The sequence below is a fragment of the Micropterus salmoides genome, unplaced genomic scaffold (genome assembly GCF_014851395.1).
Source record: "Micropterus salmoides isolate LMB-PRFRI ecotype aquatic unplaced genomic scaffold, ASM1485139v1 Ms_hic_scaffold_12, whole genome shotgun sequence".
In the NCBI taxonomy this organism is placed as follows: Eukaryota; Metazoa; Chordata; class Actinopteri; order Centrarchiformes; family Centrarchidae; genus Micropterus; species Micropterus salmoides.
The window spans coordinates 31982010-32126188 of NW_024040263.1; the positions used below are offsets into that span (position 1 = coordinate 31982010).

Consider the following 144179-nt stretch of genomic DNA (forward strand, 5'->3'; position numbering starts at 1 on the left):
AGAGTTTTAACCAGTTGTATCCCATCGACTTGTCTGAGCTTTTAAAAACAGTATCACGAATGAAAGTGTCCTCCAGCCCACTTGATGTAATACCTATAAAACTTTTACTGAAAGTAATAGATTCTGTTGGGCCCCATTTGATCTCTGTTTTCAACAGCTCCCTATCTACTGGTTGTGTCCCTGATTATTTTAAAACGGCTTGCGTGAACCCACTTTTAAAGAAACCTGGTTTAGATCCCTCCCTCTCACATAATTTTAGACCAATTTCAAAACTGCCTTTTATTGCAAAGATTCTAGAAAGAATTGTGTCCAAACAGCTGCTCACTGTACTGGAAAATAACAAAATATTTGAAAAGTTTCAATCTGGTTTTAGGAAGTACCACAGCACTGAGACTGCCCTGCTTAAAGTCACCAATGACCTTTTAATGTCTGCTGATGAAGGTATGTGCTCAGTCCTGGTACTCCTGGACCTTAGCGCTGCTTTTGACACCATTGATCACAACATCATGTTAGACAGACTGAGGCACTGGGTGGGGATCTCTGGTACTGCCCTAGAATGGTTTTCATCCTACCTGTCAAATAGGAAGTTTTGCGTGTCAGTAAACAACTATGTCTCTTCGTTCTGTCCAGTTAAATATGGTGTGCCTCAGGGGTCGGTCTTAGGACCCATTTTGTTTTCCTTGTATCTGCTTCCCTTTGGACATATTATCCATAAACATGGCATTTCTTTTCATATTTATGCTGATGACACACAAATATACTTGCCCGTCAGATCCACAGACCCTGGAATGCTGAGTTCACTTAACAACTGCCTTTGTGAAGTTAAAAAATGGATGTCAAATAATTTCCTCCAACTGAACTCAGACAAAACAGAAATCCTGGTCATCGGGTCCCAGCAGATGGCAAATCAAATACTGCCATCAGCTGGTTCCCTAGTAAATCACATTAAGCCTGTGCAAAGAACCTTGGTGTTTGGTTTGATAGTAATTTAAATTTCGAGCAGCACACCACAAAGCTTGTTCAATCATGTTTTTATCAACTTAGAAATATAGCAAAAATTCGATCTATGTTAACTTTTAAGGACACCGAGACCATTTTACACGCCTTCATCTCATCACGCCTGGATTATTGCAACAGCCTTTTCACCTGTTTAACCCAAAAATCTATTGATTGACTCCAGACTGTCCAGAACTCAGCTGCCAGGCTTTTAACCAGAACAAAGAAATATGACCACATTAGTCCTATTTTAGCTTCATTACACTGGCTCCCAGTATGTTTTAGAATTGACTTTAAAATTCTATTGATCGCTTTTAAAGCTCTTCATGGCCTCTCGCCTTGTAATATTTCTGACCTTTTAGTCCCATACGCACCAGCACGTACCTTGAGATCCTCGGGCAGAGGTCTGTTGTCTGTTCCAGAGTCTCGACTGAAAACTAAAGGGGACAGAGCGTTTGCTGTCAGGGCCCCGAGGCTCTGGAACAGTCTGCACGAGGAAATCAGGTCGGCTGAGTCAGTGAACTCTTTTAAGTTCCTTCTTAAAACATACTTTTATAGGAGAGCCTTTCCCGATCTTATTTGACTTTATTTTATCCCTTTTATTTTATTCTATTTTACTAATTTTATATTTATCTTAAACGTGTATTTTAGTCTTTTCAATGTTTTCATGCTTTTATCTTGTATTGTTTTTGTATTATTGTCTCTTGGGTATTATGGTCTTTACACTTGTTAAAGCACTTTGTAACTTGCTTTTGAAAAGTGCTCTACAAATAAAAATTATTATTATTATTATTATTATTATTAACGTATTTCTCTCGGTCAAGGTTTATTTATGTATTTATTTATTTTCATCTAACGTCACCTTGGTATAACTTTAGTGCTGCATAATGTTACAGATCTGACCGTCCTACAAGCTTGGCTTTTATTTTAAAATCTTTACTCTTACTTCCGGGTCACCCGACCCACCTGTCTTTCTTTTCTTGATGTCCATCTTATAACAGAGAAATTCAAATAGGAATTTCAAAAGACAAACGTTTTTTTTGTGGTTCAAATGAAAAAAAAACAAACCATCAGAACGTACACCCCTCACATTTTTGTAAATATTTTATTATATTTCATGTGACAACACTAAAGAAATGACACTTTGCTACAGTGTAAAGTAATAGTGTATAGCTTGTATAACAGTGTAAATTTGCTGTCCCCTCAAAATAACACATCACACAACCATTAATGTTTAAACCGCTGGGGGAAAAGTGAGTACAACCCTAAGTGATGGATGGAATTGGAATTTTCAATTGACCACCAACTCGGAACGCTTTCCCACATGTTCCACAAGAATACGACTTCTCACATGTTTTTTTAAAAGCTTAAGTGTCACTGAATCTTGTCCTGTAGGTCTCACATAGCTACGGCTTCTCACCTGTGTGGATTCTCATGTGTAGTTTTAAGTAACTCCTCCAGCTAAAAGAATTCTTACATATTTCACAAGAATACGGCTTCTCACCTGTGTGGATTCTCATGTGTAGTTTTAAGTAACTCCTCTGGATAAAAGAATTCCCACATATTTCACAAGAATACGGCTTCTCCCCTGTGTGGATTCTCGTATGTTGTTTAAATGCTGCATTTTCTCTGAATCTTTTCCCGCAGGTCTTGCAAAGGTACGGCTTCTCACCTGTGTGGGTTCTCATGTGTGGTTTTAAGTAACACCTCTGGCTAAAAGATTTCCCACATATTTCACAAGAATACGGCTTCTCACCTGTGTGGATTCTTGTATGGATTTGCAATTGATTGCTGGTTATAAAGTCTTTCCCACATGTTTTGCAAGAATACGGCTTCTCACCTGTGTGGATTCTCATGTGGAATTTCAAGCCTTCGTTCCGACTAAAAGATTTCCCACATGTGTTGCAAGAATACGGTGTCTCACCTGTGTGGGTTCTCGTGTGCACTTTTAAGTGAACCCTCTGGCTAAATGATTTCCCACATGTTTCACAAGAAAATGGCTTCTCACCTGTGTGGGTTCTCAAATGTGTTTTAAATGCTGAAGTTTCATGGAATCTTTTCCCACACGTATTGCAAAGGTACGGCTTCTCACCTGTGTGGGTTCTCAGGTGTTTCTGTAATTCTGACTTGTACTGGAAACCTTTTCCACATGTGTCACATGTGAAAGACTTTTTACCTGTGTGAGGATCATGGTGAATCTCTGACATGGTAGACTTGTGTACATTGTTTCTGGGGCTTCTCCTGTTGTGATCTTGATTCTTTTGTTTTGGATCTGCATCTCTAGTTGATCCTGAGTCTTCATGCTCGCCTCCTTTCTGATCTTGGCTCTCAGCTACATGACAGTTGTGAGAGAGGAGCTGGTGGTCACTTTCCTCATGAGTAGGACTCAACATAAAGGTGTCAGTCTCCTGCTTCACTACAAGCTGCTCTCCCTCCTGACTGGTCCAGAGTTCCTCCTGTTCCTCTTTAACCTGTGGAGGCTGTGGGTCCTCCTGGTCCAGACCAGCCAGAACCTCCTCCTCCTTACAGACATGTTGCTGTGGGAGCTCTGGAGGGACAGAGAACAAAAAAGAACAGGCTAACGTTACTACTGTGATGGCAAAGATCACGATAAAACGTTTCATAGCCTTTGATATCGTTAATTATGACATTAAGAACCAAATCGTTATTTCTTTTGAGTTGATTTTTGCACCTGAGTGAAAGTTGAAGAAACCTGATGGTTAGTTGTGGTTTAAACTCATCTTTATGGTCAACACTTGATGCCAAACAGTGAATCACTTCACAAATCAAAACAACATTCAGAACATTCAAAACAATTATGATAAATTCTTTGTCAACAAATATGCATGTGTAAATTAAGAAAAGCTATTTTGTGTATAGATTCAAGTGAATAACACCAAACATTAATTGAACATTTGTTACGTCATGATTATGATGGGGCTGTTTTCAAAGTGGAGGAAGAGTCAGAAAATGGTGAGGGACAAAGAAGAAATTGTCCAAAGCATGGAATTATTTCAAGCTAAAAGAAAACAACAACTCTAATATTACACCGTAAAATGAAACTTATGTCACCTACCGCAACAGCACGACAGCATCTGACCAGTAAGCACACGGGGCGCCGCCACCAAGCAAAATTAATAATAATAATAATCCTTATTTGTAGAGCACTTTTCAAAAACAAGTTACAAAGTGCTTTAACACGTGTAAAGAATAATACAAAAAAACAAGTTAAGAGCATGAAAAATTAATATAAAATTAGTAAAATACAATAAAATGAAAGGGATAAAATAAAGTCAAATAAGATCGGGAAAGGCTCTCCTATAAAAGTATGTTTTAAGAAGGGACTTAAAAGTGTTCACTGACTCAGCCGACCTGATTTCCTCGGGCAGGCTGTTCCAGAGCCTCGGGGCCCTGACAGCAAACGCTCTGTCCCCTTTAGTTTTCAGTCGAGACTCTGGAACAGACAACAGACCTCTGCCCGAGGATCTCAAGGTACGTGCTGGTGCGTATGGGACTAAAAGGTCAGAAATATAACAAGGCGAGAGGCCATGAAGAGCTTTAAAAGTGATCAATAGAATTTTAAAGTCAATTCTAAAACATACTGGGAGCCAGTGTAATGAAGCTAAAACAGGGGTAATGTGGTCATATTTCTTTGTTCTGGTTAGAAGCCTGGCAGCTGAGTTCTGGACAGTCTGGAGTCGATCAATAGATTTTTGGGTTAAACAGGTGAAAAGGCTGTTGCAATAATCCAGGCGTGATGAGATGAAGGCGTGTAAAATGGTCTCGGTGTCCTTAAAAGTTAACATAGATCGAATTTTTGCTATATTTCTAAGTTGATAAAAACATGATTGAACAAGCTTTGTGGTGTGCTGCTCGAAATTTAAATTACTATCAAACCAAACACCAAGGGTCTTTGCCACAGGCTTAATGTGATTTACTAGGGAACCAGCAGATGGCAGTATTTGATTTGCCATCTGCTGAGACCCGATGACCAGGATTTCTGTTTTGTCTGAGTTCAGCTGGAGGAAATTATTTGACATCCATTTTTTAACTTCACAAAGGCAGTTGTTAAGTGAACTCAGCATTCCAGGGTCTGTGGATCTGACGGGCAAGTATATTTGTGTGTCATCAGCATAAATATGAAAAGAAATGCCATGTTTATGGATAATATGTCCAAGGGGAAGCAGATACAAGGAAAACAAAATGGGTCCTAAGACCGACCCCTGAGGCACACCATATTTAACTGGACAGAATGAGGAGACATAGTTGTTTACAGACACACAAAACTTCCTATTTGACAGGTAGGATGAAAACCATTCTAGGGCAGTACCAGAGATCCCCACCCAGTGCCTCAGTCTGTCTAACATGATGTTGTGATCAATGGTGTCAAAAGCAGCACTAAGGTCCAGGAGTACCAGGACTGAGCACATACCTTCATCAGCAGACATTAAAAGGTCATTGGTGACTTTAAGCAGGGCAGTCTCAGTGCTGTGGTACTTCCTAAAACCAGACTGAAACTTTTCAAATAATTTGTTATTTTCCAGTACAGTGAGCAGCTGTTTGGACACAATTCTTTCTAAAATCTTTGCAATAAAAGGCAGTTTTGAAATTGGTCTAAAATTATGTGGGAGGGAGGGATCTAAACCAGGTTTCTTTAAAAGTGGGTTCACGCAAGCAGTTTTAAAATAATCAGGGACACAACCAGTAGATAGGGAGCTGTTGAAAACAGAGATCAAATGGGGCCCAACAGAATCCATTACTTTCAGTAAAAATTTTGTAGGTATTACATCAAGTGGGCTGGAGGACACTCTCATTCGTGATACTGTTTTTAAAAGCTCAGACAAGTCGATGGGATAAAACTGGTTAATACTCTCTTGTTGCTGGTGAGGAACCCCTGAGTAAGAGGCCGCGGGGGTAATAGAGACTCTGATTGACACCACCTTATTGGTAAAATAAGATAAAAACAATTCACAGTCATCATTACTTCCAGCTGAGGCACAAGGAGGGGTTGGGTTTACCAGCTGATCCACAGTCTTAAACAGAAACCTGGGATTGTGTTTATGTGTAGTAATGAGTTCAGAAAAATAGTGTGTTCTCGCAACCTTAACCATGTTATTGTAGTTAATTAATAAATCCTTCAGACTGAGGTAATGGACTTGGAGACTGGATTTTTTCCATCTGCGCTCTGCTTTCCTGCATTCCCTTTTTAGGCTGCGAATGCTGTCATTTATCCAGGGTTGCTTACTAGCTTTAGACGTAGGCCTAACCTTTAGAGGAGCAGTAATATTTAATGACGACAAGCAGATATGATTGAAGTGATCAACCAGATTGTTGGTGTTGGAATCAGACAGAATTGGCTTTGGCTCTGAAAGAATGCGCAAAACTTTGAAACACTTTGTTCATTAAAGATGCGAGAACACACGGAGCTTGGTGAGGCGGCATGAGTAACAGGCGAATCGCAGCTAAAAACAATACATCTGTGGTCAGATATGGTCATGTCCACTAATTCCACAGAGGAAGTCCAGTGTATGACCACGGTTATGTGTTTGACCTTTGACATGTTGTTTGAAGTTAAAAGAAGTGGCCATATTTAAAAAGTTAGTTGCATTAACATTGTTGGGGTCATCAACATGAATATTAAAATCGCCACAAAGAACAATTCTGTCATAATTTAAAACCAGAGTAGATAAAAATTCAGGAAGTTCAGAAAAAAATCCTGCAGGCGGTTTTGGGGGGCGATAAATTATAACAAATATGATAGGTTGCCGCACTCCAACTTGAGTGAGAACTTCAAAGGAGTTAAATTCATCACAGCGTACTTGATGACATTTAAAATTTTTCCTATACACGCTCACTAGCCCACCACCACGACCACTGACCCTAAAAGTCTTACTTGAAAGTGATCTCAAATTGAACAGAGCCATTTTAAATGAGTTTGTTCTGGGTGCTGGAGTTGGTGCAGTTGTCCTAATCCTTAAGAGATTACTATTATTTCTGTGTGGGATGTGCACATTTCTGTTTACTGGTCTATGAAAAATTACTTCTTAAACGACGCATTGATGAAAAAATCTATACAAGCTTTGAGTTCTGAAATAATCGTTAGCTGCAGCCCTATGTCTTACTGTCTCAAGATAATTATTTGGACATCCTAAGATATTTTTTTAAAGTTTCTCATTATTTTGAGGTCATTCTTTTCTGATATGGACGTGATGAATTTAGCGCGAGGATACACATGTGACAACGTCCGGTTTTCAAAATAAGGTGCCTAGACAGGATGGAAATAAGATTAATTGGATTATATTCACAGAAAGTATAAAACATATTACATGGGGCCATTAAAAGTAAAAAAAACAGTAAAATGTTAGGGATATTATTCAATTTGATATTCTTTGATTGAGGGTTTCTGGAAAAACATTAAATAGGCTACATTTGTTGACTTTTGTTACTGCTTCATCACCATCTATACAACGGGTTTATGATCAAATAGTTTACTAGAGCACAACATTATTTACAATACTGCAAAGTTATTCAAAGACCTCTTAAAATCCTGTTGGAAACACTGATAATAATAATAAACTTTTACTCTACTTTATATTTATGTTCTCTATACTGGAGCCTGTGTTGGATTTTATTATTAGCAGCAGTGTTGGGCAGTACCGTCACTACAAGTAGCGCAGTTACTAGTTTGACTACATTTCTCAGTAGCTTGGTGGTAGTGTTGTTGTTTTCTGAATCAAATAGCTTTTCGGTAGCGAACCGAGTAGCGCGGTAGCGTCCACACACGCTACATGTTCCCAAGCATTTCTGAAGGATCAGTAAGTGACGCCACCGCCACACACGGACCTGTATGTGCAGCAGACAGAAGCACTTCCGCTTGGTTAAATATAATCTTGGCCTATACTCTGTGTGTGTGTAATTATATATCAGGTAGAGATAATACGCATAATACAGTTGTTGTAGCTTAGCTTGCTACATTTCCCTGAGGTTAGCTTCAGTGTAGTGAAGCTTCATTTAATGTAGAGTAGCTAGTAGCTTAGCTCGCTACATTTTCCAAGTAGGTTGCCCAACACCGGTAAGCACATCATGACCGATGTACAATCCTGACTCAGATTCCTCGTAATGTGTCCACATACCTGGCAAATAAAGCTGCTCTCCCTCCTGACTGGTCCAGAGTTCCTCCTGTTCCTCTTTAACCTGTGGAGGCTGTGGGTCCTCCTGGTCCAGACCAGCCAGAACCTCCTCCTCCTTACAGACATGTTGCTGTGGGAGCTCTGGAGGCACAGAGAACAAAAGGAACAGGCTCACGTTACTACTGTGATGGCAAAGAAAGAAAATGCAGACACGAAAGCAGTATATATTTAAATACACAAAATCCATACTGGTATTCACATAAACCTCTGTTTTGTGTAACTAATATAATGAATGTTTCCTCACCTATCCTGTGTAACTTTATTTCGGGTTTCCAAACGATATCCAGCAGTCTGCGCTGACGATCGATCTCTTTCTCGTACTCGACGATAGTGTTTTTAAAAACTCTGAATATTTCTTCAGCAGCAGCAGTTAGTCGCTCGTTGACAAACTCTCTCAAACTCTCAACTGAACTCATTGTTGCTGAACTACAAATTAAATAATTAGCGGCGCTACAGCTACAGTAACTTATACCGACTTTAAAAGATCCGCTAACGCCGGCGCTTGTATTGTTTACTTCCGCCGGATATCACACTGTTGAAGTTCCGACAGCGCGAGTGCGGGAGCTTTTCGTTCCGCTTTTAACTTCTTTTATTGAAGATAAACAGGTACGTTCCAACCAGCCATCTTATCATATTTTATATTTTTATTTTTATATTGTAGTATTTGAAAGAACATTGGAGTAGAAAGTTTGTACAAAACTCCTCATGCTGTAACAAATTTCTACTCTCATCCTTAAAATCAGCAACAGCCCAAATCCCTTTAGATCATTCCTCTGTGTACACAGATTCTCTATTAAGCAATGTGCAACTGTTATTCCACACTGGTGTGTTATGTGCTACAGAATTAAACATTGCAATTGGTCTCAAATTATCTTATGTACTTTTATCTTTGCCAGCTTTAGGAATCAGTGTGATTATACCTTGTTTCATGCTTGACATCAGCTCGTTCCAGGGAATTTGTTGATAGCCATCTTCAAAAATCACTGATAAAAGACATTTTATTCAAAACAGAATTAAAAAATGATGATCAAAATAACAGCAAATTAAATTTCTGTCAATCCAATAATTATTCAGCACCTACTTGTACAAACAGTTGTGTAGTTTAATTTATTACAAAACATATTTTTATAATTCTTCATGTGTTTTGAGTATAAAATTCTTACTTTGTAAAGTAACTAAAGCTGTCAGACAAATGTTGTGAAGTAAAAAGTACAAAATCTCTCTCTGAGATGTAGCAGAGTAGAAGTAGAAAGCGGAGGAAAAAGAAAAGTACAAAAAATTTATTCAAGAACAGTATTTGAGTAAATGTACCTACTGACCACCACTGATTATCAGCAGCAAGGATGTACATCTACATCCACCTCGCTTCATTACATGAGGAAATTAGTCTTTCCTGAACTACTGCCTTTAACTCCCTGACATTACTTAGCCAATGGAAATTTTGCACAAAAACAAATAAGCAGTTGTGGAAGAAGTTATTCAGGGTGCATTAAAAAAAAGGATGAAAGCACTAATAGCAAAAAATATTCAAAGTAAGAAACACTACATTAAGCATGCAGAATTGGCGGTCCAGGGGCCTTTCTCATTTCCCAAATTTCAGCCTCTTCGACTCCTCGCGGCATCTTAGTCCCTCCCACCTGAGATGCAAGCTTGAGGAGTCGAGGAGGAGATGCGAGTAGAGAGGAGTCCAGGAAAAACAGGCATTTAAAGAAATGAGATGTCCTTTCCTCTGAGCCGTCATTTTAAAGCAACGTAATTAAATCTGACCTGTTGCACAGCTGCATCATCTGCCCACTGTTAGAGCTGTGATCTCTGTCACAGCAGCAGAGCAGCTTTTGGCACTAAAGGCTACAGATCATTTCTTCACAATACAGGAACATGTCTGTTAACATTATAACACGTAGAAACATCTGGAGGTTCTAATAAACATTATAGCATCTGTTGAAAAACAGTCACAGATCACAGCAGCCTGATCATTCACCAGGCCACACAGTACTACTTTTATTTTGCGGTGCGCCTTTTGTCTGTAAACAGGAGATGATTTCAGCCCTCAGCCTGATGATGTGAGCGTTTCATCTTCGGTCCCTTTACAAAGTGACACAGTATAATAAAACATAATAACATGTGCAGATGGGCACTGTTATTAAAACATGAAACACAGCAGATCAGTGCTGAATGCTTAAATTTTTACAATCCTGGTGCCCCTCCACACATCACATTCAACAATAACATCAGAAATATCAAAGTGAACTGACATTAAGGGGAGATCGCGCATTTGATTATTTTTAATAGGCTTAACTGATATAACTTATGAATACAACATAAACACTTCAGAGTCCTGCTCTGGCTGTGGGTTGGTCCAGCTGCATGTCACGTCTCTTTTAAATGTCACAGCGACTGAAAAGACTTCTGCAAAGGATACACTGATGTATCCTCGCTTATAGCTCCTCCAGCAAGCCTCCTCGAGCCTCGATGTGCATTTTAGGAATTGAGATGTCCTTCAAGATGGCATACTGAGATTGATTCTGGGTCACAGGCTCGAGGATTGATGATCAAGGTTGCAGAAATTTGGGAAATGAGAAAGGCCTCAGGAGTCAGAGACATGTTTCCCCAGCTTCACGTGCTGCTTCCTGTCAGACAGGAAGTCTGTGATCTAGGCCTACCATGCAGGTGGAGTCAGGCACACTCACCTGGTAGACCTTGTCCTGCAGCAGAGCCGGGATGATGGTGTTGAAAGCAGAGCTGAAATCCACAACCAGGATCCTGGCAGAGGTTCATGAAGGGTCCAGCTGTAGTGAGGGGCCATGTTTATTGCATCATCCACTAGGAGTGAGTCTGTAGTGGAATTGAAGTGGCTCAACACATGGAGCTCAAAAGACTTTATTACCACGGTGGCATTTTGATCCTCAGGTTTTCACATACTGTTTTCAAGAATGTAATTTGAGTAAAACTTTTACCAAGTTTAAGTAAACTTGTAGGGCTGGACCCAAATATTTGATCGCTGGGTATACATTCAATTTTCTATTCTGCGTGCATCTCTTCCACTCTGCCTCCCTCTTGCCCGGCTTAATATCCGATCCCTTTAATCCTGCAATAAATATTCTCCTCTTATCTAACTCCAGTTTCCTCTCTCTCTTAGTCCTGCACTTGGGTCTGCTAGCCTAGCTGTAACAATGTTAAAAATAAAGTTTTGGTAATAACTTGCTGTTTAAGTTAAAACACCATTAGAATAAAGAAAAGGAGCACACTCTCTCTTTTTCTATAGCTCTTTCTCTAACACCAACACACTCGCTGTTATCTCATGATGAGGTTTTTCCTTCTCTCATGTCATTTCCAGAACTTTTTGGGCATTCATCCTTGTGCTCTTCTGCTTCTATCTGTGAGATACACAGCTCTAGCTCGTGAAATGACAGCTTGCTTATCAACAGATGTTTAAACAATCAACGTAATGCTTTGATTATTCGCTGGTAAATGACATTGTGGCCAGCCCTACAATTATGCAGCTCTTCTCTTCTGTGAGTCCTTGCATGTTTGGACCACAAACATGAAAAACTGAATCATCGGACACAAGATTACTTGTCTGTATGCTGTCTTCTGTGCCCTGTCAAATCAGACGCATCAACACATCTTTTTGTCTAAAGCTACAGCTTCTCACCTGTGTCTCTAGTGAGAGTAACAAAGTTAGTTGTAGTAGTTGTAAAAGTTTTACTCAAATCACATACTTGAAAACACCTGAAGATTAATATACCTCTGTGGTAATGAAGTCTTTTGATTGTGACACCTCAAATCCACTACAGACCCACTTCTGGACCCGCTGCAGTCCGCCTACAGAACCAACAGGTCTGTAGACGATGCAGTAAATATGACGTCAGCATCTTGTTTGTGAATTTCAGCTCTGTGTTAAACACATAGACAGTATATTACTGGACTGGAGAGCAGTGAAGCCAGATTTGGACGAATAAAATACTACTACAGGGCTACTTCCTGTTGGCACCAGCGTCTACTGCGCATGATCGCGCAGCACAACCGTGGTTTAATGACGTAGAACAACATGGATCCCTCCATGCAGGCTTTGGTCGGCTTCACTGTCCGATCCCTGGCTTACCCCCTTGGTTAAACATCATCATCCAGGCTCTGCTGCAGGACAAGCTCTCCCAGCTGAGTGTGTCTGACTCCACCTGCAGGGGGTTCACAAACTTCCTGTCTGATGGGAAGCAGCCTGTGAAGCTGGGAAAACATGTCTCTGACTCCAGGACTAACAGCACCGATTCATCTCAAGGCTGCGTTCTTTCCCCTCTGCTCTCCCTGTGCAAACAGCTGCACTTCCAGTCACCAGTCCGTCAAGCTCCTGAAGTTTGCGGATGACACCACCCTCATGAGACTCATCAAGGTTGTGATCTATAAAAACCAAACCTGACTGGAGAATGTGCGGCCCTTCATACAAATCTGAACCATGCGTACGCACATAAACTGGGGAAATGAGCAACGGCGAGTCACATGGCAGAAGGATGAAACTGAAATTAATTCTATTGTGTAAAACAAATTGAAATATTACCTCTGAATATTATAGGCCAATAAAAGTTAATATAGTTTAATAACATAAGTTCATTTGTAAAACAGATGAAAACCGTTCTGAATAAATAAACACCCGTTTGATTGATCTTCCTTGAAGTGCACAATAAAAAACAATATTTAAGATCATTTGCAGCGCATACAAAAAGGAACATGAATCAGGATAATACACACAAACGGAGATGTCTGTTTGAATGAAGAATGCAGGTCAATTTATTTTCATAAATAAGTTGAACAAGAGGACAAATTACATTTAAATTGATGCAGTTTTTGTTGCCTCAGTCCAGCAAACATGAGTGCAGTTTCCTATATTGCTGTCAGATGTTCGTTGCCTTTGTGTATTTTAGCCAAACGCTGTGCCCCAGAATGTGGATGTGATGCGCTGCTTGAAAACAAAATAACACTTTTCATTAAGTAAATCTTTCAGTGTACTTCCTATGTCACATAAAACAAGTCATATTTCTTTTAACTCATCAACTGCAGCGATTTTACAATTTTAAAAACTAAAATGGAGACTAAATGGTGATATATGCAGAGAGGATATTATTAAAAACTAGTGACGCTCTGTTCTGCAAATTTTTAACGGTATTAGATGTTATCTTGGATATTTACAATGATCATTCCATCAGTTAGCCGAGTTTAAGTTTGAAAAGGACTCTATATTTACGTGTAATATATCTCGCCTGCATCCTTCCACCTGACATTATTCTAGCCTTATGCTTGCAGTTCAACAGCTGCGGTGCTCCACAGCTGACCATGAGTGTCCATTGCATACAGTCCGGGCTCTCCTCTGCCCTCTGGGGCGGCTGATGACTTGATTACATGATAACGTGATACGAAGTGAAATTAAATTTGTGAGAGGCGTCAGTATACCTATTCATCTCGCATTTAATTTGATTTTGGTTTTAAACATTAGACCTATCCACAAACGCGATCAAACGTTTGTTATATCAACGACCTTAGTTTACTAACAGAGCCAGACAAAAGTTTACAGCACGGCCCACCTATTTATACATCAGACGTGTGCGTGAAAACCAGCGTACGTAAGCTTTTTGTGCGTGGGAAGACAGTGGAGATGGTTTTGGATTATTAGGAAGAGCACAGCGCCACCCATCATCCCAAGTTCAGCCTGCCAAAGTCAGTAATGGTGCACTTCTACACCACCATCATTGAGCCCATCCTCACTTCCTTCATTTACCATCATTTGCTCTGCTGAGAAGGTGATTTGGTGACTTAATCCTGTGCAGGTTCCATCTACAGATCTCATGCCAGGTGACATTCTGCTCCACAGCCTGTTCCCACTTCAGCCAGGCGCCCTGATTTCGCATTGCTACTGCTCTGGTTGCTCACTCTTCCTCCACTGAAGCATCCACCTCTTTTTGCACCAACTTCTGCCCCACTTGCTGTGTCATACTGGGAGGATGCCATGCTCCCAAGTCCAGCCCTGCCATGTTCCACATTTCCCAGAAGAACCTTGTCCTTCAGCCGAGCTTCTGCCTGCATGACTGCATCGGCTGCCCTCCACTTCCTCCCTGTCCTCACCACGATCCCTGCACCACCCTTGATCTGCACGTGTCTCCATGAATTCCTTTCTGACTGAGCTGAATGGAAGCCAGAGCTTGTTGCTATTCCCATACAGCCCAATAGTGCTTAGGGTGCGTTGAAAGCCCAGCCATCTGCGAAAATAGCTGCTCACCTTTTGCTCAAAGCCCTTTCCTGCCGCTGAGGGAACTTCATAGGTAAGCAGAGGCCAGAGGGTTCTTGGCAGGATTTCATGCTGGTAGACCCAGGCCATGAATTTCCCGGGGAGCCCAGATCTGTCCAGAGCTCTCAGCCAGCCCTCCAAGTCAGCGCCAGTAGCCTTGATGGAGTCCGTGTCCTTCAGGCTCAAGTTGAAGACCTTCCCGAGGCTCTTCACAGGTTTCTCTGTGATGGACGGGATCTGGTCCTTTTCGAACTTGAAGCGGAACTTGTCAGTGACAATGCACAATAAGGAGTTCACGAGAAAGAGACAACAAGATATTTTAACACTGTGGAAGAAATATCCAGTGATAAATTACAGGAGTGGGGGGTCCTCCCCCAGAAAGGTTTGAGCATTCATTTTACTGCATTCTCGTCAAATTTTCTGCACAAATTTATAAAATGTTCAAAATCGAACAAAACACTTTTGTTTTTTCCTGTGATCACTAACAGATTTTGACAGATTTGTGAACAATATTCGAGAGAAACAGGCCTTTTGTGTAGATAGAGAGTCTTAGATCTTTGAGTTCAGCTCATGATGAAAGAGGGCAAAAACAAAAGTGTTTATAATTTTGTTCAGTGTATTTAAAAATATAATGGAAGATAATGCAGTAATAATATTTTTTGGACAATGCACTTTGTTTCTTCTATATTTACATCGCATTGCATGTTTTGTATTGTGCAAATAAATCTTTCTCAAATCATTTTAATTTGTTCTTTAACATTTTTTGTTGCTGTTTTGCATAATATTTTTTGGACAATGCTTTCAAAAAGTGATCCCAGCGTAAATTAAATGACGATTGTACTTTCATACTTTTGAATGGACCATAAATTACACTGTGGTATTTCTACTTAAACAATGTGAATACTTCTTCCACCACTGCTTACTTGTTATCTGTGCAAAATTATTATCTGCAAAGTAACAAAACAAAAGTGAGTGCAGTAGTTCAGAAAAGAGGAATGTCCTTGTAGAAAAAAGCGAGGTGGATGTAGGCCTATGTCCTTGCTATTGATAATTACTGATAAGTACATTTACTCAAGCACTGTACGTGTAGGCTATTTGTACTTTACGTTAGTATTTTCTTATATGCCACTTTGTACTTCTACTCCTCCACATCTCAGAAAGAAATATTTTACATTTTACTCCACTACATTTATCTGACAGCTTCAGTTACTTGCTACTTTACTAATTAAGTTTTTTACACACAAACATGTGAAGAGTAAAAAAAAAAAAAAAAGATGTTTTGTTATAAATTAAACTACCCATTACAAGTAGGAGCTGAATAATTATGTGAATAACAGAACTTTAATTTACTTTTTTGACGATTGTTTTTAAATTTTGTTTGTCATGTCAGAAACCACTGAAAAGAATAAATATAACGCTTTTTACTTTTGATACTTACATGGCCTTTTTTTTTTTTTTTTTAAAGCAGGTACTTTTTGTACTTTCACTCAAAAGAAATTAAAATTGAAGCTAGAAGAAGCTTCTATTTTTAGTGGGGTAGTATTTAGCAAGCTTAAGGGTATCTGTACTTTTACTCTAGTGCGGGATTTGTGTACTTCGTCCATCACTGCTGATAATAAACACAAGTTTTTAATAAATTGTCATCAGTTGAAAGCGGAACGAAAAGCTCCCGCACTTCTCTGCTGTCGGAACTTAATAGTGTGACATCCGCCGGAAGTGAACAAAACAATCGCAAGCGTTAGCAGCATGGACTGAGTTCACTGGAAGTTACTGTAGCGCCGCTAATTATTTGATTTGTAGTTCAGCAACAATGTGTTCAGTTGAGAGTTTGAGAGAGTTTTTCAGCGAGCGACTAACTGCTGCTGCTGAAGAAATATTCAGAGTTTTTAAAAACACTATCGTCGAGTACGAGAAAGAGATCGATCGTCAGCGCAGACTGCTGGATATCGTTTGGAAACCCGAAATAAAGTTACACAGGATAGGTGAGGAAACATTCATTATATACGGGTGCTGGTCATATAATTAGAATATCATCAAAAAGTTGATTTATTTCATTCAAAAAGTGAAACTTGTATAATTTATACATTCATTCCACACAGACTGATATATTTCAAGTGTTCATTCCTTTTAATTTTGATGATTATAACTGACAACTAATGAAAATCCCAAAAATTAGACTATTGTGAAAAGGTTCAATATTGAAGACACCTGGTGCCACACTCTAATCAGCTAATTAACTCAAAACACCTGCAAAGGCCTTTAAATGGTCTCTCAGTCTAGTTCTGTAGGCTACACAATCATGGGGAAGACTGCCGACTTGACAGCTGTCCAAAAGACGACCATTGACACCTTGCACAAGGAGGGCAAGACACAAAAGGTCATTGCTAAAAGAGGCTGGCTGTTCACAGAGCTCTGTGTCCAAGCACATTAATAGAGAGGCGAAGGGAAGGAAAAGATGTGGTAGAAAAACGTGTACAAGCAATAGGGATAACCGCACCCTGGAGAGGATTGTGAAACAAAAGCCATTCAAAAATGTGGGGGAGATTCACAAAGAGTGGACTGCAGCTGGAGTCAGTGCTTCAAGAACCACCACGCACAGACGTATGCAAGACATGGGTTTCAGCGGTCGCATTCCTTGTGTCAAGCCACTCTTGAACAAGACACAGCGTCAGAAGCGTTTCGCCTGGGCTAAAGACAAAAAGGACTGGACTGCTGCTGAGTGGTCCAAAGTTATGTTCTCTGATGAAAGTAAATTTTGCATTTCCTTTGGAAATCAAGGTCCCAGAGTCTGGAGGAAGAGAGGAGAGGCACAGAATCCACGTTGCTTGAAGTCCAGTGTGAAGTTTCCACAGTCAGTGATGGTTTGGGGTGCCATGTCATCTGCTGGTGTTGGTCCACTGTGTTTTCTGAGGTCCAAGGTCAACGCAGCCGTCTACCAGGAAGTTTTAGAGCACTTCATGCTTCCTGCTGCTGACCAACTTTATGGAGATGCAGATTTCATTTTCCAACAGCACTTGGCACCTGCACACAGTGCCAAAGATACCAGTACCTGGTTTAAGGACCATGGTATCCCTGTTCTTAAGTGGCCAGCAAACTCGCCTGACCTTAACCCTGTAGAAAATCTGTGGGCTATTGTGAAGAGGAAGATGCGATACGCCAGACCCAACAATGCAGAAGAGCTGAAGGCCACTATCAGAGCAACCTGGGCTCTCATAACACCTGAGCAGTGCCACAGACTGATGGACTCCATGCCACGCCGCATTGCTGCAGTAATTCAGGCAAAAGGAGCCCCAACTAAGTATTGAGTGCTGTACATGCTCACACTTTTCATGTTCATACTTTTCATGTTCATACTTTTCATGCTCATACTTTTCATGCTCATACTTTTCATGCTCATACTTTTCAGTTGGCCAACATTTCTAAAAATCCTTTTTTTGTATTGGTCTTAAGTAATATTCAAATTTTCGGAGATACTGAATTTGGGATTTTCATTAGTTGTCAGTTTTAATCATCACAATTAAATGAAATAAACATTTGAAATATATCAGTCTGTGTGGAATGAATGAATGAATGAATATAATATCCAAGTTTCACTTTTTTGAATGGAATTACTGAAATAAATCAACTTTTGGATGATATTCTAATTACATGACCAGCACCTGTAAGTTATACAAAACAGAGGAAATCGATATGAAATCCAAAGTGTTTAAAAATATACTAGTACTCATTTCCTCGTGTCTCTGCATTTTTTCCCTTTACCATCACTGTTGGGCTGGGCAATAAAACTAATGATAATTATAGTAATATAATTTTCCTCAATAACAATATAATTCATGTTCAATATATCATCAAATATTTGGTTTAATTTCAATCACAAATGAATTATCAGTTCATTTTTCTACTAAATTTATTTTGTTGAGGAAAAAGGACTGGGGGGGGGGGGGATATAGTAATCAAATTTGTTAAAGATTTTGTCCCAATAGTTTTGAATGTTCTACCTCAGATTTTTTATGTGTTCCACTGTTTGGCATCAAGTGTCACATTCTGAGCGTAAAGAAACGTTTAACCACATAATTATCTGGTTTCTTAAATTTTCACTCAGGGGCAAATTATTTGACATATCCTGAAAATTATCGATATGATATGAAATGTTTTTATCGTGATAACATTTTTGGTCATATCGCCCAGCCCTACATCAGAGTAGTAACGTGAGCCTGTTCCTTTTGTTCTCTGTCCCTCCAGAGCTCCCACAGCAACATGTCTGTAAGGAGGAGGAGGTTCTGGCTGGTCTGGACCAGGAGGACCCACAGCCTCCACAGGTTAAAGAGGAACAGGAGGAACTCTGGACCAGTCAGGAGGGAGAGCAGCTTGTAGTGAAGCAGGAGACTGACACCTTTATGTTGAGTCCTACTCATGAGGAAAGTGACCACAGTGAAGCAGAACTGAAAAGTGACCACCAGCTCCTCTCTCACAGCTGTCCTGTAGCTGAGAGCCAAGATCAGAAAGGAGGCGAGCATGAAGACTTTTTTAGAGAGTTTGTCAGCGAGCGACTAACTGCTGCTGCTGAAGAAATATTCAGTGTTTTTAAAAACACTATCGTCGAGTACGAGGAAGAGATCGATCGTCAGCGCAGACTGCTGGATATCATTTGGAAACCTGAAATAAAGTTACACAGGATAGGTGAGGAAAGATTCATTATATACAGTAAGTTACAAAAAGCAGAGGAAATCAATATGAAATACATATATACAATATACTGGTACTCATTTCCTCGTGTCGCTGCATTTTTTTTTTCTTTACCATCACTGTGGGCTGGGCAATAAAACTAATGATAATTATAGCAATATAATTTTCCTCAATAACAATATAATTAATGTTCAATATATCATCAAATATTTGAGGTTTAATTAATTTCAATCACAAATGAATTGGCACTTAATTTTTCTATTTAAATATTTATTTTGTTGAGGAAAAGGACTGAAAAAAATAAAGTAATCATATTTGTTAAAAAAGATTTTGTCCCAATAGTTTTGAATGTTCTACCTAAGATTTTTTATGTGTTCCACTGTTTGGCATCAAGTGTCACATTCTGAGCGTAAAGAAACGTTTAACCACATAATTAACTTTCTTTAACTATCTTTCTGAAATTTTCACTCAGGGGCAAATTATTTGACATATCCTGAAAATTATCGATATGATATGAAATGTTTTTATCGTGATAACATTTTTGGTCATATCGCCCAGCCCTACATCAGAGTAGTAACGTGAGCCTGTTCCTTTTGTTCTCTGTCCCTCCAGAGCTCCCACAGCAACATGTCTGTAAGGAGGAGGAGGTTCTGGCTGGTCTGGACCAGGAGGACCCACAGCCTCCACAGGTTAAAGAGGAACAGGAGGAACTCTGGACCAGTCAGGAGGGAGAGCAGCTTGTAGTGAAGCAGGAGACTGACACCTTTATGTTGAGTCCTACTCATGAGGAAAGTGACCACAGTGAAGCAGAACTGAAAAGTGACCACCAGCTCCTCTCTCACAGCTGTCCTGTAGCTGAGAGCCAAGATCAGAAAGGAGGCGAGCATGAAGACTCAGGATCAACTAGAGATCCAGAGCCAAAACAAAAGAATCAAGATCACAACAGCAGAAGCCCCAGAAACAATGTACACAAGTCTACCATGTCAGAGGTTCACCATGATCCTCACACAGGTAAAAACTCTTTCACATGTGACACATGTGGAAAAGGTTTCCAGTACAAGTCACTATTTCAGAGACACCTGAGAATTCACACAGGTGAGAAGCCGTATTCCTGTGACATATGCGGGAAAGACTTCAGAACCAATGGTAACTTGAGAATCCACATGAGTACCCACACAAGTGAGAAGCCGTATCCTTGTGTAACATGTGAGAAAGTTTTCAGATCCAGAAATCACTTGGAACTCCACATGAGAACGCACACAGGCGAGAAGCCGTTTTCTTGTGAAACGTGTAGGAAAGACTTCAGAACCAGCAGTCACTTGAAACTCCATATAAGAACCCACACAGGTGAGAAGCCGTACCTCTGCAAGATCTGTGGGAGAAGATTCAGTGCCCCTTTTCAATTCAGAAGACATGTGACAATTCACACTGGAGAGAAGCCGTATTCTTGTGAAATATGTGGGAAAGCTTTAAGAGATAGTGGTCAATTGAAAAACCACATAAGAAGACAACACACGGGTGAGAAGGACAAAGATGTGTTGATGAGTCTGATTTGAGACGGTACAGAAGGCAGCATGCAGACAAGTAATCTTGTGTGTGTCACGCCGATTGTTTAAAGGTCTGTTGTTAAGAAAGCTGTCATTTCACAAGCTGTGTATTTCACAAATAGAAGCAGAACAGCTGAAGGATAAATACCCAAAATTTCTGGAAAAAAGACGAGCGAAGGAGAAACCTGATTATGGAGAGATAACGGCGAGTGCGTAAGTCACTGTCTGCTGTGTGTGTGTGAGAGAGTAGCATAGGCTAAAACTAAACTAAAAGAGCAAGTTATTATTACCAAGACTTTGTTTTTACCTTTGTTACCGCTAGGCTAGCAGATGCAAGTGCAGGACTAAGAGACGGAGGAGACTGGAGTTGGATAAAAGAGGAGTATTTATTGCAGGATTAAAGGGATCGGATATTGAACCGGGCAGAGCAGGTGGAGTGTGAGAGGCTGAGCAAGCAGAATATATATAATATATATATAGGCTGTATATAATAAACCAGATCAGAACACAGAAATATTTTGGCGCCATTTCCACGAGCGGAACTAAAACAACACTTTATTATACAAAATTAGCTTGTAACGTTTTTATTTTAGCGACTAAATGTTCTTCCACAACAGGCCCAATAGAATTATTTTAACATGTTCATCATGTTGTTGTTTGTAGGCTATTTAACTGTTTTGATCTGTAATGAAATCCAGCAAAAGTTAAATTAATAAACCCCATAACTGCCACACTGCTGTTGTCATCACTCAGTTTAAAGTGCTCCCACACAACAGAGGGCTTCGTTTTGTTTTCCCTCTGGTGTGAACCGAGGGCTCTTTCACAAAAGCAGAATTTAGAAATCCAGGATAACAGAAAAGGCTAGGTTTGACCCTGTGTGATGAGTGCATCCTGGCTTTATCAGTTTTACAAAGGCCAAACCAGGCTTAGCGGGAGCAGTTATGTCGAGCCAGGTGTAAGTAATTCAGATTTTTCACGACGCCACACGGTCGATCACGGATTGATTGATGCTGAAATGGAAGAGACGTGTGCAGCGTGCTTTGAAAACTGTGAATAATGGCAAATAAAGAAGGTTCAAGATGAAAAATGCACATAATATTTACAAAAAAGAAACACGGCCGCAGTATTAAAACGACAAGAAAAAGCTTTTCCTTACAACATGAGAAACATTCTCCATCAATTTATGGAGGAAATATTTTTATTTATACAAAAGGAAAAACAACTCAGCGTGCAGGTGACAACACAAATATACAAATATAATCAGTAGCTTGTTCTTTTAGCTTATGTTACTTTTTTTGGACATGGCACGTTTGCATGTTTTTGAATTGTGCAAACAAACCTTTATTAAAGCATTTTCAGTTATTTAACATTTCAAGCAACTTTTTTAACCTGTAGTCCTACAGTCTGACAGCCAGTCTGGCAACGTAGTGAGTATTACCTGAAGGACAACCACAGGTGCACAGTTCCTGCTGTGCTAATTGATGTTTTACAAACTGTCAGAAGTACGAACTGCACGCACTTGAAAAAATTAACAAAATAAAATATCACCGAAAAGCCCAACATAATTGCAGCAATTGTGATAAAAGATACTTGAAAACACTGAGGATCAATATACCTCTGTGGTAATGAAGTGTTTTGAGCAATAGATGTTGAGCCACCTCAAGTCCACTACAGACCCACTCCCGGACCCCTGGCAGGAACCAGCACATGAAGCTGGGTGAACCCGTCTCTGACACCCGGACCATCAGCATCGCTTCACCTCAAGGCTGCGTTCTTTCTCTTCTGCTCTTCTCCCTGTACACAAACAACTGCACTGCCAGTGACCAGACCGCCAAGCTCCTGATGTTTGTGGATAACATGACCCTCAGGTTTAAGTTTGGTTGGTGCAACCAACGTGGAGTCAATTCTAAATGTCAATGTCAATTTTATTGCTATAGCACATTTAAAAACAACAGTTGACCAAAGTGCTGAACAGGGTCAATGTTAAATACATAAATAAGTATAAAAATGACTACAACCAAAGTGAAACAAAACAAAAACACTTTAAAACATCAGAAAAAACAGGTTAACGAAGGTTAAGCGCTACTGCAAATAGGTGCGTCTTAAGCAGCGATTTAAATGTTTGTAGGGTCTGTGCAGCTTTAATATGCATGGGGAGGTTGTTCCATAGGATGGGGGCGCCCTTATTTTTAAGATTTGATTTTGGGACATCCAGGAGTGTACAATTCTAAAGACTGGTCTTAACAAAGACCTACTTAGCAGTTAGGACCAGGCTTAGTTAAGACCTGTTGGTGCAATCGGCTCCAGGACTTCAAGTGGGAGCTGAACGTTGACTTATATAACACCATCTGTCACGTATGTTCTGCATAGAATGCATATAGAGGAAACACTGGGATTAATCCGCTGATTCAATTGAAAATATTAAGAAATGTTTTCACAGTTGCTCAGAGCCCAAACTAACACCTTCACCTACCTATCTTTATCAGTCTTAACCTCACAATGATTAGAAATACATTGAAATAATCTAAAGGAAAAGCAGCAAATCTTCACATTTGTGAAGCTGGAACTGTGAGATGTGAAGAAAAATTAATTTAAGACCTGCTAGGAGGGCATTGCAATAGTCGAGGCGAAAGATAACCATGGCCTGTACCAGAAGCTGGGTGGCGTACTGAGTGAGGTAGGGCCTGATTTTCCTTATGTTGTATAGAGCAAAGCAGCATGACCGAGAGACAGCAGCAACGTGGTCTGAAAAGGACAGCTGGTCATCAAATATGACACCCAAGTTTCTCACCACCCTGGCTGGAGTGATGGTTGAGGAGTCAGTTTGTATTGTGATGTTATGGTGGATAGATTGCTTGGCTGGACTGACCAAGAGTATCTTTAATTTGTACTTAAATACAGTATTTGATACTTTCCAACAACCTGAGTGTGTTCACTGAGTTAAGCATGTAAGTGGGGAGTGGAAATAGGCATCATCTATTGAGCCCCAGCACTATGATTCACCAGGGCAAATAAAGAGCAAAGCCTCCATTTTAATCTAGTGGCCCTAGAAATACGAATGCACGCCACCACGGACCATTACATTTATCTTTAAAAACTGTAGTGGAGGAAGGATCAGTAATTTAACACTATTACATTTGATTCAGCGTAGCCAAAGCCCTTACAGGCAAGTTCTGAGTCGCGAAGCATCAAATGGAAACAGGTAGGTTTATTATTACTGATGATTACTGGATTAATGTAATTCATCGGGAATCCCAGGTCTTGTTGGGTTTGGCGTTGTTTTGTGAAATATTATTTCTATCTTATACTGCAGCACTTTTGCATGCATTGGAAATTATTATAATGGACACGTTCAAACATTTCAAATGTAAATAGTGTATCAGCTTATACTGTAAGTACTGTATGTGACCAATAGGTGGCAGCACACTCCCGTTTAATTAATCTAGGCTAAAATATCAAGGAATCTGGGTCAATGTGGAGGGAGAAAGGTTTGAATCTTTTCATAAAATATTGTGATATTTGTAATGACATTAACAATTTTGGTGTTTGGTAATTCTGTGATAAAATGATTGCATTTTAGTGATTACATTTTACATCATTTTCCCAGGACGCATGATTAGTCTTCCTCAGTCATCACACATTGCCAATAGTGATACCCTTTTCCATACAAACTGTAAAAATCATAAATCATTCTACAAGTCAGGGGTGATCTGTTGAAGAACTGAAGGCAGGAGTGGAGGGGAAACCAACACTGTACAGGGATTTGGGGATTGGAGTGTGCATGTGTGTTTATGTGTGATTGAGTTTTTTGCCTTTTGTTTTTGTATGGTTTTTACTTTAGAACAGCCAAGGTGTGGTTGACTGCTGTTAGAATATCCTTTCATAAGCTTTCTTTGGCTGAATGTTTGTACAAGAATCTGTTGTAAAGTCAGAAAGGGAATTTATTTCTAATTACACAATATTCTGTAACAGCTTATTTTATGTCATTGATGTCTAGTGTCAAAAATGCACTGTGCAAGTGAGTTTCCTAATTACTGACAATCTTTTGGAACACCCTGCTGCAGGTTAAAAAGTGGAAAACCTCACTTTTTAACCTGCAGCAGGGTCAAATAAACACTACATAAAATCAGCTGATGCTGGCTTCTGAATGGCCATATTGTGTTAATCACCAGCTCATTGCCACTGTTTTTATTTAAAGCCAGTTCACACATCAAACCACACTTCTCAAGCGCCTCAAAGAAGCGCTGCTTTGTGCCAATTAGTGTTGCTTTTGAAGACAAAATGACATACGTCAGCACTAAGAATAACTGAACGGGAACCCCAGTAGGATTCATATTTGAATGCACCAAAGGAGCTGAGAAATGTGCTATTGTTGTTGGTGTGTATGACTCACCTCACCAGAATGCTTTACTAGAATTATACTGGTGAGTGCATTCAAGTGGATGGGAAGTGAAACACCAATACGTCTCATTGAGATACTGCCTCTGTGTCCTATGATATTTCCTGTGATAACATTGTATGAGCCACTGATTCCCATTGTTTCAATAAAATAGAGAGCTGACATAATAACTGAGAAATTCCTAATGTGCACACACGTGAAAACCTTGAAAACCTTTGTTTTGCTGCTTAGAAAACAATTTAGCTCACCTATCCTGGTGACTCAAGAGGCTAAAGAACATATTCCACATTTTAACTAGTCGTGTTTTTGTGTTTATAACATTGTTGTGTCACTGATGCACACTGTTACATTTTAAGGAGAAAAGCAGGTCACCTCCAAGTTTGAGGCCATGGTATCTGCCAATAAATGGCTGGGAGTGAGTTTTTGTCCCAAGTGAAGGAGAATCTTTCTTCTTATCTTTGTATAAAAATATACGGGATATTTGGGAAACAGTGTTCCATCCACTCTGACTGCGTTTGAGCACCAGGCATCACTGATGTAAACACAGAGTCCGCCTTTTCTCATCTTGCGTTCTGTTGGCTCAGAACATGGTCTTCCAGGTGAATGATTGATCCAGGATGCTGGTGAAGCAAGACTCTGTAAAGACGGATTTCATGTCATGTGTTTCAGCAGTAAAGCCGGTCAGGAAAACATAAAGTTTGAAGGAGCTACCAGCCACAGCATCTGCATGTGCAGCAGTTGCCATAGTCAACATCTCCTGTGCATTCAACATGACCCTATTTGAGACAGTACACAGGGAATTGAAATTGCGTCTCTGAGGGGCCACAGGATGTGTTTGCTGGTCATAAAGGCAGCAGGTGTTTTTCAGGCATTGTCTCTCTTTCTCTCTGTCTCACACACAGAGGCAAGTGTTGTTTGTCTCTTCTTTTTATCAGTCCCAATGTCACTCATTGTGTCACACATGACAAACACTATCAACCGCATTCCATACATGTACAAACACACACTCACACTCACACACAGAATAACTTTACTGCATCTCCACTGTGACGCCTCCATATGTCACAGACAATTCCTCAAATTCCTGGATTTTTTCCCCCTTAGTTGTTGGTGTGTCACATCCACATTTCCTCCTGCGGTTGACAAGTTTCAGCTGTTTACGAGCTTTAAAGGAAAAAGACATCCATAAAAGGACAGTTCACTTTCTGCCTCTCTGAGATCTGTTTTAGATTTTATCATTTGCACATTAAAACTATAAGCTTATAAAAGCTAGCATTCGATTCATTTACACAAGAACACATGCCTGAATAACACACATACTCAGTGTGTGTGTGTGCGTGCGTATGTCATGTATGTATATTCATTGCTTATCATATGTTGATATATTGATTTCTTTTTGTGTCTGTATTGGTCTTGCTGCATTTGACATTATTGACCGTCATACAATAATACAGAGACTGGAACATTTAATTGGTATTAAAGGAACCGCTCTAAGCTGGTTTAAGTCTATTTATCAGATCGATCTCTGTTTGTACATGTTAAAGAGATGCTCATCTTCAGGTTCAAAATCCTATTTAGGGGTTGTACCAGAACAGGTTTACATGATTTAATTTTCAAAAAAGACCCTTTTTTTTGTCATACTGCACATTGCTGCAGCTCCTCTATTCACCATGTGTTGAAAGCTTTTTTAAGCTATGGAGTGATACATCTTGTCTCTAAATGATCTTTGTTGGGAGTTGCATGCGCAGTTCCTAGTTAAGTACTACTAGCCAATCAGAAGCAGAGAAGGGCGGGTCAGCGAAAAGCCGGTAAACAGCTTTGATTCAGCTGTAGGCTACATGTTGCCGACCAGCTTAGCAACATAGACTGGAGAAAGAGTTTCAGAGTGGTGAGTTATTAATCTGTAACTAACGTATCTTTTCATCCATAAAGTTTTAAGTGTGACTCTGTCACAATAACAACTTTATGTCCATTTACTGTTGGGAAGGGAAAGGAGAGGTGTGTGCTGCAGCTCAGTGTTTTTCCACCGGTGTTTTTGAGGGTGTGTCGGAGTAGCCACTTATCGAGTGTTATATGAGGCGTATGTGTCGTCACAGGGATGAAAGGGAAGTAGATGGACTACAAACGAGCTGTTTTCAGGCAGTTCAGAGCAGAGTTTTCTGTGGGAGATGGGAACTCCCTTTGGGCTGGACTTACGCTTTTTCACTTTGCAAACCTATTACATGCACAAAAAAGGTATATAACTCAATAAAGGAGAGGGAAAAACCCAAAAAGCATAATACCACCTCTTTAACAATGAATCCTCCATGCACGCCAAAGTCAGTTACAGAGTTCCACAAGGATCCTTTGGGCAATATTATCAGGAAACACTCCATGCATTGTTATGCAGATGATACTCAATTATATCCATCGATCAAGCCAGATGAAACTAATCTGTTAGCATGTTAAACTCAAATAAAACTGATGTTATTGTTCTGGGGCCCAAGCACCTCCAAGACGCATTATTTAAAGATATAGTTACTCTGGATGTCTGGCCTCCAGCACTACCATGAGGAATCTCGGAGTTATCTTTGATCAGAACATGTCCTTTAACTCTCACAATAAACAAACTTCAAGTTCTACGTAATATTGCAAAAGTCAGGAACATCCTGTCTGAAAATGATGCAGAAAAACTAGTTCATGCATTTGTTACTTCTAGGATGGATTACTGCAATTATTTATTATCAGGCAAGTCCATTAAGACTCTTCAGCTGATCCAGAATGCTGCAGCACGTGTTCTGACAGGAACCAGGAAAAGAGATAGCATTTCTCCTGTTTTAGCTTCTTTGCATTTGCTTCCAGTAAAATCCAGAATAGAATTTAAAATCATTCTTCTTACCTACAAAGCTCTTAATGGTCAGGCACCATCTTATCTTAAAGAGCTCATAGTACCTTACTACCCCACCAGAGCACTGCGCTCCCAGAATGCATCGTTACTTGTGGTTCCTAGAGTCTCCAAAAGCAGACTAGGAGCCAGAGCGTTCAGCTATCAAGCTCCTCTCCTGTGGAACCAGGTTCCAGTTTGAGTCAGACACCAGACCTGCTCTATATGAAAAGTGCAATGTGTTGTTGTGAATTGGTGCTATATATATAAAAAAAAATTTAATTGACTTTTGTTATTTTTTTCAGTTTCTTTCCTGTTTCAGTTTGATATTCTCACATTTGATGATGAGATGGCAGATGTCCTAGGGGATCTCCTCCCAGACTTGGATCAGAGCATCCATGAGCACCTAGATAGTCTGTTGTGCTACTTGACGGTGTCGGTGGCACCGATACATAACGTCCCAGAGGTTCTCCGTTGGATTCAGGTCTGGGGAATTTGAAGGCCAGTCAATTGCATCAATGCATTCATCATCCAGGAGCTGCCTACACACTCTGGCCACATGAGGCCGGGCACCAGGAGGAACCCAGGGCCCACTGCACCAGCGTAAGGTCTGAGAATAGCTCTGAGGATTTCATCCCAGTATCTAATAGCAGTCAGGGTACCGTTGGCATCTTCAGATTACACTGGGGACATGTAGGCTACCCACCACTTTTTGGAAGCATTTATTAAAAATGTTCTGAAAATAGCTTGCACCAAGAGATGTTAATTAACAAATAAAAATGCTATGAAAAAGGTTTATTTGCCCAATAAGCCTGCAATGCAATGTAAATATGAAAGAAAACTCTGTGTTGTCCAAAAAAAGTAACTTAAGATAAAAAAAAAACAATAAGCTACTGATTACTGCATTATATTTTATTCTATTTTTATATTCTGAATTGTCACCTTCTACCTGAAGTTTGTACTTCCCTTTATAAAAATAAAGACATTTCCACCATAAATTGGAGCAAAAAATGTCTCCAGAATGCAGGAAATGAAGTGTTTAATGCTCAAAATCTTGTGGGGGAGGACACGCTATTAAAATATATTCTTGTCTTGTTGTCATGGCGCCAATCTTGTGCAATGTTACGTCTCATGGGCTGAGTATTTTGTCACAATCTGAGCCCTGAAAATGGAAGGTGAGGGGTGTCCTGGTCCAAAAATGCCAGGGCTGATTTTTTGTCCCAATCCAGCCCTGTCTGCAGGTACTCATGCTACCAACAGTGACAGGGACACTAGCAACACACAAAACTAAAGAACAATTAATCAGGAAGGATAAGGAAAGAGCAACTGTCTGTGGCCACCACCTGCAAAACCATTCCCCTTTTGGGTGTTGCCTGGCTGTTGTCTCTACAGTGCACCTGTTGTCACTTTCATTTGCACCAAAACAAGTGACATTGATTCACAATTGCTTATGCTTCCTAACTAGACAGATTGAACGCTGAAGTTAAATTGACTTGATGTTATTCTGAGATAATTAAGTGCTACCTTAATTTTGTTGAGCTTTTTTCCGCTTTTGCATAACTAAATTGTCATGGGTACCTGTCTACATGGTGTGTTTAAGAAAACACTCATATTGAGTATCAAGAGAAAAACATTTTTTTTAATAAAGATCTGTAGCTGCAAGAACTATAAATTGAATCTATACATCCAATAAATGTACCCCAAATGTCTGACGACTAAGGGCCTTATTGTTATTGCACAACGACAAGTGAAAAGTGGTAGGTCTTGGTATGACTTTGTGCAGTCTCCAACTGCACCTGATATTTTGGTTCATGTTTGTGCAGCAGCACAAAGTGCAAAAGAGTTGGTTGAAGCTGAATCAAAATCTCAGGGTTTGTTGATGACTAAATACACTCTCACATCAGTGTTTTCAAAGCTCTAACAGCTGAGCCAATCACAGTGGAGCATGACAACAACAAACAAATGGAAAGACGCTTCTTCAGGAAATCCTGTTGTCTGGATGGTGCAGCACCACAAATTGATAGTTACGCCTAGTTCACACTACACGATTTTTTGCCCGATTTGCTGCTCAGTGACTGTCAGGCTGTGATCGGGAGTAAATCAGCGGTCGATCGGCGGTCGCCAGTTGTTATGTGTAAACTACTCAACGACGCATCGGCCGACAAGACATTCACTTCCAGCCAATGAGAGCAGGCAGCTGGCAGAGCAGGCAGCTACTTTTTCACCGCAAAACACTTTTTACTCACATCCAGCTCTCTCTGTAGCTCAGACGATCCCTGCTACCTGCGTGTGCTAATCCATCCTTTATAATTGCTATCTTTAAAATAGCAAACAACAGCTGTTTCGTGTGTAGGTTCGCGTCATTTCCCGCTTTCACATTTCAGGTGTCTTTTCTTGACAAAACGTGGTTTGGAGACCAGAGTCGCTGTCAGCTCGTGTAGTGTGTGACCCCGTGTCACCGATCAGTCAATGTAGTGTGAACGCCACAACGACTTCAAGACTCCCGTCACATGACGGCAAGTTGTGTGGTGTGAACTTGGCCGACGCTGAATGTCGTGTAGTCTGCACAAGGCTTTAGGTATTGTATCACCAGATTCTATGTGTGTAGGTGCAGCCCTCTAAGACTATGGCAAGTGGGTTCTTCCCCTCCAGAGCTTTGTCCACCAGGCGAATGGGCCACAACTACGGTCTCACTCTGTGTACAAGTAGCCGTGAGACTGGACAGTTGGCTCCCAGAAAGCCTTTTCTTCAGCCACTGGGAGAGCCAGTGAGGCTCATAGCTTAGAGGGCTGCGCCTATACTAAAGAATCTGGAGTTATAACACGTAACTATCGTTCTATTTCATATTGACTTCGCCTCTAACCCACTAGGTAGGTAAGTAGGTTTCTTGTCACAATACAAGCAGTTATAGAGTGAAATTGAGTTTTGTAACTCCCTCCGGCTACATAGCAGACAATATACATTAATAAAGAATCAATTATGAAAAATTGTAACAGAAATAAACTATCATCACTGGAGCAGTGCTGAGGATGAATTAGAGTTTAAGAGTCTGATGGCTTGGGGGGAAAAGCTGCTCTGCAGTCTGGTGGTGTGGCAGCAGGAACCTTCTATATCTCTTCCCAGAAAGCAGCAGGGTGAACAGGCTGTGGCTGGATGGGTACTGTCCTTTAGTATTCTTTGAGCTCTGTAGGCACCTCACCTCACCAATATCACTGATGCTCGTTTCCAATCAGGATGCTTTCTATTGCTCCTATATAAAAGCTGACAAGAACTTGACATGGGAATTTGGCCTTCTTAAGCTTCCTCAAGAAATACAGTCGTTTCTGAGCTTTCTTCACCAGCGTGGAGATGTGAGACGACCATGTCAGGTTCTCTGTCATGCTGATTCCCAGGAATCCCACTAGTTGGATAAGTCAACGCCTCACTGGGTTTATCCGGCACAGACACACCTGCCCAGAGCACTAATAAAGCAGTCCCCGCTCGGTATTGTGCAACGTGTAATGGTGCACCACAAATACCCAATGGCACAGCAGAGTAGAATTTCATGTATTCTTCATGCTCTACAAGGCTGGGGACAGAAAGGAGGGCCCTGCTGCTGCTGGAATACGCAGACGAAGGTTATGCATTGTAACAGTTCCCGCTGAAAACAGACAAGGGCAGTTTTGCCGGAGAGAAATTTCAGCTTGACTCGATCCAGTGGCATGAAGGGGGTTTTAGTCAGCTCGCGTAAAACCCACAACGCCACAAGGCGCAACACAGGGGTGCGCACATCTCTCAGGAAACGCTTCACCAGTCTTGACCGTGCTGAAAGCCAAATCCCTGTGTGGGAGAAATGTGTGAAACAGCGGCGATTGACTCGGCTAATACAGTCTTGGGCTGAGGACCATGCTCTTTATTTCAAAATAGATGTTTTGAAAGTCCAACAACACACATTTAACCCCATCACTCTCGTGCTGTGTTGCCATGGGTGCTCCGGCGAGGGGTTCGACCAGGCCTCCAAATTCCCTGGATCTCAATTCAATCAAGCATCTGTGGGACGAACACATGCAACTTAGAGGACTTAATGTATCTCTTGCTAACATCTTGGTGCCAGATACCACAGCACACTGTCTGGTCTAGTGGAGTCCATGCCTCGACAGGTCAGGCTGTTTTGGGAGGAAAGGTGGGACCTATGCATTTTTATGAAGGTGGTCATAATGTTTTGGCTAATCATTGTATACCAGGATGCATTGCTTCTAACGCCCACTCCCATCCAGCAGCATTACACCTCTGTGCAAACTAGATGCTGGGTGCTAATCAAAGTTACACAACTTTGCCAAGCAACTGAATTCCTGCATTTGACCATTTCCTTTTTGCCATAGCTATATCGTTAATGTCAGGGCATGTCTATCAAGTCAATTTACATGCAGCAGGAACGCACTGTCACACAAACGGGCAAAATGGCCTTCAATATAACAACTAATGCTAGCTGAGGTAGCACTGCAGTATAACGTTCCACAAAAAAACCCATAAAAAACCGGCATCCAACCTACCACTCTTTTTAATTACTTCGCTTCAAATGACGCCTAATGTTCACACAGTTTCTCTTGACTTCCCATCAGTATTACAACATTAGTCCAACATTACCCCAGCCTGCTAACCTATAACATTAGCTATTACGCGTCGGACAGGTTCTGGAGGGTTCTTTTATAAAGAACAACAGGTAGATTAACCAGCGTGGAGTCACTTTACATCACTTGTGGGGTCACTTTTATTTGAAGACACAGAAAAAAGCACAATAAAACAACACAAACATTTCCTTCCAATTTAAATATCTTTACACAGTCAGACCCCTCATCTGACCACAGCAAATAAAAAAATACAAACAAATTGGCTATCCAGTTCTTACAAATGCTTTGCAGATATTTCAAACACGTGGTTTAAATCATAATAAGGCTAAAGGTCATCCCTAGAGTGCCATGCAACTAGCATGGCTAAAAATCTGGTCCAAACCCATCTAGTTCTGCTACACCTTTATCTCAAATATACCGTAGGTTTGCTTTAGTTTCCCTATTTCAGGTATGGCATAATAAAACTGAATCAAATACAAACTTCAAAACATGAAAGAGGAAGAAAACAGCCTTTTGTCTAGGAGTCTTGGTACAGTATAAACCTTATAAAACACTCTAAACTAAACTAATGGATGCAGAGGAAATGTCACATTTCAGTTCACAATTCATTTCAAGATCTTTTTCTTGTGCAAGCCTTCCACATTTGCATCAGCGAGTGACATTCACTCACTAATGGTGAAATCCTTGTTGAAACCATAATTTCAGCTGAGCATTGCAAAAGCATTTCAACTTTTCTGTTACATAGTTTAAGTACAGCTTGAGTCCCATACCTTAATGTGGTTTCTAGTTCTAAGCATGTTCCGGGATCACACACACACACACACACACACACACACACACACACATCAAATCCCCTCTCACCACTCTGTCTGGTTTTCCTGTGTGGATCAGTGGATCAGTCAAATGAAGAAGTTTACATTAGAGCTAATCAGGGTCAGGACATTTCTAGATGTTAGCCAAATACACAAGACGCGCACAATTCCACCCAAGACACCCACTCAAACTTTTCACTTAAATATTCAGCCACGATAAAGCATCTGAACGCACTAACTCTCATTAACTGAGAACTTTAGCTGTAAGTTGAAGTGCGCTGAGTCAGAGTAAAGTAGCAGGTTATATAGTGAAGTTTGATTGATAAATATTGGAGCATATTATGTTACATTTCTGACTGAAAACACACAGCTCGTTACAACGCTTGACCAAGCCAAAGTGAAGCAATTATTTTCATATCAGCTCAAATTCCACAGACATCTGTGATTGCACGACCAAAAGCATAGCATTCCAATTAGGGAACACACACAAACACTGACGCACAGCCGACACACACACACATTCAGAGGCAGAGAGAGGCTGGTTCTCAGTGTGTACAACCCTGACTTGCTGTTTGTGGGGGGTCTGTGCTATTAGTCTTTGGATGTACTGTGTGTATGTGTGCGTAATTAATTGCCTAACCAAGAGGTCAACGTTGAGCCAAGGATTTGTTGTTTATGTAACCGAGAGTTGGAGAGAAGCAAGGAAAGAGAAGCTAAACTTCCTAAAGTAACATTTAGGGTAGACTTCATTGAAAAAAAACAGTTGACATTGGGCACAGCAGGAAGTTTGTTAAATATATGTCTTTGGTGGTTAGACCGCATCATGAAGTCATTATTTTAAGGGGGTGGTGATGCCATCATGCGTTTTTGTAAAATCAGACATATCAGAACATATAGACACATATTTCTGCAATCGGGAGGACTTGCACATCCCAGTGATAATGGTGTATCTAATGTTGATCAAGGAAAAATTCCCATAAACTCACTTAGAAATCATATAAATATAGGCACACCTATAAAAATCACAAAAAAAATCACCAGATTTATTCTTTTTCTTCAGTATTAAAGTTAATCCAGGTGACTTGCTGTCACTTCTTATATCCCTGTAACACTGAGTTTAAAGGTTAAATGCAAAACATACTTTATTACAGATTTCAGCATTTTGCTCAACAAGCTGATTGGCAGTAGGAATTATAAATAATAAAGCCAGTCAGGAGAAACGTTTTTTTCCAAACCATGATCACGATACTGATGTGGAATTCAGTGAGATTGTGTTAATAATAGGGGGAATACATTGTAGAGCACTGTAGCACCCAAACACACACGCTCCACCACACACATACACTAGCTGTTAGTTATGGGTCATTGACCAGCTTCCCTTGGTCCAGTCTAATTAATAGTGTCTAAGTGTCAACCAGTTAACAAAGGAAGCTTATCTCTCCACTAACATGCTTTCCCTCCAGCCACTGTGTGTGTGTGTGTGTGTGTGTGTGTGTGTGTGTGTGTGTGTGTGTGTGTGTGCGAGAGAGAGAGAGAGGGAGTACGAGCAGGAGGAAGCAAGGTTGTTTTTTTTTTTTTTTTACAAAGAATAAAAGATTATTTCTTTTTCCTCTTCCCATTTGTGCCAGTGTAAGCAAACAGAGTATAGTAAATTGTTATTACTTTATAAGACAATTATTCCACATACTTTTGTTTGCAATGAGTTGCTCTCATTGTAATCCAACTGAAAATACAATCTCATTCAACGACAATCTCAGAAATGAGCATACAGTTGTCCCCAAAATGACCATTGTAAAATCTCACCTACTGGTATCACCTACTTAACAAGGGATGTTGTATTCATTGCATCGGATTAATAAATAATCAAATTTTTACTGCCTTATTGTCATTGGGCTCTAACCTCACTTAAAAATGAAGCACACACCTGTTTTCTCCGTTGGTTGGAACAGCCACTATTCTGCCTTTAATGTGAAGGCACCGGGTCGGGATGTAGCTCTTTGCGCTCTCCCAAGCGTCTCTCTGACTACAGTGACAACACCGCAGCTAACGACATGAAGTCCACTAAAGCTTGATTTATACCCCTGTGTGAGAGGTAAACTGCTGGTCCGCAGATTGTTCAGTTCTACAGGATATAGTTTGTGTTATAATAGAGTGTAAGGGACCCCGCAATTTATTTTTTTTAAGTTTTCTATTCAATTTCAATGTGTGCTGCAATGTTATTCAACGCTCAACAGCTGTAGGATGTTTGAAATGCGCTGCACAGTTGTCACCACCAGGTAGCGTTGGTGAGTAAGCGTCGATATACAGTAGTAGAAGAAGAGCTATCCTGCTCTGTGTTTTTTGTTACTCCCCGTGTTCACGAAGAGTTACAAGAAGACGCTATTAGCTTTAGGCAGCCGTGAAGTTTACAGGCCGGTAAAGGTTGTTGTACACTGCTAAATCTTGTGGAAGACAGCAATAAAACCCCACTACAAGTTCTCAAGAGCCTGTCTGTGTTTCCTGGCTGCAACACCTGCGTAGGGTCTATGTGCGTAGCTCTGCCGTAGGCTATGCACGTAGCGAGGCATTTATACTTGTGCATCAGTGTGTCCGTCAATCTGTTATTACACCCCCAAACGCCAGTTGGCAGTAGTGCTACATCGTCCACTGTGTTGACTTTAACCGGCCGAGCAGGCTAACTTTTGGTTTAGCCCTCCCGCTAACGTCAATGGGGGTAAAATTGTAAGTGTGCGGCTGGTGTAGCCTTTTCAAATGTTATCGACCGAATGGATCACATCCTGATGGTCATTTTGCTCGGGTTGTGACGGTCAAATATATTGATTCACCGTGTTACAGCCGTCGTTTTGGCTGCTAGTAAAAGTTACTTCAAAGCACGGGCACTTCCTGTTGGCTCGAAGGCATTGCGAGGCTACCCAGCCGACCAATCACAGAGCTTACGGTCCGCGTCGACTCGACGTGTAGTTAAGTTTTTGAGGAGGTGCACGTCAGGTGACGGCGTAGGGTAGGGGGCTACGCAGAGGCTACGCTGTCGATTTGACGCATAAGTATAAAGTGCACTTAACACCACAATACAAACGAACACCCAGCACAACACAGACTCCAACACAAACTCCACGTAAGGATACAAAACATCAGTAAAGTTTTATTTGCTGAAGCCTGTCAGATCAAACGATCAAAATATTCAGATGATGTTGAATGAAAACAATCCACTTCTGAAAGGTTTAGCCTGCAAGAACGGTACAAAGCAAATGTGGAGTGATTTGTTTATACTAGGCTATCCTGATGCAGGCAGGGCAGCCAGCTAACATTACATTAGCTTGGATCTGCTACATAGTAAGTGTGTCTGTGGATCTCACCTCACTGCACAGCGAGCCGCTAACAGCAGATTTATGGTCTGAGCAAGCTAGTTGCTGGGTGCTAGCCTAAATTACACAACCCTGCACGAGGGTTAGGATCAGGTTTTGAAATGACTTCTTACTTAAGTATGCATTTAAGCCAAATTCTAGATTGACATGCACACTTTTTTCTCTGAATAACTTTTTTAAGGAGTAATAAGTAACTAACTTGTTACAATTTCTGAGTAACTTGCCCAACACTGGTTGGCAACATGCTTAGCAATCTAGCTTTTATTTAATTATTTTAAAAGACTACATTATACGTAGCCAACTTGAGTTTGAATCTGACACCTGTATTGTATACAACAGCTTGTTCCTTGTCTCTTCCTGTTTTATTCTTATTCTTATTTATTCTTATTATACAGCCAGTTTCAACTGCCATTCTCAAACAGGGAATGGGGGTGTGGTTAATAGTCGGATGTAATACATTACCATGACAACCAAAAACTGTCCGACTGGAGCGTTCACAACAATATGCTGCGTTAACATCACTACACTGTAAAGTTTAGCATACTTTACTGTCTGGCAGGAGTAGTTATTACTTACCCATGATAGAAACTAATGTGCACGTATCAGCTGTTATCAATCATACAGTCGATGGTCACGCACTGCACACGTAACTCCCACTATGTTTTATGGTGCGCTTACTTTACCGCAGGGGTGGGTATAAGACGGTGGCAGGTGAAAGTGCGGCCTGTCATCTGTCCTCCAACACCGCACGCACAGATGCCATAATGAACATACCTACTGTAAGTTCTAAGTAAATGACATGATAAATTGGTTAGCTAGCTCACAACGATGTTTATCGGTTTGGTGCTCTGCAGGCGTGACAGTTTTTTAACGAGGCATGACAGTGCGCCTGCGCAATCTTGGAGAATGACGTATGACTTACGGAATTATAGTCATACGTCACCACCCCGTTTTAACAACTAAGCAACTTTAGCAACTTTGAGCACAAAATTAAGCTATTTGTCAAAAAATATTTGGCGAACTATGTGGGTAATCAACATTGTAAGGAAATGACTTAAAAACATGAAATTTCATAGAAATGTCAAAATACACTGGAGGGGGGCTTTAATGCCTGCAGTTTGATTGACTATGGTTACTACATTTCAACATAAAGCATAGTTTTCTTGAAAAGATTAAGAAAAATGGGAAGCCATTTTTTCATTCAGACCTTCAAAACACAATATGAATTATAGCAGGCTGAGGCTTTTCCACGTCATACATTTTTCACACAGCTGACACACACACACACACACACACACACACAGACTAACAACACACCCTATAAGCACCCTGCCCATTGTTGTTCAGTTCCTGTAGAATAGAAATTCCCACAGTTGGAATGGGTGGCTGAGAACACACACACACACACACACACACACACACACACACACACACACACACACACAAATATGAGAAATATTAAGTGTTTTCCCCATAACTGTAAAACCTTGGAAGATTATTTTAGAAATGTGGGTTAGAGTTATCGGGAAGCCACATGAAAAGTGAGACTTGAGCACTATTGAAGAGTTCAACACAGACTCCAGAGTCAGTTCAGGGTTAGGGCTGGAAAGAGGGTTGGAAAGACAGAAATGGTCTCTGCTGATGAAAATCATCTGAAGTAAGTGAAAGCTACAGAGCAGCTTCCAAAATGGCATATGAAGTGAGATTGTTTTATCAACTGCTGTCTGGAAGGTCAAGGACAGTTTGAACCTCAGTGCGTCAAAACTGTGAGAATGCACGCGGTCCTGTAGACAGAGGACATTTCTTGGACCGGCATCAGATACAGACCTCTTTTACTTTGCTTTCAGTAATCATTATAAAGAGGGGAAATAATGGAAGCATTGTTGATGTTTCCACTCCTTTTAAACAGGAATAGATTTATGATTTTTCATCTCACTTTTGTGAGATGGTGCTGCACCTGTTGCTTTATGATCGTAATGCAAGACGATAAGTGACAGCTCAGAGTCGTCACTCATGACAAAACTACACTTAAAAACTGCTGCTGAAAAAGTGTTGAACGCTGGATTGTAAATTTCCTGCCACAACAGATCAATAGGCCTGCAGACACTTGACACCATTGCACCCCATGGCCACAGGCATGAATTGATGACTTGAACACAACCTACGTTTTTGCCTGTATTAAGTGGTGATCCCTTATATCAAGGTTCAGTGTTCAAGGTATATTTATTTGTTACAAGCCTTTACAATGAAAGCTGTAGCTCCCTTCACACACACACAAATACTGCCACAGGCTGTGGCTGGGGTGGTACTGTCTTTTAATATCCTTTCATATCACCACACCGCTTTCACTGATGCTCGGATACAGAAGGCCATTATCTGTGCATAATGGAGGGGAGATACAATTTATGGCAGGTTGAATATACAGACTGAAATTATTTGTATCCCTCTATAACTTTTCCATATTCACCCCTGTTATTAGTCCTGATGTGAAGAATACTCAAAATGAAATACTTGATAGTAGGCCATCATCTGTGCATTATGAGGGGGGGATACTTTTGGCAGACTGCATATCCAGCCTGGTAGGCTACTGTTAAAAGTGCTGTTTAAATGCAATGTATTATTAAATTGTTATGATAATAATTTACCCTTTAAGGAGCAATATCCAAAGGTTATCCATGCAATGGAAACATGGATTACAAGGACAAAATACTGTCTACTGAATCGCTGCGTTCAGTTTAATGAACATTTCGTAGATGCAACGTTGAGACGAGCAATGTGTTAAACTGATCACAGTGATGTTGATTTTATAGAATCGATGGCGTACATATTTGTAGGAGCCGCTTACTTGAAAAAGGTGACAGTCTGTCTAGATCTAGCTTCCAAACAGTAAGTGATCAACTCCATGGTCAGTTATAACATCGTCAGACTATCGCGAAATAAATGTTTGCTTTACGAGGGAAACTACATGTGGAGTCCAGGGCTCGACTGGTAATCTGGCATATTTATTTATATAACTGCTTTTAAAAAATGGGACAACGATCGGTCCATAAAGCATGGACAGCGGCCCATTGGGTAATTTTCTATAGCCTACTGACATGCAGCTGGTCCAATCACATCTCATACTGGCCCCCACCCCCTCTGCCCTCTGTTTTTTGCGTTGCGGGCCAAAAAAAAAACATTCTTCAGACAGAGGCCGCCAAATGTGCGAAAATAACCGATATGTTTGCTACCGTGGCTGCAGTAGTTTTAACATCAGCTGCAGTACCCTGTGTAGAGCAGGCACAGGCACTTGAAGGAGTAAAGGCGAGCCGTGGCCCCTGCCAGGCAGAGGAGGAGGCTGTGTTAGCAGAGCAGAGGGACAAAGGGACAGAGCCAAGGGAGAGAGAGCAGGAGGAGAGAGGAGGTGAAGCGGTGAGCATGGAGTAGCTCAACCTGTAGGGAGGGGACAGGGAGGGAGGGTCATTTACACTGGGGACGCTGGGGACATGTAGCCACCACTTTTTGAAAGCATTTGTTAAAAATGTTCTGGAAAATAGCTTGCACCAAGAGATGTTAATTAATTTTTTTTTTTTTTAATTAATAATAATAATGCTATAAGAAAGGTTTATTTGCACAATAAGCCTGCAATGCATTGTAAATATAGAAGAAACCTCTGCACTGTCCAAAAAAAGTAACTTAAACTAAAAAAATAATAAGCTACTGATTACTGCATTCTACAGAGGGTATGTGTTGATGTCACTTCCCCTTCTGGAAAACATCTGTTACCATGGCTGCGTTTAGCAAACTGGGAGTAAAACAAATGATTATTTGCTCGGACTTGACAGTGATCCTAACTGCTTACCAAAGAACCTGTAGTCCATTTAAATGTGTTGTTTGTGTTTTAGCTGATTCAAGCTAACACTGCGGCTTGTCTTTCTGCCACTCTGTGACATCATGCGCACACCCTCTATTATATTTTTATATTCTGAATTGTCACCTGCCACCTGCACCTGGACTTTGTGCTTCCCTTTATAAAAATAAAGACATTTCCTCCATAAATGTCTCCAGGATGCAGGAAATTAAATGTTCAATGCTCAAAATCTTCTGGGGGAGGACCAGCAGACCCCTAAATCAAATATTTCATCAACAAACATTTTTTCTAAATAGTAGACATATTAAACAATATTCTTGTCTTGTAATGGCCACCAATATTGTGCAATTTCACGTCTCAGTGTTTCATCACACCCTTAATCTGACCCCCTAAATGGAAGGATGGTGTATTGGTGAGGGGCGTCCAACCGATTTTGGTGGGCCGCCTGGGCCAATTTTATTTTCCCAGTCCAGCCACAAATGAGCCTCCAAAGCGCTTTGAGTCTGTGGCTGAAGGAGCTCCTGAGCTGTCTCAGCTCAGCATAGAGGATGAGAGGGGTTGTCCATGATGGTTTTCAGCTTCCCTCCCCTCAGTCACTGCCTCCACTCTGTCCAGTTTCATCCCCACCTGCTGGCCTTCCTCACCAGATTGCCCTTGTTGTTGGCACCACTAGTCCCGATGCCCCCTCCCCAGCACGCTACAGTGAAGAAGATCACACTGACCACTACAGAATGGTAGAAGATCCGTAGCAGCCTGGTGCACATACTGAAGGACCTGAGCCTCCTCAGGGAGAACAGCCTGCTCTGTCCTTTCCTGTAGAGGGCCTCGGTGTTGTCTGCCCAGCCCAGTTTATTGTTGAGTTGCACCCCCCTGGAACTTGTAGATGTCCACCATCCCAACTACAACAGGGGCGTGGGGCCTCTTGCTGCGTCCGAAGTCCACCACCAGCTCCTTGGTTTTTCCTGTGTTGAGCTGGAGGTGGTTGCTGTCACACCATCCAATGAGGCTCTCAATCAGATCTGTGGTCTGCAGGTTTGTGAGGAAGTCAAATATTAAGTTGCAGAGTGTGAGTTCTCGAGCCCCAAGTATAAAGTTTGCCAATCAGATTCATGGTGTGTGAAGTGTTGAAGTTTGAGCTAAAATCAACAAACAGCATTCGGATGTAGGTGTTGTTTTTCTCAAGGTGTGGATCTGTTGGTTCTGGAAGCAAATTGGTGAGGGTCCAAGCTGGCTTGGTCTTTTTTGGCTCTTAATAGAGTCCTCTCCTTTCCCTCCATCCTGGATCTCTGGTTGGGGAATGCTTTTATTATCTTAGTGATCACACCATCAACACATTTTCTCACATGATGTCATCGATGCTGTATATTCCTTAAGGCTGATGTGGCGGCCTCTATGAACAAGTGTCAGTCTGTGCACTCAAAAAGGTCTGTAGGTGATATCTGTAGGGCTGCTGTAGCTTCATCTGGACACACTTTAACAGTTTGTTTTTTTGATGGTTTGACCCTTTTCATCAGCTGGGTGTAAGTAGGCAGGAGAAGCAGGGAAATATGTTCTGGTCTGATTGACCAAAATGAGGGCGGGGGAGGGCTTTGTAGCTGCCAGAAATGTTTGTGTAAACCCCTGGTGGGGGTGTGGGCATGCTGGTGAAATGTAAGTTAAACAGTTCTGAGGTCTCTTCTGAGTAAAATATAAAAACACTATCTAACCCTAACCCCTGCTGAACTGAAGTCCAAATCAAATCTCAGGTCTTTGAGTGCAAGATGACCTAAGCGGCATTATTTATTAAATGAAAAGGGGGGTTGTCTGCAAAGTCTTGGCATTTCAGGATGGTTGTCTGCACTCAGTCAGTTTGTTGTAGGAGTCTGAGTTGAAGATTACATTTTAACCCATGAAATGGCGGCATGTTAATCCCTTGCAGATATGTCTATATCTTTGATTCTGGATACCGCTGGCTACACTAGTTGCCATGGTGATAAGTGATCTCAAAACACTGTTGACCTGAGCCTGTCCTGCAATCCTTGGATTGACCCTTGACCTCTGATACACAGGCAAATCAAAACAATGCAAAGCCAAATAGTAATCCTCATTTGGACTAATGAGGAGTGCAGGACACACACACACACACACACACACACACACACACACACACATGCACAGACACACACACGCACACACACACACATGCACAGACATTCTTTTCTGATATTTAGCAGCCACAAGGGACACAAAAACAAAGATATGCATCCAAACATCAGGATCACGTCAGACCATTTCCATATTTATCTCAGTCATAATTTGTTTCTCTGAATGACCCCAACTCACTATTGTTTCTGCTAACTCCCTCAGTTTAATCCAAACCTAATATACCCCAAGGAAAAGGGCCCATTCAGGCTTTTGCTCTTAGTGTGTGTGCATGTGTGTTTGTGTGTGTGTGTGTGTGTCTGCATGTCTTGTAATACTTTGGAATGCCGGCTGCACTGAAGGATTTCATATCGCTTAAATATCTGCAGAGTGGCCCCTCACACACACTCATTCCTCAGTATAACAGAGTCTTGGCTGAACTTGGAGATGGAGAGAGACCCCCTGCATAGTACAACCTTTCCACTTGTGTGTCTGTGTGTGTGTGTGTGTGTCAGTGTTCGGCATACAACCCAAGAGCTGTCCATGCTAAGTTATTTCAGCTGAACCTGCTCACACTGTGGACTGGGTTCACCTCAACACGTCTACCCATCAGGAATATGAAATCTCTTCTGCATTCGTCCACTGCCAGCAAAATGTAATCAGTTGTGGTGAAATTTTGAAATAATAACCCATTTTAAGAGATATGAAATGGGCTCAAAAAAACATTATGAGGTGAACTGAGAACATAATTTCTCCTTATCTACAGTAACCAGGTAGCCAGCTAGCCACTGTGTAGAGCACGTTAACATTCTTGTAATTATAAACGATACAAAGCCTGTTTCTACCCAAATAGCCTTAAATTGATCTATGACTCTTTAAGAATCTAAGTATTTTTGAAGATTATCATATTAAATGCCCTGTGTGGAAGCGTCTGCATTCATTTTATTTGTTTTTGTATGTTTTGTATATAACATCACAATCAGTAACTATATGTCAAAAAGATTTAGTGGTAGGGTGTATCTGATTGCCTAGTGGTTAAGAGAAGTAACATATAACTGCAAGATCCCCGGTTTGATTCCAGCTGGGGATCTTTTTGCATACAGGGGCAAGTGGGTGTGTTTGCAGTGAGAGACCAGGTGTAGGTGTGTGTGTGTCTGAGTGTGGGTAAGCCACCACCCCCAACCGGCAAAAAAAAAGAAAGCTAAATTCAATCAATCAAAATGCCGGCTCAACTTCGTGATGTCTGTCAGCCATTACTGCTGGACAGTGGCATTATCTATCGGCCCAACCCTAACTTGGGTCCTGTTCCTTGGTGCCTTATCCTCCTGGTGCCAAATATGGACTCAGCTGACAGCCATCTGAGTCTAACATTTTCCTGGCACGAGCACACATGAGCTTTCCTGCTTCTCTGCTCTTCATCTCCCAGGCTACCCGCTATTGCTTTCCAGCCTCTGATCCCTGAACCCGTATCGTGTCTGGCGTACCACGTATCGCATATCACATATCGCATCTTGGTGACTTCTGTTCGGACTTTCTACCTACGTCAGTAAGCGTATGCTCCTTCATGTTATCACTAAATAAATCCCCAAACTTTTCCTGTGTGCCTGAATTCCTTGCTGCATTGTTCTCTCCCACTTTACAGTGGGGTGTAATTAACATTGCAGCATACAAGGGCAACCAGTGGGGCTGGCATTTACGCATTAAAATATCAGGTAGATTTTCTATGCCTTAAGACGTCTCATTTTGGCGCATTAACACGCAAATACCTGTCACAGCCAACGGCTTGCTCCATTCTTGTCTAATACGGGTGTTTGAAAAGAAATCTGAGGGACACATTTTTGACCATTGGTGTTCCCTGCTGAATATTTCTTGGAGCACCCAAAACAAAATAATAGGCCAAGCTATGGCTCACCTTGAGTGCCTGTAGTCACCTTTATCAATCTGATGCACTGCATATCTCAAATTCAATATCAATATCCAATCTCTGTCTAATTTTACCGGTCCTACCACTAGGTATCACTATGCACACTCACAGGTTTGTGCCAGCAATGAATAAAGTGTCACCAGCAAGTATGAGCAACTAATGCGGTACTCCTGATCTCTAACATGGACTAGTGGCGCGTTCTATTGAAAAGCCTGTAATAGTTTTGGTATGTACTTAGCAGTGGGCTACATATGCATCGCAGTATTTCTTCAGAGGTATTGCACGAATGGTCTTCCATAATATTTATGTTTGCTTAACAGCGCCTTCTGAGGATCATAACCAGGCTAATATAGCTCACTTTTTTCCCCAGGACGGGAGGTAGGGAAGTCTGACGCTCCTGATTTTACGCATGGATCCATGATGGTAGAGAAATATAGCAATTAATGTTAAAAGGGGAGCTAAGATCCCCCTGGCTCCCCTGGAGTTCACCCTGCCGATTATTAAAACAACTTTTGTGCCAACTATAAATCATGAAAGAACAGTGGAAGGTATGTAAATCGGGTGTCATGTTAATGAGCTAGGTAACAGCAAGCTGGTAATTCTGAGAGGCCAGTGTTTCAATCTCCAGAGAGTCCACAGACCACCAGTGTCAACGCCCTGCAGTGCAAAGACACACAACTGTCCCTGCAGGCTACAACCAGCTTCAGTAGCTGTCTTGTTCAAATATATCACAACATTTCTGTCTCATATTAACCAGTTGCCTCTCGTTCTCTCTCTCTCTCTCGGCTCTGTGAATGCTGGGATGACCGCTGCTCTTTCCTCAATTTAATTCCCCAACTCACAGGTAAAATAGCGGATCATGTAAAGCTGACAACATTTAAAAGGTGCAACGTCCGCCCCGACCTTTCTCAATAAAGCTGCATTAATGTTTCATAAGGACTTCAGCATAAGCAATAGAGTTGCATTAGCCTATATCGGTTGTAAACCCCGGTAAAGTTACTTTTACGATGGATATTCGACAGACACTCCCTCTGTGTCCAGCAGCGTCTTCTTTCTCAGTTTCGGTGTTCGCTCCTAACTGCTGGGGTTTGACCAAGGGACCATCGAATGATACAATATATTTGTGCTTACTTGCCCATGTTAGCGAAACTTACGATTTAAAAATATATAGGCTACTAATTTTGTCCCATGTAGCACACCTACTACTGGGTGGTTAGTTTATTTTACAAAAAGGCAGACTGCATAGAAAATAATGGCATCTGATATGACCCAACGACTCCAAATCAATACCAAACATTATTACTACACTGAATAAACAAAACACACCTCTAATTGTTTGGATTTTGTTTGGATTTTAGTGCTTCTTCTATTTCGATAAATATTTTCAAATCTGTATTGTTTCTATATCATGTGACCCCAGAATGAAAGAGTCACCAGATTGTATTGCTCTGACCACAAGATAATCGCCTGCTGTGATGACTTAATTTGTGGTGTGTAGATAAATGAGTCAAAAAATATAAGGCCACCCAGTTTTCATGCAGGCTACTTCTCCTGTTATGAAAACACGATTCTTCCTTTCCAGCTGCAGAGGTGACTGTAGCCTACTCTGCCACATGGCGCCTTTGATGCTATTCCCATAAAATGTCGATTAGGTAGGCCTATAGCGACCAGTTGGAGGCTTTTATTTTGAAAGACCCGTGGTCCGTTTCCAGATAATTCTGCGCCTCAAAGGTCCGGATTGACTCAGCCTGACCCACCGGATTTATCTCTTTCCATATGACCGGGCTTTCATTAACAGCGGGGTTCATACACATGCGGCAGCCTCTCTGTGGAACAAGTAGCTACTGAACCTTAATAGAGAGACAAAGGAGAGAGAGAGAGAGAGAGAGAGAGAGAGAGAGAGAGGTGCCAAATGAAAGAGTGTAATCAGCAGGACCGGGGAGCGCAGACACAGCGGAGGATCTTTTAATATTCCCATTTTATGGTTCTCGGATCATAAACACTGCGGGACTTTATAAACATGCACCTACTGGGAATATCTCTTTTCCTCGCATATCTTCGCTTCACCAGCCTCACGAGCGACTTCAGCCACAACGACTATTATGATTACTACGAGCAGGAGCAGACTGACGAGCCGGTAAGTTTGAGGGGCAAAAATAAGCAGAACTTGTTTGAAGTGAACCTGGCTGCCTCTGTGTGTGTCTGGATGCACACAGCACCGGCCCACGTGTCACCTGATCCTGTCAGTAAGGGGGTCCTGGGACGACCTGGGGGCCATCCTGGTTTAAGAGTGGGTCGGAACCACATAGTGAAACTTCTTAATTCTTCTATTAAATGGACCACCGTGCGACTCTTGATTGGGATGAATAGGCCCTAATTGTATTTTACATATTATTAATGATATTATCATTTTACCTTTTTATTTTAGAGATTCAAGGAATAGTTTAATATCTCAATAAAAACAAGCACAGGGAGGTGAAGGACAGTGGAGAGTAAAACTACCCACCTGCTGTGGTTGGCATGAATCCGGATGATGTAAATTCATAGTGTACATTATGAGTAACATAAACTCATCTAATTTTGCCTTCTACAACATTCATTTTTACTAAATAATTGGTATAAGCTAAAAAACCTAGGCATAACACACATTAGTTGTGGATAGCTCTACAATTAGGAAATTCAGTGGTACTTTATTAAAGGGGCAGTCCACCCAATTTACACATCCAGTTCAGTTTACTTGTCATGGGAAGTACCACTCAATCTGCCAGGTTTTCAACTAAAAGTGTGCATTATAAATGGAGGCTAAGGGTTTGAGAGTGTTGAAAGAGCTTGACCCATACAAGGGATTTAAAGTGAGGATATATTTGCTGCTTATTTACCCGTGTTTAGCCTGCCTACAACATGTGTGCAAACACCCAGAAATTGCAGACAAATAATCCAAAGTGCCCTGAAAAAGTGGCACATGAACCAAATGCCACTAAACTGTTTAAACAATGCCAGAACCCCCCCCCCCCCACCAAAAAAACCCCCTGGTGCTTGCACTTTATCCCTCTTGCTAAGTTTGATCTCAGTTCACTTTCCAAGTTTTATTCCCCTGGTGTGTGTGTGTGGCTTCGGACGAGCGAAAACAAAAGGCACGTTAGTAACAGTCAGCGCTCAGAAGGAGAAGCCAAAGCCAGGGCTTTCCAAGTGTGTTTTCCTAACTGATCGCAATCATCTGTTGTGGTGCGCAGGATATCATTAAAGGTTTAGCCTGAGCTTTTTCTGCTGAGCCTCTGGATCTGAGAGGTCAAGGACAGAGAGAGAGATACACAAACACTGATTTTGTGTGTCCAATTATAAACTAGCTGTTTATTGTTTTACAGAAGTTGGTTAAATGGTTATTATCTGTCAAGTTAAATATATATAATAATAGTGGGATTGATATAACATCGAAATGCATTTTACTCTAATGTCATGCCAGCATAGCAGATCTGAAGTGAACTGAATTGTTAGAGAAACTGGATGAGAGAGGAAGGGAAACAGAGAGAGAGAGAGAGAGAGAGGGCGGTGAACATGTTCCAGGGGGGAGGATTAAGAATGAGTGTTTTCAAATTAGCCAGTGAAAAGAGCCAATGAAGGCAGGTGTCACAGAGGTCAAGTGTGTGTGTGTGTGTGTGTGTGTGTGTGTGTGTGTGTGTAAGGGGGGATAAGTGCTAAGCAGTAACATGCAGCATTTTGATCACAGCAGACTCCTAATTGGGATGATAAGTTTTTCTCCTGGATCCTGCATTCTACCCCCAAAGCCCTTTCACTTACACTGAAGAATTTAAGATTTTAAAAAACAGATGCATGTTTGAGATAATGCAGTAAGGTAGCAATTAGGTTTTTAAACAACCATTTAATGTGCTTTCCACACTTACAGTTTCTTGCTTCGTGCTTAAAACGAGTGGTTTGGTCCGTTTTTGTTCAGCTTACTGCAGAAAAGATCTTAGTTTCTTAGACAAAGTCATCTCTAGCGCTTTCCTGAGTCTTTTATTAATTAAGCAACTAAAAAAAGAGTGGCAATTTAACAGGTTGAAGGTTTTTATTCTTGGATTGGGTAATGAAACAGACAAAGTTTAAAGGGAAACCACCAAATTTACACATCATTATTTGCTTTCAGGTCTTGTGGAGTACTACTGTAAATGTGAAAAAAGTTCTATAAAGCCTTTTGTGGCTCCAGAGTGCGAAATCGGATCAATTGTCTCACGTGACGTAACTTGAGTCAGTGTCAGTCGAGGCTGAAGACTGCAAGTTTGAAAATGTAAAAAAATCTGCGGGTGTGCCGATAGAAAGAAGTGAGCTTACCGGAACTCTACAGCTCTTCATCTTTGCTCGAGTCTACATTAGCCACTGCCAGCATAACACACCCGCATCTCAGACTGAACTGTTTGCAGTAGACTTGCATTGTGGGCAATGTAGGAACCAGGCTTTGACAAGGAAGAAGAATGCATGGAATAAAAGAGACGATATCTCTGGTTTCTTTTGGGGCATTTCTGCTTTAGTGTGATTGTGATAGCTGGAGAGAGACAGGAAGGGCAGGGGAGAGAGGGGGGGGGGTGACATGCAGCAAAGGGCCTGGGCTGGAATCGAACCCAGACTGCTGCAGTAAGGACTTTATGGTTGGATATGACAACGTGATTAACACAATATTATGTTTGCTTAGGCCAAAAGTATTCAATTCAAATTCAAGAAGGTTTCTCTCCCACCGTGTGTCTAACTGACTTGAGTCACAATGCTATTCAGAATGAGTAGCATCACGCAAGATGATTTAAAGCACATGAAATTGGTCTGTGTTTCCTTGGCAGCAAAGCCGGTTAAAATAGAAATGCTTTATCAAAGTTTAATAATTCTCAGTAATTTATCAGTTATAGATCCGGGTCTGAATAGGACGGCGCCAGGTCCAGACGGAACCAGGGTCCGTTAAGTTGACTGGTTGTTAATAAAGGTTGAAATAAAAACACAATGTGTCACTCAGTTGTCCTGATTGTAGTGCTGCTACAGTCTCATAGTTGTAGTGGTAAAATTCTCAATTACTGGTCCTGTATTTGGCTTAAAATCAAACCGGTCTGAAAATGTTTAGCATATTATCAGCATAATGTGTTGTACATGGTTCAGCCTAGATCCTCCTTGACTCATTTGACACTACATCTGGCTTGTTATGGAGAAAAATCCCCAGTCAACCTCTCCAGTGAACCCTGTTCGGTGCCATTTTTCTTCATGACTTTCCTAGTGGTTCCACTTCGTTTTTTTACCTCTCCTTCATGTTTTCATTGGCTTTCCACATGCAGTTTTCCTTTTGACCTGCGGGATCTGCTCCAGAATTGTTTTGCCTCATTGGTTTGGGGTTTTCTGAGGGTGAGCCTTATCAAACCACTGGTCCTGCACCGAACAGTGTTTCGAAATAGGAGACTGTGTCATGGAGCTTTCACCTCAAGTTTGAATTTTTTTCAATTCAAAAGAGTAGTTTTAAAGTCTTATATTAACCCTGCAAAATGTTCTCTGCCAATGTTTTTAACTTGTTTTCATTGTCTACTAAGGTATGTTTAACTCCAATCACATGGTAAAAGTCAGAAAAAGATTGCTTGGTTTAGACATTGAAAATCTCGATGGTGACTAAAAGCCAGACCACAGAACACGAACCACGACCTTCGGTGTCAAATTTATGTGTTTTCATTTCACCCATTCCCCAGCCTTCCTTGTGAAGCCTTTTTGATCCAATATTGCCAGTTAATATAATCTGCAGTCAAATTAAACAGGTGACACTCTGTCCTCAGTCTGAGTTTGTGCTCAAGGGATTCAGAATACCAAAAGTGAGAGTGAGCAGCTTTGATTATTAGGATCATGAGAATCCCTGTTGCTGGCTCAAATGTACAGATCCAGTCACCTAGAATTGCTGCCTGGGGGCATGTTAGGGCACAGGCAGATCTGTGACTGACCCCAGGGGGTCTCCGCTGGGTACTTGGCTGAAATTAAATCCCCCTCGTGGTGCTGCCTAGTATCGCCACCAGGAGGATCAGTGATTATCAAAACTTAAAGCCTGAGTTTATACTTGTGCTTCGGTGTCTGCGTCGAAGACGAAATGCTAGTTGTTGGAAGCGTTATAGCGTCACTGTGGTGACTGTTAACTTCCAGTTTAGCCCTCCGCTAACTTAAATGGGGGTAAAATGAAAATCGTGCGCCTCTTGTAGACTTTTCCAATGTGACCGAATGGATCACATTCTGACAGTGAAAAGATTCATTTTCTGTGGGTTGTGACTACACCTGAATGATTTTTCTTTTACCAATATTGTGGTTGCAATTTAATATGTGATTATTTTTAAGCTCTTTATCTTCTTTATTATTCAAAACAGACAAGTATTAAATCAGCGTATAGTATGACACAATAACACAATATTAGATTAGATTAAACATACACTGTCCTTTTCTGTAGGCCAGGCCTATATGTTGTGATGAAATTAGGTGATGAATGCGTTGCATGAATTATTATTATGAGCAATGATGGAGAAGAAGTATCAAACTATAAAAAATTCAGAGAAAGATAATTTGAGAATCAAGTCATGGCATTAAATAATTTTTAATTTTTTTAATTTTTATTTTACCAGGAGAGTCCCATTGAGATTAAGAACCTCTTTTGCAAGGGTGACCTGGCAGAGACCGGCAGCATCTATAAAAATAAAAACCAACAAATAACACAGAAGACTAGGAAGCTAACATTTCATTAACTAATTTTGAGTTTTTGCTAGGTACCGGCCTCTAAATCTTTCATTTTGGATTTAAAAGCATCATATAATATCATCAGGTCAGCCTACCTACAGACGACAAGAAAAACAAAGTTCACCACACTGTATTATACAGTAAGCGCTCAGTACAAAACCCGCAGTTCAACCAATTAATGAGTCTTTATCTCAGCTCAAATCTCCACAAGAGTCCCAGCAAGCAAACAAATAACCCGGGACGGACTGGGCCTCTTCCAGACTGGTGAGTTTGGTTTGAAACGCCGTCACAGATATTCCCTGAGCTGACTGGTGTCTGTGTGCGCCGATCACCACGATACGCTACACTTACTACATGTGTCTTTCTATTGTGCATTTGTCTGTCTGCCAAAGTGGCAAATGGCAATCGCAAACAGTTTACCCGCATTTGGTGGGTGCTAATTTCATTCCCTGTTTGACTCTAAAGTCTCTGCAGTGTAAGGTTCTGTCAAGCTTGAGGCTATTGTACAAGTCAAGGCACAGGGTCATGTGCAAAGCTGATGCTTCCTCTTCAGACTGCTTTACTCTCAGACCAGAATCATGTGACCAGGGTGTAATCACAGCCTTTGGATTAGAAAATCTATTTTTATCATATTGCGATATTATCGCAAATGCAATTAATCATTCAGCCTTAGATGTGACGGCCAAAATATACTGGCCGCTAGTAAAACGTTCTTCAAAGCATGGAGCATTTCTGTGGGCTTGGCAGAATTGCGAGGTTCCCCAGCCTACCGACCACAGTTCTTGTGGTCGGTAGGCTGGGGAACCTGGGGGCTGGGTATAGTTCCATTTTTGAGGAGATGCACGTCGGCTACGGCGTAGATTTGACGCAGAATTGTAAATTAAGCTTAATGGGTTACTGTCATCAGGCTGCTGTGACTTGATGTGTGTGAAGCGCTTCTTATTATATCATAAGGTCATACAAATATAATGGTAGGTTGTTATTTTTATGCAGTAACAAACAAAAAATATATACAGTATTATTGCTCAAATAGCGGGAGCATAGATTTAGATTTTAGAAGGTAATGTTATGATGTTCTGTCCAAGTCAGGTGATGTAGTATTAAGAAGGAGAAAATCTTCGGCAGGTAATTCTGCTCTTACAAATGCATGCCTGTGCACTCTCAAAGGTTGCCTTGCACACTGAGTAGGTCATAAAGTTCTTAAATCATCAATATAATTCAATACTTTGTCTGATCCGCCCTACAGTCAGTTTAAAAAAGCTTTGATGCTGAAAAACGTTGCCTGCTGCTGGTAATGGGGTTGATGATTGATAAGACTGAACCAATCAGTGAAGCTGCAGGTCGTAAAACCAAAATAATGATGATAATAATGAGCTGAAAGATGCTAAAACACTGGAACATGGAGAGGAACCGCAGAAGATAATTCTTTGTGAGTTAGTCGCTACAAGTGACTCCTTTCACATTACATCATGAAATTTTGCCAATTGTTCATATAAAATATTGATAAAGTTTCCTTTACAATGTATTAGCAAATGTAAATTAATTTTATATGAATGTAATTATATGGCGGCAGGCTTGGTTAAGTGTTGACTTGGCCTCACAAATGCCTCTACTAAGTGTTTGCCAGGGGAGCTTTAGCATGTGTTGTTCTTATTTTTCCACTTCAAACTACTTTATTTTTACATTAACATGTATTTGTTTTAGATGAATAAATGTGTTCTGCCTACATTCTACACAGCCATTGGTTTCCATTCATTTCTCTATTTGACTAACCACTGATGTTCATATTGCGGGTAAATGAAGGGAAACCAATGGTTGTCAGAAAGGTAGGAAAAACACGTTAATTGATCTCAAACAGCGTGGCTTTAAAATTGGTTTGCACTTATGAACAGATCGCAGTAAATGGGTAAAAACATGCAACTGTTAAAGAAGTGTCCTTTCCATCAGTTTTTCTTGACTAATATAGTAAATGTTTAAAACTTGAACAGAGGCAGAAGCTGTCTTTGTTAACATGCCGGTTTTTACATGACAAAGTGGTACTATTCAGCAACAGATTTAGGATATATTTCCTACTGAGCTCACTTAAAAAGTTTTTGGTGCTCTAGCTTCTACACTAACATACACTTCTTCATGTTGAGCGTTAGATTTTCCATCTGAGTACGCAGAAACAGTGAGTTATGTTTCAGGGATTTTTTTTTTTTTCTTTTGGTTTCCCCTCCAGGAAACCTTGATAGAAACTCTTTCCTGGGATGAAAAATCTTCCTCCAAGTCAAATATAACTGTTATCTTTGAAAAACAATGATGCTTTAAAGGGATGAGGGTTTCTTGCAGGGCACTGTAGGTTGCAACCTTCATGTAATCTGTAGACGACCCTAAACTCTAAAGTAGACAAATGGATGTGGTGAAATATCTTACACAACTCCAGCACGTCTCTCTCTCTGTCTCCTCAAGTCTGTCTCAATGTCTCTCTATCACTTTTTATGGGCTTACAGTATGTTGCTCCATCCCTCTTATTTCATCACAATGAAGATGACTAAGAATATAGAAATAGCAGTGCTCATTTTCTCTTTCTTTAGCCTTTATCCTGACCCTGTCACCACACAATCTCTCATCTCCCACTTTCTATTTATTCTCTATCCAATAGCTACGCCCCTATTTTTCTCTGTATCTCCTTCCCCCTTTCTGTCTGTCTGTATCTCTCACCTATATTTCAAAACCCCCTGGAGTCTGCAGAAGAATGTAGTGTGTAATTAGCAATCATTTTGAAGGAATTTTCTGTGATTTCTCTGTGGACCGTCCAGCACAGTCTCACTGCCCGGCCAAATACCAACCTTGTTAAGTATAAATTCACTCTAAAACCCAATTCATGCGGTAGACACAGCTTCTGTTGAGCATCTGTTTGGCTTCTCATAGTAGCTGGGTCAAAAGAAAATGTTAAGATTTCCGGTAGCTATTCAAAAAGGTCTAAAAAGATGGACAGGGACAGTGACAGGTAAAGGCTTTGGTTAGGGTTTGAGAAATTCTGATGAGACATGAATAATGTTAGAGAAAGAAATAACCAGCACATTGAATACAGAAAAGAGCAAAGGTAGTGCAACTGATGTGTAACTGGAGATGTTGTGACAATATTCACTCCCCTTTTAGATCTGTTTTAGTCTCCACCAACTACTACTACTAAAATGTCTTTATCTTTAGCTGCTAAATGCTTCAGTATGTTCACCAGCAAACCCATCTCAGACTTTGTCTGTCTACCATGAGTGTATCTGTCTGCATCTTGCATTCGACTTGAACCATCAGCCTAATAATCTTTGTGCATATTTATGACCGTGGTTCGAATTACGGCTGGGGGGGGGGGGCTAAGGAGTCTAAACACATGTTTTATTTATTTATGTGCTCGTTATTAGTTTAGAGATTATGATTTATCTTTTGTGATATTTTGGTTTTTAAAAGGCAGGGGCTTTAGAATAGTACACAAAAGTGAGTACACCCCTCACATTTGTGTAAATATTTGATCATATCTTTTCATGTGACGACACTGAAGAAATGACACTTTGCTCCAATGTAAAGTAGTGAGTGTACAGCTTGTATAACAGTGTAAATTTGCTGTCCCCTCAAAATAACACATCACAGAGCCAATAATGTCAACAAAAGTGAGGACACCCCTAAGTGAAAATGTCCAAATTGGGCCCAAAGTGTCCACCACTGTTTTTCAGCACTACCTTAACTTCCTTGGGCATGGAGTTCACCAGAGCTTCACAGGTTGCCACTGGACTTTCACTCCTCCATGACTTCAGTGTTGTCACATGAAAATATATAATGAAATATTTACAAAAATGTGAGGGGTGTACTCACTTTTGTGAGATACTGTAAGCAAAGGTAGTCAAATTCACCTTCAACAAGTTAAAACACAAAAAAATCTAATAAAACTAGGTCTAATCAAAGTGCCGTTGTAGGCTAACTGTATGTTTTGACCATGCTAAGACAAGGAATTAGAATTAGAGATGATAATGCAGGCTGTATTTTATGATAGTGTCTTTGGTTCTGGTTCAGCATTGTGTGGGTCTGTTTTGAGCGGTCATCATGGTCTTCTGTTGTGTAAGATCTGACTTTCTGGCAGTTTTGCTATCGAATACTACAAAGACTACAAAAATTGCTGTGTGATATGGGGCACCCAACAGCTGGTGGAATGACTTTGATTTATCATCATCTACTGCAGACATTAGTTAAATAATAAGCACGGATAATGTAAGCATTGTAAGATTTTAGTTCACTGAAGCGCGTGCCTGAGCTGTGCTGGGTTAACTTTATAACCTTAAAAAAAAGTTGACAATTGGCTCGGCCGACATCAGAAAAGCTTGGTATTAACACCTACAGATTAATTCCATACCCGATATCTTATGATCTACTAAAGTTATGCATGATACAAGATAAATAAATACCTGGATTTGTTATCTTCGCCACCATCTTGACTGCCAGGAAGGTACCAGATATGCTCAGCCTGGCAGATCTGCTCGGCGTCCTGCATTTACAGATGACACACGGACACCGGTACAAACCAAGCATATGCACTCTTCCAGTTCTTTGTGGATTCGTCACAACAAGCAACCCTTTTCACATTACAACTAGTCATTTAGCCCATCGTTATTGTTACTAAAAGACTACTTTAAAGTCACAAGTGCATATGATTTCCAACAAAAATATTTGTTGTCATTCAGCTGCGCTGGCAAAAGATAAAAGTCACTATGGTGAAATCCTATGTTATAATATTTCTAAACAGCTTTGCAGTTTTTTTGGCATCTGTTAAAACTTCATACTTATGGATCCATCACTCAAACAAACCTTCCTGGATCTTATTTCACCATTCCCACAAATGCAGCCTCGTGGAACTTTGTCCAAACTCAGCACTGCTTTTGGTCTGAAAGTGGATAGCCACACTAGCACCCAGATGTTGTAATGCTCATTACATATGAGAAAATATCAGAAAACACAATTGCTGTTTTCCATGAAGAAATATAGCATCCAGCATTGTTTGTCACAACAGTGTGTCCATTGAAACTCACTTCTTACCAGATGATGGCACTAATACATCACATCAAATGGATTAAAGTACCGTCTTGTCCATCAACATCACAGGAGATATCAGAGGAGTTTGAATCTATTTATTTAAGTCTGGAGGGAGTAATATAAGCTTCATTTGACATTTATTTTTAATTGTTTTAATTGGCAGTTTAGTGAATATAGCAAAATTGACTTCCCTTATTTTCATTTACTGTGCATAAATCTTAAAATGTATGCCCAGATCACTATTGAAGTTTTAACACTTGTCTCTCTGTTTTGTTTTTGACTGCTAGAGGGTTTCTGCAGTCTGCAGGCAGCCAATGGATTATTTCTTGACAGTACATACATGTGCTGTAACAATACACATATTTCCCATTTAGATGGGAATCATTTTTCTAGGGCAGGCTGGGTAATTATAATATTGTGTGTCTGTCCAGTGTCATGTCCAGTCCTGATTAGATGTTAAACTCATTTGGAAGTGGAATGTCAGAAACATCTTTCAAAATAATGCACTCCAGTACAACACTACCACCCACTACGATCTCAATAATAAACATTGAGAGTGCGGTCTAGACCTGGTCTATATGAAAAGTGCAATGATATAACTTATGTTATAAATTGGTGCTATATGAATAAAATTAAAATGAATTGAATTGATCCATGGTAATGTGCTAAAAACATGTGCCAACCAGCTAGTTGATGTCATAAGTAACATTTTTGGCTGGACCGCAGCAAAATGGAGGCCAGATTTATAAACACGAAGGTCTGTCTGTGACTCACTGAGTGAATGAATGTTAGTAAGTTATTTAAACAGTTTGGTTGTTTTTTGTGTTTGAGTTTCACCATTTGCCATCGTCAAAATGAATGGGCGAGCTCAATTATGCCCTCGGAAGGCAACGCACGACTTAAGGGGTGCAATGATGTTACTTAAGCTGCGTGCACCCTCGCAGACACTTCGCTGAACATAAACAAAGCACAGCAAGGTGCTCACGTACCTCCTCAGGGGCTTTTACAGCGGTTCCACTCATTCCAAATCTATCGCACGCTATGAACGGAACATTCTGCTGTTCTTGGATACTACTACATGAGGACCAAAGACTTCTAAAGTCATTGTCAAGACCATTTTGTATAACAACATCACTGGAGAAAATGCTGCACAACAAAGCACCACAGCCCTCAGCCAAAGTCCGAAAGCCAGCCTCCCACCTGCGGCCCTTCCACACATGCTTGTTCATCTCCAGGTGATTCCTGTGATTGTTAAAGGTTTATTTGTCATGTAACCAGTCATATTTACATTTATCACTGCTGTTATACAAATAGCAAGAACTCAGCCTTTACGTTTTCTCACCAGTTCTGCGTGTTTTTAGAGAGCAAGAAAGTCGGGATTGATGATTATCAGCAAATATGTCTAAAAAGATGTTCATTTATATTTACCAGGTAAAATTCTTGCAAAGACACAAATTCTGATCATTTATGTTTACACAAATTCTACATAAGTAATCACCTGAAACTGGTCAATTCTGTTCACAGGGTAAAGTTATTCCTTTGTAGTACCCATTATCTTTCATGACCATGGAGGAGCCTGCATTCATACCCAAAAGTGATGATACACTGGAAAAAAAAGAAAGCAGGACCACACAGCAGATATCTGAAGCTACGCAGAATATGTCCAAGGTCTGTCAAAAGCAGTTTAGACATTTGCAAATATACATGCAGACATCTAAAGCATGCCAAATCCATTCCAACATGGATTATTCACAAAAACAAGCAAGAGCAGGAGGAAGGAAAAACATTCTGAAGCTATTTACAGGCGAAGGCAATTACAGCAAGATCCAATTGCATTCAGACAAAAACATGCTTTGGAGCAGGCAGCTACCAAACAAACAAATCTAGGAAACAATCTCATAGAACCTAGAGCCAAACATGCTATAGGGCGGGCAGCTTCAAGATCCAATCTTATAGATCCCATTTAATTATAGAATAATTCCAGCAAAACAAAAAGCAGCACAAAAAAGGAAGATATCTGACTACTGAAATGAAACAAATTGCTAGAATAAAACAGTTCAGACCAGACAAATAGACAAATTCAGTGTTGCAAAAGTACAAATATTTGACACTCAGAAATAATAATAAACAAATAATTAACATCCCCATATTTGAATAAGATATTGTACAATAGAAACATTGCCCTGAACATCAGATACAGCTAGAACTGTAAGGTTCAACTAAAAAGAAAGAAGTAACATTGATCAATATATTGATGTTTTCGAAGTCATGCGAGCCAAACAAACATGGTGAATCCTTACTACCGATTCATTGCGGACATTGAATAATTTCAAAAACGATGTCTAGAGGAGGATCCTATTGGTTACTACTCCTTATTTAAAATTGACAATATACATAGACACAAAAAGAACAGAAGAATTCTCATGGATGAGGGACGAAATGTCTTATAGTATCCAAGTCTAAGTCCAATTGCCCTTGATTTTAACCTTCTTTGGATAACTATGACCTGGATGATTGAGATCCTTCAAAGACATCTTTCCACTTCTAATGATAATGAAGAAGAAGACAGATACGGGACCAATGACCCCATTCAAAAGAGAAAACTAGAATTAATATCCAGACTTGAAAAATGGAAGACCATTCCACTTATTTTTCAGCCTAAGTTGTGCAGAAAAAATATGAATTAAAATGTCACACATTTCTTGCAAAAACACCAAATAAATACCATGTAGCAAAAATATATCGCAACAAAATATTGCTGTACTGTTACTTCAAGTTCAGAATTTTCATCTTCATAAATCATCAAAGTCTCTTCTCTTTACAATAGTACCACTACAGAGTTTCAGCTTCTAGAGTTACACATACACAGAACATTATGATTTAACTGGTACAAATACGTCAAAAAATAACCCATAACAACATCACTCAATCACAAAAGAGCACAGCAATATACACTGCTCAAATAAATAAAGGGAACACTAAAATAACACATCCTAGATCTGAATGAATGAAATAATCTCATTAAATACTCCTTTCTTTACATAGTTGAATGTGCTGACAACAAAATCACACAAAAACTATCAATGGAAATCAAATTTATCAACCCATGGAGGTCTGGATTTGGAGTCACACTTAAAATCAAAGTGGAAAACCACACTACAGGCCGATCCAACTTTGATGTAATGTCCTTAAAACAAGTCAAAGTGAGGCTCAGTAGTGTGTGCGGCCTCCACGTGCCTGTATGACCTCCCTACAACGCCTGGGCATGCTCCTGATGAGGTGGCGGATGGTCTCCTGAGGGATCTCCTCCCAGACCTGGACTAAAGCATCCGCCAACTCCTGGACAGTCTGTGGTGCAACGTGGCGTTGGTGGATGGAGCGAGACATGATGTCCCAGATGTGCTCAATTGGATTCAGGTCTGGGGAACGTGCAGGCCGGTCCATAGCATCAATGCCTTCCTCTTGCAGGAACTGCTGACACACTCCAGCCACATGAGGTCTAGCATTGTCTTGCGTTAGGAGGAACCCAGGGCCAACCGCACCAGCATATGGTCTCACAAGGGGTCTGAGGATCTCATCTCGGTACCTAATGTCAGTCAGGCTACCTCTTGCGGCCCCCCAAAGAAATGCCACCCCACACCATTACTGACCCACCGACAAACCAGTCATGCTGGAGGATGTTGCAGGCAGCAGAACGTTCTCCACGGCGTCTCCAGACTCTGTCACGTCTGTCACATGTGCTCAGTGTGAACCTGCTTTCATCTGTGAAGAGCACAGGGCGCTAGTGGCGAATTTGCCAATCTTGGTGTTCTCTGGCAAATGCCAAACGTCTTGCACGGTGTTGGGCTGTAAGCACAACCCCCACCTGTGGACGTCGGGCCCTCGTACCACCCTCATGGAGTCTGTTTCTGACCGTTTGAGCAGACACATGCACATTTGTGGCCTGTTGGAGGTCATTTTGCAGGGCTCTGGCAGTGCTCCTCCTGCTCCTCCTTGTACAAAGGCGAGGTAGCGGTCCTGCTGCTGGGTTGTTGCCCTCCTACGGCCTCCTCCACGTCTCCTGATGTACTGGCCTGTCTCCTGGTTGCGCCTCCGTGATCTGGACACTACGCTGACAGACACAGCAAACCTTCTTGCCACAGTTCGCATTGATGTGCCATCCTGGATGAGCTGCACTACCTGAGCCACATGTGTGGGTTGTAGACTCCGTCTCATGCTACCACTAGAGCGAAAGCACCGCCAGCATTCAAAAGTGACCAAAACATCAGCCAGGAAGCATAGGAACTGAGAAGTGGTCTGTGGTCACCACCTGCAGAACCACTCCTTTATTGGGGGTGTCTTGCTAATTGCCTATAATTTCCACCTGTTGTCTATTCCATTTGCACAACAGCATGTGAAATTGATTGTCAATCAGTGTTGCTTCCTAAGTGGACAGTTTGATTTCACAGGAGTGTGATTGACTTGGAGTTACATTGTGTTGTTTAAGTGTTCCCTTTATTTTTTTGAGCAGTGTACAACAGCATTTCAAAAGATTTAAATGAGGAATTGGGTATAAAAGAAAGAACACCAGAAACAAACAATGTCAGTCAAAACCTGACATCAACACATTCAGAAGTAGCTTCACCCAAACAAGGAAACACAACCCCAGATGTGTGTATTACAAGTATTGTTATTTGTAGATGAATCCACTTGTCAACCCTCCAAATTCTCCCGAGAGTCCCATTTTCAATGCACCCTTTCCCCCGTTCTGTCAAATCCACATTTCGGCAACTTGAAAATGTCTCTGAAATTAACAGTTTTCTACGGGTAAGATCCCCAGAGACCCTGGTTAGATTTGGTCTCACGATTTAGGCTATGATGTCATGGTATTTATCATTGACCATGATTATTGACTTGGCTGCAGAACCTTTTAAACAAAATTCTTGGGGGTTCCTGAGGTGGAGGAGTGATTAGCCAGACCCCTGTAGTGGGTAACGTCACAGAAGGCCTACTCATAAAATGCACCGGCTTCACTTATACCGAATCTCACTCCAGACAGAATTGAAATGATGCCAGCCCTGGTTGACATATGACAGAATTGACAAAATGGGATATTTTTTCATCTTGACCTTGTGTTGTACACTGGAGCCATTTATTTTTTCCCTCAATTGCTTTCTGGTCAAACAGTTAAAAAGAAAATGTAATTAATGTCACGAGTATACACAACATATTTACATGTATCTTTTGAAGGACTAAGTGATCTAGGACATAATTTGTTTTGTAATTATGCTGCTTGCCCATCAACATTGCTGTTTGTGTAGAAGGCAGAATAAAAGTGAGCCAGGCCAGGAGTTTTAAAGAGGTGGTATTCTGCTTTTAGGCTTTTCCCCTCTCCTTTATTGAGTTATATACCTTTTTTGTGCATGTAAAAGGTTTGCTAAGTGAAAATGCCCAAAGTCCAGCCCAGAGGGAGTTCCCATCTCCCACAGAAAACTCTGCTCTGAACTGCCTGAAAACAGCTCGTTTGTAGTCCAGCCGCTTCCCTTTCATTCCTGTGACATCACAGGGATGAAAGCTAAATGCGCCTCATATAACGCTCGCCAAGCGGCTACTCCGACACGCCCTCAAAAACAGCGAGCTGCAGCACACAGCTCTCCTCTCCCTTCCAAACACTAGCTACCCTCCAGGCAGTCAGTGGACATAAAGTTGTTCCTGTGATGTAGAGACAGAGCTCAGTTAAAACTTTATGGATGAAAGATCCTTTTGTTACAGATTAATAACTCACCACTCTGAAACTCTTGCTCTAGTCCATGTTACCAAGCTGGTCGGCAACATGTACAGCTGAACCCGAGCTGTTTACCGGCTTCTCGTTGACCCGCCCTTTTCTGCTTCTGATTGGCTAGTAGTCCTTTACTAGGAACTGTGCATGTGCAACTCCCAACAAAGATCATTTAGAGACAAGATGTATCACTCCACAGCTAAAACAAAGTCTTCAACACAGGGTGAAAAGAGGAGCTGCAGCAATGTGCAGTATGACAAACCATATGGTGTTCTTTTGAAAATTAAACCATGTAAACCTGTTCTGGTAAAACCCCTACATAGGATTTTGAATGTGAGCATAATACCACCTCTTTAAATTGTTACATATCTTTTGGAAAATCCCAAAAGAAATATAACAATGTTCTTTTTGTAATCTCAACATCTGTCACATGAGTATAACATTGCTAAAACTGAATCCAAGCTAATGTAACCTGATAGTCATCCTCTCTTTCTCTCCCTTCTCTCTTTCTTTCTCTTATCCATCTCTCCTGTTTTATCATCACCTCTCTTCCTGACCTCATTCCATCTGTCTGCAGCTGAAAAATGTATATGTACAGTAATACAAAAATTCAATTAGTGGTAACTGTTTTATTTATTGTAAACCTACCTGGACCTTTTATATGTAAAAGTAGAAATATCCTTAATACTCTTCCGTGTGTGCATCAAATATTTTTTACACAGCAAATGTTAACATTACTAAACAACCTTTAATACCTTCTGTCTGATTCAGTCAGAGACTCATTTTGGCCAACCAGTATTAATCCTGTGCTTTCTGACTCTTTATGTTCTTTGAACTCAAAGTATTTGAGTGCTCATTCAGAGTGTTTTGACATCTGAACGTTAACCAGTTGGTGTTGGACCCTCCAAAGACTGACCTGAAGACCTCACCAGTTGACACACTGTGTTTAAGGCTGTGTGGGTATGAATGGGAGTGGGAGGTGCGGAGGGGGGTTGGTGGATGGGAGTGAATAAAGGGTGAAAGAGGGTCAATGAGGATAGAATGCATAATGAAGTGAGATTGTCCCAGCAAAGAGGCCAAGAGGCAGTATTTCTGCTAAAAATATGCAGTTTAGCAATTTGTTCAACTGAAAACATGACGCACTATCCATCACTGTGGATCCTGGATATCTGTGTTTATATATATTTCCATAAATATATTTGTATCCATACTCCTTCATGGTAATGCTTACAAGAAGTCACAACATTTAAGACACATTTTCATTTTACAAGTCGGGTCTGCTCCTGTCATGTGGTCCCCATGATTGTATGCATGTTGTTTGAGAAATGAAACATTTAAGCACTGACGATGACATCAGTTTTGTAGTGTATGTCTTGGGCACTGACAAAACATGTAGGCAAAACTTTGCCAACCACTACTACTACCACAATAACAACTGCTGTCATCAGTATGTAGAATCCTACCGCAGTGTTGTGCTTTACGATTGGTTTCAGCATTTTAGCTACATGATCAAGAGTTCACCTTCATTTGGAAATCTAGCTAACAGCCTGCAGTGATGATGGTTCACCCAACAGTGTTGCTTTCTTCTGTCTCATTATTATTGTCACTTTTTCGCTTTTGTCTAATTATTAGCTTACTAACTTAGAAAAATGGAGAGAGGTCCTTTTCTGATGCGATGCATCAAAATGCGCATTAAAAAACATTGATGCAAACACGGCTAGTATGTTGAATGGTAAATGGTCTGTACTTGTAGCTCCTTTCTATTCTTCCAACAACTCAAAGTACCGATGGCACAGCCTTCGGGAGCAATTTAGGGTTCAGCATCTTGCCCAAGACATGTTGGCTGGGAGAAGCCGGCATGAAGTGGTGTCCTCTCATGATTGATGATGATTGGCTCCAAAAACACAACATTTCCTGGATGAAAGAAATAGTTCTTTGCTAATACAAAATGTTGCAAAAAGTGTAGTTTGTGTTTTTAATGATTTAGTTTACTTTGCTGAGCACATGAAGACGCATTAGAAACATCCATTCAAAGGCTACCGGCAACTTTTAAGGTGGAATGTTTTTTTGAATGTTACTCAATATGAGCATGACTTGACATCATAAATCAATCAACACACCTGAGTTTTATTACTATTAAAAAAAGCAAAACGACAGTGAACAAATAACGTAATTGGTGTATGCCCCAACACTGTGTAACAGTGGTAACACAGATTCTAGCAAGCGTAGTCAGCTTGTCAATAAGTACGTATGAACGTATCATGTCTAATGTTTTGGTATGGTAAAATTTCATGAGTAGAACACGGACCCAAGCCTAAACGACTGGAGTACCCGCTGAAGGCTAGTGGGCTGGAGACTAACAGGCTGGAATGCATGCTCAAGGTTAGCAAGTTGATGGTTAGCATGCTAGAAGCTAGCTAGTTGGACGCTAGAGCTAGAGCTGGCAGGAGATTAGAAGGCTCAGAAAATGGGACGGGTGGAGGGCCAGCAGGCTCCGTGCTAAGCCCAGCACGGGAGGCACTGGAGGAGTCGAGAATGGCCAGCACGATATGTATGATATGATATAAAAGGTTCAGTCACATGGAGCCTTCAAAAACCAGAGCATGGAGTTTATTGTCTTTTGAAAAGAGGTCGTGGCCCTCATGTTATCATTGATGTCCACAGAACTGTTCATACAGTCATTACACCTCCACCAGATTCTCCGGTGGAAAGCTGATGTCTGCAGGGTCCATGTATGGTGAGGTCGTACTTTGCAAAGGGACCCATATTCAGGACTCCAGACAGGCAGGTCACGACCTGTTTTTTGCAAAATGACCCATCCAGGCAGGTTGAAGAAACAAAAAACGAGCTTTAATAACAAAAAGCTCATTCTAGAACAAAACAAGACAGGCAACAAAAACCGAGGGAGCAGGGTGAGGTAAAATCCAAGAATACAGGATAAATACAAAAACTATACTAACAATGAACCGGAATGGCACGAGGAACACGGGTAGGAATACTGACCAAAGCCGACGCAGACGACCCGACCACTTAAAGAGGTTAACACACGGACTACAAGAGGCTAATTAACTACTGAAACACAGGTGACACAGAAAACAGGGAAAACACAAAGACAAGAAGTAAAACAACATGACACATGAGGAGAGTGAACTTTCAACATAAAACAGGAAATAACTAAACTAACCGAAAAGCGTGAAACAACCCCTCAGATGTGTCTTGTAACCCTTGAAAGAGGCCCGACTGCAAGGATGGGAATCACTACACTAAACTACCTAACTGTATATGAAGAGGTTAAAATGCTCCTTTTACATTGATGCATCAGTACTAACAATCTAATAATGCCAATTATCAGTACTTCTACTTTTGATGCTTTAAGGACAGCTTGCGGCCTTAAAGCATCATACTTTTGTACTGTTACTCAAGTAGGACTTTTTTTAGTTGCTCTACTTTTGCTTAAATAAATGGTCTGAATACTTCTACTACTGGAGAACTGTGGTGAAGGCAAAATGTTGCAGTGACAGATTAGATTTTACCTGAATGGGCCTTCGGGTTACGACTCCTACTGTACTGTCGTCAATTTATAAGGTACACATGCAATCCAAACAAAGGTGAAGAAGCCAACAAGGGCCTTTTTGGTGTATGGATTGTTGATTGGCTGCTCATCGCATTTATCTTTTAGTTTTATTGGTTTTGCAGCACACAAAAACATTTAACCTTTCACTACTATTTACCAGTTACTTAGAGGCAGAATCAGAGCTAGAATTGAATTATTGTGGATTAAAGTATACTTTGGGTGCACCAGCAGGTCTGGTTTGCTATTGCTTTGAATGCTTGATTGCTTTAAGTATAATACTTTGTGGAATTAAGGGATTCTTTTTGGTTTAGTTTGTGGCGTGTGGTGGCTATGTGTAGCTCTCTGTTACCTTTTAGAGTGCAGCAGGACCACTGCCAATTTTCCATCCAGCTCGCAACTATGTTGTTTTGTTTTCTTCACTGCTTCGCCATGTCCTTTAATACCTAAATGTGATACCTAAACCTGTATTTACAAAGTTCCTTCTGATCCAAGTAAGTGCTGGAACTCATTCTTTAGTGCTGCAATGACTGAATGTACACATGGGTATTGTTCAAACTTCTAATCGAATCAAATCTAATCCTGTATAATCTAATCATCTTTCTCATATCACTGTAATTCTCCATTGGCTGTCTGGGTGTTTCTCAAACTGCACCTTGTTCGCTGCCATATTACAAAGCATTTCTTTCTATTTCCGTAAGGAGTTGCAGATGTTTTCTCTCTCTCTCTCTCTCTCTTGGTGTGTGTGCATGTGTGTGCATATGAACAGCTGGTTTAACACTCAGATTCTGCAACGCAAAACAAGGTTTGAATCATTATGCAGTTAAAATTGATTTTAAACTTGATTAAAGCTGACAGCATTGCCACAGCATATACTGTATGTGTGTGTGTGTGTGTGTGTGTGTGTGTGTGTGTGTGTGTGTGTGTATATATATGTGTTTGTATATATGTGTGGGTATCTACTATAAGCCTGTACCTCTATACTTAAACCTGCATGTGTGCGTGCAGGCACATGTATGAACTTTGGGACATTGTCTATATGTGGATGTATTTAAGCAGAGGAACTCTTTACCTCAACATCCCAATTTAAAATTGTTTGATTTGTGTGTATCTGGTGCAACACGAAACAACATGAAATAAATTAAGTTAATTGTTAGTTAAAAGTTAATTACTGTTTGTCTTACAGTACTATTTAGTTAGTATTTTAACAGTTAAGCTGTGGGATACATCGTAAGCTGTATTGTTTAGCCTACATTCTTTTTGAACAGATAACTATCACTGGATTACTTTGTTACTGAAGAAAACCTAAAAACATGATGATCTATCTGCAAAACAATGTAATTATATTGACTGAAATATTGCAGTGTTGTGCACTAGTAGCTTGGTTCCAAATTACTCAATCACCAACCAGCAAAACATAGCTGTCAAAGCTGCAGAAACAGAGCTTTGTTGCTAACTACATTCATGAAAAATAGCAACACAAAAATGGTAACAAGAGTGGATAAGATCGACACAGCTGTCCAGGTTGCCATAAGTCAAAATACAGAAATAACAACTCCGGTTTTACTGTCTACACGACAGCACAGCAACCGGCGTTTCTTAAAATCCTTTCAAAAATGTTCAGTGTCAGTGACCTGATATACAAGTGTGGACGAACGACCAAACTGCGCAGAAAACATCTGGAAGGTTTTGAAAATACCCGTGTTCACGTAGACATGGGCCTAAGTCAACTGCTCTTAACAGCCCCTCCTGCAGCTTGTTGACTGAAACGGACCTGGAGATGGAAATCACTCACTATTGATTATTTTTGGAATTTCAGATAATTTCAGCCTGAAATTTGGTTCATAGTATCCAATTTCTGACAATGAAGCTACTTATTAAGTTTAATTCCAGAGGAAAGGCCATGGCATCACAAGACTTTTTCACTTTGTGCAAATTGTACGACCATCTGGCCATTGCATTTAGATTTCTTTATGTTTAAGACTACATTTTGGCTTGATGGGGGTGCTATACGAAAGGTCAGATCAATGATCATTAAAAATAACATGCTTCATCCACTGGAGACCATGCTGATCTATACAAATGTCCTAAAAACCCAGCGATTAGCTTTCTTGTTATGTGTCACTAACTGTTTACCGTTGTAAGACATGTAAATCTGAAGCTGTTTGGTGCTGTATACATTTCATGCAGCAGTGACTGACATCAGCAGTTGTTGTTGTTTGCGATAACATGCTGCGGTTACACATTGGCAGTCCCGATGTAAACTGTCCATGTGAATGTGTGTGTGTGTGTGTGTGTGTGTGTGTGTGTCAGGGCAGACACACGATCAAACACTTGACTTTTAAACAAGCACACAGCCATGGTGATATTTTAAGTCCAACAAACACACAGAAAGGGAAGGTAAACACAAACTACTGATTCTTGGTAAGACCACCAAGCTAGAGGTTTGTTTGACAGAAAAAAGCCATTTACTGGTCACATGCTTTTGCAACACACACACACACACACACACATTAATCCACAAGCGTAGTAACCTCTACAAGTACAGTCTCTGTGTTTGACAAGCTATAAATTTTGTTTGTTTTTCTGTCATTGAGCAGCACGATCTGTTTCCATAACCTGTTCTCACTCCCCGGTTCATCACATATGAACACATGGTCAACCATTGGCATCAGTTTGTAACGCACTTGGGTTCCCTATAGCGTTATAGTTCAATGCATTGGGGGAAGCCCTGTGCCGTCAGTTTTTGGTAAAGGTAGGTATATGATATTTGACAGAAAAGACTGAGTAAGGAGCTGGTTGGATTGGATGGAGGGCCAGAACCCCGACTTTGAACCAGTGTGAAACAAAGTCAACCTTAAATATTTTTAAGTTACGTAAATTGAGTAAGTTACGGAATTGACGTCAGTTAACTTGCCTGTTAACTAAATATCTGGCTCTTACAGTTTTTTTTATAACTGCTACCATCCTTTTGTCCAATCTATAGTTGCATTTTCAAAACTCTAAACACAGTTAGCCCCAGATCGGTTTGTTCATACCACACCATTAACACAATTCATGTTGTTTACACAGAATATGCAGTCAATTAACCCTTTTCTAAAATGCTAAGCTGTTCTTTACGTACGAGCTTTCCCAATACCAAAACCATGGATGTTTTTTGTGTTATTTACAAATGCTTGCACACAACATGTCAGAAATGAAGATATCATTTTCAAAACCTTAAAGGATGTATAATGCATCTACTTTAGGTTAGGTTAGAGGTGTTATAAAAGGAACCGTTCTCGAGAGATGAGTTTTCATGAGCTTCTCGAAGTTAGAGAGGGACGCCTGTGCTCTGATGGCATGTGGTAGTTTGTTTCACCATCATGATGTTACAGATGAGAACAGCCGGGACTGAGATTGCTTTGTGCTTAGGTGGATGGCAGAGCCAGACGGTGTTCGTTGGAGGAGCATAGTGGCCGAGAAGGAACGTAAACGTATTTGATAGTATTTTTATACATTTTGAACCAAAAACCACAAAGGTTGGATTATTTGTTGATCACTGGCTGCAATTTCATGTTGTTAATAAAGCTTTTACTTCTGTAATTCTGTCATATTCTTCCTACTCTACATTCTATGAAGTAAATATGACACTTTTACATAGTTTGTTGGCAAAAATGCACACAATTGACAAAAATGTAGGGTGGTTTTCAGTAAACGGAAACTGAACTACAAAAAATAATGGATTTCACGTAGTTTACAGTAACACAGTTTCACTAATGCCATCAACTGTTTATATTTAGAAAGTTGCTGTGCTATGATTGATTGATCTGTTCCTTTTGGAAAGAAAATGTGCTAGTGTTTTGTCAGAGTTCGCATATGTAGAAAACGTTATTTTGCAGTTTAAAATGTAGAGTTTTTGTTTCAAGAACAAAATGTTGTTTTGAGCAGAAAATGTACTATTTGGCTAATTGTGTGAGGCAGGTGTGTTGCTGTGTTCAGAGTTTTGATAAAGTATCTTGAGTTTAGTTAAACGCTTGTTAGCAATTGAAAAAATCTGTAAGCTGCTAAATGCTCTACTGTGTAAATAGGCTAAAAAGCTTTGTGGTGCGAAAAGGAACAGCATCTGTGATACATCTCTGTGGGTTTCTTAGTTTGAGCGATCCCGTTCACATAACTTTAGTCATTTGATCAAACAAAAACAATGTGATCAATCTTTGACACAGAATAGAAGGCCAATTAATATCATAAACATTAGAAGAAGACACAATGAACATTAGTACAATAAAGGTAATATGGACGCAATAATACATGCAAAAAAGCAATAATAATGAGGCTATGAGTTTGTGACATTTCAACAGCTTAAAACCTGTTCTCATGTGACAGCCTGGCATATTGCTTGTTATTCATTTACCTTCTTTAATTGCAGGTTTAAACTCATTCTAAAATGTTATGGCCCACAAACCTCCATCTAAACATCCCCTGTTACTAAACAATTAGAAATATAAGAGCATTTTCCTACTTTATTACTACTCTTGATCAAGGCTGGAGTACCGACTAGGCAAAGTTTAAAACTTACGGAACAGATGAAAATGAGACGGGAAGTTCAAGAGGCTAAAAGGAAAATAACAGCATCATCATGTCATGTCTTAGATATTATATTCTAGTTTGTTGTTTTTCACATGACTTGATCAGTCAGTATTTGACCATGGCATCATGTGCACAGTATGTCCTATCATCTGTCCCAGAAGTGTTTCACGAGTTGCTGTGTCTTTTTTGGATAAGCTAGTGTATAATATAATAAGTCAAATAAATAGTGTTTTTACTCAGAACAATAAAACTTGATCACTATTGTCTCAAAGGAACTAAAGTTACAGTAAAAACAGCAGTGAAAAATCATAGATGGCTGTGAGCTGCATATTTTATTACAGTGTCCTAGATGTTTTATATAATGTCTTAACAAGCATGTTGGATTTCCTTTCTTTGATGTGCTGTGTGTTCAAGTATCTGACAGGTCTTTTTGATGTCTGCTCTGTCTGAGTGTTTTGCCATCTGCGTTCGGTGTTCTCCTCAGCAATATTTCACTGGCTCTGCTTCCTCTTCTGCAAAGTCTGTTAGTTGTCAATTTTACTGCAAAAAATAAAATAAAAATAAAACAATAATATATATATATATATATATATATATATATATATATATATATATATATATATATATATATATATATTGAACATTATTTCACATATGTTGCCAGTGTAAATGTGGTTCTCAATCAGGAAACAGTTTCTAAATGTGTGAGACAATGTCATTTTTTTGTGTTTTTGCACAAAAAGCTCTGTTGAGTATTAAAAACCAATTTTATGCAAAGTGAAGAAACCTGCAAGTTTCATGAAGAAAGGAGCAGCAATTTATTGCTATGAATGCCTCAGTCTGACATTTCTTTCTTGCTTTGTAATACACTGGCACTCATTATTCCTGAAAAATGTCAGAAACAAGGTTACTGGATTCTAGGTTCTAGTTTTTCCTATGGATTTCTACCACATCTGATGGACTTCTTCAGCAGATGGAAATTGCATTTTGCACCTGTCACATGACCACTACATACTTTTTGTTTGTTTCAACATTAGAAAATGAAAGCGACTAACAATTGCTATATATGTTCGCACGCCTCTGGAGCAACTAGGGGTTAAGTGTCTTGCTCAGGGACACATTGGTGGATGTGTCACAGTGGGGATTTGAATCCTGGTCTCTCACACCAAAAGCAGGCATCTTATCCATTGCACCATCACCACCCTTGCTAAGACAGATTTTGGACCACTCCAAAGACCGCACACCCAAACACAAGAAAAGCAATCTAGTGTATGCGGTCCAATGCAGTGAGGAATGCACAGACCTGTATATTGGGGAGACTAAACAACCACGACACAAACGCATGGCTCAACACAGAAGGGCCAACTCCTCAGGTCAAGACTCTGCTGTCTACTTACATCTGAAGGACAGAGGACACTCGTTTGAGGACCACCAGGTGCACATTTTAGACAGAGAAGATGGATGGTTTGAAAGAGGTGTCAAGGAAGCATCTACACTAGGGTTTAGAAGCCGTCATTGAACAGGGGAGGGGGTCTACGCCACCACTTATCCCCCACTTACAATGCTGTCCTTTCATCACTTCCCAGGAAACTCAACAAACGTAACCTATTGGCCTCAGGTGAAGATGCCAACGATGGTCGTTCAGACTTGGCCTGGGGTAGTCCTAACAACTGTAACGACTGTTGTTATTGAACCGGCGGTATCGAAGATCCTGGCAAACGACCCCACTGAGGTTAAATAGTTTCCCTACCAGTCAGTCAGAACTGAAGAAGTCTCTTGGATGAGGGATGAAACGTCTTCTGGTATCTTCAACCAAGTCCAGTTGCCCTTGACTTCAACCTTCTTTGGACAGCAAGAGACAGATAGATTACAAAAGTATTCCCTTCAGCCCTCCCTCCAAAGACACTCCCCCAAAACACTTTCATGTGCAGTGAGGTAGGTAGGTGGGAATCGGATTTTAACGAATTTAACAAAATATACTTCTGAAATAAATTGCACAGCTCCCCAGCTTTAACCTCAGACGCAGAGCCCCCAGAGTGGATGAGTGTCAGCTGCTTTCATCAGCCAGGAGAACGTCATTCTCTGGTTTCAAGCTTTGGGGAGTCTCATAATCGCAAATATCACCTGAGCTGTCGTGTGTGCTGCAGTCTGACAGCTGTCTGACTGGTTGCATTAAGCCTGTTGCTGCCGGCTGTTTTTCCCAGCTTGTCATCTGTAACTTGTTATTGTTGTAGGTCTAATATATTCAGTACCTATGGGTGCATTTCTACCTTTAATCAACCAAGCTGGTGAGAAAGCTGGCAATTTAACATCTGAACTGAAGATGACTCTCGGTTCAGTTTCACCCAAACTCTGATGTGGTTTGTTTTATGGTGTGAAAACAAAGCAGACAAACCACAGGATTTTGTGATAATAAATATTTGATTTTAGCATAAATTCAAAAGATTTACTATTATTAAATCCATCTGTGAACTGTTAAGAGAGAGAGATCTCCCAATTTAACTGGCAACATACACTCAGGGCCACTTTATTAGGTACACCTGTAAAATTGCTTGTTAACACAATTAGCTATTCAGTCAATCACATGGCAGCAACTCAATGCATTTAGGCATGTAGATGTGGTCAAGACAACTTTCTGAAGTTCAAACCGAGCATCAGAATGGGGAAGAAAGGGGATTTAAGTGACTTTAAATTGGGCATGGTTGTTGGTGCCAGACGGGCTGAGTATTTCAGAAACTGCTGATCTACTGGGATTTTCACACACAACCATCTCTAAGTTTGACAGAGAATGGTGCGAAGAGGAGAAAACATCCAGTGAGCGGCAGTTGTGTGGACGAAAATGCCTTGTTGATGTCAGAGGTCAGAGGAGAACGGGCAGACTGGTTCTACATGACAGAGAGGCAACAGTAACTCAAATAACCACTCGTTACAACCAAGGTATGCAGAATACCATCTCTGTAGCAGATGGGCTACAGCAGCAGAAGACCACGCCGGGTGTCGCTACTGTCAGCTGAGAACAAGAAGCTGAGGCTACAATTCACACAGGCTCACCAAAACTGGACAACAAGGTGTAGAAAGATATTTATCTGTTCAAGATCCTCGTTAGTAATCATGGTCAAACATATACGTCAGACATGAGTGAAGGATTTTCTATTAACAAGATACATTTTCACCCTGTTCATCCAGCTTCTTTATTCTTGACATTCGAGGTCCAGTTGCAGTCTTGAATAATAATGCTAAATATCAGTTGCTGTCAGCCGCCTGAATTTGACTTCCCTGTCCAAGTCCTTTAGCACTGATGAAGCAGGATGATATCATCAAAACTCTTATGTGTCTATGTTCGCTTCAATTCCTGTCTGTGTTTTTTCCCATTGTCTGTATTATGTTTTTCCTTGTGTCATTTATTCATTAATTCTCCTTTTGTTTGCTGTTTTTAACTTCCTGTCTTTGTGGTTACTTGTTGTCTGTAGTTCATTAGGTTTTTCCTGTCTTTCCTGTTTTACTTTGTTACCTCTCCTCTTGTTTCTGATCACTTCCCGCTTGTGTGATACTTTGCACCTGTACCGTGTTGTTGCAAGTTTAGGTACTTAAGTATTTCATAAAGTACTATTTCTCTATTGTTAAACCTGTGCCCTATTTTGAGGGGGTTTAATCTGCGCTTTAAGCTTTGTTATAATACACTTAAGGTGTGTGCGTGTTCACACTGGCAAGAACATGTAAGCACAATACCGAGGAGATTTAATATATATTTATCCTAGATAGCTTTAAAGTTACGTTATGCTCTTGGGACAAAGATTTGTCATGTAGTGTCAAATGTATGAAGTTATGTGAGAATCTGATCCGAAGGATGAGACATATGGCAATTATAAGAACAAAACCCGCCTTGTCCTTGTCCTCAGTGAGTGAGAGATGGAGAGAGAAATGGAGAGTACTACTCAGGTCATTGGGGAGATGAGGCTCACCTGGTCAGGCTGCAAGATATATAAGCTGCTGGCAGTCAGCCAGTCTCTCCCCTCGTTTCCACCCAGTTTGGTTTTCTTGTATTTCGTTTGTCATTTATCTTAATTTCCTTTTAGTAAAATAAATAATATTTGTAGTTACAGCTATTGCTTGTTCTTCCCTTCTTAGTCCAGCCTTGATCCGGGTTGTGACAATACATATTGTATATCATCACAAAGCTTTTGGTATGGTTTGAACAATTGACTGATGCTGCTGGTTTTGGATGGGAACAGTCTCTTTATATCACAAGAAGGTTCCTGGTTAACTTTATGCTTTTCATTCTGTATGTGTTTTATTGTCTGTCTTGATTAGCTTTTCTGTCAACTTAGTGAACTATGCTGTTCTACTGATGAATATTGGATGTCATAGAATTTTTCAAAATTCCCCCGTGGTCACAGCTGAACACAGAAATAAATGGTGTTAGCTGTGGTGGAGGACTGATCTCAGGGTTCAAGCCCTTGATATACATTCTTCTGAAAATTACAGCACACGCACCATTTGAATTTAGTAGGCTAAATGTGTTAAACCACCGATAGCGTGGTTTTCATGTACTGCCAACCGTATTAAAATGATTTGAAGAATGATTGATGAAAGAATGATTTGATGAAATGATTACTCCGGTAGTCTCAGCAGTATTGATGTTCCAAAACAGTTTTAAATCTTCAAACCTTTTAACATCTAGGAAACATCAACAGCAGGGGCAATGACCACTGAGTCAGGTGGCAGCAGGGGACATTTTTAGAGCTGTTGAGACAGTATGTGTGTGTGAGACCTCCCCAAACACACAAGCAGAAACATAGGAAACTGAGACAGGACAAATCTGTGCGGACAGAAGCACATATAGTGAACAAAACATGCATATGCAAATAGAAACACGCAAATAAACGCATTGTTTTTAGAAGGAAATAGAGGGTTGTGTGTTATCTCTGCTGTAGCTATAAATAGACTTATAGAGGCAGTAAAATACAATGGACGGCTTTACTCTGTTTGACTGGCCTCTATTACAAAGGCCAGTCGGTGTGCGTGTGTGTGTGTGTGTGGTGGCCTTGCTTGCAATGAACAATGATATTGTTCCCCTCTTAGTGATTGTGTGAATGTTAAACTTCTCATCCATTGTACAATGACTAATAGTATTGAAGGACAGGAAGGGAGACAGCATTCATATACACTTGCTATACATTTGTTAAAGAAGAAGAGTTTGGTGAGTTGTGAGCCGAGTCTAAACACTGGACAGTAATGAAGCTAGTGCCCCCTGATTATTGATTATTACACAAAAAATCTGACATATCACATATCACAACAAAACTTGCTTTCTTTGGTGCTGCTTTGTTAGCTGGCGATTCCGTAGGTTGTGGATGAGCCAGGCTTGGGAAGACTGGCTCTGGTTGTGGTTCCGATGCAGTCTTTCTTTGTTGTGTTCCGATTGTGCAGGTTGAAGGAAACGATGGAGTTTTTAAAAGTCAAAGGCATTTCCATTTGCAGAGTGATCAGAGGAAAGGTGCAAGTGTAAACTTACCATTTAAGTCATACTTAATAAATTAATCTGTGGAGTCCAGTGGTACGTACAATAATAACATTATTAATAATAATAATAGTAATATAGCTAGTAATATCAAGAGGAATATAAAAAATATAGCTGTAACTCCAGGTTCAAATCTTTTTGCGCTCAACCAATTTAACAATATTTAAACAAATATTTAGATTTGTGTTATGCCACATCCATTGTTTGCATTTGTAGCTCCCCCTAGGGGTCTATTTGAAAGTAACTTTCAGGGAATGTTTAAGCACTTATCTGAACTGACGGTTGGCCCAATGGTTGATGGTCACTTTTCTATATTTATGTGCTTAGACCCGCCTTTTGCAAAGAAATTTTGGTTGAATGCAGCCATGTTTTTTGACCGATCTTGCTCATTTGTAATAGAAATGCTGAAATGCAATGCTGTATGCAAAATCTGCAGTTGATACAATCCAATGGGGGGGGGTCACCATTTCAAAGTTTTCACTTTCTGGGGTGAAGAGCCATGCGTTTTGTAAAGCGGATATACGTCAGACTACATTGTGGAAAGAATGAAGATGGGGAGAGCGGGCATCCTCTCGTAGTACCACTTCAGTGTTATTGGTCCATTGGTGATGATCGTGGCCATTGCTTATGTGTGAAAAACATTTCCAGCGTTTGTGAACGCCGCTCTGTGCGTCTCTACATTGTGTGATTGAATGCCGTCCTGTACAGCGACTACAAAGCCAGTGTGCATTAGAAGGCTTTTTTAATAATTTAAGTTCAAGCAGACTCGGAGAACATGACTGCCAGACATACTGATAAAAGCATACCATTTGAATTATTATTAATTGAATTCATTTTTAAATGCTTCAAAAACAGAAGACGTTCTCAGTCTGAAACAGAGTTTAACCATATCATGTGACATGCTTCAGTAAGAACAAATATTACTGGGAACACTACAGAAAATTTCTATCATCCATCTAATCATTTTAATATTCAGAAATTCACTTTAACTACACGCCAAGAGGGCCCCCTGTATATTAAAGCCAGAGTTTACACAATGCTGACTAACCCTGTCACCACCACTATTTCACATTATACCAGAGTTTTAAAATCTGGTGTCTGTGCATGACCGTGTCTGCGCCCTGGCAAACCAGTAGTGATGTGTTTTATGGCAACCAGCAATGATTGATTTGCCAGGGGTGAAGGGGTGAGCAACCGTTTGAGCCAGGAAAAACCCTGAGTGTAAAAAGTGAGTTGGTATATGTTAGCATAGGTTATTAGATGAAGTTAGATTTTACTGTAATAAAATAATTATAATAAATTAGCTTGATTACATTACAATTTAAAAATGCTTGTTATGCATATTTAAAATGTAATGCAATCACATCACATGCATATTGAATTCTTTGGCAAGATACTGAACCTGAAAATGCTCTCGATGGCTGCGCAGTTTGTGAATATATTAGTTTCTGATGAGCAGTTGGCACAGTCAGCAAATATGCCTAAAAGTTATTGCAGGTTACAGATACGGGTCGTATTCATGGTCTCAGCTTCATGCCTGTGCAGACCTCCAGTGCGCTTTCCATGTTTAATGTATACAACCTGATTGGTCTTACACCTGGAGCCTACAGCAATACCAAAGTTGGATAATGTTTACAGATTTAATTTGCCAAATTGGCTAAGCTATAGTCACTGTGGAACCCTGATTGGTGCAGTGTATGACTTATTCATTTTCAGCTTTAGTAAATAATGGCGTTGTATTTGGTCCCTGCTTTACTGCTACTGTATTGGCTACTTCAAAACGGTGAATATTTGTACCAGACTGAAATGTTTTTATTTAAATAAAATAATTTTTTTTAGCATAAACAAGCCATTGAAATAGTTTAAAGGGATTTAGTCTTAGCTACTGCTAAAATATAGATTTAAAAGAGTAATGTTCCAGTGAAGTGTAACTATCACTGTCATTGTAATAATAACTTATAATGGCCGCCCATTCACCCTTTCACGCACACACAAGCTACCGCGCAGGCCGCTAGCGTGACCGTCGGGAGCAGTTTGGGGTTCTGTGTTCTGTCACCTCGACAAGTGAACAGCAGGTGGCGGCCACAGCTGACTATATGAGCTGTGTAGGGAAGTGATCTTACATGTCACTTGTGTATTCATACTGAATGAGTACATGTGTGGGCGGGACTGTGTGCCTGACAGCAGTATCAGCTCTCCTCTCACACAGCTCCTGTCTCAGACACTCTGCTCCCCCAGGACCTGGGTCTAAATTCCAGACTTCAGGGCTTGTTGGTCTTTTTCCAGACTGCTCTCGGGACTTGTCTTAACTCCAGACGTGACTTGAGACTTATCAGTCTTGACTGAACTTGACTTGGGACTTTGTTACTTATTTTTAACTTGCAAAAACAAATACTTTGTGATGTGTTCTTCAGGAACATAAGAGTGAGATTCTTGCCAGCCAGAGTTTACTATTAGTTGTGTAATAAAAATATACAGAAAGAGCAGTGTTCTCAGTGAAATTGTGTCTTGTCTCTTTCAGGACTCTCCACCAACGCCAGGCATGGAGCAGAAGTTGCGTTCAGCCTCCAGTGTAGATGAACTGATCAGTCTCATCTATCCTTTATACTGGGCCACTCTGAAGTGCAGGTCCAAACTTTCTGCTGCCTCCTCAGCCTCCAAGCTTTCTCAGAGGCCACAGCCTCGCCAACTGAGGCCGCTGCCTGTAACAGAAGAGGCAACATTCGCTGCTGCCTACCTAAACTTGGATGTCCTGAAAAGTATGTTTGCACTTTGCTTTATGATAAACTTCTTTTCAGACTTGCAAAATAGAAATTCTACTTTTTACTAAAAATTTGCCAAGTTCTGCCTCCAACATTGTTCTTGTTCATTTGAGGGATCATCACAGAATTAACTAATAAACTTACTTAACAAACTATAGAGTGGCGTTTAATTAGTTAAGTAGGCCTTAATGTTTGCTTTGTTGTTATAAAATGTTTCAGCACCAGTGAAAGCCTTGTAGTAGGCAGGCTATAATAGCTGCATTTAAGTTAAACTGGTCAGTGTCATTTCCCTCAAACTCAGAACCACATGCATCGTATTATCTTGTTAAGTCACATCAAGCTCAGTCTGTTTCTTTAGTGTCAGACTAATATAGTTGTCTCAGATAATCAGTGCTCCTATTTTGAGCATTGATATCAGACGTTTGAACATAAATGATGATTTGATTTGTGGAAATGAATGGAAACAGCAGTGGTTTTGTCCCACATCCACAGTTTCATGTAGTATGTGGCCGTGAACTAAAACTAAACTAAACCACTAAATCAAAGGAAGAAGGTGCATTCGTGTCTGGTTTTAGTTCATTAGTTCATGGATTCAATGAGGGTAAAAATGTATTGTTATAATTCAGCTAAACCTGTGGCTTTACAGATTTGAACTTATGGAGCTCATGCTCTGGTGACAACGCAGACAATGACACTGACTACTGTCAGATGTTGTCTCTTCATGCATGTAACTCTTAAGTTACATGCATGAAGAGGTCCCTAACTGCCAGCTTACATCCATGACACGAATGCCTTAATTCAAGCAAACAATTTCACCTATCAAATAAACAACAAATGCCCTGGTAATGAAGTTGCTGAATTAAGCTCAGAGCTAAAATGACCCAGTAATACCAGTAACCCACAGCAGAAGAGAGCAATATGTTATTAACGTAGTTTAACATAATTAACACCGGTTGCTCGTTCTTCACTTCTGACATGGTAACACTGGAATATACAAATTTAGAGACCAAGTGTGTGTATGATATATGTGTGTCATGCATTTCTATCCATGTGTATAGCAGTTGAGAAAAAAAAGACTTGCTGCATGGCTGCGGTGGTGGTTCTGACTCTCTGTGTGTGTGCAGGTATAGAGTCGGAGTGGAGGAAGACTCAGTGCATGCCCAGGGAAGTGTGTGTCGACGTGGGCAGGGAGTTCGGGGCTCCGAACAACATCTTCTATAAACCACCCTGTGTGTCCGTCTACAGATGTGGAGGATGCTGCCACTCTGAAGACAAACAATGCAGGAATATCTCCACTGGTTATCTCAGCAAAACTGTAAGCACATTCCTCTTTTCCTTTTCTTCTTATTTTGTGCTAGAAATGGAAGTGTTTGGAACACCCAAAATTCAAAGGTTTAGCTGTAGTTTTATCTTCTTTCATTTTTACTTTCAATCTGTCACTTAGAATGCTGTGGCCTGGTTTTGCACATGAAACAAGCAGCGTGAATTTATATTGGTACTCATTCAGCAGGCAGCGCACTGTAGTGTGACATTATATAAAAATCAAGCAATAAATGAAAAAAGGTGATAAAACTATCACAATAAAGAAACACCAACACACTGACAAACCAGAGCCAAACTACAGTGCATGCATGGCTAAAATAATTTGGTGAGGGTGGTGTGTGTGTGTGTGTGTGTGTGTGTGGTCAGACTGAGTTTTACAGCACGGTTTCTCTCTCAGTTAGGGAATCCTGAGGTTGCCCTGTTCATTGTGGGCCCATAAATCACCGCTGAAAAATGATTTGACTAAGTTTGTTGAAACTAACCCTCAAAGTTGCTGTATGTGTCAGAGATGGGGACTCGAGTTAGAGACTCGGACTCGAGTGCGACATGCTCTCCGTTACCTATAACCTGCCTATCTAACACGTATCAGCTGTGCGCGGCCACACGTGAGAGAAGACAACAAACACTGGCAGCGGCTGAGCCATTCATCATAAACTTTGGCTTTAAAACTTCATACAACATGATCCAAACAAAGAAGCGAATAGGTTAGTAACCTGAGGTTAGTAAACATGTTTAGCTCAGAATTGGCTATCTAACGTTAGCTTGCTTCTTGCTTCAGTTACGATCTATGGGAGGTTTACTCCGACTGTCGTTCGTTATGAAAAGAAGAATGAGCGTTTGTTTACTTGCCAAACTTGTGGTGGTTGATTAACGTAATCATTTACGTCCCGCTGGCTGCCATCACGTTAATTATTGCCAGTGGCTAGAAAGAGGTTACTGGTTTATTGTTGATCATGTAAACTTACAGTTTTATTTAGTTATAACGTTACACTGGTTTGTGAGTCTGGGGATGTGTTGACTTACAGTAGCCTAGTTTAAGTTGTCATTGATTGCATTGCACATAACATGTTGTGCTCTGTAAATGAAAAACAGGTTACAGTTACAGTATTCCTTATAGCTATGCAGTTTTATAATCAGGCTGGATTGAATGCAGTAAGTGATACAACATTCGTAATAACCACGAGAGACTTGAGACTTGACTTGGACTCTAGCTCAAAGACTTGAGACTTGACTTGGACTCTAGCTCAGAGACTTGACTTGGACTCTAGCTCAAAGACTTGAGACTTGACTTGGACTCTAGCTCAAAGACTTGAGACTTAACTTGGACTCTAGCTCAGAGACTTGAGACTTGACTTGGACTCTAGCTCAGAGACTTGAGACTTAAATTGGACTCTAGCTCAGAGACTTGAGACTTGACTTGGACTCTAGCTCAGAGACTTGAGACTTGACTTGGACTCTAGCTCAGAGACTTGACTTGGACTCTAGCTCAGAGACTTGAGACTTGACTTGGACTCTAGCTCAGAGACTTGACTTGGACTCTAGCTCAGAGACTTGAGACTTGACTTGGACTCTAGCTCAAAGACTTGAGACTTGACTTGGACTCTAGCTCAGAGACTTGACTTGGACTCTAGCTCAGAGACTTGAGACTTGACTTGGACTCTAGCTCAGAGACTTGACTTGGACTCTAGCTCAAAGACTTGAGACTTGACTTGGACTCTAGCTCAGAGACTTGACTTGGACTCTAGCTCAAAGACTTGAGACTTGACTTGGACTAGAGCTCAGAGACTTGACTTGGACTCTAGCTCAAAGACTTGAGACTTGACTTGGACTCTAGCTCAAAGACTTGAGACTTGACTTGGACTCTAGCTCAGAGACTTGACTTGGACTCTAGCTCAGAGACTTGAGACTTGACTTGGACTCTAGCTCAGAGACTTGAGACTTGACTTGGACTCTAGCTCAGAGACTTGACTTGGACTCTAGCTCAGAGACTTGAGACTTGACTTGGACTCTAGCTCAAAGACTTGAGACTTGACTTGGACTCTAGCTCAGAGACTTGACTTGGACTCTAGCTCAGAGACTTGACTTGGACTCTAGCTCAGAGACTTGAGACTTGACTTGGACTCTAGCTCAGAGACTTGACTTGGACTCTAGCTCAAAGACTTGAGACTTGACTTGGACTCTAGCTCAGAGACTTGACTTGGACTCTAGCTCAAAGACTTGAGACTTGACTTGGACTCTAGCTCAGAGACTTGACTTGGACTCTAGCTCAAAGACTTGAGACTTGACTTGGACTCTAGCTCAGAGACTTGACTTGGACTCTAGCTCAAAGACTTGAGACTTGACTTGGACTCTAGCTCAGAGACTTGACTTGGACTCTAGCTCAAAGACTTGAGACTTGACTTGGACTAGAGCTCAGAGACTTGACTTGGACTCTAGCTCAAAGACTTGAGACTTGACTTGGACTAGAGCTCAGAGACTTGACTTGGACTCTAGCTCAAAGACTTGAGACTTGACTTGGACTCTAGCTCAGAGACTTGAGACTTGACTTGGACTCTAGCTCAGAGACTTGACTTGGACTCTAGCTCAGAGACTTGAGACTTGACTTGGACTCTAGCTCAGAGACTTGACTTGGACTCTAGCTCAGAGACTTGAGACTTGACTTGGACTCTAGCTCAAAGACTTGTGAGCATCTCTGGTATGTGTCACTGTAAAATAATAAATGTATTATCAGTTCATTTTGAAATACAGTTTAAATATAACAAGTAGACCATTACTGAGAGCACATTAGTTTGACACTGATGTTCTTTTTGGTGAGGCTGAAGCAAGAAAAATAATGTTGTTTGGTGGTTAAAACATACATTTATACGCAACGCTTGTGCACTGAAGGAAAGAGGGCACTGGAGCTCTACCCCCTTCTAACCGATCTGCAGGAAGGTGCATCCCTCGCATTGAGTGATGTAAGCAGACAAGACGTTCAACTAACGTAAAGGTTAGGAAATGGTACGGTCCATTTTAGGGGTGTCTGAAATCGTATTTCAAGATTCTTGAATATAAGGCATGAATACGGGAAATATATTGTAATATTTACAAATTTTAGGAAATTTATAGGAAAGAAAGACGCCCCTCAACTGTAGTTTTTGCCTCTTTTGGGCCCCCGTAATTCGAACCAAATGTATTCCATTTGTGTTTAAACATTTATTTACACAAACAGTCTACTCACTTAATGAGGTTGCTGATGAGTTAAAAGAAATATGACTTGTTTAACTTGACATAAGCGGCTCAGAGATTTACTTAATAAATAGTGTTATATTTTTCCATACCATGTTTTTATAAGCAACCCATCACATCCACACACTGGCGCACAGCGTTTGGCTCCAATACCGTAACATGTTATAACATATGCACTCACAATTGCTTGATTGGGGCAACGAAAAAAGGCATTATTTTAAATGTAATTTGTCCTGCTGTTCACCTTATTTATGAGAGTAAATAGCACTGCATGGAAGTATTAATTAATGTGATTCCTGATTAAACTGTGAATCATGTTTGATATATCTGTTTGTGTTTATCATCCTAAATCATGGTTATTTTTGTGTGCGCTGCAAATTATCTTAAATTATGTTTTTTATTGCGCTCTTCAGGGGAAGTGTTCATTCATCTGTTTTGCAAATTAACTCATATAATATTTACTTATATTAATTTTTATTGGCCTATAATACTCAGTAATATTTATTTTACACAATAGTATCCATTTCAAATGTTTCATCCTTCTGCCAGAATTCCATGGACCAACCATCCAATAATGATGACATACAAAGTGGTGAACCGACAGCCCCCCAGCTCACGTGGCTTAAAATGTAAATGCAATGCAGATCCAGACGTTTGTTTTCTAATCTGTATTTCCAAACTATAGACAAAGAAGACACCTTTGTATTTCATTTCCTGCTTGGTGTTAGAAACACACCCAGAGTGGCTAGGAATAGTTAAAGAGGATGTGTTATGTGGTCCACACGTGAACCACTAAGTGATTTCTATGAACGTTATGATGCATGGTGATGAGACATGTTTTTGTTGAGCACATATTCAGGCAGCCACACATGCTTACTGAATGAAGTCCTGAATAAAGTCCTGGTAACAGAAGAAAGTAGCAAGCGTATATTAAAAACAGAAGCAGAGTGTAGCTCAGGCAGAGAGGCTGTCTAGTCAAAGGGTTGATTCACAGCAACTGAGCCAATTATAATGCTTTTGAGGCAGATTATGTTTCTTATATGCAAACACTGTTTCCAAAGAAGGATTTTCATTAAACCTAATCCTCATGAAAACATTTACACTGTGAGATGAAAAATGATGTTTTTAAATCATTTGAATTGATTTTTAAACTAAATATAAGCTTGCTAAGGGTAACAGAAAACATCTGACCCCAATCATCCAGAAAGAGGTTTTTGAACTGATACATTTCTGCCAAGAGAATAACCTAATATGAAGCTGCGGCCATAGCACTCCAGTTTGATGAACTGTCTATATTTTGTATAAATACTAAAGAAACAGACGGAAATGGTGTTAATGGGAGTAATGATCAAGCAGATGAGAGACCTGACACCCAGGGCACAAACATTTGCTTCATGATTCAACAGCTCTGTTATGAAAACTATAAGTCACTCAATAGAGCACAGACCTCCAACAGAAGCTGACGACGTCTTGGACAAAATAGCTTAGGCATACCAGCAGTAGTTTGGTGTTGATGTCTTGGATGAGATGCTAATGTTTACTCTGGTGTCCAGTTAGTGCTGCTGACCCGGAGTTGTGTTTCACAGAATCTTGGATGTTATAGATATCAGAGAACAAGTTTTCTATAAACACTTCCTGAAGATCGCCCAGAATGACGTCGTCTTGCAGCTGGATGAGGAGCTAAGTGCAAAACATTAAGTACACATGCCTCAATACAACGTTAAAGAGATTCCCTCTGAGCACAGCTATCTGTGTCACCCTTGCATCAAAATGTTTACCTGCACTCTACACAGTGTGTGATGAAAAGGGCTGATAATATTACATGACGTCTTCTCTAATGCGGCACTGTCAGCTACGCCCTGCCCAGTGTGTCGGAGGCATGCCAAACACACTTTTGGTAATTTCGTGGCCAGGCTGACATATTTACAGGGTAAGATCAGGAATAATACATAACTGTACTGTCCTCCTAATGGCACCTCTTAACAGCCAAACTCCAATCAGGAAGAGAGGACCTTCTAGCTCAGTGTTTAATGAAGACTTGTGCGGGCATGTAGACATGAAGAAAGAGTGAAACAAAATGAAAGAGAAAATTCAAAATGTCTCCTATTACCTGTTTAAAGATGATGTATGGTGTAACATTTGGTCACACTGTTAATGTGCATAAAGAAAACAATATCAATATGCTTTTGTATACAGTAGGGCCGTAGCTGTTTGGTTCTTTATTGATACTCTTATCTGTCTTTTTTATTTTTTTTATTACTAAATAATTGCTTTTTTTAGGTATTATTTTAAAACATAAGAAATTAAAAACAGTATTAGAATTTAACATTTTAAATATACAACATAATTTAGATTAGGGATCAGTGCACTTACTTACAGTAACGAGCGTAGTTGTTGTCATCTTGAGTTATATTGTAGTTATCTTCACTTCACCTGGTTGACTTGATGGTCTCTCTCTTAATCTTAAATTGCTTTCTGTAGTTGCTAGAGGATCTGAATATCATCCTGGGTTGAAATCAAAGTGGGCAGTGACATTAGTTTAGCTCTTAAACAGGCTCTCGTCCTTCTCTTCCACTTGCAGTGGTGTTGGGTCCAGCTGGCTTAGTGGTTGAAAGCTGCAGTGGGCTGTTGTCCCCTCAAGGTCCACTTGCTCTTAATCCAATCCCTAGGTTTCCTTTTCTGACATTAATGAGGGTATTTCTGTCATAGGCCTATGTGCCGGGGCCAATTTAATCCCCCTTATTCCTCATATCCTCAAATCATTTTTTTCTTGTAAAAGTGAAGCAATACTGTTGAAAATACAAACAATAAAGCATAGTCCAAATCTAATGCCTTTATATATTTTCAGTAATAAGCCTCCAAACTATTCAAGGATTATGTTTTTGTAGCTTTTTAACTACATTTGATTATCTTTACATTTTAAATTTAATACCATGCTATGGGGCTAACAAGCTCTTGACTGAAATACACAAACAATAGTGCTCCCTTGTAATGTTAAGTCCTTCACATTGATCAACAACTTGTGACGATGCGGATATTATGCCTGGGAAATGTAGTTGTATCTAGTCTTTTAGCCTGATATCATGTACGCAGCCATTAAGTAAATGCATATTAAAGACCCTTTTCTCTTTGATTAGTCTCATGAAGTTTAAGCATTATCTTATATTAGCTAGCTACACTCATGAAATCTGCTAGATTCATCAGTTTAGATTAATAGATGGGAATGGAAAGCTTGGGAGGTGTAGAAACAGTAACTAGGACGGTGGGGCTAAACAATGGGTAACTTGACTTGCATCTGATGAAAATGTTTTTACATATTCCTTATCAGCATTCAGCTGTGCATTGAAACAGAGGGTAAATTCTTTCAGCAGGTGTGTTTGTTTCCAGGTTGCTGTTAATGGACTGGCTCGTGTAGTGTGTGATAGCTTATTTTTCAGCTCAGCTGCTTTATTCATTTCCCATAAGTGTTAACGTAATGAACTGGCAGTGGCAGTCTGGGCTTTTTGTTAGATCTTTAAACTGATTTCAATCAGAGCAGGAAGTCCACAGAATGTGGCTGTGTCCTGTGCATTTTTGTGCGTATGTGAGAGAGAAGAGGATCCATAAAATGCTTTGGCATGCTGAGTGAGCAAAGCTGAGTGAATCTTAGTGACACATTAAACCTGTGTTAATCAACAGCTGACATCAGGCTTATTTTCTGTGTCTAGAATTGTACATTTGTATGTGATTAGTGTAGCTAGCCTAGTCTATTTCTCTGGAGTTTTTGAGGGTGCACCCAGAGCCATAGAATACCTTGAAATCTCAGTGTTCACATAGGCTACTTTAATGATCAGTCCCAAAAGTCAGTACATGAATATGGCAAAGACTATACCCGGTTTGGTACCTGTTACATCAACAAAACCTGGGGTTGAGTCAAATTCCCGGCCTCAATTATTGTGTCAGTCCGCCCCTGGTTGACATTAACAGTGAATCAAATTATTCTTTTCCCGCTGGTGTAGGGAGCTATTTCTATCAAACAAAGCTGTGATGAACACATTGCATGATACCTACAGCAACATATGACAGACAAAGTTAGCAATTAGCTAGTAAAGAAAATGAAAAACCGTAGCAGCTAAAGAGCTTCCTATTGTTCCCAGAAGTTGGTAGGGACCCAAACAGAGCTGAAAGGAGAGTGAATATTTGACTCTTGTGTGAACACAAACACAATTCTAAGTACTAACTGTGCTAACTTGCTATGTAAGATTTTGGTTGTGTTTTTGTCAGCTTATTTGACAAAAACAACCTCTACTCCAGATCTCTGTAACTCATTCCTTCACTTTTTCGCTGATAAAATCAACACTATTTATCAATCTCTATCCCCCTATCCCACCTGATCTCCCTCCTCCTCCTCCACTGTCCCTTGGAACAGTCCCCTCTGCTTTCAAAAACTGCTGCTGTCACCCCAGTCCTTAAAAAACCTGGTCTTGAGCCGTCTTCCCTTAATAACTACCGCCCAATATCCAACCTCCCCTTTCTGTCTAAAACCCTTGAACGTATAGTCGCCTCACAACCATAACCAATTTGAACCTTTCCAATCTGGTTTTCGCCCCCTCCACAGCACAGAAACTGCTCTCCTCAAAGTCTTCAACGACCTCCTCACTTCCACTGACACCTTAACATCCTTATTCTTCTCAACCTGAGTGCAGCCTTCGATACTGTGAACCATAACATCCTGCTCACCCTACTCAAAGACCTTGGTATCGAAGGTACTGCACTCACCTGGCTCCGTTCCTACCTTTCCAACAGATCCCATTTAATCTCTCTTCATAACCACACCTCTGCTAGTCACAGTCACCCAAGGCGTTCCCCAAGGCTCCGTCCTCGGCCCCCTTCTCTTCATCATCTACATCCTCCCCCTTGGTCAGATATTCCGCCACTTCAACCTGAATTTCCACTGTTATGCTGATGACACCAAGATCTACCTCAGGGGGGGATGTAACACAACTTCCTCAAACTAAACGGCAAAAAAACAGAATTCCTCCTCATAGGCTCCAAATCCACTCTCAGTAAAGCCAATATCCCCACTCTCACCATCGATGGCACCATTGTCTCCCCATCTCCCCAGGCCCACAACCTCGGTGTGAGTTTTGATTCAACCCTCTCCCTTGAGCCCCACATCCGTCATGTCATTAAAACCTCCTTCTTTCACCTTCGCAACGTTGCCAAAATCAGACCCTCACTCACACGTTCTGCTGCTGAAAGATTCATTCACGCCTTCATCTCCTCACAGCTGGACTACTGCAACTCACTACTCCTTGGTATCAGCTCAACCTACATAAAAAGACTCCAACTGGTCCAGAACTCAGCCGCACGACTCCAAATCCTGGCACCACATCACTCCAGTCCTAAAACAACTACACTGGCTTTCCATCTCTTACTGGATCACATACAAAATCCTGATCCTTACCTACAAAGCCATTCACCACCTGGCCCCTTCATACCTCACTATCCTCCTCTCCCCCTACCAACCCTCACGGTCCCTCAGATCCACCTCAGCTGGTCTCCTCTGCGTCCAAGCTCTGCAGTTTTGGGAACAGAGCCTTTTCCAGGGCCTTTCCTTAAGACCCATCTCTTCACCTCTGCCTATCCGTAGCCGTTTGTTGTCATGCTTCTTTATCTGCTCTGTAAAGCGACTGTGAGTTCGAGAAAAGCGCTATACACAGTCTTTTGACTGTGGGGACTGACTGTTGAGGAGCTAAGAGTGTAAGCACTGTACAATCAGATTTAGATGGTTGAGGTGTTGGAAGATGCTTTTGTATTGTGTTTTCTCCACAGAAAGAACACACCATTGTTGTTGGAAAAGAGAATATCTTCCAAAGAAAATTCAGTTAAAAAACAGACTAAAAAGGCAGCCTAAATGCTAATTTCGTCTAATTTGAAAATTGGACAGTGGTGTTTGGATGGTTCTTGGACCACAGAATCTCGAAACTTCATAAGGCATGCCACCCTTTAGTTGAGGTACGAAGAACAGATGTTTAAGCTGAGAGGCTTTTGCCTGGCAGCAGTAACAAGACTGTGGGTGTTGAGCCACAGTGTTTTTTAAGGTTTCACAAGACATTCTTTCACTCCTCTAGTTTTTCCTAACTGCTGTTTTTGGCTATAATGTCAGACTACTGGCCAGAGTTTGGAGATTTACATAGGCCACATATAACGTCATTCAAATTATGAACTAGATAGACAATTTACACTTCCACTGAATTCTAATGACTTTTTTAAAAGTGATTTCAAATTTGTCTCAAAATGGATGTATGGAAAGGTGATCAGTCAGATGTGGGTTGTTTCTTTTAACAGCCTTGTGGGGTTTGTTTCATCATCCTGAGTGTTATTTTTGCTGATTTGCTTTGGCAATGCTTTGAAGCAGCTGGCAGGTGTTGAGAGGTTTTGACACTTAGCAGGTAATAGAAGTTGTGCTAAACTGTGTAATTTACTATTTGACTGACTGTAAGTATATTTAAGCGTTTGTGTATGTCTGGTGGTTCTCTGCATAAAAGGGTTTAGTTCAACACCTGCGCTGTCTTGGATTTTCACCATGCAGATGCTTTTGTTTATTCCTTCTTTCTCTTCTATAGGTTATTGTGCCAAATGTGTTATGGTTTTGTCATTGTTTTCTGTGTGTATTTACATTTGACCTTACCATGGTAATGGTTGATCTTTCAACCATTACCATGGTAAGGTTCTTCCAGCTATGCGTCGAGATATTTCGTTGGCAAGACATTTTCTGTGGATCTGCATGGTACCCAGACAATGAATGGTGAATGAAGACCATTTAACCATTCATTTAGCCATCAGGCAATAATTTTCATGTATAAATTTAGTGAGCACAATAATTCTCCTCAGCGGATAAGCCCTTTACAATTTGGCACTTTATGAAACCACATTTTTACACAGGAAACAAAACAAATCTTACTAGGAAGGTAACAAATCTAAAAAAAAGAAATGACAACAAGTTACTTACCATTAAACTAGGAAGGTAACAAAACTAACAAATATAACAGAATCAATGACAACAAATGATTTACCTCTACCTAAGCAAAATAGGGAGGAGAAGAAAAGATTAGCAAAACTGGCCGCATACCAATACAAACTCCAAGACAAAGCTTCAGCTTGGCACAATGAACTCGGAAGTAGTTGTTTTGCTCTGTGTAGTCTGATGGCAATTTGAGTTTTCAAATAAACAGCTCAGGCAAACACTTGTCTTTCTGTGAAAATTATTCAAGTCTTCTGCAGAAGGACTCATAGCAACACACATAAGCCGTGTACATGTATGCTCGAATGAGTGAGGAGAGCACCGTGAGCCTGTTATTTATCCAGCTTTAGGGTCAATCATATCATCCCACAGAGACACATTGTCCCTGAAGTCTGGATAACACAGAGAACAGGGATATTTTGACTGTTACGTTTACACAGATTCAGAGCCACATCACAGATGAGTCTCCCTGAGTCCAGGGTTACATGCAATATGTTTGGAATTCCCATTACAGTAGATTCAGCACTATTGGCTCCTTATACAGTCTTCCGTTACCAGAAAGGAGCAGACCAACTTTAACGGGCTGTTTCTCTAAGGGTTTGAAACGGTTAGTTAGAATGCAGTATACTTGGTTCAGTGTTCTTCTCAAAGACTGCAATATATAGAAGAAATAAAATGAAATGTATAGCCGCTAAAACAGATTTGTCATTTCCTACTGACCACTGCAGTAGAGGCAACTGTTTTTTTTAAAGGTGTTCATCGCCACAGAGCTACCAGATACATTTTTGGCTGTCTTTTGGATAACCAGTAACGGTGGCCAACCTATTAAATGACATACGTCTGTATTGAGGAGTGCCTACAACAATATAATACGTGTCTCTCTATGACTTTCACTGTTGTCTTTAAATGGAAATATAGTGTTGCTCCACTGATTCAAGACTGGATTATGCATTGTTGTGACTTGAAAGAGTCATTTTACATAAATATAAGCTGTCTGGATAAGTATGTAAGATGCTGTATAGTCACCTTTCTTAATAACCGTGTCCTGAGGACTGAGAGAAAGGAAAGTTTAATCAAAAGTGTTTGTTTTTTGGTATTGTTAATACAAGTCAGTTACATTCTCCAATGTTTCTGTGGAGCCAACAACATTATTTAACTATAATTTCCTTACATGTAGCCATATTTCTTGCAGAAGTATTGTGGCTGCTGCAGTTTGTATGTGTTTAACAGTCATTTGTAGTGATATGCTAATCAGGCTGTGTGGCTCGTTGCTGAAGATTAGACTGGCCACTTCCAGCCCCGCCTATATCTTATTTGTCGTCCAAGGATGCCGATTGGAGTGGCACTCCTCCACTTCCTCCAATCCAGAAGCTGCCTGTCGTTGATGCTGATTGGAGCAGTGCTCCACCACTTCCTCCAATCCCGTAGCTGCCAGCAAGACCGATCCCACTTCAAATAGGGTGCCATCCTGCCTGTTCCAGGGAGCTCACCTGGGGCGAGTTCAATGTCAAAACGTTTGCACCTGTTTGCAACGTTTTCAGATTGAACGGCATGTTTCCCTGAAACTTTGCGCAACGTTCTGCAACGGGCTTCGAGGCATGTTTGCTCCTGTTTGGTTGGCATGTCTCAGGTGTTACCCAATCAGCTGTGTAAACTTTGTAAACCCAACGGTGTTAAAAAGGCAGAAAAATGCAGCGCGCTTGCGTACAAAACAGGGTGTTCAGGGGACCACCGTTTCCGTTGAAAAAAAGGTTTTGATAGGTTTTGTCTGCGCTGAACTCGCCCCTGATCAGCTTGCCTCATTGCCACTTGTGTGATTATGATAACTGTGTTTGAGTGGAATTGTTTGTGTTAGCATTGTAGCCAATTAGTAGATTATCCTTGTGTTTGTTTTCCCCAACTTGAAGTATTAGTGGTGGGCTTAAACTGTGATCTGTGTTCTCACCTCAGAAACCAGGCCAAGGTTAGTTTGCACACCTGTAGTTCCTCTCTTTCCCTGTTAGTTTCACTTTAGGGGTTTAGGGGTGCTGCACTCTTTGTGTTTGGTTTGAAGTAACCAGAGAGGGTTTTTGTTTCATGCTTTTGTTTTAGCTGTTAGTTAGTAATCTCGTTTCTAGAGATCTCCTTTTGTTATATTGTTTTCAATTGTTTACGCAGCACCCACTTGCCTGTTTCTGTTGGTTGAAAACCCCTTTTGTTAAACTATCTGTAAAATAAATAACTTTACCAAAAACATCTGGTTTATGTTGCTTCCCTTTCCCGTTCCGAGCTGGGTCGTAACAGGAAGTTAATCCATAACACAGTTCAGTGATTTGCTAGTTGAGGCAGAAAGCACTCCTACACCTCGAACAGCCTGGGATCAGGTGTTAATTAACAGCAGTGCATTCAAATGGACTCAAATGGAGTAGTGCCATGATGGTAACTTGGGTAGTTTTAGTAATTGACTACTTTACTTTTGTGTCACGCAGTATTACAGTTTGTTCTGTTCTCTGCAGAAAATGGGTCTCTCCAAATACCAGGGCCTTGGTTATACTCAGCGAGGATGAGGGGTTTTACAGCGAAAACATCACCACAAATTTAAGTGTGTGTGAGCAGGTTAAATTCTCAACCCAGTGGTGGTCACCGTGATCCCAGAGAGCTCTCTTTATGTGTGCATGTTCTGTAACCATGGTGAGCGCTCACCAGGTCAAAAAGACTGAGGTCAGCTTTGATGATATCCTCATTACGATGAGAGGGAGAGAGAGAGTTTAAGCTCTTTAAGGGTCTTGAATAGGAGTCATTGAGACTGATTAGTTTCTATTCATGCTGTTCAACTCTGTAATTGAAAGAATGAAGTGGCTCTCTATTCTGTATAACTGTTTTGTATCTTAATCAGTGCCATGTGAAAACCCAAGCCCGGCTATTGTTCTTCAAGTGGCAATCCTTCACATTCTCCATTCTCATTGTTTTCATGTGCTTGGTCTGTAGTGCCGCCGTTAATAACTTGGGGGGGAAAAAATCTAAATATTAACCATTCAAGTATCTTCAAACAAGTCCAGCTGCCCTTGATTTCAACCATCCTTGGATAACTATGACCTGGATGACTAAGAATCTTCACAGACATTAACCATTCAACAATTTAATATTTTCATCCAGAAGGTAATTTAAAATAGTTTCCAGTGGTTATTAAACATGTGTTACACTTACACACCAAAGCAGAAAGAAAAATCTCTTAGCTGTTTGTTAATGTCAAGTTTATTTATTTTTTATTTTGCCCTGGTCTTTGGTACAAAGACAAGAACACTCTCGGCTACTTATTAACATTGCATTGAGGCAGTTTCACATTACCTTTAATGGAAACTTGTATTGGACTGTCAGTCGTTGGAGTGAATAAATAAATAAATATAATAAATGTGGGATTTATTTAAAAGTCAGCAGCCATCCTCGCAGAGAAACTTGGCAACAATATCCAGTAGGACTACACTGCAGCTGCTATCTAGATTTGTCATTTATTTTACTGTAGACAATGTCATCATATTTTAAAGGTGCAGATGTTTGTATGTTTGTATGCATTTGATTGTTATAGGAGCTTCATGTAACCATGTAGAGTCCTAAAAGACAACTATTTGCACCTTCTCTTGACTCACCTTGTCTCTGTCTGATTCATCTCTGTTTTACTCTTTTTGCAGCTGTTTGAAATCACAGTGCCGATCACCCAGGGCACCAAGCCAGTGACTATCAGTGTGGCCAACCACACTCAGTGTAGCTGTCTGTCCAAGCTGGACGTCTACAGACAAGTTCACAGCATCATCAGGAGAGCCCTGCCTGAGTAAGCGCACGCACACACACACACACACACACACACACACACACACACACACACACACACACACACACACACACACACACACAGTTGTGGTTCCATCACTTCAGGGGCCATTACATTGACTTGCATTCATATCCTGGAGACTTAGCCTAAGCCTAACCTTAAACCATGTCTTCACCTTAATATTTAATGATTTATGTTATAGGAACTTGTATTTTGTCTCAAAGGAGCTGTCTCCTGTCTCCTCAGAGCTGTGTGGTGAGTGTTTAGGACAGGAACAACCTTTTCCTTTTTGGAACTGGCAACACACACACACAAAGAGTGTTTGGGTTATTGTTGCAGAGGTTGCTTCCTGTGCTGTGTGTATACAGGGGTGTTACTTTAGGAAACACTTTTCAGATGCCATGAAATGTATGCATGATTGCATACCTACATGGAGCATGCTCTGATTTATGCCCTCTCACCTCTGACAGCCAGGATCCCATGAGGAAGTGGTTTAGGGTGGGTTTTTTTTTTTTACTGGCGTCCTTTGAAAACAGAAAAATGCCCATGTTTAATCATTTCCCCAAAACAAAAGTAAGTATTTCTAATGAAATATGTACATTAGTAGTAGTAGTGGTAGTTGGGTTCTGCCAAGGCTGTCTCTTGTCTCCTATTCAGTTTAGGATTTTTAATGGACAGAATTTGTAAGTGCAGCTCAGGAGTGGTCCAGTTCGGTGACCTCAGGATTGTGTCTTTGCCTCCTGCCAGTGATGTAGTCCTGCTAGCTTCATTGACCTTTCAGCTTCAGCGTGCACAGAGGCAGTTTGCAGCTGAGTTTGAGGTGGCTCATCCCATGGTACTCAGAAAACAGTGGAAGGATTCCCTTCAGCCTGGGAACAATTTTGAGTGTAGTGCCATTAAGACACTGTATGGATTAAATCCCTGAAGGAATCATCCCCAAAACATTATAGAATCTTTTGTTATCCTAGGCCTTAGTGGAGAGCTTCATTTTTGTCTAAATGTTTTCAATATACAAACACAGGGTAATGCATTACAAAGTATTGCATTAAGCCCCGGTACTCTCTAGCTATGTGTACTTCAGCTGTAAAGGGATTATTGTGTCACTTTTATTTTTATTAGCAGTATATGATGAATGATGGTCAGATCCTGATGCACATGAAATCCAAGTAGATGTTGCTTGAAGAAGCCTGTGTGTGTGTGTGTGTGGGGCGGGCACTCCTGGAGAGTAATGACATGTTCAATATGGAATGTGCACTTATATGTTCTGTAGACTTTAGAATGAACCTTAACCATGGAAGGACATGGAGGGCTGGTCAATGAAGACTGTGCATGTGTGGGTTTGCATAAAGAATGTAAACTGTAGGATGTGTAATTTGATGATCTTCTCATCTATGATTGGAAATCACATGCATTTAAACAACTTCAGACTTTCAAATTGACTCGTTACACAGATCTATTCTATTCACTCCCTAAATATCTATAGATTCATTCTTTTCATGGAGTATTTTGTGGTGTAGTTTCTCTATCTGGGTGTTGTACTGGCTCACAAAATCTGCTTCATTGACATTAATAGGCTTTGATGTGTGTGTGTGTGAGATTAAGACTAGGACCACTTGTGCCGTTCAAGGCATGTTGATACGTGCCGGTATTTGACAATAATTACACACTCACAAACGCACATACACACACGTTAAAGAGTGTCAGATTACGGCTGGAAATGGAAAAGCATTGTTGAGATTTTCACACCGACAAATCATCCAACATGTAAGAACACACGTAAGCATGAAGCACACGTATGTTTCACATTAGGTGAAAAGAGAGGAACACACCAGTCCAAACCTCTGTGTCTTTTCCTCTCTCCATCTTTTCTCTTTCGCTTTCCTTTTCCCTCTCAGTCCCCCATTATGTGTGTATGTCTGTTTCTGTGTCCATGGCACTGCAGCTCTAATTGAAACCACACTGTGTCTCGATTCATCACCAGATTCTTTCCCAACTTCAGACAATTTGTCTGCTGCCTAAATGTTGTCTTTTAAGCAGACCATTTTCACTTTGTGGTGTTTTATATAATTGACTAAGTGTGTGTGTGTGTTTGTGTACAGTATTTTCAGAAGTAGTATATTTTTCTTGGCATTTTGTGGAGATCCAAACAAGGTATCTGGTTTCCGGAGTAATTTCAGAATTGCTGGTGTTTGTTTTCCGTAACATTTGTTTTGGCAATATTTTTTAAGTAGATATTAACAACAGCAATATATAGTGACTGAGGATGTAATGGTTTACAGAGCCCTTTGGGCTATATGTTGGTTGTGCAACCTTATCTACAGCAGCTGACTTTACTGATCACAAAAGATACCCCAGTCTGTGGCTGGAAGGAACTGAAAATGATTAGAAGAGTGGGTTATGTAGGAAGAGATGGGGGGTGTTTAACTTTTTCTCATACTGATTTACGTCTTCTTGCAGCCTTACTTTGTTAGATTTATTTTCCATAGAAATTGTTAATAATGCTGGGGAGGACCTTGCATTTTTTTTATTAAAAAATTAAATACAAGATTCAGCCCCCCTCCCTTATCACTCAAAAACATGTGTCATAAAAATTATAATATTTAAAGGCAATTTATTTCGCTTTTGTTTAGGTTAAAATGCTTTGCTTTAGTTAGTTAAATTAAATTCATTTTAATCTAATTAAACAGCACAACCCTGCCTCGTTGTATGTTCAGGCTTTATCTGTTTTGCTAATGTCAGTCTTATTGAATGAGATAATATTTTATTATTTTACTAATATTAATCTTGTTGTTTCAATGAGTTTTCTTTTCATTGCCAGCACTATAAGCATTTGTTTCCATTAAATGACTAAAGCCAACTAATGCCAACTTTAATTTAGATAAAGTACAACAAACATATCAACTTTTTTATGTTTATTTGTTTTCACATCGGATACTCAAATATATCTATCAATCAAACCTGATGAATCAGTTAGCAAAATTTCAAGCTCGCAGTCAGGATGGAAAAATAGACAAAACTGAGCAAACAAAAAAGTTATTGTACTTCTAGGCTGGATTACTGCAATTCTTTATTATCAGGCTGCTCGAAAAAGTCCATTAAGACTCTTCAGCTGATCCAGAATGCTGCAGCACGTGTTCTGACAGGAACCAGGAAAAGAGATCACATTTCTCCTGTTTTAGCTTCTCTGCATTGGTTTCCAGTAAAATCCAGAATAGAATTTAAAATCATTCTTCTTACCTACAAAGCTCTTAATGGTCAGGCACCATCTTATCTTAAAGAGCTCATAGTACCTTACTACCCCACCAGAGCACTGCGCTCCCAGAATGCAGGGTTACTTGTGGTTCCTAGAGTCTCCAAAAGTAGACTAGGAGCCAGAGCATTCAGCTATCAAGCTCCTCTCCTGTGGAACCAGGTTCCAGTTTGGGTTCAGGAGGCAGACACCATCTCCACATTTAAGAGTAGGCTTAAGACTTTCTTCTTTGATAAAGCTTATAGTTAGGGCTGGCTCAGGTGAGTCCTGAACCATCCCTTAGTTATGCTGCTCTAGGCCTAGGGCCTTTCTCATTTCCCAAATGTGTGCCTCCTCGAGCCTGTGACCAGGAAATCGATCTCAGTGCATTACTATTATTTGGGCTACTGTGTTCTCTCTCTCTCTCTCTCTCTTTCTCAATCCAACCAGTGGAGGCAGCTGGCTGCCCACCCTGATTTTAGGTTTGGCTGGACATTTCTGCATGCTAAAAGGAGTCTTTCCTTGCCACTCTTGACAAGAGGGAGGGAGGACAGACGCATGAGAAGCAGGAAACATGGTCTGAAAACTGTTCAGTTGTCTCTGTAAAGATGAGGGCACAACAGTCTCTGATTTCCCATTGCTGAGTTAGCCCGAGTCTTATGTCCATTATTTTAATCAATATCAATGAATTTGATGTATCATTGAAATACTACCAGATGTATCTGCAATTATTTACTGGGACAATCCACAATAAATGCATTGCCTACTGTGAATTGTTCCCCATCAAATAGGTTATTACTTGACTCCATATGCTGCTGAACACACAGTATAAATGGGTCTGACGCTGACAAAGCTACTCTCACGTGTAGCTCCTTGTTTACAAAGTTTGACCGGAGGAACGGAATATCTGACTCCACCCACACAGCCACGAAAGCTACGAGTCCCCACAAGTGCTTGCATCTGCCGGTGTGGTTGCACTTTTGTGAGTTTGTTGAAGTGATGAACTTTTTCTAGAGCTCCGCCTTCAATATGGTGTGTGTGTGTGTGTGTGTATATGAAGGAGTTATATTATTATGAGCCTAAAATGTGTTTCCTGCCTGTTTTTTTTTTTTACAAATAGATTGGTTTTATTATGGTGTCATGTGAATAAGTGGGTTAATTTGTCTCTGTATGTTGTCTGGTTCAGGAGATATGAAGTTGCCCCCCAAACAAACCCCATGAGCCATTAGTTGACCTTGCTAGACACCAATAGGATCCTAAAAAAACAGGTTACAAAACAATGGCATGCAGGTACATGGAAAACCCATTTCTCCAGCTAGACTAGAATGTTAGGATCAATAAGCAACAACATCTCATGTGTCTTTCTTAAATCTTTCTCTTTCTGTTTCTCTCTGTTAAGGTGTCCAGTAGCTAACAGGACATGCCCTCCTGGTAAGACTTGGAGCGGCACTCAGTGTCGGTGTGTCAGCATGACCGCCAATGTCAACCACAATCCTCCTCCTCCACCACTGCCCCCTCCAAGGCCCTCCCACCAGCACCTTGGTGAGTGCTTGCACATTCACACACTCACAGATTTAAGATGTGACTCGTCATTTTTTCAGAAAACATTGCAGAGGAAACTTTGCTTATTTTTTTCTGCAGTAGCCTAGAAAAACACAAAATTACATCTCATCCGTAGCAAAGCATCTTTTCGGTTAAGTAACATTTCTCCAACCTAACTGAAAGTGTTGAGAGGATATAGCACTACTTTGCTAATAAGTGTGTTTTGGTCTGACAGGTAACACGATTCAGTAGTTGCAAGGTAAATTCTTTATAGTTGCCTGTGGGCCTTTGTCACTATTCTAAATAACTACATAAAGGAAATAATTTCTGTTGCACCTGACAGTGTAAACATCACACATCCCTTTGAAAACCTCCCAGTTTCCTCATATACTCTTTGCTTTAGCATCTAACTTTGAGCTGATTTAAACATTGAGCTGATTTATTGTAATTTGGGTAAAATAGATCAACCACAGCTAATTCCAGTCTCAACCAGAGACATAGAAAGGCGTTGAAGTTCTTTCAATTACATACACAATGCAGTAAAAAAGGAACTCTTTGAAGGTGAGTTTATCTAATGTGGATACAGAACAACACAGAGGAGGTGAGAAAGAATAATGTCTGAACAAGGGAGAAAAATAATTGGGACTGGGAGAGGGAGGATCTGAACCAGGGAAAGTGTTTCTATCCAGGTACAAAGCGAGAGATGACATTAGATGTTCTGTGGATGAGAACATGCGGCCAAATGTTGAAGATCATATGGATTAGAACAGTTTTTTGTTTCTTTCCCTTCTGTGCATTTTTTGTTTCAACGTAATTGTGTATTTACATTTACATTTAGTCGTTTGGCAGACGCTTTTATCCAAAGCGACTTACATTTGAGGAACAACAGACAAGCATCAATAAAGCATCAATACAGTAAGAGATCTACAAGTGACAATAAATACTAGTAAGCGCTAATAGCACGTACAGCATCAATGGGGTAAATTCCTAGAGAAAGAAGTAAGAGTTAACGAATAGTGCAATCAATACAAGAGAATTGTAAGGAGGAAGAAGAAGAAGAAGAGCACAGGAAGTGCAGAGGTTAGGGGTTAGAGGTGTTATAAGGGGAAGCGTTCTCGGAAGAGATGAGTTTTCATGGTGTCAAAGATGAGAACAGCCGGGACTGAGATTGCTTTGTGCTTAGGGATGGATGGTTAGATTATTTGTACATCACTGGCTGCTATTTCTTTTTTATAATAAAGCTTTTAATTCTGTAATTCTGTCACTTACATCTTTTTTCCCACTCTACATTTTTTAAAGTAAAGAGGAATCATTCACTTTTACATAGTTTGTTGGCAAAAATGCACCCATTCACATGTCTACCGTATGCAAGTAGAGCTGAAACATGAAATGTAATACTGTTTCAGCCATCATCTCTTTATATTTAGAAAGTTGTTGTGCTATGATTGATTGATCTGCTCCGCTTGGAAAGAAAACGTGCTAGTGTTTTTTTGTTTGAAGGAGTTTGTGTATGTAGAGAATGTTTTTTTTTTTTTTGCATTTTGAAATGTAGAGTTGGTTTTTAAAGAACAAATTTACTATTTGGCTAATTGTTTGAGGTAAGTGTGTTCCTTTGTTAACAGTTTCTTAAGTTTAGGTAAACGCTTAGCATTTTAAAAAACTGTTAAAATATATCAAAATTTAAGTTTGTGCAGTTAAGAGAAAAGATTAGAGCTTTAGGGTCAGATTACAAACATTTTGTGAAGCCAGAAAAGCCAATACTGAAGATCAATCTATAATGCAGTACAAATAAATTCAGTAGCTGCCAATAAATATAATATAACGATCAGTGTGGCTCTTTGCTGCATGAAGATGTGTCCCCCAGGCCTGTAGTGAGTACACACATAACAACCAATGAAACAAACACAGTTAGTAGAGCCATCTTTCTCTGTTAGTTTTTGTGACAGGAGAATGTTCATGTGTTCACTGAGGAGTATTTATGACTGCACTGTTTGTTGAGAGTTTGTGTGTGTGTGTTTGGCTATGATAACACTCTGGACTCAGTATAAACAAATGAGCAACTGAAGAATGCGGAGACCCCAGGAACAGATTCACGCATACAAATACACACTTCCACAGTATGCATTACAGGGCCAAAACAAATGATGTGTGAAAGATAGAAGGAAATACTTTGTAATGTTGAATTTGAATTCAAAGCCAAATTCACAAAACACAAAAGCGTCAGTGGCTGATTGGGTAAAATTGGATTGAACTTGAGGAAAGGATGTCTAACTCAAATAATAATGGCTCTATTTTCATGAAATTTGCTTTGCAAAGTTGGAGTCCCCAGAGGAAGATGAACTTTAAACCTTCTTCCTGTTGTTGATGTAGGTCAATGTACCAACTACCCTCTCCAACTTCTGAAGCAGTAGGTCCCAAACTCTTTTACCCATTCACCCCTTCAAAGGATATATTTGTCACGGCACCCCTATTATAATATATCAATATTAAATTTAATATAAATAAAAATATAGATTTATTATAGGTCCATTCTCAATCACTGATTCAATAAAATAGGCACTATGCAGATTTACAGATGAATATTTAACCTAAAAAACAATGAATGCAATTATATACGCATATATACACATATTGAATATATGTCTTTAATTTTCCTTAAATTAAAAGTACCTTATATTTAAGTGTACAAGGATAAAAAGGGTTACTGGCATTTTAATGGGAGATGTGAGGCTGCAGGTCTTACTGGCACTTTCTTCACTTGATTAGACAGCCAAATCGGACAAATAGATATCCGTCTTCCACAAGCAGACAAAATCTGTCCATTAAGCTGCTGGCTGAGTAGTATTGTTCATTCTGAAATCAGTTCAGTTCAATCAGTTGTTGGTGGCTCAGTCATCTTAGTGTTGAGGGCTGATATGTATCAGGAGTTCTATTTATTGTCAAATCGTTCTATCGCTTGCTCTGATGTTTGTTATTTAGTGTAGCACTCCTGAAAAACTCCCAAGCCGGACCAGCGTGTTGTGTTACTATGACAGCAGGCAACCGTGAGTTGTCATGTCATTAGCTAAGGCATAGCTGGATTTTTTAATGCAGGATTTTAAAATGTGTTTCTTGGAGTCAGTCTGTGTTACTTGATTGATCTGCAGATTGACTTCCTGTAAATCAGTCTGAATCTGCTGCTCCATCTTTAATTTGAACTGTAAGGAGCAGCAGGCTTCACAACAGAGACACATTTCTCATGATGGAGACACACATTAGACATAAAACAGAAATGTTCCAAGTAGATTTGACAAATCATTAGACTAATACTTCTGTGTGTCAGAGCTCCTCAAAATATGTGTTAATATGTATAAAAAGGTTAGAAATTACTTTGACATAGTGAGCATGACATAAAGGGGTTTGATTAAGGACGTACAAATGAAGATGGAGCACCATATCGTTATGGAAAAATATGTGAGATTGTATTGCATTACACACACGATACTTGACAGAACAAAACTTATTGAACAACAGGTAGCGTGGCATAAACTACTGCTTAGATTATACATTGTAGTCCTCCAATCTACACATACAGCATGTACATACTGTTATTCATACCATGACTGTATGACATAATCAAGGAAAATCTGAATGACAATATTAAGTAGATAGCGTGTATATATATATATATATATATATATATATATAATTTACTTACAGAGGTAGGGAGACATGGACAGCATTCACACAGACGGAGAGAGACATGGACAGCATTCACACAGAGGGGAAGAGACATGGACAGCATTCACACAGAGGGGAAGAGACATGGACAGCATTCACACAGACGGAGAGAGACTGAGAGAGACATGGACAGCATTCACACAGACTGAGAGAGACTGAGAGAGACATGGACAGCATTCACACAGACGAAGAGAGACTGAAAGAGACATGGACAGCATTCACACAGAGGGAGAGAGACTAAGAGAGACATGGACAGCATTCACACAGACGGAGAGAGACTGAGAGAGACATGGACAGCATTCACACAGAGGGAGCGAGACAGGACAACATTCACACAGAGGGAGAGAGACAGGACAACATCCACACAGACGGAGAGAGACGGGACAACATCCACACAGACGGAGAGATGGAGAGAGACATGGACAGAATTCACACAGAGGGGAAGAGACAGGACAACATTCACACAGACGGAGAGAGACATGGACAGCATTCACACCGAGGGAGAGAGGCTGAGAGAGACATGGACAGCATTCACACCGAGGGAGAGAGGCTGAGAGAGACATGGACAGCATTCACACCGAGGGACAGAGACTGAGAGAGACATGGACAGCATTCACACCGAGGGAGAGAGACTGAGAGAGACATGGACAGAATTCACACAGAGGGGGAGAGACAGGACAACATTCACACAGAAGGAGAGAGACGGAGAGACATGGACAGCATTCACACAGACGGAGGAGATGGAGAGAGACATGGACAGAATTCACACAGAGGGGGAGAGACAGGACAACATTCACACAGAAGGAGAGAGACGGAGAGACATGGACAGCATTCACACAGACGGAGAGAGACAGAGAGAGACATGGACAGAATTCACACAGAAGGAGAGAGGCTGAGAGAGACATGGACAGCATTCACACCGAGGGAGAGAGGCTGAGAGAGACATGGACAGCATTCACACCGAGGGAGAGAGACTGAGAGAGACATGGACAGCATTCACACAGAGGGAGAGAGACAGGACAACATCCACACAGACGGAGGAGATGGAGAGAGACATGGACAGAATTCACACAGAGGGGGAGAGACAGGACAACATTCACACAGAAGGAGAGAGACGGAGAGACATGGACAGCATTCACACAGACGGAGAGAGACAGAGAGAGACATGGACAGAATTCACACAGAAGGAGAGAGACGGAGAGACATGGACAGCATTCACACAGACTGAGAGAGACAGAGAGAGACATGGACAGAATTCACACAGACATAGAGAGACATGGACACCTTTCATTCAGATGGAGAGAGACATGGTCAGCATTTACACAGACTGGAATGCTGGGAAGGACAGTGTCATGGAATTACTTGCCATAGCTGGGCCAGTGTCAGATTGTTAAAAACATGACGACATGTGTAGATGCAGCAGCCAAAAGCTCCCTCAAACTTTGCAACTGTTTTGTTTTTTTGTTAATTTTTTGCCTTTATTACCAAAGCAAGACTTACCTATGTCAGAAAAACACTCATCCACATGGGACAAGAGGGAGAAGAGAGCCAGAATGAGTGCTAAACTAACCCAGATTGGACCTAAGACTACTCCATTACCCAGTCTATTCCTGGGTAATTCCCAGTTGCAGGAAAATAAAATAGATGATAAAATGGATTAAACAAGACTCAGGCTAACCCAGCAACGGGAGCCACTTCCCAGAGCCAAAAACGCTGCCTCAAGGCATCAAAGAGGCAAAGTTAGACATCAACAACACAAAAGATTTGTGGCAGGCGATCCGGACCATCACAGGCTCCAAAAGTAGGAGTGCCCACATTGTGTGTAGGGCCACATTACCAGATGAACTTAACACCTTTTATGCTCACTTTGATCTCCTGTCCGCTGTAAAGTCTACTCCACCCCCAGAGGACCGGCCACTGTCAGCATCTAGAGCAGATGTGAGAAGAGTCCTGCTGAAAGTGAATATGAGTAAAGCTGCTGGGATAACATCCATGGCTGTATACTAAAAACCTGTGCCAATCAGCTGTTTGATGTTATTACTGACATTTAAAACATCTCACTGTCTCAGGAGAGGGTTCCCCCCTGCTTCAAGACAGCCACCATCATTCCTGTACCTAAAAAGTCTGCAGTGTCTAGTGTAAGTGACTACCGCCCTCTGGCACTCACCTGTGAGTGCTTTGAGAAACTGGTTCTCAGCACATAAAGAACAACATCCCAGCCATTGAGTCTTCACAAACCTTGAAATAGCAACAGCCACATCAGAATGCTGTTCATGGATTTCAGCTCAGCATTTAACACAATCCCCCCCATGACTCTGATCAACAAACTCAGCACTCTGGGTTTGGGTACCACACTCTGCAACTGGATACTGGACTTCATGACAAACAGACCCCAGACAGTTCGGAGGTGACATCTCAACACACTCAACAACATTGTGATTCCATACTTGTCTGGATTATCAGAGAAACTCAGGAGGATTTTCAACAAACACAACATCCCTGTGTTTTTTAAACCCAAGAACACACTAAGACAGATGCTGGTACACCCCAAAGACCGCACACCCAAACACAAGAAAAGCAATCTAGTGTATGCGGTCCAATGCAGTGAGGAATGCACAGACCTGTATATTGGGGAGACTAAACAACCACTACACAAACGCATGGCTCAACACAGAAGGGCCAACTCCTCAGGTCAAGACTCTGCAGTCTACTTACATCTGAAGGACAGAGGACACTCGTTTGAGGACCACCAGGTGCACATTTTAGACAGAGAAGATGGATGGTTTGAAAGAGGTGTCAAGGAAGCCATCTACACCAGGGTCGAGATGCCGTCATTGAACAGGGGAGGGGGTCTACGCCACCACTTATCCCCCACTTACAATGCTGTCCTTTCATCACTTCCCAGGAAACTTAACAAACGTAACCTATTGGCCTCAGGTGAAGATACCAACGATGGTCGTTCGGTCTTGGCCCCGGGTAGTCCTAACAACTGTCGCTACAGCAACCAGGAACACTAACAAACCAGCAAGATCGAAGATCCTGGCAAACGACCCCACTGAGGTTAAACAGCTGAGTTTCCCTACCAGTCAGTCAGAACTGAAGAAGTCCTTTGGATGAGGGACGAAACGTCTTCCAGTATCTTCAACTAAGTATAGTTGCCCTTGACTTTAACCTTTGTTGGATAACTATGACCTGGATGACTGAGAATCTTCATAGAGATCTCAACGCTCCACTGCTTAACACAAATAAATTACTGATACCTTAATTATGTAATTTGTTCCCCTAAATAAATGATTTCTGCCCTTGAATTACATAATTTGTTACCTCAAATATTTTCTCTTAAATTAAGAATTTGTGCTGTCAAATTACATAAAGTGTTCCCTGAAATTAATAATTTGCGACTGATTTGTATAGTTTTTTAAGTTGTTACTTTAGATTGATAAATTGGGCTTTTGATTTTTGTAACTTTTCTACCCTTTTTTACCTTTATTACCTTTATTACTTATAATATTACCCTAATATTGCCTGCCTTCCATTTTTTCCAGTCCACTTGACACTGGATTCATTACAAATCGATGGTAAGAATGACTAATTAGTCATTTCAGAGCAAAGATTATTTATTTGAGTAGCTATTTATTAAAAGTGTTCTTCACTAGGACTTCTCATTGATTTGCCCATTGAAACTCACTACATTGATTTACGTTGTTAAAGTTAAAGCACATGCTGCAATACTGGAGCTGAACACAGCTTGCGTTTTGTCAGCAGTAAGATCTTTGTTATCTGTGTTTGTTCATCTGTAGACACACAAACACATGAACACATACACCCCCCCACACTCCCCCACATAGATATACAGAGTGAATAGAACAGGCTGAACATCCATTTGTTGTCTCCCTCTCTAACTGTGTTTCTCAGCTAAAAGATGACTTGCCAGTGCCGAAAGCAAACCATCTGTGTTATCCCTGAGGAAAAAGAGAACATTGCTAGTCCATAACAGGAATGTATCCGATGCATAGTTTATCAGTGTTGTCAAACAACTGTCATGCACAGTTTTTATTCATGTACATTTCATGTAGTTGTGTTCTCAATAAGAACCAGCATTTACAAGTATTCTGCCTAGGATAATTTTTTTCTTAGAATTTACAACAGCAAATGATAACATGTGCAACATTTGTATTTCACTTAATGCGATATTCACATGACGCACATAATGCTTACAATACTGTATATGTGCTACAGATTTAATCAGTCTAGTTGGTACTTGTATTTAGCACTGTGTGCCTATGTACAGTATATTTATCATGTATGTTTACTGGCACACACATTTCTTTTATATGTACATGTATGATTTGACATATTACTATTTATCTTATACTTATTTTGGTCACACCTCCTCCAGTCTAATGTTCAGAATTCAGCCTCCTCTTGCTCACGCTGTACATACGACGAGAGCTCTGTTGTGAAGTTTGCAGATGACTCAATGAGGAGAATTCATATCGGGAGAAAATTAACAATCTTGCAGGGTGGTGCACCGGGAACAACTAAAGCCTAGTTCACACTGCACGATCTTTAGCCCGATTTGCCGGTCGGTGAGCTCGGCGACCGGCAGGCTGTGATGTGAGGTGGCACGCACAGGTGAGACGCATTAGGGATTATCAGGACAAAACAAAGCAGCAAACACAGATGATTTCAAAACAAAACGGGTAACAGGCAGTAACAAAGACCAAAACCAGACAGTACTCCAATAAGCATAATAGTAGTGATGGGAACACCTACTGGAAGACTACAATAATTTGTCTTCTTTTCTTCTTCTTCCTTCTATCATGTTATTGAGATCATATTGGACTTAATAACTGATTTATATATATATATAAATAATTGAAGCATATGGGAATGTAAAAAGTTGATATCAGTAAGAATGTACACCCTCCCTCTCCTTCATCTCTACAGACATATTCTCAGCAGATGTGTGTGGCCCAGATAAGGTCCTGGACATGGAAACCTGCCAGTGTGTGTGTCAGCGTGGGGATCAAGTTCAAAACTGCGGGCCTAACCGACACCTCGACCGTAACACCTGCAAGTGCATTTGCAACATCCCGCTTGCTCCCTGCCCGCTGAACCATGTCTTCAATAAGGAGACCTGTCAGTGCACATGTAGCAAGACGTGTCCAAGGCATCAGCCCCTCAATAAAACAAAGTGTTCCTGCGAATGTAACGAGTCACCCAATAAGTGTTTCCTAAAAGGAAGTAGGTTTCACCAAGCCACATGCAGGTAAGGAGGGATTTTGGGGGGTTCAGTACCATTTGTTGTTTCATTCACACATCCATCCATCCATCCATCCATCCATCCACCCACTCATTCATCTATATATAGTTCATCATCTATCCATCCATCCATTTGTCCGTCCATCCATCAGAGTAAATACTGTATTAGTCTATTGTTGGCTTACTTCATTTTAATTCAGTGGTTGCATCATCCTAGAGTAGTCAACCCCCACTCCAACACATACACACACTTACACATTTTGATAATGTTAGTGGCTGTGTTTAGTCAGAGGAAAGCCCTGGTTTGGCAGTAGTAGGTGGTTATTGCAATGAACCCTGGTATGTAATACAAGACCTCAGTGTGCTAATGACTTCTCCTAGCTGTCACTTAACCATTTCCTCTCCCTGCACAGAAGGAAACACACACACATATATACATCCATCCATTATGTCCAGTCCTGACCCTTTGTGACCTTGTTTTAGAGTGATTTATGAGTATGACATAGCGGTAGGAATCTAGTGTCTGGGATCTGGCATTTGTGTGTTTGTGACTGTGAGCGTGTGTTTGAAAGAGAGCGTGTATGTCTGTTTGAACTCTTCTATGTATTTCATCATAGGTCTCTTTAAGTAACAATGACTAAATATTCTGTCATCCACTAAGTGACACTCCATACAGCCAGAAAAGTAGTGGCAATTACAAGCCAGTCCCACAATCTTTATCGTTTTGTTCAAGGTCGTAAGTGCTATGTAAGACAGGAGTTCATCCCTCCAACGCTTTAAGTGTTCCTTGGAATTTCATTTCCAATACTGAATTACATGTATACCGATTAGTTTCCACCATGAGTTGACATAACTCAGTACTACCTCCATAAAAATCTTCATTTTGTGCTTTAAGTATATTGGACTTTAAGTGGTCTGCTGTCTTTTCTTGTAGTGCCACCTTGAGGTTAACATTAGTGGTTTTTAGTAACATCTCTCAACAACTAATGGATGAATTGATTGATATTTATATTCCCCTGAGGTTAGAATTTAATAACTTGGGTGACTTTCATCTGGGGCCGTCATCAGGTCAAAATTCGAATTTCTCTAACACTTTGGTTTACGATGAAATACCTGCAACCTGGGTAAGACCATAACTGTCTGATACAATGTTCATGAATTCAGCAGTACGATGTTCATCTTTTGCTTTAGACTATTTTATAGTTGTGAAAGAGATCCAATCCTGCCAAACCAACATGTTTTATCTGTTTTTTACTTACCTAACATGACTTGCTCTAGACATCATTTTGAATAAAATCCTGTTTTCATTGCAGTTGTCTCAGGCCTCCCTGCGAGGAAAGGAGGCGGAGGTGTGAACCAGGTTTCTCCTTTAGTGAGGAAGTGTGTCGCTGCGTACCGTCCCACTGGAGACGGCTGGACTAACCGCCTGGGTAACGACACCCTAACGAGATGCTAATGAGCAGTTGACAAACTTAAGTAGAGTTCATCACCCAGCCCCTGTAGACCTGCTCGTCATGAGTATCCCCATCAGCTGTGATGGCAGCTAAGTGTGCGGACCCTGAGTGATGTAGGGAAATCTTAGTGACCGGAGTGCAGATATGGGAAACTCTGGTGATTTGAAGGTGGGAAATGCACTGACTCAACTATGAGGACATTTTATTGGGAGAGAGGCTGATCAGAGCCCAGAAACGGAAGGAAGGACTGAAAGAGACAGAGTCACTCGACACTTGTTTTAAAGTATTGTCTGAATAATGTGTTTTAAAATATTTTGGGGGTTTTGTATTAATTATGTCACAGTATTCTTATGCCAGATATTGATTATATAATTTATTAAATGTTATTTTTCAACCTCTGTTTATTGCAATTTCAATCTTTTTCCATGAAAATACACTGTGATCAATATTTTTGTATCATGTATAGTATATGAGTATAATAAAGAGTACTGGATGTTGTATATTGTTAACATAGTTTGTCTGTTCTGGTGCAAATTATACTGAAATTATTCTGATCTTAATCCACCTCAGAAAAATCTGAAAAATACACTCAGTGCTTGTTCAATAGTAAAATTTGGGCCCCTGGTAAAAGCCAAAGGTAAAATCTATGTTGCTCATAGCACCAAGACTAGATGTTATGCTCAGTAGAAGGATAACCACTCAGGTATTCCTTCTATTGATTTCAGTTAATTCATATTTGTGAAACTGAGAAGCTGAAGAGCTTTTATACCTGTGGAAAATATAAAAGCAGCTGTGACATGAGCTGATGATTTAGGCTGATGAGATCTTACAAGAGCTTTGTGTGTCACATGTCAATGGGTACATAATGGTGGACTGTTACATGTAAAATGATTAGTATTCTTCATACTTAAACTTAAGGCTCTGTGTACCTACAGTTAATCATAGACAGCGGGTATTACATATGACACCAAACACTGATATTCTTACCTGTCTTTTTATTTTGAAGTCTGACAACAATTTCATCTACTTTGGTGTTCTTTTTTCATTCCATGTTCTTGATCTGTATGCTAAAGTAAAGGCTACTTGGTGCAATATATGATCATGTCACTGTATGAATTTCAATTTTGAGTTCAAAATATAAAACTTAGTCTCTGATGTAGATTAAATTAAAGTCCACTTAATTTGTAATGAAAGGGCTATTCTAAAAAGATATTCATCGAGTTTGTTTGTTTTTTGTATTGGAATAAATATTATAAACACTGATGTATTAGGCCACTTTTTGCAGTTAAGAAACATATCCACACTTGGCAACAGCAGTTTCTTTTTCATTTAAGACATTATAAAATTCACATTTTCCTTTTCACCACCATCAAGTTTGCTTCTTCCTCTTCTGGGCTTATTTTTGTCATGGTAATGATTTTCAAAACTAACAAATGTTTAAAAGATCCTGGGTAGTTCAGTCATACGTCTTTATGACTCAACTATATTATTCTTTCCTCCTCATTTCCTTCCTGGACATTCTCCAGGAATGAGTAGTCCTCCCTGCAGCTACACGGAGTACAATTGAAGGTTAACGTCATGCAATATGAAAAAATCCATCCGTTTTTAGATGGAACTAACATGTAGGATGACAAACCTAGCATTTAAACCTGATAAGCTCACTGAACGCTAGGCCTTGACACCTGGGTATTATGCAGCACTGATATAGAGCTACCAATGCATCTTCAATGAGATGCAGCTGAATAACATATTTACAATAAAATTTTATGTAATGTCATACACTACACTGACCCTGTTCATTTTCATTTATATACATAACATTTTTTATTAAATCAAGACCTGTACATGTCAATGAGCAAGTACACAACTTTAACTGCATGATAAAAACATCCATGTTAAAGCTGCAGTAATTAATATTGTGACTGTGCAATGTGAAAGTGGTTGACTCTGCATCTCCCCTGAGGTCTGTGGAACGTTTTAGTGTCTTTCAGCTCATTGTATTGACTTTACTGCACTGAGCACTTTCATTAACATCGTTTCCAGCTGCAACAGGCAGCTGTTTCCATTGAAAATGCCCTAAAACCCACTGTACACTACCCCCAGAGCAAAACATCACACAACAGCAGCTTTAAAGTCACAGAGCTGAAGAAACAGAAGTAAGTGTCTTTATCTTCCATAATGTGACATATTTTTTGAGTCAGTGACTGTGGGGGAGTGACTTAAACAGTTTATGGAAGGTCGGCCACAATCTTTCCTGCTCGCCTCAGAGTCCTGGAAGCATATATGTCCTAGGGGTCTGGAAGACTGCAGCTGATCATCTTCTCTGTAGAGCCAATGATACGCTGCAGTCTACCCTGACAGCGTACCAGATGGTGATGGAGGATGTGAGGATGGACTCAGTGACGGCAGTGTGGAGGTGCACCATCATTGTCTTTGGCAGGTTGAGCTTTTTTATCTGCTGCAGGAAGTACATCCTCTGCTGGGCTTTTTTGGTGGGGGAGCTGATGTTCAGCTCCCACTTGAGGTCCTGGGTGATGATAGTGCCCAGGAAGCGGAAGGAGTCCAAAGTGTCTAGTGTGGAGTCAAACAGGATGATAGGGTGGGCTCTTCCTAAAATATTATTATTATTATTAGACCCAAAAATTCCCACCATGAGCAAAGCACTTGGCGCCCATGGCAAGGAAAAACTGTGGAGAAATAAATGATCTCTTGTCCTAGTTCTTGTCAGTACACGTTACAGTATTCTGGATCAGCTGAAGAGTCTTAAAGGACTGATTTGTGCAGCCTGATAATAAGGAATTGCAGTAATCCAGCCTAGAAGTAACAAATGCATGGACTAGTTTATTACGTAGGTGAAAAAGGCAGCACTTGAAGTTTGTTTAATGTGAGAGTTAAAAGACATGTTCTGATCAAAGATAACTCTGAGATGGTGGTGCTGGAGGCCAGGGCGGTGCCATCCAGAGTAACTTTATCTTTAGAGTCAAGTAGAGTAAGTTTTGTCTGAGTAGGTCTGCCAAATTCATACAAGTCAGCTTTCAAAGCATCTGAGATAAAACAGGCAGAGCAAGAACCCTTCTGGGCACTCGGAGATGCGGACTTTGAATTGGGACAGTACTTGGGCCTTGACAATTACAAACAAGAATGCTGATTAAGAAAGGCCACTGTCTGGTATCAGCATCAGCATTAGATTGTGTTATATGTAGGGATGGGTATCCTACTCGATACCTTTATGGTATCGACTGAAACAGCCCAGTATAGAGTAGAATCAAAATGTCTCCAGTCAAACCAGTACTGCAATTGATACCTAGGCCTACTATTTGTAACTATTTGTAAAAAATACTATTTATACGGTTTTGCTTGCAGCCAAACAGGCAAACAACACACCTTCTGTGCCTGCACCATAAACTGTATAAAAACCGATCGATTGCTGTGTTTCATCACATCAATTAGCAGCAGCAATCAGCTGATTTGATGCAGCTGCCTCAGGTGTAGTTGGTTTGATCGGCTGGACGTGCAGCCTCTCTTTTCCTCTGTTTTGGAGTCTTTAGTGTAGTGAAGTGACTCGTTTAAACAGACTCCTTACTCGTTTTATACTTGTGACTGTCGGTTTGGAGGTTTGCGACTCACCAATAAAGGAAAAAGCACTGGCGGAGATCTTTCTATTCAGTTTGAAAGTTAACAAAATCATTTTCAGGTGTTTACTTTCAACACACGTATCAAAAAATACCTAAATTCGTTTCCACAACTTATTTGGTCACTTAACTATTTCACTCCTCTGCTGTAGTCTTTCCCTTATAGGCTAATACTACCAGTGAGGATGAATTAATTAGGATGAGGAGGATGTGATACAATTTTCCAGTACTTTTTATGTAACAGTTATTTAAAACAATAAAAATAATAATAGGCTTCCAATCAACAACTATGGCTTCAACAGGTGGCATTTTATGCAAGGTATAGAATGCAGTACTCAATGGAATCGTTATCACTTAAAGGGTACTGGTTTTGGTACTGGTATAGTAAAATCTTAAATGATATCCAAGCCCAGTTATCTGTAATGTTGTGTTGCTCCCTGTAGGGAACATACAGCCAGCCATACTTACCAACCATCCTGGTTTCCCCTCTCTCCTCCCGGGGTCAACATTCTACCCTATTTTATCCTGATCAGTTTCACATTATAACAACCACTATTTCTTTCTCGTTATCACAACGTGTTTCTGGCACTGTACAACGTGTACACACACACACACACACACACACACACACACACACATTTTGATGATGATACCCAGTCAAATATGGAAGAAAAATAAAGGTGAGGTTTCCACTTCCCTGTCTCCTCTTGTTCCAGTATCTGTCTCTTCAGCCTGGTTCATTTTCTACACACACACACACACACACACACACACACACACACACACACACACACAAACACACAAACACACACACATGCAGCAGTGCAGAGGTTAGTATGTGTGTCTGAGGACAGAGGACATGCTGCTTCAGAGGTTGATAATCCACTCCAGATGTAGAATGTTAGTTGTTGAACCACGATCACCACTCATGTCCACCCAGCTAATGTTTGTGTGTGTGTATAAATATATATACACAAACAGAGAACCTATTTCTAAAGCCACTATGAGATTTTTCTGTTGAAGGAAATATAAATTAGAGTCAAATTAGATTCCAGTGGAACGTCAGATGTTAGAATATCACATTTCTTCAAGGGGGGGTTCAGATGCTTGTCCAGTGCAGTGTTATATGAAGCATGCGGTCCATAGTGAAACACCCACCTGGACACTGCATGTTACTCAACGTGCGGCAAATAGTAGAGAAGCTAAAGACATCCTTTAACTGGAAGGTCTGTGTGTCCTACCAACATTTGAACAGGTCTCAAAGTTCCTTTGAGCAAGGCACACTGTTTGGGACGTTACTATGAATAAATGTTTGAAATTACACCATCTAAGCTGGGTGCCCCAGTAGATCATCTTGTAGAGGGCGCATGACATATCAAGGCAAGGTCCTTCCTGCAGCAGCCCAGGTTTGAGTCTGACCCGGGCCATTTGCTCCATGTCATCCCCTATTTCTCCCCTGCCTGTCCTTTCTCTCTAGACTGTCAAGTAAAGCAGAAGTGCAAAATAATATATATATTAAGACTGGCTGAGATCCAAATGATACATTTTTCATAAAAATATGAACTTTTCATTTTTACCAGCATTGTTGACTCCTATAGAATGTAAGCATTTAATCTTAACAGAATTGCTTTGGATAATACACTGGTGTGAAACGTGTTGCATTTAACAGAAAGACTGTTTTTTGTTTTCGAGAGGGGATGACATGCAACAAAGACTGCTGCAGCAAAGACTCAGCCTTTTGTACATGGGGCGCCTACGCTAGCGGTGAGCTAACCAGTGCCAACCATCCTACATCTTTTTCTCAATCCACCCTCGATCTACAACCAACACACACTTGTTTATTACCATTTTCAAAAGTTCAGCAGATTGCAGTTGCTAATTCTGACCTTGTGTTCAAGGTGGAACTATTGTTTCCATTTATTACATAGAAATGATCTTATCTCGGACCCACCCTGGACAATAAACTGAGCTTTGTACAACACACGACTGACATCCACAAACACGGCCAACAAAGACTCAGAAGTACTTTCTGTTGCTCCACAACTTCTGTTGCTACTCAACAAAATTACAATCCAACTCATTCTTCTCTATTGTTCTCCACATTTCTTCACTGTTAACTCTAATAGAAATTAACTTGTACGCATCACAATAAAGGAGGTAGTGGTAAGGACAGAAAATGAACCATTGTAGGCAGGGTCTGTACTTTTTCATTGCCTGCCACAGTGAAATTGTCTCCCACTTTATATACTGTATCACTGAGTAGTCCAGACCATCCATTATCACACTGAATACAGGTATTTTGCACTACCTCGAATTTTGGTGTTACTGACTTTTTATATAGAGGTGAAATGCAAAAATGCGATGATGGTTACAAATGCTCCGTATTTGTATAGCTCCTTTCTAGTCTTTTTGAACACTCAAGGCACTTTTACACTACATCTGCATTCACCATTCACACACTGAGCCTAAGTGCTCAAACAGAAACTTAGATTCATACACTGGAGGAACAGACGGGATTGAACCGCCGACCTTCCGATTAACAGCCTGTCTGAGCCACAGCCGCCCCTAGGCGCCTACAAGACCAGTGCCTGGATACATGTGATGGCCACAGCCATATATGGTAATACTGTCCCACTTCACACTCTCTCACCTCATTGGTTTGCTACCTACACAGGTTTATTTTTATTATTCGTTTGTAGTCAACCACACCCAAACAATTAAAACTATAGTTTGATTTGGAACATGTTGTTTTGCTTTTCATATGAAGTGACCACTGTAGGGTTACACACAACAACTATCTGTTATATTAATCATAAGTTTCTTTGTCTTTGAGTTACTGTGGGAGAAAATTGAGGGGCTAAAGACTCTTAAATTCGTTCAAGATTGTGTCCATCTTGTTTACCCCTTGTGTGTTACTTTGTTTGGCCAAACCACTATATATGTTCCCTCGTGTGTCATTGTGTCAGGTCAGTTTGACAATTCACATTATTTAGTTGCAGGTATTCTGAGTATAGTTATATTTTGTTGAGCTCTTATAAAAGCGTATGTTATTAAATTCTTGGTTTATGTTGGTTTTGCATTTTGGGGTAAATAAAACCCCCGTTCTCATCTAAAACTCTCGTTTCCTCATTGCCTCACTGCTTGGTCCCTAACAATACACACACAAAAACAAATGTCTCCATAAATAATCATAAATGCTGTTTTATTTTTCCTTATTTATACAAAAAGTCCCTTTATTCCTTTTTGTTTGTTTTAGTGTCCAGGAAATAAAGGTGGGACAGTTGTAGAGGCTCCAACAAACACCCACAGACACACACACCTTAAGTCCCTCTGTAATAGGGAAGGAAGGTAACGGAGCTACCCAGGTCTGCTGATGAGAAGATAAGATGTTGGCACACACCATGTGTGATTGTGTGTGAGAGAGAGTGAGGGAGAGAGAGAGATGTGAAGATAAAGCTCAGTGGTCCAGAAAGCAGTTCACACCATATATTACAGTAAAGTCCAGCATTAACAATCCCCCTCCCTTCCTGCCATTCAAACCCTTTGTGACTTTTGATCTGTGTGTGTGCAAATGTGTGAGCAAGTATGTGTCTATGTGAGAGGGATTGAGAGAGAGACAGAGGGAGAGGGATTTTGGAAAGGAAACAAGTGTACTGGGTGTGTTAGCTGCTTAGATAACACAATAGAAAGACATGCTGTATTTGTGTGTGTGTTTAAATAATGTGCTTGCTGCATTAGAAAGGGATTGACCTCGATGGAGATGGTAGTGGATTTCAGGAAGAACACAACCCCATTGGCCCCCATCACCCTGTGACTCGTCAGTCAACTCTGTGGAGTCCTTCTGCTTCCTGTAACATCATCACCCAGGACCTCAAGTGGGAACTGAACATAAGATCCCTCACCAAGAAAACCCAGCAGAGGATGCACTTCCTGCGGCAGCTGAGGAAGTTCAACCCACCAAACTAAATGATTGTTCACACCACCATCATTGAGTCCATCCTTTCCTCCTCCATTACCATCTGGTACGATGCTGCCACTGCCTAGGACAAAGGCAGACTGCAGCAAATCATTTGCTCTGCTGAGAAGGTGACTGGCTGTAATCCGCCACCTTTCCCGGACCTGTACACCTTCCACTGAAACTGCTGGCTGCATATTCTCTCACCACTGTGTAGGAATCATGTCACAAAACTGCCAGTTGCCAAGTCTACAACCAAGTCCTGTTGCCCTCATTTCAACCTGTCTTGGACACACCTATGTAGGATTGGATGGGAAAGTTACAGATTGTTTAAATTTTGGAATTTCATTTGTTATCAGCTTTAGATAATTTGTTAGTTAGTGATTTTTTTATTTTTTCAAACTGTTCTCACACACAGGAACTTTGATCATGATGTGATATGAATTTGTACAAAGTAATAATATAATCAGTGTAAACATGTCCAGTAAGAATTATGTGCTCGCTAAGATGGTGCATCCAGCCACTATGAGATATTAACGTGGGTAGATAAACATGAGTTGTTGTATGGAAAAGTAAACTCAAATCACGCTGCAGGCACATTTTAAGGCAGACCAGTTTGTCAGGACCGAAAAGGGCAAGCCAAAGCTGAAAGCAGATACTATTCACACCATCTTTGTGCATTGTCCTGTGGTCAAAAATATGAGATCCCCTGGTCCTGTAAATATGAAAGTTATAGTTGGTTATCACAGCTATCCGTTTACTGGTGAGATGTGTTAGTAAGTATGAACTCTCAAACAGTGTTATTTCTTATTTTGAAGTGGTAAAATATTATTTTGAATAAATAGAACATTAACAGCACCATGTCTTCTTCTTACATAAGTTTCAAAGATTAAGAAAAGAAGAAGGAAGAAAAAAGAATTGAAAGCAAGATTGAAGAAAGAAGGGATGCAGACAGAAAAGGAAAGGTGAGAGTCTGAGTGAAGAAAGAAATAGAAAGAAGGGAGAGTGAGAATAAAGAAAGTGGGACAAAGGGGGTTAGTAAGGAGAGACAGGGAGATGTGACATAAACCAGTCAGCCAGCAGCCAGTCAATCTGCTCTACTTAAAAAATTAAACAGACGAGAAATTATCATAAAAAAAAAACAAAAGCAGCACTTCGAAAAATATGGAAGGACAATGCAACTCCGAAGAAGAAATTAGGGCATTATGCAAATTAACCACAAAAGGAATTAAATGGAGCATTTACACCAATAATAATAATAATAATAATCTTTATTTGTAGAGCACTTTTCAAAAACAAGTTACAAAGTGCTTTAACAAGTGTAAAGACAATAATACCCAAGAGACAATAATACAAAAACAATACAAGATAAAAGCAAGAAAACATTGAAAAGACTGAAATACAGATAAATATAAAATTAGTAAAATACAATAAAAATAAAAGGGATAAAATAAAACCAAATAAGATCTGGAAAAGCTCTCCTATAAAAGTATGTTTTAAGAAGGGACTTAAAAGAGTTCACTGACTCAGCCGACCTGATTTCCTCGGGCAGGCTGTTCCAGAGCCTCGAGGCCCTGACAGCAAACGCTCTGTCCCCTTTAGTTTTCAGTCGAGACTCTGGAACAGACAACAGACCTCTGCCCGAGGATCTCAAGGTACGTGCTGGTGCGTATGGGACTAAAAGGTCAGAAATATAACAAGGCGAGAGGCCATGAAGAGCTTTAAAAGTAATCAATAGAATTTTAAAGTCAATTCTAAAACATACTGGGAGCCAGTGTAATGAAGCTAAAATAGGAGTAATGTGGTCATATTTCTTTGTTCTGGTTAAAAGCCTGGCAGCTGAGTTCTGGACAGTCTGGAGTCGATCAATAGATTTTTGGGTTAAACAGGTGAAAAGGCTGTTGCAATAATCCAGGCGGGATGAGATGAAGGCGTGTAAAATGGTCTCGGTGTCCTTAAAAGTTAACATAGATCGAATTTTTGCTAAGTTGATAAAAACATGATTGAACAAGCTTTGTGGTGTGCTGCTCGAAATTTAAATTACTATCAAACCAAACACCAAGGTTCTTTGCCACAGGCTTAATGTGATTTACTAGGGAACCAGCAGATGGCAGTATTTGATTTGCCATCTGCTGAGACCCGATGACAAGGATTTCTGTTTTGTCTGAGTTCAGCTGGAGGAAATTATTTGACATTCATTTTTTAACTTCACAAAGGCAGTTGTTAAGTGAACTCAGCATTCCAGGGTCTGAGGATCTGACGGGCAAGTACATTTGTGTGTCATCAGCATAAATATGAAAAGAAATACCATGTTTATGGATAATATGTCCAAGGGGAAGCAGATACAAGGAAAACAAAACGGGTCCTAAGACCGACCCCTGAGGCACACCATATTTAACTGGACAGAACGAGGAGACATAGTTGTTTACAGACACGCAAAACTTCCTATTTGACAGGTAGGATGAAAACCATTCTAGGGCAGTACCAGAGATCCCCACCCAGTGCCTCAGTCTGTCTAACATGATGTTGTGATCAGTGGTGTCAAAAGCAGCGCTAAGGTCCAGGAGTACCAGGACTGAGCACATGCCTTCATCAGCAGACATTAAAAGGTCATTGGTGACTTTACGCAGGGCAGTCTCAGTGCTGTGGTACTTCCTAAAACCAGACTGAAACTTTTCAAATAATTTGTTATTTTCCAGTACAGTGAGCAGCTGTTTGGACACAGTTCTTTCTAGAATCTTTGCAATAAAAGGCAGTTTTGAAATTGGTCTAAAATTATGTGGGAGGGAGGGATCTAAACCAGGTTTCTTTAAAAGTGGGTTCACGCAAGCCGTTTTAAAATAATCAGGGACACAACCAGTAGATAGGGAGCTGTTGAAAACAGAGATCAAATGGGGCCCAACAGAATCTATTACTTTCAGTAAAAATTTTGTAGGTATTACATCAAGTGGGCTGGAGGACACTCTCATTTGTGATACTGTTTTTAAAATCTCAGACAAGTCGATGGGTTAAAACTGGTTAAAACTCTCTTGTTGCTGGTGAGGAACCTCTGAGTAAGAGGCCACAGGGGTAATAGAGGCACTGATTGAACAAAAAGGTGTTAAAAATTTGCTTTGCTGCTGGTCCAAAAGGTTACAAGACCGTGCAGGAGTTGCAGATTCCCCTGCCAAGATTAAGGACTCTGCAAAGAAGGATGCAATATATGAAATATGAGCCTTATTGTCAGAGGTCTTTGATTTCTTCAAACTGAAGGTGTGTATTGACCTTAGATAAAAATGGCAATCACCAAGGGTGGAGCTCCACGTGCATACTGGCAAAGTAGGGCTGACTATTTTCGTAGTTGACTAACCTGTTAATTCTTTATTCGATTCTGTTAATTATTTATTCGATTAGTCGACTAGTCATGATTATTTCTGTCCCCCCCTAACCTTAATTAAACCATTTAACTAATTAAATATCTTTCAAGTGAATTACTGATGTCCAACACACAACCTAATAAGCTAACATTACCATTAAGTGAACAAGGTTTACTATTCAGAATGAACACCAGTATCAACGTCAGGGGGAAACCAGAGAAGAAGACAAGATTTGTGCTGCGGTGTTTATGAGAGAGAGAGAGAGAGAGAGAGAGAGAGAGAGAGGATGTGCTCCGCGAATGCGCTACAACGCTGATCTGCAATCAAATAAGATTTTAAATAGGCCAGGTAAAATAAAAAAAAAAAAAAATCAGTATGTGGCGGTCAGCGTTGATATTGTGGCGGCCCGCCACAAATAAATGAACGTACAGGAAACACTGCCTTTCCTCTGTTATTGCTGCTGCAGAGGTCGGAGTAACCTTACCTCGCGGGCGCTTGTGCAGCTTCTCAACCCCGAAAATGTTTGTTCACATTTTCGATTCGCCATCAACTTTGGTTAAACTGCCAATATTCAAATTCTACACAGTTGATTTCTCGAGTTCAAAAGTTTATTTAGTGATGATATAGAGTGCAAAACTTGTAAATGCTCTATATCATGCTTCTCGCATGAATGCTTCTTCTTCGTGAGTAGTCAAGCAGTCATGGCAGACAGTGGAAGCGATACTGCCCCCAGCACTTCCTGTAGTTGCAGTTAGAAATAAACAACAACAAATGTTCCTAATATAAAGATTGCTATCTCTCCCTTAAACGGCATCTATGTGCCCTATCACCATACACTTTGCAGCCCTATCGCAAAGTGTATGGTGATGTGACTTTACCAAATCACACAGGAGTAGCAACACATGCTTGTGTGTTTATGTTTGCCAGAAACACAACACGGTGGAAGCAAGGGGTGGCATATTATTTCAGTGGCAATTCTAAGAAAGGAGCAGAATACAGGCCAATAATTACTGAAATCATTTAGAGGGCAGCATCCATAGGCCTACAAGTGCTTGATGTGACCACCGACATGGGTAGCTCTAACCGGGCCATGTGGAAATGCTGCATGTGCAATGAGAGTCTGCAAGAAAGTGGTCAGCAGCTTTTCCTATAGTTGGAAAAAAATAGGGATCCTGCAGAGGCACAGAAGCAACTGAATCTGGCTCACACTCCCTTAGGACAGAATGTCCAACCAGATCTAGTAAAGCCAATACCCAGGTACTTTCTACATTGCAAAAGCTCAGACATCTCACCCTCTCTTGGCAGGACATTGATGTACTTGAGGCCATCAATAAGTGGAGATAAATATCTGAGTGTGAATTTTCTGAAACCAACCCTCCACTTCTCCAGCAACTCAATTTTGGAAGTGCAGGAGGATGACACAGGCCTTGTCAAAAGCATTAAACAGAAGATAGTAGACTCAGTGACTCATCTCAATGACAAATACACTGATACAGCAACACAAGAGATACTTGACAAGGCCTGTGCGTTGGATCAAACTAAAGTATGTCAGTGAAGACAGACTGACAGCGGAGAGTGTTTGATAACTGCCAATGTTATAATAATAATAAAAGGTTTAGTGAATTAATGTGTTGGCAAAACATTGTTAACATTAATACAACAACCATCGGATTAAACATATAATCCCTATTTTCTCTTTAAGATGTTCCCTCCTTCCAGTGTATGGTTCCCTACAAGGAGACCGCCCTCTGTGAGGCAGCCCCAATGCCTGCTGATAATGCAGAGGATGCTGCTGCATTGAAGAAGAAGGGCCCGGGCAGCTACAGACAAAGCTGCAGGACCTCTTCTGCAAAGAACCAGGCCATAGTTGCTGATCTACAGTCCTACCTCCAAACAGAAACCATGGATGCTGAGGAAGACCCATTGATGTGGTGGAGGGAATCCCAGAAGGGGTACCCACGGCTTTCTAATCTGTCAAGTAAATATCTGTGCATCCCAGCCACTTGTTTCTCTTCAGAGAGGGTCTTTAGCACAGGTGGAAATATTGTCTCCTGCTTGCGTTCATGTCTAAAACCAGATCATGTTAAAAGACTGGTATTACAAATAACAGTAAGTGGCATACCTATTTCTGCTGTAAATAGTACTGAGGAGACAATGCAATTGCACAAGTAGATTATGGCAGTAGTGCCAACAGTCTTGTTGCCAATCAGAGCAATGTCATGATGATGGAAGACACACCTGAACAGACCTTTGTTGCTCACTATGTCGTGCATGATGATATTGCTCTGATGGCAAATGTGTGTGACAATGTTGGTTTAGGTAGCAGCGTCCAACAAAAACATCTTGACATGTGACAACCCTCTCAAAACTTTGCAATGATCTGGGACCTTGGTGCCAACTTGGACATCATGGACATGAAACCTTACTTTCTCCATCCTGAGGATCATACACAAAAAGTCCATGTGCTCTTGCATCCATGTCACATGCTCAAGCTTCTTCAGAATGTGTTCTCAAGAGTTGAGGTCCTGGTAAGAGAAGATGGCCAGCAGATAAGGTGGGAGTGCATTTAAGAGCTCCACAAATTTAGGAGAAGGCTTGCGCAATAAACTAAAAATGGCGCACTATCGCACAATCAAAAAACGATGAAGTACCCCCAGTTCAGGGGTTTGTGCAGCCACAGTTCAGTTCCTGCGCACAATTGATGCAGTCTTTGATGTCCTTTACAGTTGCAAAGTTACCAAGCACCCATCAAGCCAACAAATAAAGACTGTGCCAAGGGTATTTTAGAAGAACAGTCACTTCTCCGTGGGCTCAAAGTAAATGCACATGAACACACTTGTTCATGTGCATTCCACACAGAAAAAGACACCCATCTATGGTTTCATTACTTGTGGCAGAAGTGTGATGGACATCTACGAAGACCTGGTAGAGCTGACCCATTCCGATACCTTCTGACCTACAAACTCAAGTCAGGACCACTTTGGTCTTCTCTGCAGTCAGAGCGTGTGGAGGTTATAACAACAACCCCAATGAAAGGCAGTTCTGAGGAGCATACAAGTGCCTCCTTGTAAGGCAACAGGTGAAAAAGGGCACAAGCAACTGTCTCCTTTGTGAGAACACAACCAATCCTTCATTTAAAACCTGCGGCTGTGAACATTGCACGCCAATTGGATGTGGAGCCTGTGGAAGTGCTTGTGCCTGAGGGTGAGTCCCTCTCTGACCTTCCAGATGTTGACAATCTGTCTGAGTAAAAAGAAGCAGCAATCTCTTACATCACAGCCTTCATTGTCAAAAAGATGAAAGAGAAGGCTACTTGCATACTTTGCTCACAAGCACTGACCACAGACCATCCATTTTTGAATATAGACTTAGAGCCTGCATAAACAGGGCCTAAGTGTATGTGTGTATGGATATAGTACATAATCGTTGTTGTTATAGTGTGTATATGTATACATCTATGTAGAATGGTAACTAATTCTACCTTTATTATATTTTCGTTTTCTTTACATTCCTCTGTGCCAATTTGAATTTCCCCTTTGGGGGATTAGTAAAGGAACATCTTTTCCTATACTTAAGAGACAGAAAATACCAGGATAATTTTCCGTTGGTATCTGCATGAACGAGGCCCAACTCTTAAAAATCATAGAATGCTGGAATGGTACACTAAGACAAAACATGCTAATACAGTTGTAATTTGTATCGCCCACCCTGAGTTTTCAATATTTTATATAGGTTTTCCAGTGTTGTATTGGTCATATGTTCTGTATTTCTTTCATGTCTTGTATCCGTGGTTTTGTAGTGTCTTGTTTGTCCCAAGTTTTATGTTCCGACTCCTGGCCTGTATCTTGTCATGGTAAGTGGGCTTTTAACCAAGACAGAACATAATGAATGTATTCTAGGATGATGGCCCCTGCTTGTGTGTGTCAGTAACTGAGTCTACCCATTCTTGTCTGTTGAGGTACCAGAGGAGCTGAATCCATTATCCAAATAGATGTGGAGCACCCGGACCCTGTATTCTACAGGATATAAAAGTCCCAAAGCAACAGAGTCATGGAAAGTCTGCATTCATCTTCGGTCCGATCCCCACGTTTGTCCATTTTAGCAGAATCCTCAGCCTTCATACCTGGCTCCAGTCTGTCTGCAGCACCCAAAACATTGGTTTTATTCATAACTTAAACTTGTTCTGGGACCGTCCCTCTTTCTTCTCACGAGATAGTCTCGATCCAGTGGTGGCAGTGGTATGCTGGTGGCTAATCTGCAACAGGGTGTGTTATCATGCCCCAAAGTTTGACTATCTACTGCACTTCCTCCCCTTTGCTCTTGTTCTCTCTCTCCTCTGCCCATTACAACTTCTCCCTCCCCTACCAAACACGCTAGCTCCACCTTGAGGCTTAGAGGCCCTATTACCACCTCCCTAGGCAGCACTAACCATAGAATACCTGTCTTTTGGAACAGAACTCAATTTAAGGAACATGCTGTACATCAGTGGTTCTCAACCTTTTTTAGGCCAGCGCCCCCTATCCATTACCCCTTACCACCCCCATCAAAAAAGATGTTTGCAATTTGCCCTGAATATTGTTGATTTTTATTTTTTTCTTGCTGTTGTTACTATTGTTATTAAAAACATGGAAAAACACATCATTGAATGACAAACATACTAATTACTTTCCCAGGTAACAAAAGACACTAACTCACTACCACCTTATCCATCAACCATCTCCTTGACCCATTTCATGTTTTCGGTCCCGACACTCTACTAAAACTACCTTAACCAGAGTAGCCAACGACCTACTGGTTACTGTTGATTTCAATCTTTGTTGTTGCTACTAGACTTGAGTGAAGATTTTTACCATAGATCATGAGATACTTCTAACCCGCCTATAGATGCGTATTGGTATCCGATGGACAGTGCTTTAATGGTTTCACTCGTATTTATCCAACAGATCCCAAAGTGTAAGTTATAACAATACCACCTCTGACACCTCTTTAATAACGTTTGGTGTACCCCAGGGATTGATCCTCAGCCCTATGCTTTTTTTTATATTTATATGAAGATCCATCCATCCATCCATCGTCAACCGCTTATCCTGCGTACCAGGTCACAGGCGGCTGGAGCCAATCCCAGCTGACATGGGGCAAAAGGCGGGGTACACCCTGGACAGGTCGCAAATTCGTCGCAGGGCCACACATAGACAAACAACCAGTCACACACACACCTGAGTACAATTTAGGGTCACCAATCAACCTAGGTTGCATGTCTTTGGACGGTGGGAGGAAGCCGGAGCAGAACGTAGACAAGGGGAGAACATGCAAACTCCACACCGGAAGGCCACAGCGATATCCACCGGACCACTCAGACAGCATTCTTTCACCTAAGTAACATTGTCAAAATCCAATCACTGCTATCATCGAGTGATGCTAAAATTTTAATCCATTAATTTGTACCCTCCAGATTTGATTACTATTATGCCCTTCTCTCTGGTCTCCCAGCTGTGCAGCCAGAATCCTAACAGAAACTAGAAAATTAGCAGACGTGGAGGCATTGTTGGTGGCCATGACTTCAAAAATAAGCGAGCACTGAAAAAATAAACATCTTGAAACCAAAACAAAAGTGCCAGTCCCTCTCTACAGTCAAGACAATAATCTAAAATCAAAAAAAGGGCGTGGGGAATTGCAATCTTTAACGTAAGTTGTTAATATGCAAAGGTGGCAAAAACAGTTATGGCTAACGTTTTGCAAGCTAAATAGCAATATCATGTGAAATGTAATAGGAATATAACATTAGCATTAACATTAACATGACCATGCACCCTAGGATTGGGTGAAGTGCGCTTTAGGTGCTTTGTGATATTTGCAAAAAAAATGTTTCGGCTTCTCAAAAACATCCAGGCCTATAGCCTGGAAACCACCCATGGTCTTTCTATTATATTAGGTTTTATGATTGCAACTAGGTGTGTGCTCACGCTTGAATCTAGACTTTATTTTTATAAAAGGAACTTATTAACAATAAATGAACATTAACACTATTTTACATTAAAATACCAAAAACTATTAATGTTAAATAAGGTTAATGTTAATTTGGGCTGCTGTGTCATTTCCCCCTCTCTCTGCTGTGTCCTGGCCTCTTTCTCTTAAAAGGAAAAATAACATTAATGCTTTAAAAACACTTAAATCCACAAGTATACAAACTCACAACAGTATTACTATTTTAACATTAAGCTACGGAAAAGCTAACAATCTTGTAACTCCAGATTCTATGAGTATAGGCGCAGCACTCTAAGCTGTGGGCCTCACTGGGCCTTGGTTCTCAGTGCTGAAGAAAAGGCACTATGGGAGCCGAAGGCTGGGTTTCACGGTTGTATATATACAAGGTGCGGACGTAGGAGAGGCCCACGCTGTGGATGGGCGTAGACAAAATTTAGCGATGACCTTAGAGGGCAAAGCCTATACTCATAGAAACTGGAGTTACAATACGTAACTATTGTTTTCAGTTGTGCACAGCCATTTTGGTCTGTTCTAAAAAGACATCCTGCCAGCGCTGGAGAATGAGAGGCAGGTCGGTTGTCAGGTAAGCAGTCACTGGATTAACATTAAATAGCTATTTTATTAATTATCTGACATTTAATAAAGCATAACGTTTTTGCAGCGCAGTTCCGTCGTGCCATACTGTTAACACATCCACACCGCAACGTTAACGTTAGTCCTGCTAGTGTTTATAGCTAAGAGCTGATGGAACTTATACTGGGTCCGCTAGAGAAAGCAACGTAACTTTTTCTTTATTAATAGGGCTGTGCTGTTGTTTGGCAGCTCTTGTCTGGTGAACAACCTGGCAGTGTCTGAACGTGATGTGCTCATGCTTTTTTTTCTCTGCAGAATCCGAACCAGAGGTGGCCCATTCTGCTTCCAGACCTGCCAAACTGCTGCATTTTTGTTTAGATTTCTTCGTTCCTCTCTCTGTGCTGGAGTTCTTTTAAGAACTTGATGGCTTTATCCATAACTGTTTTAAATTTATTATGAACATTAATAATAGTGTGTTCCTTCATATAGTGTGTCAAGCTTATTATATAACAGACTCAAATGATTAGTTCACCCCTTGTGTATATATATATATATATACACACACACACACTAGTTTTTATTAATGGCATCGAAATGCGGTATCAAACAGGCCCGGGACTGTTTATCATCAGGCTGCAGCCTCTGCTGCTCTCTGTCAGCTCCTACACACACACACACACACACACACACACACACACACACACAGAGACGCCACTCCATCACAGGGGAGATGCAGGTTTCCGACAGCTTCGCTTGTTACCCGTTAAGTACGTGCAATAAAACCTTTGCGTGTAAACACACAATACTTTATCAATACATCTGTGTGTAGGGTGAACATGTAGAAAGGGTTCATTTGAACTGCTCTGTCCACAGTCTCTCATCCTGTTTGTTTTATACAAGCACAGCTACTGTTAAAGTTTTTATTCTTCTTTAAACTTCACTCACTACTGTGATGTCAGATATTGAGTTTATATATAGTGACTTTGCTGTTGTAAACATAATGTTTAGCAGCATTTAAAATATTAAATTGCAATCCTATAATTAATTTAAAAACAACCAGGCAGTTAATATACACACTTCAATATTAGTTTATTTATTGAAAGTGATATGCCATCTCAATATTTTCCTCATACCGTGCAGGCCTACCTATCATGCTCGTTGGGTCTCGTCTTACCAAATAACCGTCTGCAAATAATAGTAAAGTATTGAAAGTGATATCAATAAAGAATCGGATCGTTAAGCAGTCTCAATAAGGGTATCAATATCAATAAAAATTAACAATCCACATCCCTAGTGAAGATAAAAAAATCTTTCTGTGTGGTCGCTCAAGCCAACAGGAAGAAGCTAACACTACTCATACTTTTCACTTTGATGCTGAGGATAAATCTAAGTAGGCAATGTAATGGCTCAGAAATCGCTCACAGGACTGAACACAAGAGCTCTACTTCAGAAGCAGCAAGGTAAGGAGAATCTTTAATCAAGTTCAAAAAACAGGCAGGGGTCAAAAACCAGGCAGATCAGACAGATTAAAGCAAAGAGGGGTAGCTGAAGATTTTTCAGATCAGTAGTCAGGCAAGGGATCAGACAGGCAGGGGCCCCCACGTCCAGCAGCAGTGGGGAGAAAGGAAAAACCTACAGGGCAGGAGGAAGTGGCAGGATCTGTAATGACAGGAGAGTTAGTGATAAGGCAGGTAAACACAAGGCAGAAAACAAGATGGTCTATATCAGGGTGGACCATGGATATATAATAAGATCTAAATACCGGACCCAAAGATGTTGCCTATTCATTCCTAAAATACGGCACATACGGCAAAGCATTTTCTAGCTTCCCGGGTTTTTACTGTAATACCACGAGGGGCCACTGGGCAAAATTGGAAGCTAGGCTGAGTTGCAAGGCCACAACCAGGTTGTATTATATATCCATCAGGTCGACTTGTGACAAAGCTCAAAAACCAGCCTAGCTAGTTGGGCGACTAGCAAGGTAGCAAACTGTGTACTGTGTATATTTACAGCAGCAGGCTCTCAATTCAATTACATTTTATTTATATGGCACCAATTCATAACAAAACGACGTGCTTGTCAGTTACTTTCGGTCAACCGAATCAATCACGGCCTGGATTGGGCGGGACATCAAAAAAAGTTGAACGTGCTACAGCAAATCATTAAACGTTGAACAATATGATTATTGACAAGTTATTATGTAGCATTAACAAATTAGAGACCAATGTAGATAATTTTTCTTGCACAAGGATTGAATAAATAAAAACAACCTTCAGAAATAAAACAGCTGTAACTGGATTTAATATTAAAATAGTAAACTATTATATGAAATTATATTTGTTATAGGCTACTAACAGTTTACTTTTAACTGCACATTATACTCTTTATTTAATGTTACGATATTATACTAATACACTCATGTATACTAGTTCCTCCTCCAGGTTGTGGATAGAGCCTCTGGACAGATGTAGATGCAGCCAGCCAGGCTCCTTCTAGCCACCTCCTCTGTAGAGCAACATGCTCCCTTGTATTGTTTATCGTTTAACTTTGTTCTAGTTGAGAAATACACATTTCAAAATGTCACTATTTTGTGTATTTATCTTAATAAAGCAAGTAGACTCAGTACCATTTGTTCCATTATAATCCAATCACAAATCGCAATATTGTCCACAATAATCGCAATAAGACTTTTTCTCCAAATTGAGCAGCCCTAGCTAGTGTCTATCATCGTTTTACTTTCTGTGCTTGTCTCTGATTGTCTAAGTGGGTTCACCTGTGTGTAATTAGTTTCTTCCATATGTTTGTATTCAGGTAGTTGTCTGTCTTTCATTCCTTGCCAGTTTATTTTTTCTACAGGAGTCTGTCTTTGTGTGTCTCTACCAGCATCTCTTGTTTAGTCTTTTGTTTCCTGGCACTTTGTGGATTATACTCTGAAGTTATCACCATTGTTTTGAATAAACTCCTTCAATTTACCTGCTCCAGTTAAGTGTCTGCATCTGGTCCCAAAACACAGTTCTTGCATTGTGTTTAAATGAGATGAGATAGAGAAAAGGAGCACAATATTCTTTTGGTGGTGAACAACTTGATGGCAGTTCATTTCTAATGTTCAAGAGAGGCGTGTCATTCTTATAATTATCTATAATTCATTTCAGGAGAAATCTGTGCGCTTTTCTGCTAAATAAAATAGTTGTTTCCATAATATAACCCCGTATTGTAATTCATTAGTCGCCGACAGTACTGTAAGCCAGAGAGTTTTGAGAGGAGACACGCCACTTAAGGAATCCTCAATACAACTGTATAGGGAAAACCCCATAACGCCGTCTGCTTTTAACAGCCGAGCAGGGAAACATATTAAGCCTGTAGTGAGTGTGCACATTGTGCCCATTTATATTTTGCAAACTTGCTTCCATTTTCCATTAATGGCCCTAGCCATGAACACCATGGCCTGAAGAGCTTGGGAGCCATCTGGCGCCAAACCATCAATTGAATCGTTTCTTTCGGTTGTAATCAAGGTGGCCTTTTATAGACATCTCATCCAGATCAGGGGACCAAGGTAATCTTCTCTCCCTTGTCATGGTCTTTGTCTTTTTTTGATTTTTGCAAGAACACCATGCAGAAATCCAGGTTACAGAATGAATGGAAGTTCTGCGATGCGTTAATTCTTACATGCTCTACAGTGACATTCACTATTTTACTAAAGTTGCAAACGTGTATTTGGATTTGTGCACTCATTATGTCAGAGGAGAGCAAAGTCTATGTGGGATGTTTTTAACTCACATCAAAGTTTTCTAGACTGCCCATTAGGTGCCTTCTTAAGCAAGGATTATACTGTTGGCATCCGCGAGGGTCCACATGACGAAAAAATCGTCATCAGAGGGGGTACGCGTAGGCTCTGTGCAGACGTCCCATTTTTATGATTACCCGATTACACTACCAGGGCACCAAGTTGACTCCAGAAAGTAGTATAAACAGAAGTAGTCAGTTTCGTAGCTGTAAATGCATATGCTCCGTACTTGTATAGCGCCTTTCTAGTCTTTTCGACTACTTAAAGCGCTTTTACACTACATCCCCCATTCACACACTGAGTCTAAGTGCTCAAACAGAAACTAACATTCACACACTGGGTTCAGTATCTTGCCCATGGGGGAGCCAGGGATTGAACCGCCAACCTTCCGATTAACGGCCAACCCGCTCACAAGTCTTTCAGCTAGAGTCCAAGTCAAGTCTCAAATCTCACATGGTTATACCGAATGTTACATCACCAGCTGTGTTCAATCCAGGCTGCTTATAAAACTGCATAGCTATAAGGAAGTCTGTCACTGTAAACCGTTATTTATTTACAGTGCACAACCATGTAATGTGCAATGCAATTTTTGACAGCTTATAAACTACTCTAAGTCAATACATCCCCCCCAGACTCTCAAAACAATAAACTCGCCCCAGCTGGGTGTAAATAATTACGTTAATCGACCACCAAAAGTTTGGCAAGTAAATAAACGCTCATTCATCTTTTCATAACAGTCAGACCTAACCTCACCACATATCATAACATATACAGATCTGAGAAGAGATGGAAACTATGTGAAGAGACCCACAGAGGCACCAACTCCAAGCCCAAAATAGGAGATGTCCCACCTGTAGCTGTACCAGCTGAAAAAGGCAAAACACTCTGCACAATTAAACTTTCAGTAGCGCCTGTTTCACGCAAAATCTTAACGGGTATCTTGTCCTTTTCCATCCAAAGACACAAAACCGTCTGAAACAAAAGGTGCATACATTTCCTCAACCCCCTTAGCGTTAGCAGTCTTCAAGGGAACCACATGAGACTGAGACATGTTCAGACCCCGTGACACTAAGCCGGCAGGCTTCACATATACACTAGGATCAGCTGATTTTATGCCCGCCCTACTGATTGGACATTCCCCTTTCCAGTGTCCCCGGTTTTCACATACATGACATATCCTAGATAGATCAAACCTACCATTTGTGCCAGGAACTTGCCTAACTTCAGCAGCAGGATCATGGCTAGCATTTTGCGACTTACTAGGCTGCTGATGCACCTTCTTCTCATTGATATAGGTAGCAAGGTGTGCAGGCAATGAATTTTTAAACTGTTCTAACACAATTAAGTCAGCCAAATGCGGTGCAGAAGACCAGCGAATGAACTGTGCCAAAATATCCTGTGCGAACTCAACATGGGTTTGTCTCTCCCATTTTTTCCAGCTCCTAAATTTCTGTCTGTATGCTTCAGGAACAAGCTCATATGCGTTTAGAACTGCACCTTTAACCTTAGCATAATCACCACTTTCAACTGACCCAAGGGCAGAAAAAAACCCTCTGAGCTTTGCTTGTGAAAACACACTGTGACTATCAGGCCATCCCCTTACCTCTGCCACACGCTCAAACAATGTGAAAAGGTGTCTGGATCCCTTTCATCAAATTTAGGCAAAAGCCGCAAACTTTCAGCAACATCCCAACCTGTAGACCCTCTTCTACCACTGGTTATCAACGATTCATTTGCTTTTCCCTCTATCAGCTCCAGCTTCAACTGCTCTACTTTTACTCTCTCCCTTTCCACCGCTACCTCAACTTTTAACTTCTCATGCTCCAACTCAAAATGCAATCTCTCCTTCTCTATCTTTGCTCTTTCCCTTTCAAGCTCTAAATACTGTTCAAAGGACAAAGTTAAATCTCCAAGTTCAGGAACTACTCGAGCTTCTGAAACCTTAACTAACTCCAGCAGCCTGGCTGACACAGCTAGCCTGTCTACAATGTCCCTAAGTTCAGCCTTTTTTGGCACATTTTCAGTTTTTGACCAGCCCAAATGTGTTGCCAAATCCACTAAATCTGCTTTTGCAAACTGAGATAACGTACTACGAGATGGCCTTTCAGAAACTCTGAGACCAGCGTATTACTATGCTCCGTATCCATTTTTATCTTAGACATTAGCTATACAGAGTGAAAAGCAGTATTTAACACATCCCATAGAAGAAAAATAAGGCGGTGTGGGTCAAACAATATACAACCACAGGGAGATTGAATTACTATGGAGCACCCCCTCCTAACTGCCTAACCCAAACTAACTAACTGCACCCTAGTCTTCATGTGTGCGTGGGTATTTATGCACCTATAAACCGTCTGTACTGGGGAAGACAAAATTGCTCCCGAGCCAAAGCTACTAACCGCACGGACAAGACAAAAAAAATAACAAAAGGCTTTCAAAACAACAAACCAGCAAAACTCTCTTTGTGAGATGCCTGCTGCTACAGCCTATCTGGGGGACACAAAGCCTGCTCCAGCCAGACAGCACAAACAGCAGCTACCCAGCTACAATCATCCCCACAGTCATACTGGATAAACCCCACTCACCGTTTTTCCTGGATGCACAATTTATCTGTAGCTTAACATGGAAAAAACCTATCCTTCGCTTCGCTCAAACTAAAACTGCTAACTGCGGACCTCCCTCCACTTTTACCTTTGTCAACTCACTTGACCTTTTACATTCTCTTAAGCAAAAAACTGGTCCCAGAAATTGGGATCCCGGACGAGCCCCCCCACTTGTTATGCCCAGCTCGTGGAAGAACATAACAAAGAGGGACGGTCCACGCAGAAAACAGTTTAAATGAATCATAAGGTTTTATTAAAGTTACCTTAACTTATAATTAACTCATCATACTCAAAGCAAACAACCAAAAGAAAAGGCGCTCCAGAAAGGCACCCGCCTTCCAGGAGAGAGGTCGCGAGGAAGAGAGCCATCCTGGTTCACCACAGCTTTTTAAGGACTTAAACAGGTGGCTGCAATCGCCAACGAGGTGGGTGTGTCCAACCAAACAGGAAGACGGACCTGAAAAGAAAAGGACAGAGAACAGCCCAACCCCCCAGGCCCCAGGCCTCCGTAGGTCGTAGCTAAAGCAAGATGCAAGCTAACGGTAGATGACCAATGCTGAGCTAAACAGGTTACTCACCTCAGGTTACTTTTAAAGCCAAAGTTTAAGACGAATGGCTCAGCAGCTGCTGATGTTTGTTGTCCTCTCTCACGTGTGGCCGCGTGCGCGCAGCAGATGCTACGTGTTCCGTAGGCAGGTTATAGTAGGTAACGGAGGGAGGGGAATAACGGCAAGATCATCAGATGTTTCTAAAACAGAGTAAATCTGAATATTCGAGCCTTTAGAGTGGTCTTACTTGGTCATTTAAATGCTCTCTGGAGTTCAGAGTAGCACACTGGGCTGTGGTGGTACAGTTGAACTGCCAAATCTTTCTGTCTGGTCTTGTATCTCTGGCCATGTTTGTTCACCCTGACCATGGCAATTTGCATGTCAGAAAAAGTCTTTGGTTGCCTTTGGAAGGCAGTCAGTGGCTGATTAGAATCTCATCTGTTCTTTGCTAATATTGCAGTCTGCAAGTAAAACGACTGGAATATTTACAGTAATATAAGTTACATTTTATTATTGCGACTTGTGCTATTAAAGTGCTTACGTACTGTTTTTGGAGTTTATACGGAACTTGAGCTGCTGCATTTTGGCCCTCTCTCTCTGCAGGAGGCTTTTAAGTTCCTTGATTCTCTGGAAATGTATTATAGGATGTTAATATGATACAGTTTCTATAAGTAAAGCATCATGTTGGATATGCAGCTATCACTAATGTCATTTGACCTTGTCTTTCTCTGCAAGCATCTCTGCCACAACCACTTGACACTGTGTCTTGCAATGACACCACTTCATGAACAATTCAATTCAATTCAATTTTATTTATATAGCGGCAAATCACAGCAACAGTTATCTCACAGCGCTTTTCATAAAAGAGCAGGTCTAGACCGTACTCTGTGATGTTATTTACAGAAGCCCAACAGTTCCCACCAAGAGCAGCACTAGGCGACAGAGGCAAGGAAAAACTTCCATCTGCCTCGACCGGTTGGGGGTGAAGGGGAGAGAGAGAGAGAGAGAGAGAGAGAGAGAGAGAGAGAGAGAGAGGCAATCGATATTGAGGCAATGCGGTCGGTGCCTAAAAAGTAGCCCTAGATGTGACCATAAACTGTAGGATGTGACCGGTATTGGGTAAAGAGATGTAAATGAAGTCGGTGTCGTGAAACATTGCGCATGCGTAGTAGAAGTATAACCTGTGGAGGGAAATGCTTATTTTTTTGGGGCAAAATTATTACAAACTTTTTCAGCAAATTCTATCAGATTTTACTGGTGATTCTATTAATGCAGCTTTTATGTTCCAGTGATAAGTGAAAATGCAGTTTACCAAGATGGCTGCCTAGGAATTCCCTGTAAGGACTTTGCTTAAGCGCAAATTAGTATTTAAGTATTTAAATGAAAACGTTTAGTTCAACTGTGTTACAGATAAAAGTCATAGAAGACATAAATGAAGTACTACACATTTGATAAAACATTTTTTATCAACAACATCAATCCCCATTACACCTAATTTTGAGTGTTTCAGTGTCCTTATATAAGATTTCCCTCTCTAGAAATGTCCTCCATCATTTTGGACTTTTTATTCAACATTTAAAAGATTTGTGACACAAAAACACAGTTGACAGAAGTAACACAATTGACAGGACGCATTAGGAGACTAAGGCTACGTTCACAGCTCACTCCTTCCCTATCTCTCTCTCTCTCCCCACTGTGTCCACATGCACATAGCTCAGAAGAGAGTTTGCGGTCCGGTGGATTTCAGGTGTAAGAAAGGGATTTTGTGGGCAGATGATAGTGAGGCAGAGGAGGAAGAGAGCCAGACGTATAATACTACGTCTACAGCAGAACTGTGACAACAGCCGCTCTACAGTGACGTCAAAGTCAAATCAATTCCGACCTGAGTGTCCAGACTCAGGTCGCATTTAAAAAGATCCCATCTGTATCGGATTTGGACCACATATGGAAGCAGCCAAATTCCGGAAAAGTTCAGATTCCATGTGACTTGGCCTGTTCACACTGTCATAAAAAGATCAGATTGGAGTCACATATGGGCAAAAACCGGATTTGGTCACTTTAACCTGCGGTCATTTTGCTATATTATGGTCGTCCTTTTTTGGTCTGTTCTGTTTTATCCTCGTCTGCTCTGTCTGTGGTTCCTGTATCTGCGTGCTTGTCTTTGTCTGTCTGTCTGTGCTGGTTATGAACCTTGGGTTGTCATTCAGTTGTGTTTGCATTTTTGGTCTGGTCCTGTCTGTTCTGTCTTGTTGTCTGTCTTGAGTTTACCTCTATCATTCAGTTATTTAGTCAGCATCAATGAGAAGCTGTTGACGTCAACCCGGTGCATACATTTTACTTAGACAAGAGTTTCAGTCACCTCTTAAATAATTCCACGATAAATACCATCATCGTATTTTAGAGACCACAACTGGCCCATGATGATGAAATTTCAGACAGGTCTTGAATGTTATCCTCCTGTGTGGGTGCTGTTTCCTGATCTTTAAAGGTAAAGGATTTGGAGTTATGACATTGGATACTCTATGGTCTGTCTTGTAGAGCAAAGGCTGCTTACATTACGTTAACTGATTTATCTCTGGATAACTGTTACTACTTATAAATGGGCACGGTTGACAGTACCTCCTAATACAACAATTATTGACCATGCTTGCACAAAACAAGTAAACCTGCAGTTTTACCTTGCATCCTTTTCTCCTACTGCGGCAGAGCACAGCACAGCTGTATTTAATTTTCTTATATAAGTTATTTGTTTTCATTCTGTACAAAGAGCACCTTCAATATGAATTCTACACACAAACTACGCATTGTGCACACATATATGGACAATAAACACATATCTACACATACAAAACTTTTTCCGAAGCGTGCGTTTTTGTAGAGCAGCTGTCTGTATCTACGGCCAGATGGGAGAAGCGTGAAGCCTGAGTTGAGAGGGTGGCTGGGCTTTTGTACTATGGTACATAGTTAATATGGTACATATTTAAGAAGCTTATTGTTATTGGTGAGAGAGAGCGTGGTGAAGTAGCAGGTAGCACAGTACAGGAGTATGGGTTCAATGATAGTACGGTACAGGAGAAGCAGTAGGTGTGGTTTGACTGAGAGTCCTGAGTTTACAAATGACAAAAAGTCTTCGTTGACATAGTTTGTGGATGTTTGCGATGAGGTGATCAAAACTCAGTTTATTGTCCATAGCGACGCCGAGGTATTTGAAGCTGTGAACAATTTCCGGCTGTTTATGGAGACGGGGCAGTGAGGGGTGGAGAGTTTACGACGTGTGTCCAGGATGATCCTTGGTCCTTGATCCTTGGTGACGTTGAGGAGGATGTGTCTGTCCTTACACCATTGTGTGAAGTGTGCAATGGATTGGTGACATGCTGTAACTGATTCTGTGTCAGAGAGGAGGGCGAGTACGGCTGTGTCATCAGAGTATTTGAAGTATTTTGTAATGGGAGAAGGGCTAAGGCAGTCCTTGGTGTATAGAGTGTAGAAAAGGGGGCTGAAGACGCAGCCTTGGGGGGCTCCGGTGTTGACAGTAATGGTGGTGGATGTGGTCTGTCACTGAGGAAATTATGGATTCAGCGAATGAGGAGAGGTGGCAGAGCTAAAGTCTACAAAGAGAATCCTGGCATAATGGCCAGGGGAGTCCAGATGTTGTTGTAGAGTGTGAAGAGGGGATGCTACAGCGTCCTCTGTTCCTCTTTTGGCCTTGTAGGCAAACTGGTAGGGGTCCAACTGTGGGCAGACAGCCGGGAGGATGGTGTTCAAGACATTTGGCGATTACTGAGGTGAGTGCTACTGGTCTCAGTTCAGAGGGGTGGGGTTTTTATTGGGGACAGGGATGATGGTGGCTGTTTTCCAGAGAGTGGGGACAGTTGCAGTTAGTAGTGATTCCTTGAAAAGTGAGTGCAGAACAGGAGAGAGTTACAGGGCACTGGGATGGTGGTTGCCATGCAGAACTTGATGTGGGCAGTTATGGGCAGGTCACCATCAAAAATACTTCAGTCAGTGCATGCAAGGGACCCCTGTAGTTGTGCAGTTGCTTCCTCCGACCACTGTGTGATGCTGTATGTGGCTGGTTTTTCCCTCTTCAGCATTTGTTTTTATTGCGGAAGCAGGAAGACGGTGGGCCTTTCTCATTTCCCAATTTTCTGTCTCCTCGACTTCTCGATCCTCGAGCATGTGACCCGGAAATCGATCTCAGCACGCCATCTTGAAGGACATCTCAATTCTTAAAATGCACATCGAGGAGCGAGGATCAAGGAGGCTTGCTGGGGGAGCTATAAGCGAGGATACATCGGTAATCTTTTCAGAAGCTGTGTTTACAAGAGATATACAGCTCTTTATACGTGGATTAGTTAAGGCTATTAAAAAGAATCGAATGCGTGATCGAACTTTCTGCCCTTCACCGTTTGTGTAGCGCCTCATTAAGCGCTGTTCTAACCGCATTCCTCATTTCACTTTGATATCACTGATGTTGTCACTGTTGAATGTGATGCAGGATTGTATAAATTAACATTACATAGCGGCTGGATGAAGCGCCTCCCCAGTGACACTGTGCGCATTTACGCACGAGCCACAGCAACATAAATTAATAACAATAAATCTCCCGACACGCCGACAGGATCGGTCAGGATCTGGTGTTGATTCATGTTCTGTGTTCTTCTTCACATTCAAAAGGTCTAACGCCCAGTCCAGGTTCATACAGTGAAACTGTTTGGAGTAAAGCAGCAGTCCTCCTGATATCAACCCTGAGCTCCATCAGAGTCTAAACGTGGATTATAGAAGCTGAAAGTTTAATTCTGTTTCCTCTCTCTGTCCTGTTAAGTTTATTACTGCAGGGTTTTTCTGTTTTGTCCCAGGATATTTGCTGTGACCTTACTGCACGGAAGGAAACGTTTAAATGACTGACAGCAGCCTCTCTAATCAGCAAAGGAAATCGTTAAAGAAAACACTCATCAATGTAACACACAAGAAAGAAATCACCTGGAAAGCTACAGGGACCGGTGGAGGTGGGGTAAAACATCCATGCAGATGCTAGTCTCTAAATCTGATAAAGTAATTAGCTGGTGGGGGGGCAGGTGCATGATTTATGCATATAGGCGTATATATAAGTTCCGTTAATGTCCGAGCCGATCCGCACATCACACCAAGACAAAAGGCGCACCGCAAAAAAAAGTGGTTGGCCTAGTCTGCTGTGTGGCCTGGTGAATGATCAGGCTGCTGTAATCTGACTGTTTTCAACAGATGCTATAATGTTTATTAGAACCTCCAGATGTTTCTATGTGTTATTATGTTAACAGACATGTTTCTGGATTGTGAAGAAATGATCTGTAGCCTCACAGCTGTAACAGTGGGCAGATGATGCAGCTGTGCAAAAGGTCAGATTTAATGGACGCCGCTTTAAAATGACGGCTGCGAGGAAAGGACATCTCATTTCTTTAAATGCGTGATTCCTCAACTCCTCTCTCCTCGTGTCTCCTCCTCGATTCCTCGAGCTCGCATCTCGGGTGGGAGGCACTAAAATGGTCGTCGAGGAGTGGAGGAGGTGGAAATTTGGGAAATGAGAAATGTTGTGATCCGCGGCGCCTATTGGGGTCTGCACACGAGCAGTATAAACGTTGTTTATGTTCCCACAACACAAGTCCAGCATCTTTTCCCTCCTTGTGGGGATATCCACATATTGTTCAAAGGATGGGAGGACACAGTCCAGACTGCAGCTATTAAAACCCCCCATAATAAGCACCAGAGCTTCGGGGTATTTGCTCAGCCTAGCATGACATTCTGGCCCGCTAGACCACCGTGGGAATTTCCCGAGGTAGGTAGTACGGGCGAAGAGTTTTTTGTCAGGTGTGCAGACCCTATTGTGGATCTTGATGTTGAGGTTGTTAATGTAAACACAGACCCCTCCGCCCCTCTCCTTACCGGAATCACTTGTCCGATCCGCTCTGATGATGGTGAAATTGTCCAGGCTAACCTCTTCATCTGGAACGGAGTCGTTCAGCCACGTGTCAAACAGCATCTGGCATGTAGGATGTCCATTTTATTCCGGAGAGACTGCACATTTGCCATCACAACTGAGGGAAGGGGGGGATTGAAAGGGCGCCTCCGTAACCTGGTGCGTACCCCTCCTCGCCTTCCTCGTTTCCTCGGCTTGTGTAGGATGTCAGCTGGGATTACATCCGATGGCTTTAGGCCGAGAGCGATGGAGCCCCGGAGAGCGAGAAGATCTTGGCGGGAGTAGGTGAGTTTGTTGGCGCTAAACCAATCCGGGTGTAACGCTGCACTTCTCAGATCGCGGGTGATCAGTAGAAGGATCACCATAATCCACAGCACTTTTCGAAAGTAGTTCATGTTAGCCATGATGGTGAATAGACACTAGAAATGTAGACGAGAGGACAAACAAAGACTTGACAGACGCGCACCGGTGACTCGACGTGGAGTGTACAGACTGTGTTGTTGCAGCAGAACATGTGCCAGTAGTAGTTTTCTTACATTCAGTGGTATATTTTATGTAATACAGAAATTGATTACCCCTAATACATAGAATGTGATTTCTGGGGCGATCAAGCAGTGGGAATGTATATTTACCCTGTGGGTTGCAGGAACACAGGTAGAGTGAAGCTGACACGTGTGAGACTACTGGCTGAAACATGTTAGAGATGAAGCAAAGTGGTGACTTTGACTTGATTGTAGCATTCTTAATTAGGAACACTTTAATCTGTTCATACAGAACAGTATTGTACAATTGGGTATGTATGTAACCCAGTTAACTCCATCATCATCATCCAGAGACTGTGTTAGCATTTGTGATGCTACAGCCTGCAATAAAAGCCTAAAATAAAAAAAGATTTAAAAGGTCTTTTGTGCAGATTGTGGACACAAAATCTCGGAGCAAACCATTTAATATTCCAGCTGCAACAACATATATTGGGGACAAAGTTAAAGAGGGTTGAAAAAGTGTGTTTGGTCAATATGAGTTTGAATTAAAAGTCAGCATGTGATGTATCTAATCCCATTACAGTATGTACTTCTGAAACCTCTCCACCATCTGACCTCTTACTAACCCTTAATATGCCTGTCAGATGGGATGCCTATCAGCCAAAATAGGCTTTTTATGTAACATCTTTGAACACTCTCTGGCTGCAGTAATGCAGTGTGTGCGTGTTAGACGGAGACAGACACAGAGAGGCAGAGTTACTACTGCTCTCCTCTGGTTATGAAAACACAGCGACCGCCAGCACTGGCAGACACTTGGTCTAGCTAATATTAAATCCCTGAAAAACACACATTATTCTATATAAGGCCGTTCATTCTGACTTCTAAACATGGGAATGAAACAGTCACTCGCATGGGACATAAAATATTTAATGAACATGAACCTTTATTTATGGTAGATCACCTCTCACATCATTGGGGGAATGTTTTCAGTGAGATCTGCTGGAGTCCAGGTTCAGGGAGGTTGTCGTATCAACTATTTGACATCTTGATTCACTTTATTAAAGTGCTGTGTACTTAGTGGAGCATTATAGCTTTCAGCAAAGTAAGGAAAATATGCATTAGCACACATGCAGAACAAGACAATAAAAATATAATGATACACTAAGTCATGTAGTGATTATTTATGCATTGTGAATGGCTGAATTACAGGACCAAAAACATGTACCTGACCTGAAAACACCCAGAGTAGGAAATTAGACCCAACTCCTAAATCTTTGCACATGGTGCAATTTGCAGCCCAACACGTCCTTCTTCACACAAAAGGTTAACTCCAGTGCCATGCCATCGTTTTCACTATAGACTGAGATGAAATGCCAGAGAGATCCAGCCTGCATCAAGCTGTAATAGCTATTTATGGCACCCATGGCTATAATGCATTATAAATATAATTATAATGCATAATACTGTGCTTATAACAATGTTTAATTATAGTTATAAGCAGAATGCTATTCACAATACTTTATAACAATAATCATAATAAAATAATCACAATACTCCACAAACTCAATACTCTTTTTTTTTTTTGCTGGTCACTCCCTGGCATTGTTTTTTGAAAAGGGTCATAGTGTCTAATAATTCTTATAGTCAAATAGTCAAAACCATGAAGGGAAGACTCAAGTTTTAATAATATGGAATATAAATATAAAGTATCCTTTGTTCTCAGGTTGTTGGGCATTGATAGAGATGTCAGAAGTATTGTTAGACTCTAACTTGAACCAGTAGACTCTAGAAAATCTTTAACTGTGACCTGGTTCAGGTCAAGTTGATTCCTCAGTTTTTATTGTTTCCGTCAAGAAAAGAAACTGATATAATGAAAAAATACTGCACTATGTTATCACTGACCACTATGTTATAACTTGACTGTGTCCTCTAAATAGCTCCATGACCCTCATATTTCCTGAGGGGATGGTCGATCACTCAGTTGTTCCAGATCACACATAATGTACCAGCCAGAGAGCTGTATTGTGGCTTACAATGCTTAGCAACAAGACTTAAGCTCCAGGAGACGAAGACTGAACCGCTTGAAGCCTAAAGTGCTTCCAGACACATCACTGTCACAACTGTTACTCGTACAAAACTGTGGCCAACACAGTTTGACTGGTCCTCCCAAAGAATGTAAGCCGTCCCTGAATAATGATCAAAAGTCAAAAGAAAACCTTTCTGCTAAGACTCATGTTGTGACATAACTAACATTTTTTTTTCGTAACAGTTCAACTGTCATTTTATTTGGGTGCCTTGGCTAAATACTGCCACCTGTTGGTCTGAACAAATATTCTCAGTTGTTTAACATCTACACTAGGTCGGAAAGGTCCATATCGAGATGTTCTCTCCCCCAAAAACAATTATGTTGAAAAAAAGTGAAAACCTTCACAGAACACCAGTGGCCTTCAGTATCTCAGCAGCCAGCAAATAGAACGTCCTTCTGTTAAAAACAGCTAAATGCTGCCATCTGGTGATGTGATTGGGGCATTTCCATTCACGAGTGTTACATGAGGTCAACTATTGACTGTTTTCAATCACAATTGAATATTCACATAGCTGAGAGTAAAGTCTTTGCTAGTGGCTGTGGGTCCTTTTTGAACCCCCCCCCAACACTGTTCCCCAAATAATGTTTTCACACATTCCCAGCAACCAACCTGTACTGAATACCTCTATAAGACAGGCATTCAAGATTGGGTAAAAATGCAGGAGACACCTCAGTGTAGCTATCATTTCAGTTTTTGCTGACGTTGCATATAAACAAACAAATGTGAAATTAATCAAATTCCCACAAAGTAATTGCCATTTGTCCATAAAATCACATTGTTCCAAATACCAGTTCCTGTAAAATTGTTATGTTGTGCTGTCCCTGACACAAAGAACTTTCCACCCACATCAGCCTGCTAAGGCTGACTGATCTGACTAACAGCTTGAAGATTAAGGCCAAGGGGTGGTACGTCTAACCCTCATCATTAACCTCTTCTACGGTAGATTGATGAAAGTTATACGCTGTGGGAGGGCCCAGCCTTCTGAGACTGTATTTGCTTTTAAGCTGCATGTGGTATCCCAGCGTTCACTTCTTTTTCATCTGACCTGCTGGGTTTATTAGCAGCTGCAAATCATTTTTTGGTGTTTGTTTGAGGCTACAGGGACTAAGTGCCACAGGAGAGGGGTTTACTGATGCAGCTAAATTCATATAATTTTGGTTGCATTGGGAGACACACACATGCACTGAAGTATAACTGGTAAATACTTTCCTACAAAGGTCTCAACAGCATTTCCTCTATATCACATCGAGCCCAGAGCCCAGTCAACAGTGTCACCCAAATAAATGCTTTACTCCGGAAGAGGTTGCAGAGTGTTTTGCTGTGGGACGGTGATGGGAGGCATCACCAAAAATGGATGATCAAGTTAGAGTACATTCTCTCAAAATCACAGAAGCCCTCAGATTAAACTGCATTTACTTTAACTTGTGCAACCGAGAAATCTTATTTTGTACTTCCCACTCACAAGGGAATGGCATTGCAGGATAAAAATCCAACCCAAAACAAAATGTGCATTATGCTATTGTATTTATTTTGGACAGAGTCGATATCTTCAAGCTGAGTGTGTGTTTTTGATATTGTGTGATACTGTGTTATTACTGTTTTTACAGTTGCACCATCTCTCCGGGGAACAAATAAAGCTCTACCTTTTCAAGCGCACATCACCAAACACATTACGGAACCAGATTGTGAGCTTACAATCATGTCTCTACATCTTTGATCTATATGTTTTCTAAATCTTCAACTATATTTTCCATCTTCAGTAGCCTGTGTTTTGTCCTGAACAAATATATTTACAATGTAATGTAGGCTACAGCCTCAGACACAGTCAGATTCCACCATTTTATCATCCATTAAGAAAATGTTAGTTTGGTAATCGATTAATTAATGAACAACTTCATTGTGTTGCTTGTGTTCACACTTTCCCCCGCTCTGGTTCTTTTTTTAAAAGATACAGTGTATGCATTAATATCTCTACTTGCACTGAATTAAAATGGAGACCCTGCATTTTATTTACCTGTTG

General features: G+C 40.7%; 3 protein-coding genes across 3 annotated transcripts; 2 read left to right on the forward strand and 1 right to left on the reverse strand.

Moving 5' to 3' along the window:
- Positions 1-2394: 2394 nt before the first annotated feature.
- Positions 2395-4184, reverse strand: LOC119899828 (zinc finger protein 235-like). Its single transcript, XM_038714616.1, has one exon. It carries the CDS (start codon positions 3618-3620, stop codon positions 2403-2405), a length of 1218 nt encoding a protein of 405 aa, XP_038570544.1. The 5' UTR covers positions 3621-4184; the 3' UTR covers positions 2395-2402.
- Positions 4185-16165: 11981 nt separating this feature from the next.
- Positions 16166-21427, forward strand: LOC119899823 (zinc finger protein 570-like). Its single transcript, XM_038714612.1, has 3 exons — positions 16166-16445; positions 18706-19143; positions 19762-21427. The coding sequence occupies exons 1-3, from the start codon at positions 16274-16276 to the stop codon at positions 20703-20705; spliced, it is 1554 nt and encodes a 517-aa protein (XP_038570540.1). The 5' UTR covers positions 16166-16273; the 3' UTR covers positions 20706-21427.
- A 24933-nt stretch (positions 21428-46360) lies between these two features.
- vegfc (vascular endothelial growth factor c) lies at positions 46361-110461 on the forward strand. The gene is made up of 7 exons (XM_038714615.1): positions 46361-46777; positions 78383-78620; positions 79748-79938; positions 93849-93988; positions 98617-98759; positions 107430-107751; positions 109058-110461. The coding sequence occupies exons 1-7, from the start codon at positions 46661-46663 to the stop codon at positions 109164-109166; spliced, it is 1260 nt and encodes a 419-aa protein (XP_038570543.1). The 5' UTR covers positions 46361-46660; the 3' UTR covers positions 109167-110461.
- The last annotated feature ends 33718 nt before the right edge of the window (positions 110462-144179 follow it).

Bases quoted from the DNA above. Each gene is read 5' to 3' on its own strand.
- LOC119899823 (XM_038714612.1), top strand. From the start codon at position 16,274: ATGTGTTCAGTTGAGAGTTTGAGAGAGTTTTTCAGCGAGCGACTAACT. The intron at 16,446-18,705 runs GTGAGGAAACAT...CTGTCCCTCCAG, and splicing joins AATAAAGTTACACAGGATAG to AGCTCCCACAGCAACATGTC. The intron at 19,144-19,761 runs GTGAGGAAAGAT...CTGTCCCTCCAG, and splicing joins AATAAAGTTACACAGGATAG to AGCTCCCACAGCAACATGTC.
- vegfc (XM_038714615.1), top strand. From the start codon at position 46,661: ATGCACCTACTGGGAATATCTCTTTTCCTCGCATATCTTCGCTTCACC. The intron at 46,778-78,382 runs GTAAGTTTGAGG...TGTCTCTTTCAG, and splicing joins AGGAGCAGACTGACGAGCCG to GACTCTCCACCAACGCCAGG. The intron at 78,621-79,747 runs GTATGTTTGCAC...GTGTGTGTGCAG, and splicing joins AAACTTGGATGTCCTGAAAA to GTATAGAGTCGGAGTGGAGG.
- LOC119899828 (XM_038714616.1), bottom strand. From the start codon at position 3,620: ATGAAACGTTTTATCGTGATCTTTGCCATCACAGTAGTAACGTTAGCC.